Raw genomic sequence first — 142,567 nt, 5'->3', positions numbered from 1 at the left:
TTTTCTGTTCTGAGATGTCATCCAGGATCCTACACTGTACTTAGGATTTCTCTTTATAGGCTCCTTTGATCTTGACAGTTTCTCAGTCTTCCCCTGTTTATCATGAACTTGACAGTTTTGAAGAGTGCTGGCCAGACATTTTGTAAAATGTTGCTTAACTTGGGTTAGAGGGATGTTTTCTCTTGATTAGACTAAGGCCTCAGGTTTGAGGAAGAATACCCAGAGGTAAAGTGCCTGAGGAGGATTTACTTTTTGAGAACATTCTTCAACACCTTTAATGTGAAGGTGATGCTATGTATCATGAATTCTCAAGAGGGAAAGCGGTTTCTTAGATAATTTCAAGGAAGGTGTATCAAAGGGTTCCTTTCTCGTGTATCCTTCGTTTTTTTCTGTGTTTTCACCCTGATCATATTTGCTAATTGGATGTCTGATTCTGTCTCAACGTTTTCGAGCTGGCTCTGCAATAAGGGTCTTTCAAGGGTCCTGTCACCCCTTCCATACTGAGCACCTCCTGCTGGGCCAGCTGCAGGGGGAGGGACTGGAGTGAAACACTACTAACACAGGTCCCGACTCTCGAGCTCACCTTCGGTTGGAGAGACAAAGCGTTGCAAACTGAACTAAACCAATTTGGTTTCGTGATCATCGAGTCCCTTTTGGTGGATGACAGTGGCCTCCAACGCGTAGGGTACAAGAAAGGATACAGATGTCCCTTGTCCCACCCCCCTCCCTACCAGGTGGTATAGCACGATGAGGGCACATCTTAGCCCACTTTCCACACGGTGAGCCAACTTTTATTAGCAAGCAAGTGAAAAAAAAACAAAAACAGCTCTCAATCTGTTCTGTAATTCTGGTGAAGTCCTTGCTCTCTGTTCTTTCAGACTCTCCAACACCTTGCGCTGAAAGTTTCACTAGAGGCAAATGCATCTGTATCCTGACAATTGATGAAATCAATCAAATCAGATGGGAGAAGCCTCCAGTAAGTGCAACACCCAGGGCTGTGTGCGGTTTAGATCTTGGCTTTTCTCTGTTCTGCCCACGACAGGACAAGTTGAAGTCCTTCTGCTCTACTGTATATTTTGAATACCACCCATTCTGTAAGTGAGAAATTACTTCCACACCCCTTACTCAAAGAGCAAGTCCTCTGGTGCGGACTTAAATAAGAATATTTGAAGTCGGGCAGCTTTTTAAATGTTCACCTATCACCCTTGGTATAGGAGTTCCTGATTAAGAGACTTCAGACAGTAACTAAAAGCACCAGATCGTGGATTAACATTAATTCACACACACACATTATACTGTTAAGGAAAATATCACACAAAGAGTGAAACAAGTTTGCTACAGCGAGACAGGGACAGATAAAGGTCTGTATAAAGTGCTGTGAAGGGGCTCACGAGGGGAGGCTCGGAGCAGAGAAGTCCACAGAGGGGCAGTCTTAAGTACAGCTACCCTGGGCTAGTGGCTTCTCATCAGGGCACTCGCGAGAAAGGGATTCTGGGTAGAGGCAGCTGCCAAGAAAGGGAGCAGAGGCAGGACATGGTTGGGTGTAGGCTCGGCATGGAATCACAGAGGGGAGGGGCAGTGGTAATGGAGACTGGGAAGACAAGGGGGGAGGTGCAAGTCTTGAAAGTCCCCCCCCCGCCCCCCACCACGACTGAGGAATGTGGATTTGATCCTATGGGTAACACGCTCTGAGCCGGGGCCCATTCTAAGTCCTCTCCGCATATTTAATTATTTCAGCCTCACAATCTGATGAGACTGGTACCTCATTTTAGCAACAAAGAAGGCGAGTCCCAGATAATTTTGCCGATTCAAATATTGCGTGCCCAATTACAAACTGAATTTCAGATAAACAAGGACTCTATCTTCAGTATATGTCCACGCGGTATTCGGTTGAAAGCTGGCGCTCCTAGGTCCAGAAAGGCGAAGTAAGTTGCTCAGGGAGTCACAGCCGCTGAGCGGGAGGGCCACAATTGGGACGGGTGGGCAGGTGGGGGCACGTGCTGGGCTGCACCCTCCCTGCACCCGCCAGCCTCCGCAGGTACATGCACAGGGTGCAACAGGGCCACGGAGAAGATTCCCAACGGGCAGGAACCCTGGCCAGGCTGTTAGTCACCAGCCAGCCCTGCGTTTGCCCTTTCAATCTTTCTCAGAGGGCCTATGTTCTCACAACAGGTCTACAAACCGCCCATAAACCATCTTAATGCTTAGAAAAAAATCCATGCCCTGTGACTAAGTAACGAAAATCCCCTGGATCTCCAAAGCTCTCTCTGCCCTAAGGGTTCTGAAACTTTTTAAGGGTTTCCAGTTCCCCTCTCCAGTTGAGCACCGTAATTAGGAACCTATTCAGACCGGATCTGCACACACTATGCATTTACCGCTCTGCCTACCTGTTGCTACTGGCCTGGGATATAAAACACAGAAACGTTTGAACAGATTTAATAAGGTTTCACCAGAGGTGCAACAGGCAATTGTATTTTTAACATTGGAACGTTTCAAATATTTCAGCGAGGGAATGCTAGGTGCTGGCCATGCAGTGAGGCCCCGGGCAGGATTACTACCCTTACGAGATGACTACTTTTCAGAGTGTCATGAAAAAGGTTGGATATAAAAAACAGACCGAGAGCAACGCAATGGATGTTATAATAAGGGATGTAGAGGAGGCTATGGAAATCTGGAGCCGGGAGCTTCTAACTACCCAAGAAGAAGGGTCTGGCTACTATAGTGTGATTCTGACCTGTGCCACCATTGGCATTACCTGAGAGCTTATTAGCAAGGCAGAACGGGGGCCCCCACCCAAACCCGCGGAATCAGAACCTGCATTTTAATAAGATCTAAGGCTGACTCCTATGCACGTTGAAGCTTGAGAAGCATTTCCTTGGAGAAAACCAGAGATAGATGAATAGAAAATGAATCTGGAAGGATGGAGTTTTCCACGTGGGGTCTAGAATAGAAGACCTTGGGGGGGGGGGGGGGGAAGAGCATAAGCAAAAGCATGCAGCTGTGCAAAGGAATGTATTCAGGAAACAACAGGATTCTTTGGTATCTCTGGAGCCCAGTAGTACACAGGAGTGATGGACGGGGGGACTGGAAGGATCCGCAAAGACAACCTCAGAGGGGGCAAGACCGTGGGTGACTTTGTTGCCATGGTGAAGGGCTTGAGTTTTTAAAACTTTTTTTAAACGTTTTTTAATTTATTTTTGAGACAGAGAGAGACAGACCATGAACGGGGGAGGGGGAGAGAGAGAGGCAGACACAGAATCTGAAACAGGCTCCAGGCTCTGAGCAGTCAGCACAGAGCCCGACGCGGGGCTCGAACTCACGGACCGCGAGATCGTGACCTGAGCTGAAGTCGGACGCTTAACCGACTGAGCCACCCAGGCGCCCCGGGCTTGAGTTTTTAAATATAATTATTCAAGCATATAAAGCCGTGTAAATAAAAAGCATAAAATAGGATAATGAGTGTAAGATAGAAACAAGACATTACAGATACAGCCTTCTGTGTATTCCCACCCTCCTCCATTGCATTCACCTCCCCTTTTTTTTTTTTTTTTTTTTTTTTTTGAGAGAGAGAGAGAGAGGGCCAAAGAGAGGAGACAGAGAAAGAGAATCCCAAGCAGGCTCTGTGCTGTCAGCGCAGAGCCTGATGCAGGGCTCAATCCCACAAATTGTGAGATTATGACCTGAGCTGAAACCAAGACTTGGATGCTTAACCAACCGAGCCCCCCAGGTGCCCCTCCACCTTTCTTAAACCTAACTACTATTCTGAGTTTGGGGCTTACCATTTTGATATTTGTTTTATAATTTTCATACGTATGTTTGTGCACACAAAAAATAGCGTTTTTCATGCTATGTTCCTACACTTATTTCACTACAACTTGATTTTCTGCTTCAACATTATGTTGTCGGGATTTATCTGCGGAGATATACAAGGCTCCGGTTACTTCCTTCTTAGCTATCATACAGAGTACCTCCTTGGGTGACTAAGTCACTATTTATTTGCCTGGTCTCCTAATGATGGATATTTTGTTTCCAGTATAAATGATACTTGAATGATGCTTGGGTCCTGGGTCCATGCCTTAGTTTCTCCAGGAAACATTGCTAGGAATGGAGTTTCAGGTCGTCAACTTTGCACCTCTTCTTCAAGGTCACTAGATACCATCAGAGTGTTCTCTAAAATGCTTGTACCAGGCGGTGCCCCGGTGGCTCAGCCGGTTGAGCCTCTGGCTTCGGCTCAGGTCATGATCTCGTGGTTTGTGATTTCAATCCCCGTGTCAAAATGCTTTGGATTCTCTGTCCCTTTCTCTCTGCCCCTCCCTCACTCGCACTCAAGCTCTCAAAAATAAATGTAATAAAGAAAGAAAGAAAGAAATTACTTGTACCAGTTTGTTCTCCTACCAGGAAAGTATGAAGGTGCTTTTTTTTCTCTACATCCTCTCCAACACCTGATAGGGCCACATTTTAAAATCGTTGCCACTTTGGTGAGAGTGGGAATCTCATTTTTGTTTTCATTTCCTCACTGACGAGTGAAGTGGAACATGCCATTGCATATTCACTGGTGGCTCAGGTTTTCTCTTTTGTGAATTGCCAATAAATATCCATCGCCTGCTTACCTACTGGGTTGGCTGACTCCTACTGATGTGTAGAATTATTAACATATCCCGGATTCTGCTCCTTTATTAGTTACCTGTATACACCATTTCCCTCCCAGGCTTCGTTTACATTTTCATGTTGCTTATGGTGTCTTTGGTTGTACTCAAAGGTTTTAAATTTTAGCGTAATCGAACGAATCTGTGTTTTCCTTTTTGTTGTGTGTATGTGTGTGCCTTCGACTTTATTTCCTTCCTCGATGTGAAAAGATGATTCTACTCTATCTTCCTTTTAAAAGTTTTAGGTTTTGCTTTCTCTATCCGAGTCCAGTTTTTATGTTTTCTCCTATAATCATTTGTCTCATGGCCGTTTATTGAAGAGTCCATCCTTTCCCTCTGAGTTGTGGGGTCCTTCTGTCATTGACCATGGTTACGTGGATACATGATCTGTTGCTGTTCTGTCCCACTAGCCTGTGTGTCTTTTCCTGCTCCTGTACCGCACAGTCCTGTTGGACACAGCCTAATAACAAGGAATGACTTCTGGGAGGGCGAAACTGCCAACAGCCCCAGAGATTCTCGACTCTTTGTTCTTACGCCTGCACCTTAGGGTTATCATGTTAAGTTCCCCACACGTGTGCATGGACACGAGCGCATAGTCGACTGAAGTATGACTTTTCTTGCCCTGTGCTTCTAGAACAATTTGGGAGATCTGGCATCTTTAAGACCGTCCTGCCATCCACAAACATGGAATAGCTTTTCATGTATTAGAGCTTGTTATGTCTTTCTATAATGTTTTATCATTTTCTATGTAAAAGTATTGCTCATAGTTAGATTTTTAGACACCTTATTTTATGTTTTCTACTGCTACTGTAAATGATTTATTTTAAAGTATGCTTTCTAGTTTTTGCTAGATTTTTTTCAGACGGTCTGTGCGTTCACAACAAGTAACTTATAAATGCAAATTGATTGTTTATATAAGCTGATCATTACCAGATCCTGTTGCTGACTTTCCTGCCCTGCGTCCAACTATTGATACAAGCACCTTGCACAGACTCATGTGGTGATCTGCCCATTTACAAACCATTCACCTTCAAGCCCCACTGTGTGGCTGATGGCCTCTTCCATACTGGAGCACTTTCTTCTTTCGATTTCTAGAAAAATCAACATTACTTGCTTGGCTTTGTGAGTTCTACATACATCCAAGAGTCATCTGTGAGAGCGAAGGCTAGTCAGTTAAAAAGACACCATCCAGGTGGCTCTTTCCACCTTCCAGATCAGCTCACAGGTTGACAGCACAATGTCTTGAGCTGCCCTGAATCCCTACACTCACCCCACGAAAACAGAGTTTTAAAACAGATTTTTTTTTTTTGCCCCGGTAAGTCTTTGACATTCATTTGAATCCTCCTGCAAAGGTCAAACGCTAGAGGAAGAAAAACTGTGATTTGTCCTGTGGCCCTCCACCCTAAGAGAGAACCTGGACTCCACATTTAAAGGTCCTACTAGAATATCCAGTCCTCTCCTCTCCATCCATCCCCCCTGACACTGCCTCATTCCGACTCTCACCATCTGCCCCTGGGTACCAGTTTCTCATCGTCGCTGTAATGAATCGCCACAAACTCTACAGCTTAAGACACCACACAGCGGTGAGAGACCTATGGGTGTCACTGCGGAAAATCAAGGCGTCATTCTTTGAAGCCTCCGGGGGAAATCCTACTCCTTATCTTTCCTACCTTCTAGAGGAATACACTCCTTGGCTCATGGCCAAGGATCTTCAAAACCAGCAATGGCCAGCTGTACCACCCTGACGCTGCTTCCTTCAACAACCCTTTCTCCTTCCTTGTTCCTTTATAAGGACCTTGTAATTACCCTGGACCCACCTGGATAATCCAGCATAGCCTCCCATCTCAAAGTCCTCAATGAAATAAATTCTGCTAAATCCCTCTTGCTATGTAAACTCGCATATTCCCAGGGTCTGGGGATTAGGATACGAACGAACACCTTTGCGGGCTATTAGTTTACTTTTGTACTCTCAGACCTAGGTTTTTCAAGCTAAAAGCTGTGGCTCTTAATCAACATGGTGGCTTGGAAGCAATATTTTTTCCACCTTTATTGAAAAATAATTGACATATATTACATAAAAGTTAAAGGCGTACAATATGATGGTTTGATTTTCATACACTGTGAAAGGATGATTGTAATATGCAACCAGCATTTTTTAATGAAATCAGAGTACTCTGCTTCTAGTAAAGTGAAGCATTGTTGCACTAAGGCTTTGTGTTTTGTGGACTCTGGGTTTCATATAGATATACGCACACGTATACATGTGTTTGTGTGTGTTATTTGGCCGGCGTTATAAATATAAAATCTGTTCCTTCCTGGGAGTTTGATATTTAAAAAAAAAAAAGAGAAGGCAACTCTGGAACTTACATAATAGCCTTCTAATTGGTCTTTCTGCCTCCAGGCTCTCCAATCCATCCTCCACACTGCTGCCAAAAAGTTGTTCCTAAAAACTAATTGGACACGTCACTCTGCTGAAAAAATCTCTAATGGCCCTCCAGAGCTGAGCTGGATATTCTCTGCTTGTTTCCAGATTCACACTATCCATTTTCTCCCCCAGGGCCGACCGCCACGGACTGCCTCACCCCAACACTTTTGCTTCGACTTCCATTTGGGTATGGACAGTGAGAGGCACTGGAAAAGGTCAGGGGGCTGGAAGAGAGAGAAGTCTGGGGGGCACTCGTCCTTGGCTATTTCTCCGCCGGGCAAATCCAGCTTCACAGATGTTTGACCTGTACAGATAGATGCACAGGGCCCTGTGCTCGGAAGGGCAGCATGCTTGCTTTAATGCCCTGCTGGCATCATCTTGGAGTTCTCAGCAGTGTCTGAACAAGTGGCCCTTTTGTTTCATGTTGCACCGGGCCTGGCAAATTATATCACCAAGTCCCACTTTCGGGCTTCATGTTGTGGCGGCGAGGTCCCTCTACCAAAAGCACAGCTCTTGTCCGAGACCCCTTTCCTACGACTACAGCTGCAGGGTTCTGGTACCTGTTTATCCACTTGCCTCGGCAGTACTGGAAGTGATGGTAGTTTCCTGCAGTTGCTGGCCCTGGGGTGCTTCGCCAGCCCATGTTAGTCTTCTTTGGCCCTGCCCACCTCTTGTAGAGTCCCTTCATTGAACTCGCGCCACCCTTTCAAGAGTGCTGTCTGTTTCCTCTCAGGACCCTCGTTAATAAAGAGTCTATAGGAGTATATCCATGGTCTTGGCTGTCTGAGACTTCACATGTCAGGCCCTCCTTTTCTCGTAGCCGACCTCCCATGCTACCTCATTCACCCTACGGCCCGGCTCCCATCTTCTTGCGATTTCCGCAAGGAGCCTGTTCCTTCTCAGCTCTTCAGGGTTCTTCCATAGAATACAATTTGGGCTGGACACACAGCTATCCAGATTAGCACATCTCAGCTTCTCTTGTGGGAAGAATGGCTGTGTGACCGAATTCCGGCTAACGCCGTGCAAGTAGAAGCATTTGTGTGCATGGCAGATTCCAGGAACCTTCCGGCACAGACTCCTGGAACACTCCTCCGGCTGGTTCTTCTTTGTTCTTTCTTCCATCTTGGGGTCTGAGATGTGGACTCTCTTGGACCACGAGGATAAGGAACACACTCTAGAAATGGCAGAACAGTGGTTTAGAAGGAACTGGGAAATTCCGCGGAACAAAGCCTTCCTACCAGCTCTGCATTAAACGCCTAAGGGCTTAAGAATTTTACAAAAGGGAGAGATAGACTCATTTTTAAGGCACTGATATTTGGGTTTTATTACCAATGAACCTGACCCTAGCTAATGCTATACTTATCACTCACTAAACATTTATCGAAGAGCCTCCGGGGTTCTGGGCACGGTTGCCGGCTCTGGGGACGCAATTTTGAATTAGCAGGTGGCAGTGGGGCCACGTGCAGGTGAAAGTAGTGTAGTTTCAAGTGGGCAGAGAGAGAGTATTCGTGGGAGCACTAGTGAAGAAGATGTGGAAGAGTACAGATAAGACTTCAGGCAGAGCAGGGATAGTGACATAGGTGCTAAAGTCCCAGGAAACACAAGAAGTCACAACCTGCAAAAGCCAAAATTCAACCACATGCTGCCCCAAAGGAACAGTACTAGACCAAGTGACCAGGAAAGGTAAAAAGGAAAACAAGGAATAAATAAGTTGTGCAAATACAAGCAAAATCAGAGTAGGAACTGAGTTATTAATATCAAATGGAGGCTTCTAAGGGGAAGTATTAAAAGGACATGGCGAGTGACCTTTTCTTGAAGGAGAATACAAAAGACAAAGAAAATTGCCAGCATAAACAATTATGTGCCCGATTACTGACACAAAAATGCAGAAACCCAAAACGGTTACATGTATAAAATTTCAGAAAAGCAATAATATTGAGAAAATGTTAGTAACCCTCTTACTTAGTCCTTTAAAGTTTAGGCAGATAAAAAATATTTTGGATATAAAAGACGTGAACACCGTATTTGTAAAATGACTTACTCTATACCATTTGTAAAATGCCAACTCTATACCATAAAACAGATATTAAATCTTTGTAAATGCCCATGTGCTATGTGTGTGAGGAGACAGAGGGTATATGGGAAATCTCTGTACCTTCCCCTCAATTTTGCTGTGAACCTAAAACTGTTCTAAAAAAGTCTTGATTTTTTAAAAAAACATTTATTTTGAATCTTTTTCAAATTTTAGACACAAGAAAGGCCTTAATAAGTGTACAAAAAACAGGTACAAATAACAATCTAATCAAGATAAAACTAGAAATCGGTACCACAAAAAATCTCTACTTCTCTTAAATAATACACACGCACGCGCACGCACACACACACACACACACACACACACACACACACATGCACCAACATATACATTGTACATATTTCTGGGGTTAAAGGGGAAACCAAAACTGCATCAATGTAACATTAAAAAAATAATCACAGGGTGCCTGGGTGGCTCAGGTGGTTAAGCATCTGACTTTGGCTCAGGTCGTAATCTCAACATTCGTGGGTTTGAGCCCTGCATTGGGCTCTGTGCTGACAGTTCTGGGCCTGGAGCCTGCTTCACATTTTGTGTCTTCCCTTCTCTCTCTGCCCCTCCCCTGCTCATGCTCTGTGTCTCTCTGTCTCTCAAAAATAAATTAAAAATGTTAAAAAATTTTTAAAAAGTTTTCTTTTTAATGTTTATTTATTTTGAGAGAGAGAGAGAGAGCGGGGGAGGGGCAGAGAGAGAGGGAGAGAGACAATCCCAAGCAGGCTCTGTGCTGTCAGTGCAGAGCCCAACATGGGGCTCAAACCCACAAACCATGCGATCATGACCTGAGCTGAAAGAAAGAGTTGGACACTTAACTGACTGAGCCACCCAGGCATCCCTAGAGAAGCCTTAAATTGACAGTATAAGCTTCCACCTTAAGAAATTAAGAAATAAAGATCAAATTAAACCCAATCCAAGCAGAAGAAAGGAAATAACAAAAAAGAAATTAACGTAATCGAAAACAGAAAAATTCCAGGGAAAATCAGTGAAATAAAAAACAGATTCCCTGAAAATATCAGTAAAGTTGATAAACTCCTAGACATACTAAGAAAAAAAAAAGAAGGTATTGATATTAGGAATGAAAGAGGTGATATCACTATATATCTTGCAGATATTAAAAGAATAATAACAAAATTAGGAACAATGCTATCCCAATTCATTTCATGACTTACATGAAATGGACAAACTCCTTGAAAGACATAAACTCTCAAAACTCACTTAAGGAGAAATAGCTCATTGATTAGCCCTATGTTTATTAAATAAATTAAATTTATAGTTCACATCCTTCCTACAACCACCATTTGGTCCCAGATAACTTCCCTGATGACTTCCACCAAATATTTAAGGAAGAAATAATACCAATTCTACTCAAGTTCTTTCATAAAGATGGAGGAGGAGGGATCACTTCTCAATTCATATTGTAAGGACACTATTCTGATACCAAAACATGACAAGAATATTGCAAGGAAACTGCAGACCAATATCCCTCATGAACACTGATGCAAAAATCTTTTGTTTAAGTTTATTTATTTGAGAGAGAGAGAGAGAGAGAGCAGGGAAGGGACAGAGAGAAGGAAAGAGAGAGAGTTCCAAGCAGGCTCTGCACTGTCAGCACAGAGCCCTATGCAGGGCTCAAACCTGAGAGCCTTGAGATCATGACCTGAGCAGAAAGCAAGAGCTGGACGCTTAACAGACTGAGCCACTCAGATGCCCCAATGAAAAAATCTTTAACAAAATACTAGTCAATGCAATCCAGCAAGAGAGAATGCCTTACACTGCTAAAGACAAAGAAATGCTTTAAGACGAAAGAGGGTGCCACAGAGCTCAGTCAGTTAAGTCACTGGATGTTCACATGGTCTTGAAGCATCATTCTGCAGATTACTTATAATTACAAAGATTAAAAAGAACTTTAACAATGGAGAGATAATAGATAACAACACCAAACAAGTGGCCAAACTTGTCAGCTATTGCTTCCAAAATACTGTATCATGCATCATCCCCAAACTCAATGACTTCCAAATGACGGTCATTTATCTTTATAATTCACCTATCTGTGAGTTGGCCGAATTTTGGCTGATCTAGGCTGGGCTTGGCTAGGTGGTTCTGCTGATCTTGGCTGGGCTCACTCAATTACCTGCGGAGCAGTTGAGGAGCTCTGCTCTAGGCTTGGCTGAGGAAGATTAGCTGAGGCAATTCAGATCACACATGTCTTTTCCTCCTCCTGGACCCAGCAGGCTGGTCCAGACATATTATTCTCATGGCAAGAGCAGAAGTACAAGACAGCGGGTCCAACTGCATAAGCACTCTTCAAGGTTGTTGTGTCATATCTGTTAACATCCCACTGGCCAGAGGAAATCACATGGCTGAGCCTAGGAGCAGGAAATTAATTACACCTTTGTCTCAGTGGGACAGTGCCGGAAAATTATGTTTGATTTTGCTTTAATTAAAAGCCGAGGAAAACAGAGGGGATTGAATTCAGAGATGCTAAGATCTCTTTGGGATCTGACATTTTAGAATTAAACCGTACAGCTCCCATTCCCAGAAATGGGGCAAAGAGGAGGGAGATGGGCAAAGAGCGTGGGCCATTTTGACTGATTCAGGTCACTGGAGTGGCCAGGGCCTGTCGACAACGCATCAGAAGTGCCCCTAACTGGAGGCTTAATTCCACATAAGTTACCGAAGAAAAAAATATTCATTGCATTTTATAAGTACATAACCATTCCCAGCCTTCTTCATTCAGTTTGTCATTTACAATTCAGAGTAATCGTAGTGGCACATTTTAAATCAAGCTGAGGAAGATATATAATAAATGCATGTATTTTTAGAAGCCTGCTTCAGTTTCATGGAAAAAAAATACACAGCCAAGGAACATAATCGGAAAAGAGATAAAATTCATAGTCTAGGCCAGAACATTTAATTCGTTGTAATATGCATAAGAGAACAATGTGGCAGCGGGAGATTTCTGACTTCATCTTGAGTGATTCATAGACTCACTCATTTCAGTGCGTTGCCAGTTACATCAGGGATGGATTCTGAGGCAGCGAGCTGCGCCCTGTAACATCAGAATGAATAAAATTCACATCACAGATTCTATTATGAGGCTGCTGGCCTCTATGGGGCTTTGTAGGTGACCACGAAGGAGACATCTGGGCAGTAGGGGAGGGGGAAGCCGCCTGCTTAGAATGAAGCCTCACATGTCTGAAATGGAATATTATGGACTCTAAAAATAGGTGCTAAGTAACCACTCTGTCAGGAAATAATAGATCACACAGTTGAGCTTTCCACTTAGGAAATGTGAAAGGACTTTTCTTTTTCTCTGCTGTGATCTGTCACAGTGGGGAAGAAGAAAGCACCCTTCAGAAACAGAACTCAGAATCCGGACACAGGGGTATTCTGTACCTTCTCCATCTAGGTCACTTTTTTTAATTTTCTTCATGTAATGTTGAGCGGTGAGAGTTTTTCCGGATCCTTTTGCTAAGAGTAGAGTCTCTGTTACATTCTTGGACCAGGGTTCTGGGGACTGGATGGCTAGGAAGCTGCTGCCTTCAGCAAAATACCCACACCCTGTCCTCACTCTCACCTTCAATCGGTGCTTTTCTCAAATGAGTATTGTAAAGTTATTCCTTTGAGTTACAGATAGTTCAAACACAAGCCATGGCTGACGGCGACAGGAAAGGGAAGGAGTGTAGGGAAAAAGGACTGGGTGAAGGGAAGGGTTATGAATCAGATTGCGTCCCCCCAAAATGCATACATGACGCCTTCACCCCCAGTGTGACTGTTTTTAGAGATGGGGCCTTTAAAGAGGTAGTTGAGGTTAAAGGAGGTTGTAAGGGTGGGGCCCTAACCCAACAGAGCTGACGTCCTTATATGAAGAGGAAGAGACACCAGGATGCTGGTGCAGACAAGAAGCCATGCGAGGACACGGCAAGATGGCGCCATCTGGGAGCCAAGGAGAATGGCCTCCGGAGAACCGGGCCTACCAACAGCTTGATCTGGGACTTCCAAGAACTGGGAGAAAATGAATGCCTCTTGTTTAAGCCCCCCAGTCTGTGCTATTTTGCGATGGCTTCCAGGGCTGACTAATACAAGGACTAACACGTATTAGTCATGCGCTGGGTGGCCAGCATTGGGATCAACTCTCAGCACGTGCCATTAACTTAATCCTCCCTACGGCCCCGCAAGCGAGGTAAACGCGCAGACGGCGTTAGCCTGCTCACGGTCACAGAATGGTGGCCTCTTAGTCTGAACTCATGCCTGCTGGATTTCAAAGCTCAAACCGTTTTCACCGTATTAGAGGTTCTCAAATATTGATGCGCTTCAGAATCGTCGAGGGAGCTTGTTAAAATTTCAGGGGCCTCTATCCCACCCAAGATCTACTGAATGAGCTCAAGGCAGGGGACCCAGGCCTCTGTATTTTTAATAAGCTCCCCCGGGTATGTCGATTCACACCCCTGCCTAGTTCATGAGGCTGTGGGAGGAAAAGTTTGCTGTCTGGTGGTTTTTCAATGCTGCATGGGTAGACAAGCAGCAAAGACCAGGAAAGCTAATTTAGTATCTTTCTCAACCTCTCAACTTCACAGGAACTCCGGAGGCTATAATTTTCATGAGCTTTTATAGAGGGAAGCGTCCAGCAACGTCAATTTAAAATGTAAAAATCGACTCTGCACTGGCACATGATCTTGGGTGATCATGTAGTACCCACGCCCTTGGTTTGGTGAGACGGCTTTCTTACTCTATAGTCTGGGCTATTCACGTGATGACGCTGAGAATTTTCAGCATGGAAATTTCTGTGTTCTCTGACCTATGTTGCTGTCAGCCATATCCAATGCGACAAAGTTTCAAGCAGGACAAAAAAGCCAAATTGTTTGGGAAAGCTAGTAACTACTCCTTAATTCTTAATGTTTTGTGAATTCAGAATTGCTATTGTATTCTCATACAATTATGAGCACCCATGGTTATTTCTGGCCACGGGATTATTAATTTGCGTGGGCAACCAGACAAATATCACCTATTCCTTCCCTGACAAGGCTTCCTGAACTGTCTAATTAGTTTCAAGGAGAAAGATACTCACTTGTACAAGCCAGCCCATTATTTTCTTAACATCAAGGAGTATCCTGTCTCGGCAAATGTCATCCCTGAAGCTATGGATTTGCTGGGCTGCCTCGCAATCAGACAGGAACGTAATTTGCTTTTACGTGATATTTTTGAGGCTCCATTTTTTATTTCTTTCCCCCTGTTTTAAGAATGCGATGAATTCAGGAGCTCAGTTTGGCTTCAAGGATTGTTAGCTACTTCCTAACTGTCCCTCTAGGGAAAGAGGGAGGAAGGGGGGGACCAAGGAGATAGCAAAAATCAATAGAGTCTGCTTGAATTCTCTGTCTCCCTCCATCCGACGCCAAGAACCTGAGTGAAGTGTGCTCTCAGCGTAGGGGAAGCCAGCCTGAGTGCCAATCAACCACAGGCAGGAGGCTATGTCAGCTCGGACAGAGGCGGCTGTAGGGGAGAGCAGACCTCCTATTTTCTTGCAGCTCTTTTTTTTTTTTTTTTTTTTTGCCAGGGGGAAACAAATACAGGAAGAACGTTGCTTCTCAAAAGAGCCTCTACAGGGAACAACCCGCAAGCACCCGGAAGAAAAACAGACCCCAGTGAAAAAGTCTCTGCTAAGGCCACAGAATTGTGCACCTTAAAAGGGGTGAATGTTATGGTATGCAGATTATTATACCCAGCTAAAAAAAAAAAAAAGGTTGTACGAGAAAATAAAATACGCCAAGGGATTCTGTTTTACATCCCGAAAGGAGGAAGAGAAACGTGTGATGAAGAGTGAGGAAACACACACATGCACAAAGAACCTGGAAGTCCCAACAGACAGGGCACCTGGCTCTGTGCTCACCATGTGCACACGGTATGTGTTTACAGGTCTCCTGTCACGGGGGGCAAGTCTCACTTTACGTCAGAAGAGTCCCATGCCCGTGGAGTCAAAGGGAAAAGAGTTTGGGGGCACCTGGGTGGCTCAGTCGGTTAAGCGTCCGACTTCGGCTCAGGTCGTGATCTCGCGGTTTGTGAGTTCGAGCCCCGCGTCGGGCACTGTGCTGACAGCTCGGAGCCTGGAGCCTGCTTCGGATTCTGTGTCTCCCTCCCTGTCTCTGTCTCTGCCCCTCCCCTGCTCATACTCTGTCTCTCTCTCAAAAATAAACATTAAAAAAATTGTTTAAAAAAAGGGAAAAGAGGTTTTCTCCCAAAGTAGCAACAAAATGGCAGAGGCCCCAAGATTATATACTTATTTATTTGACTTAGATTTATCACTTAGTTGACTTATATCTCCCAGTACTACCCATGAGATAAAAGGAGACCCCTCTTTAGGTTGGACTCTAGGACCATGGCCTTGTTCTTCCTCTGTGACCCACGCTTTCCCTCAGCAGTGACTCACCCCACTCTTGACTCTTACGAGAAGCTACTTCATCTCAATTATAAACTATTCACAAGCATAGCATCTCTGGAGGCAGCTTCGGTCATAAAACTGGCGTCTTTGCTCAGCTTTGACTTATGTGTGCTAGGTCATTCAGGGTCCACCTCTCAGCCACCAGCCCTTGAGCCAAGGGACATCCTGGTTCTCCAGGCACAACTGACTGAAAAGGTTCTAACGACCCCAGCTTGGGACCGTTGCTCCTCTGTTCCCTCACTTTGAATGTCCCGGACAAGTGTCTGGGCACACAGTCTAGGGCAAGTTTAACCACTAAGATCATAGCTGTCCTTCTCTTATTCAAGTTCTCCTTTCAGTCATTCCTTGGCCTTGTAACCCAGGCCAAGAGTTCTTTCTTCTTGCTGACCTTAAATGATCAGTGCCCAAGAAAGATGCATAGGTGAAAACTGACACTATATTTACATTATATTATATTCATATATGTGTAAATACATGTATATATAGATATAGAGTATGGTCTGGAAGGATATACACTGAACCAGAGAGAGCGGGTATCTTTGGAGAGGGGAGTGAAGCTAGACAGGGGCCCAAGAGGAACCACTGCTTTGTCTCTGCTATTTGTTTCTGTGTATGTCTTTACAATTTTTAAAATAGCAAGAAATGTTTGATGAGTGGAGAAAATTTTAATTGCATGAAATAACTCTTGCTGGAACAATCAAAGGGTACCCAGACATAGATTGCGTAAGAGGATCGAATTAGTTCCCCAAGTCCTCGTGTGTGAGTCCACTTTTCTTAAAAATAACCTACTAGGCAGGTGCACCTGGGTGGCTCAGTCGGTTAAGAATCCGACTTTGGCTCAGGTCTTGATCTCGTGGTTTGTGAGTTCGAGCCCCTCACCGAGCTCTGTGCTGACAGCTCGGAGCCTGGAGCCTGCTTCGGACTCTGGGTCTCCTGTTCTCTTTTCCCCTCTCTGGCTTGCGCTCTGTCTCTCTCTCTCTCTCTCTTTCAAAAATGAATAAATGTTTAATAAAAAAATAAAAAAGTTTAAAATTAAATAAACTTAAAAAATATATACTATGTGATAGTTGGGATATGTCAAAAAAAAAAAAAGGGATAAAGAATAATACAAGGACACTCATGTCCTCCTCACCTAAGAAATCAAACATTGTTAATACAATAAAGTGCCCCCCACCCGCCCCCCCTTGTCATTTCTACTCAACAATTCCAAGAGAATCGAGAACTACTCATCATTCTGTGACCAACACAGTAACTGCTGTTGGAGTTGCCCTAAGTTTTCCAGATGGGAATTCCAGAAAATGCCTCTCAGGAAACAGAGAGAAGGGATTTGAGGAAAGCCTTGGGCTTTTTTTTTTTTTAAAAACCTTTTTGTGTTATCTGCATAATGCTCTCTTCCTTTGGCAAGAAGGTATTCGTTGAGAGGATGCCTGAATCAAAGTCAGCAACAAACTCTGGGGGCAGCAGCCCCTTGTGCAATGACCGGCCGGCTCCCCGTGAACATGTTCTCCACGACCCTGTGTCCGCTGTGCCCCCTGGTAATGAAGAATTGGCTGTCAGCCACTCATTTTGCGTGTACGTCGGGGCAGGCCATCAGATCAGCATTCTACCGGAAGGCGGCTCTGTGACCCTGCAGCTGAACGACACTGTTGCTTTCTGAAAACTAATAGGAAATAGAGGAAGTAGAGATTGCTGGTGAATGAAACCTTTTGTGTCCTCTTTTTATTAGCGCTTGAAATTGGGTTTCCTCCAATATATTTATTTCCATTCTGCAAGCTCAAGTGTGATGGATATGCCTTTGGAAATTAATGACGCAATTAAAGAATCTGTCCCCTCTGGATCACTTGCTGGGGGTTACAGGTGTTTTTCATCTTCTTCTTTCAGCAGATCTGATGAAGCCCAAGTTGATTTTACATAAATAGACGAAAGAATGCTTGCAAAAATTGCCTATAAATAGGAACCACGAACTGAACTTTTCCTAATGGCAAAGATTCTGTTTTTGATCATTCTAACCCCTGCTTTTGCGGGGGGGGGGGGGCACGTTATTATTTCCAGTTATTGTTGTTATTTGTTTTCCTGAAAGAAATACAATTTAAATAATGCTAACTATATTGATTTACCTGTATGTTAGTGCCTGGTGATAAGGCTTGGAGTTCCCCTCGATTTGATAATTGTACCCAGGACATGACACATACATTGTCTCTGAAAATACCTAGTGCTCTGCCAATTAGCAGCATCGGCTTTCATGTCAATTTGAAAAGGTCTAGATGTGAAGGGATGGCATACCCCTACCAGAATGATCCCTCTTAGGTTCCCATAATTAAAGAGAGGTGCTCACTGGGTCTGCCTCATGCATCTGTCACGGAGCCAGAATAGGGAATGGAAATGGTTCACTGATCAAAATACCAGAATTAGCTCCATCTGATTCGAATCTCTTTCCTTAACACCATCCAGAGTTCCTCTAACTTGGAAAATTAAAAAGACAAAAAAAAAAAATCAATTGAGAGTAACTGAAACATCAAGTTTCTCTCTCTCTTCCTTTCTTGGGATAATATAGAACACATATAAGCATTTACACCATAATGTGTTATGTATTATAACTTAGTAAAAGTTAACTTAAATAGAGCCAAATACACTACAATGTCAAATAGCCGTTACGAAGGGTGGTCCTGCCCCCAGTCTCTGCCCCTGCCCCCTGCACGCTGGGGAAGCCCTTCCAGAGACGGCAGTGAGGTCCTGCTGTGATCACCCTCTCCCTTCACCTTCCTGATTAAGTGTATCTGATCCTGATCTTGATCCTGATTAAGTGTACCTTCTTAGTGTCGGTCTCATCCAAATTTTATGCTGATGTGGTCATGACATTTGTCCTAACAAATCAGATAATATGAATGAGCCGTAATTATTTTACCCTCATTTTATGGACAAAAAGTGAGGCCAGAGATGCTCTGACTTGCCCAAGATCCTGTTAGTCAGTGGTGAAGTCAGAGGTAGAATTCTGAATTCCTAGCCCCCAGTGTACCATGCTTCGGCCCGAATGCTCTTGACTTATAAGACTGAAGGATACTAATTAAGGAAAAGCTAATTAATGCCGCACCTTGGGAAACTTGCAACATTACATACAGGAAGGTCAAGAGAAAACATTCATTTGAGTAGGCCTCATCTTTGGCATCATGTGTCTTCTTAGAGACAGTAAAATTCTTAGGATACTTTTACTGAGGTTTGAGGATTGACACGTGCTTAAAAAGACTGTTTCAAAGAATGTCAGAAACCCTGACGTTCTGTGGATTTGTACTATGTTTGGATTTGCCATCAATTTCTCAGTGATTGTGTTAGCATTTCAAGCCAACTGGGGCTAGGCCAGAGAATGAGAAAATTAGCTGGAAGAATCCAATGCCCTTGATTTAATAGCTGCTTTCATGGAGTTAACATCAGGCTCTTTTTTGGCCAGTAATGATTAATTCTTGTAATGATTCACTTTTCTTCTGCCATGGCTTGTCTAAAATACTTGTCTTACATAACCATCTGTCAGAACTTTTTTCGTTAAAAAAGACACCGAGGCAACTAACAGATCTAAAGGACATTTTTTAGCTATCTCCACAGAACGAAGTTAAGCTCAGGACCCGGTGTCACCTTCAACTTGAGTTGGACTAGTGCCAGCGAGGCACAACCCTGCCAGCAAAGCAGAGAAGTGTGATCCCATCAGAAGGAAGTGGACTGTCCTTTCCCAGTTGAGACACGGTACTCAGGACGCAGTTACAATATCCTACATTTGCCATCGCTCCAAGGGCAATGGGTTGATGGGTCCCCATGACCAGCAGATTCATGGCTCACGCTTTGGTAAAGTCTCTCAAAGCTGCACTTGGCAAGATAACTCATGAGACGGACGTGTTACTCCTCTACTTCAACACAATAGGGTTTTCGATGGAACGGAGTGGGTGTACCCTCTTTTGGTTTATTCGCACTGCATCTAAACCTAGTCCTAATTATATCTGGGCTCCAGGCAGCGATCAGGGCTATACCTTCCATCTCTTGCGGGCTAACAGGGCTCTGCATGACCTGTGAGGTGCCGCATCCTGGGCTGCATGGCCGCTTCCCTGAAATACAACGTGGGTACCTGGTGTTGGCATTTTCCACGGCACTGCAGCAGTGCCCGCGTATCTTCAGAAGAGGACCAAAGGCTGCCGGAGAAGAGGCCTCAAGTTGACAGACTCCCACTCGGAGTCCACAGCGCTCACGGAGATGAAGGGGTTTACATAAACATCTTGCATGAGACAGACAGGCCACACTGTCCTGTGGCCTCAAGAATAAATCTAGTCATTTTCAACCCCCAAGATTTATCTGTCACTCATGCTTCATGTGCATCAAAGGTTGGCTGTCACTCTCCTGCATACGTCCTCCCTTTGGGATCGCAACTGCCATTGCAACCTCTTCTTGGGACATTGCTAGTTATCACAGCAGAGGGCAAACAGGACATGGAATACCATGCATCGGCTCTCTGCACTTTTGCTCATGTTTCATTGGCCAGACCAAGCCAGATGGCCATGCCAGCATAAGCCTCCCCAAGGCAAGCTAGTGGATATTTATGAACAATACAACAATCCGTAATGCTAATTAAATGCTAGATTCATAGTTTTCAACATCTTTCATTCACAGGCCTTTTGGTAGGCTGGGGACTGCCAAGCCCGCCCATGCCTAGCCGTCATCAAAACCACTATTTACTTGGTGCAGGATGTCCTTTTTTTTTTTTTAATGTTTATTTTTATTTTTTTTAACGTTTATTTATTTTTGAGACAGAGAGAGACAGAGCATGAATGGGGGAGGGTCAGAGAGAAGGAGACACAGAATCTGAAACAGGCTCCAGGCTCTGAGCGGTCAGTACAGAGCCCGATGCGGGGCTCGAACTCACGGACCGCGAGATGATGACCTGAGCCAAAGTCAGCCGCTTAACCAACTGAGCCACCCAGGCGCCATATTTAATGTTTATTTTTGAGTGAGTGAGACACAAAGCACAAGCAGGGAGGGGTAGAGACAGAGGCAGACACAGAATCCAAAGCAGGCTCCAGCTCTGAGCTGTCAGCAACGGAGCCCAATGCAGGGCTCAAATTCAAGATCTGTGAGATCATGACCTGAGCGAAGTCGGATGCTTAACAGACAGCCACCCAGGCACCCAGGGCACCCAGGCACCTGGTGCTTGAAGTCCTTTGAACTAAGCTTGCCTAAACTAATTTTTTGCTTTACCTTTAATTACATAAAATACACATAAATATATTCTTGTTGTGAGATATTTAGGTGATAAAAATACAACAAGAACCATAAGGTGGTTCCTCAAAAAATTGAAAACATCTACCAAATGGTCCATCAATCCCACTTCTGGAATATATTCAACGGAAAGGAGAATAGGGTCTCAAAGAGATATTCACACATCCATGTTCATAGCAGCACTATTCACCATGGCCAAAAGACAGAAGCAACCCAAGCATCCAACTATGAATAAAGGAATAAATGAAATGTGGTTTTATACACACACACACACACACACACACACACACACACACACACACGAATATTATTCAGCCTTAAAAAGGAAGGAAATTCTGACACATGCTATAACATGGATGAACCTTGAAGACATTCTAAGTGAAATAAACCAATCACAAAAAGACAAATACTCAGTGATTTCTCTGAAACGAAGTATCTAAAGTAGTCAAATTCATAGTAACAGAAAGTAGAATGGTGATGGCCAGGAGCTGGGAGGAGGCGAAGTGGGGAGTTGGGTGTTTAATAGGGACAGAGTTTCTACTCTGCAAGATGAAAAACTTCTGGAGATCCGTTGCACAACAATGGGAGTATATTCAGCGCTCCTGAACTGTATACTTGAAAATGGTGAAGATGATTAATTTTATTTTTTTTTAACCACGATTAAACTTTAAAAATTAAGGATACATTGAAAATAAAGCAAAAGCCTCCTGGATGACCACGTTCCAATCTCATTTACCTCTACAGAGGTGACATCTGCTTATTAATTTGATGTGTATGCTTACAATAATTTTTCTATAGGTTTACATAATACATAGATAAAAATAGAATTTGTGTGGATTTTTGGTTTAACACATACTACATAGTATATTTTAATGCTGGTGTATATTCATCCCGTTTTGTTTTTTTTTAACGGCCACACTGACGCACAGTATTAAGAGTATAACAGATGATTTAATGATACTACTTCTAATAGACGTTTCCGATGTTTGTACTATAACAATCAATATCTCTTTGAGCTCACGTGAGAGTATTTCTTTATATTAGATAGCTAGAGACGCATTTTGGGATCATACGGTGTGCATATTAACATTTTATCTCCTACTGCCATGTTGCTCTCCAAGAGGGCTGAACCATCCGCGAGGCAGGAAAATAACCATTTGCCTACTTCCTCATTAACACTTGCTATTATCAGTCTCTTCAGTTATTTCCAGACTGATGGTTGGAAATGATAGCTCATTCCTGTTTGATTTTCATTTCCCTGATTGCTGTTGAAATTGAGGATCTTGTCATTGAGTGGTTGGCCATTTGGATGTTTTTCTCTCAATCGCCTTTCCACATTCTTTGCCCACTGCCCACTTTTCTTTGGTGCTTTCTCTCACTGATGTGTAGGGATTACTTAGACAGTCTGTGTATTTATGCCTTGTCTTTTGTTATATATGTTGTAAATTCCTTTGGCACCATTTATTTTCTAAAATCATTCACTGAATTTTTTACTTAGTGGTTCAAAGGATCACCTTTGTCATTTACACAATGCCTGTATATACATAGGCCTGTTTCTGGACTCCATTTTCTGAACTCTGTATTTAAGGGATCTATTATTCCCTTTATGTCATATTCTAAGAGTGACTAGAACTATAACGTACTTTGATGCCCTCATTAGTCTCCTTTTGCTGGTCTGGTGCATACTCTGCTCCTAATGAATTTTTGAAAACATTTGACATGGGTTGGAAGATTTGGGCTGTGGAAGTAGGGGCTTTGGCTCGTATTGCAATGAATGTACAGATTACTTTGGGGACAAGTGACATTTAAAATATATTGAGTCATGCAAACTAGGAACCTGATGCTCTTCTTTGTTCTTTAACACGTTTTATTTTCTGTTCTCACAAGTGTTACATTTTGCTTGTTGGGTTTATTCCTAGGAATTGTAGAGGCTTTGTTGCTGTCGTGAATGGAATTGTTTGTTTGTTTGTTTGTTTTTTTCAATTACATTTTCTAATTGCTTTGCGTTAGCATACAGGGAAGCTATTACTTTTGATATGTCAATTTTACACCCGGCCACACTGATACACTTCTATTGGTCAAATAGGTTTCAGTGTAATCGAATTGGATTTTATGGGTGGATAATCATGTCATCCTATGTCAAAGACATTTTTTGTCTTTCCTGCCCAATATTACATCTTATTTCGTTTTCTTATCACACTGGCTGAAGATTTCTAGCACAATGAATGCCATAGCAGCCTTTCCTTGTTCTTTTAATAGGAATACTTCTAATTTTTCATCATTTGATGTGGCACTTGCAGGAGATCTCTGGCATATACGTCTATAAAATCAGACTTCCAGTAAGAAACCCATGGCATTTTGAAATATCATGATCTGAGAAGGATTTGTGTATAAAGGGACTAGAGTCAATCCTCATTGTTCATGAGTCATATTTGCAAATCCGCCTGCTTGTTAAAATGTATTTGTAACCCGTGCTTTCGCACGTCTACACACGTGTAGAGTGGCAAAAAATGTGTAACTGACATGCACCCTTCCAGCGGAAGCTGGCAAGGCCACACTGCATTTTTGTTTCAGCTCTCATACTGCAAACAAATGACATCTTTTTTTTTAAAAATATAATTTATTGTCACATTGGCTAACGTACAGTGTGTGAAGTGTGCTCTTGGTTTTGGGGGTAGATTCCTGTGATTCATCGCTTACATGCAACACCCAGTGCTCATCCCGACAAGTGCCCCGCTCAGTGCCCATTGCCCATTTCCCCCCTCTCTCCCACCTCTCATCAACCCTCAGTTTGTTCTCTGTATTTAAGAGTCTCTTATGGTTCACCTCCCTCTCTGTAAATAATTTTTTCCCTTCCCTTCCCCCATGGTCTTCTGTTAAGTTTCTCAAGATCCACATATGAGTGAAAACTCGTATGATATGATATCTGTCCTTCTCTGACTGACTTATTTCACCTAGCATAATACTCTCCAGTTCCATCCACGTCGCTGCAAATGGCAGGATTTCATTCTTTCTCCAGGCAGTATTCCATTGTATATATAAACCACATCTTCTTTATCCATTCATCAGTTGACGGACATTTTGGCTCTTTCCGTAATTTGGCTATTGTTGAAAGTGCTGCTATAAATATTGGGGTACACGTGCCCCTCTGCATCAGCACTCTTGGTTATCCCTTGGGTAAATGCCTAGCAGTGCTATTGCTGGGCCGTAGGGTAGATTTATTTTTAATTTTTGGAGGAACCTCCACGTTGTTTTCCAGAGCGGCTGCACCAGTTTGCATTCCCACCAACAGTGCAAGAGGGTTCCCGTTCCTCCACATCCTCGCTAACATCTGTTGTTTCCTGAGTTGTTCATTTTAGCCACTCTGACCAGTGTGAAGTGGCATCTCAGTGTGGTTTTGATATGTATTTCCCTGATGATGAGTGACGGCGACACCTTTTTTGTATTTTTGTACTTTTGCCGAGAACTTTGCCGTTTAAAATGGCCCCCAAGCATAGTGCTGAAGTGCTGTCTGGTGTTCTGAAACCCACAACAGCTGCAACGTGCCTTATAGAGAAAATCTGTGCATGAGATAAGCTTCATTCAGGCACACGTTATAGTGCTGCTGGCCCTGAGTTCAATGTTCGCGCATCAATGGCATATATTCAATAAGGTGCCTTTAAACAGAAAACAGGTAAAACACGGTTCTGTGTTGATCAGTTGACAAAAATGTTGTGAGCAAAGTCTTCCTGGAAACTAACCCTGTCCTTCCCCTAGGACCAACGGGTCAGTATTCCCTAATTCAGTGTTCTTGGTGACTTTATAGAACCGCGAATAAAGAGAATCTGTATTTACAAAGATTTGGGTGCCAGAGTACCGCAAAGAGAAATGTACCTACCCAGGGCTTAGGAGAGAGGCATGTTCAGCAACTCAAAGTCAGTCAAAAAACAGTGGAGGGAGCAGTTATGGGAACCCAAAGAGTCCTGGGGAGTCCACTGCCCTGAGAGGCACAGTGACAGTTCCAGTGACCTGGGGGGGGATGGAGACTGAGGAACAGATACCTTGAACTCACTCCTCTCCTCCCCTCAGTCTTCTTGCTGAGGTTCCTGCTAGTCAGTCTCAGCATGGAAGCAGAGGATGCAGCCAAGGAGAGGAAGTGCTTGTCCTGTCTACACAGATGAGTAAAGACTGGACTTCAGGGCACAAGCAATAGAGCAGCACGATAGGATCACCTGCTGGCAAGATCCTTACATTCCTAATTTACTAACAAGCTTTTTTTTTTTTTTTTTTCTAATAGGTATTACTGCTGCATTTTATCAAATTATTTTTCAGTACCTATAGTTTCTTCCGTTCATCTGTTAAGGTTGTGAATTATATTAACAGATTTTCTCCTGTTAAGCTACCTTCTGTTACCAGCATAATTCAACTCGATCACCTTGCCTTACCCTTCCAATATACCGATTCAATTTGCAAATGTTTCAGATTTTTGCATGAATAATCAGTCTAATTTTCTTTTTCAGTTTTGTTATCTTGGTAAATCTAGCGTCTAAAAATTAAATCGGAAGGTTTCCATTTTTCCTATGCTCTATCACTTTTATAACATGGGAATTATCTCTTCCTGGAAGATTTTTTAGAACCCATAACGTTTTCTGGGTGCCTTCTTCTTATAGTTTGTGCTTCATATTTCAGTTCTCTTCCTCTAATTTTTCTTTATGACATCACTCTTTAATGGCCAGATTATATATGCTTGCATAATATGCAAAACAATTTAACATATTTTCAAAATGATGACGCTCCCCCCTTCTTGCTGTCATTATCACCCACTAAGGTGGCCATTCTTTTTTTTTTTTTTTTCAACGTTTTTTATTTATTTTTTTTTGGGACAGAGAGAGACAGAGCATGAACGGGGGAGGGGCAGAGAGAGAGGGAGACACAGAGTCGGAAACAGGCTCCAGGCTCCGAGCCATCAGCCCAGAGCCTGACGCGGGGCTTGAACTCACGGACCGCGAGATCGTGACCTGGCTGAAGTCGGACGCTTAACCGACTGCGCCACCCAGGCGCCCCAAAGGTGGCCATTCTTAATACTTTATTTGCCCTTCTCCACCCTCCTCTACACTCACGCAGACATATACAAATGACTAGTGTTTCTTCAAAAACGAAACACACTATATACATCACTCTGAAACCTCCTTTATTCCCCACAAATAATAGAGAATATATATCCCTTCAGATAACTGAGAGAGTATAACTCATTATTTTTAATGGATATATAGTATTCCATCAAACAAACATATTGTGATTTTTTTTTTCAGACGGGGGGGAGAGAGGGAGGGGGATAGAGAGAGAGGGAGAGAGAGAGAGAGGGAGAATGTGCACGCACACTTGAGTGGGAGAGGGGCAGAGAGAGAGGGAGAGAGAGAATCTTAAGCAGGCTCCACATGGGGCTCAATCGCACGACCATGAGATCGTGACCTGAGCCAAAATCAAGAGTCGGATGCTTAACTGACTGAGCCACGTAAGTGCCCTAAACATACTGGGTTCAATCAAGCATTTCCCCATTCCTTTACAGACGGAGGTTAAGTTTTCTTTCCTTTTCCTCCCTCCCTCCCTCTTTCTCTTTTTTCCACTATAAACGCTGCCCTTGTAAATATCTTTGTACATCAGTACTTCTATCTCTATAGACTAGATTCCCTAAAAGGGCTAAGGCAAAGGGGATGTAAATTGACAAGAGGTAAAACAGGACTCGATTTTAACCAGAGGCCCCAAGAGTCTGAGAAAAAGAGATGGTGGGCCTTTTCATATTTCACAGAGGTCCTACCAATGTATGTACAGGAATTGCAAAGGTGGTGGTCAAATTCGTTTGGCCAACACTCACTTAAGAGTCAAGAGTGATGGGGCACCTGGGTGGCTCAGCTGGCTAAGCATCCAACTCTTGGTGTCAGCTCAGGTCATGATCTCGCAGTTTTGTGAGTTCGAGCCCAGCATCGGGCTCCGTGCTGGGAGTGTGGAGCCAGCTTGGGATTCTCTGTCTCCTTCTCATTCTGCCCCTTCCCCATTCGTGCTATCTCTGAGAAAAAAAAAAAAAAAGAGTCAGGAGTGGGGATAGAAGAAGCCGGGCTGAGAGACACTTTCTGTGCAGAGAGTTCTTGGACAGCTGTGGCACTGTCCTTCTTGTCACCCCAAGGGGAACACTGCAGGATGTGTCTCCCCCACCTCAAGCTAGTGACGGGTTTCAGGGGACCACCATGAGAACTCCGTATGTGTCCCTTGGAATATGAGGTCATGATGAGCTGGTTTCGGACTCTGCAGTCAAGAGGCTGACGGCAGTCGCCTGAGACAGCAAAGTAGTAAGTTGCCTCTGCCCTGCGCCTCCCTTCCACCGTCAGCGGAGACAAAAGAGTGTGGGTGTTTCCTGTGGACTAGATGCGGCACGTGCAGGACAGGGGGAGCCTCGAGGAAGTTTGAATCCTGCTCAGAGAGGTGCCTGGGGGAGCGATGGGCATCTACGAACACGGAGTAAATGTGGAAGACACTGCCCAGGCAGAGGAGGACACTTAAAGTGGCCCAGGCAGGTGGCACTCCGCACATCGCAGAAGTAGCAATTGGGGGTTCCTAGTGGCCAAACCTCGAGGAAAGTGCTCCATGGGAAGAGAAACATCACCTCTAAGGATCTACCAAGCCCAAAGAGCATCCCCCTCACCACCCCCCCCCCCCCCCCCCCCCACAAGGCTAGCAGACAAGCAACGCCTTGCCTGGCCTCCTCATCCTTACCTCCCCTTCCCTACCTCCAGCCTGGGCCAGGGGTGGAGGCGGGCAGGAAGAAGACCAGCAGCCCGCCCACCCCTCCTCTCCCTCTGCCGCACCTGCCTGGCGCAGGGAGAAGCTGCACGCAAAATCCAGAATTTTGACTTTTACACAGGACTGAACGTTTTAAATGTTGTGAATAAAAGCGACCAGAGAATTTTTTTTGCAAGGGACGGAAAAAGGTATGCCTGCAAATTTAGCCAGGGAGGAGGAAAAAGAATCACGCCAGAGGCTTGAAGGGCCATTGAGGAGAGAGAAATGAGTTGCTTTCTGCTTGCTTCCGTCGGTGCCCTGCTTCTTCAAGATTAGGGACGTGTGAGTTATCCAGTGTACCAGATGTTGTCTCACTGTGTGCAAAACAAATTGTAGCAATGCACGCACCTAGTGGCAATACATGAGAATGCTTCTTCCTCTGAACCTTTGCCAGGGCTACGTATTCTCATAATTGCAGCCCTGCTGAATAATATTCTGTTGTGTTCATTTGCTGCCCTGGGCTCAGAGACAAGGTCAGGTCTATCACAGAAGGACAGCATTTGGAAGCTGGATTGGACATTGGAAATGACTGAAACTTAAGAGGCGGGGGGGGGGGGGCCTGTCAAAACCTCAAAGTGAATCATTACTACCACTTGGTAGAAGAGTTCTCAGGTCCATGCCATTGACTAGACTCAAAATTCTTCCTGAAAATTCACCTTTTAAAAGGAAAGACTGTCTGAGGTGCCTGGGGGCTCAGTCGGTTAAGCGTCCGACTTCGGCTCAGGTCATGATCTCGCGCTTTGTGAGTTCGAGCCCCACGTCGGGCTCTGTGCCGACCCTTCAGAGCCTGGAGCCTCCTTCGGATTCTGTGTCTCCCGCTCTCTCTGCCCCTTCCCCACTCACACTCTGTCTCTCTCTGTCTCTCAGAAATAAATAAACATTAAAAAATTTAAATGAATAAATAAATAAGTAAATATTTATAATAAGTAAATAAATAAATAAATAAATAAATAAATAAATAAATAAATAAAAGGAAAGACCATCTGGGGCACCTGGGTGGCTCAGCCGGTTAAGCGTCTGCCTTAGGCTCAGGTCATGATCTCACGGCTCGTGGGTTCGAGCCCCGTCAGGCTCTGTGCCTACAGCTCAGAGCCTGGAGCCTGCTTCGGATTCTGTGCCTCCCTCTCTCTCTGACCCCTCCCCCCCCCCCCCCCCCCCCCCCGTTTGTGTACTCTCTCTGTCTCAAATATAAATAAACATTAAAAAAAATTAGAAAAAAAGAAAGATCATCTGCCATGACCCCAAAATTTCTGGCAATATGATCTCATCATATGAAGATCATTGGTTATATTTACCGGTTCTCACAGGAGGCATCTCAAATATCTGGTGCTTTGATGTGAACTAACATCCAGATATATTTAATGAAATCTCACTGACTTCTTCTCATGTCGGTTTTATTTTTTAGCTTTCCCTATTATATTTTTTAGATGTTTATTTATTATTGATTTTGAGACAGAGTGACAGAGAGGGAGGGGCAGAGAGACAGGGAGAGAGAGAGTCCCGAGAGTCCCAAGCAGGCTCCACAGCAGAGCCCCACACAGGGCTCGAGCTCACAAACCGTGAGATCATGACCTGAGCTGAAATCAAGAGCCGACCGCTTAAGCAACTGAGCCACCAACCGAGCCACCCAATTTATTTTATTTAAAAAAAAATTTTTTTTTTTAACGTTTATTTATTTTTGAGACAGAGAGAGACAGAGCATGAATGGGGGAGGGTCACAGAGAGAGGGAGACACAGGATCTGAAGCAGGCTCCAGGCTCTGAACTGTCAGCACACAGCCCGACGCGGGGCTCGAACCCACGGACCGTGAGATCATGACCTGAGCCGAAGTCAGACGCTTAACCGACCGAGCCACCCAGGCGCCCCTCGAGCCACCCAATTTAAAACCGCAAATTGTTCACTTTGAGAAGCAAGGTAGGACTGTTTATGGTTGGACAGGATGACAGGTGCGAGAGCAAAATGGTCCCCAAACCGCACAGCTGTGTGTAAAAGCCAGCCACCTAAGAAGCTGCCATAACATACGTCTCTTCCGAGAAATATGTCTAGCTTAGTGAGCTTTATGACCTCGTGGCCCGGAACTTCAAAGCCACTCACCTGTGCGGAGAAGGCAGTGGGAAAGGAAGACGTGGCCCCCAGTATCGCTTTCTGTGGATCAGAATATGCTGGCCAGCTGCCCCAGAAAAAAAGAACAACCAGAGAGGAATTTTGAAGAGCAGAGAATGTAATTATTTAATCTTACTCAAGGGGAATAAGAAGCGACACAGCACAATAGATACCACATGTGTCTCCTTCGGCAAGAGCCTGGCTGTTCTCAAGTCCAAGGTATATGACGTCTCTCTCCCCCCAAACACAAATTCCTTCCAGTTTACTTGGTTTTAACTCAGCACGCATCCTTGCGATTTTTTTCTGTGTCACGTCCAGAGAGGCTGTACAGATTTTGTATGGGGTTTTAAGGGTATTTTACACAAATAGCATGCTGACCAGGCGATTTTCTCACGACAGTCTCCTTCAAAGTAATATCACGTTAATATCACAGATGAATTTATCAGATACACATTTCTCTTCTCTCACACCGTCCGCTCTGTCCTCTGGCAAACGTTAGATCCCCAGCCCTGTGGCAGAACTATAAACTACCAGAGATAAAGAGATCCAACGGCCTCCAAGGGTCATTCATTAGGAATCACACAGGAGCCGAGGCATAGGTGGCAGGCCTAGGGGCAGGGTGTAAAGAACGTTTCTTTTCTTTCTTAAAAAATTTATTTTTGAGAAGAGAGCGACGAGAGCACGAGCGGGGGAGGGGCAGACAGAGGCGGAGACACAGACTCTGAAGCAGGCTCCAGGCTCTGAGCCATCAGCACAGAGCCCAAGGCAGGGCTCGAACTCACACACCGTGAGATCACGACCTAAGCCCAAGTCGGACACTTAACCCACTGAGCCACCCAGGCGCCCCTAAAGAATGTTTCCAACTGAAGAACGCTGTTCTGTTTTTCACAGAAGTAGAATCACCCACATAGTTTAGGGGTACACGCCTAAAAATGAGAACACCTTCACCCCCCGGTGGTATTTATTCAGTACCTGCTCCGCGTTCTTCCAGCGGGAAGCCAACTTTTGTCTCCCGTTTCCCGGACACACCATGTCACGCTCTGCCTCGTCGATCACGTCTCTTCCTCGACGTCTGCCCACCCCCCCTCCTCCCGGGACCTTGAGCGCATGCCCTGCCCGCGCTCGCAGACGGAGCTCCGCGCCCCCTGCGTCACCACGTCATCACGTCACCATGCTCTCTGCGGCCTTCGCGGTCACGCCTGCCTGCTTACGCTTCCCCGGCCTTGAAAGACCTCCTGGCCTTCCTTCTGAGCTTGGGGGCGACCGCCGTTCCCTTTGTGGCCGTGTGTTTGTTATTTTATTCGTTTTCCTTTTTTTTTTTTTTAATTTCAGCAGTGAAACACACCTCGTGGAAACGTCCGCCGGAAGTGCAGCCCATGTGCGCAAAGCCCTCTGCTCTGTCGCCCGCCACCTCCCCACCCTCCCAGGAGGCAGCCACCGGTAACGCTTGTGTGTTTTTCTCAGACAGGTGTAGGCGAACAAATGTGTATCTGTTTCCGCGGAGTTCTTTTTGCCCCATTGGGAACCTATACGCAGCTCTGTAGCTTGCTATTTTGTTGTTTTCAAATCACTTGAAAAATGTAAATCACATAGAAGTATATTCGATGCAAGATAGAAGTCTCTCTCGTGGTATAGTTGCCCATGATGCCAAGTCGTTATGTCATCATTCTGGGTCACCAAAAAAAAAAAAAAAAGTAATAGAGAAAAAAAAGTTCATTGCCCCAAAACACGGTAAAGCCATTTGAATCTTTATTGAAGTCTCTTTTTTGTTTTCTTTCTGTAACTCCTTCCCTCTCTCCCGCTCTACACACAGTACTGATGGACATTCAAGTTCCCTGCTGGTGACTGTCACAAGCAGTACTGAATAAACAGCTTCATGCATATCCACCTTTGTGCACATGTGAATATTCTGCAGCACAGAATATTCGGTGCAAATGTGGGTTAGCATTCAAGTGACACGCATTTAAGATTATATTAGATCGTGCAAATTGCCCCCCCCCCCCCAACAATCTGCACTCTCGCTAGCAGTGAAAGAGACGGATTGTCTTCACGTCCACATTAACACGGCACTGCCAATCTCTGAAATTTTTTCTTTTGCCGATCTAACGTGTTCAAAGTAGGATCCAATTATTTCATTTGAATTTCTGTTGCATATTTTACAAGAATTGCCACTCAGCCTGTTGTCTTTAATGTCATTTGTGATGCCCTTTGGTATAAAAAAAAGTGCTTAACTTTTATATAGTCAACTTGTCAAGATTTGTCTTTATGTTTTCTTGTTTTCCTTTTGTCCTCAAAAAATTCCTTCCCCCGGCTAAGCTTATTAAATACCTTTACAGTTTTACATAAATACGATTTAAAATATACAAAATGTGTGTGTGTATTTCTGGGCTTTTTTTTCCCCATTATGCTACGTATGTCAGCAATAATGACACCCTATTGTAGTTACTGTAGTTTTAAAGTCTTTTGATGTCTGACATAGAAAATCCACTTTGCTGTTCTTTTTGGCCAATTTCAGGAAACAACTCATCAGAGTCCATTTTTAAAGTCATAGAAATTTTTAGTGAAATCTCCTTGCATAAAGATTATTTAAAATAAAGTCCGTGGGCGGCGGGGGTGGGGAGCGGCATTGACAAGCTCCTACCTGTTCACCTTGAGAATCAAGGCTAAAAGGCTACATGCACGTGTACGTGGCTGTGTACAGGCCTAGGGTTGTGTACATTCTTAGGAGCACCTGAGAAGGCCATATATTCTCACCTCTCGCTGACCTTTAAGCTCTGCACAAGCAAGAAGCAAGAACTAAGGTAGAGTTATCAACTGCTTGCAGGAGCTTTGAAGATACGTGTCCACACACACCAGAGCCAAAGGACGAGAAACATACGGCATATTCGCTTTAAAGGCATAAAGGTTAAGATAGCTTTCCCAGAAATCCAACCCAATGACTTCCACTTGACTCCCAATGATCTGATCTAGGTCATATGCCCACATTTAACCATAAAGACACCTGGGAGAGTGAGGGCCTTAGCTCCACACGTTGCTACTATCCAGGAAATCAGTGTTCCGTGCCTACGAATGGCAGGCTGATCATTGATAAGGCAACTAGCAGCACCTTCCTCAATGTGTTCAATTTCTACTTCTTGAAATTATCTTGGAAACTAATGGATTTTTTTTTAAGTCTCTGTGGTAGGAGTTCGGTGGGTACAAAGTTTTGCAATGAATCAATTAAAACAAGATTGTCGATAGTATTTTTATATTCTTGATTATTGCTGTCAGTAGAGGTGTGTTAGTCTCTCATCATGATTGTGCTTTTTTACCTGGCAATACGAGGACCTTAGAATGCTTTATTGAGAATCATGGCCAATATTCTTGCTCTATATCAAGCATTGTCCTAAGTGGTTTACATGTATTAACTAATTTAAGCATCACAATAACCTGATGAGCTCAATACTGATACTACCTTCATATTAAGAGAAGTATAGAGACATACAGAGATGTGGGTTAGTTGTCCAAAGCAAATTAGTAAGTACTAGATAATAAGTACCAGAGTCAAGATTCCAACTGAGGCAGTCTGGCCCTAATATCTGTTCTCTAACCCAAGCACCACTCACACCTGACCACCCATCCAGTTGTTCAGTATTTTAGTTCTAGTCTGTTACACTCATCCCCAAATTGGGTATTCCTTTTTTTTTTTTTTTATTGTATGCCATCTATATTTATGTATATTTAGCAGTATCTGTTCTCACAATTTCTTCTGGTCCTAGACATTACAATTCCATCTGGGGCATGTTTTCCATATTTCCTTAAAAGTTGCCTCTGTGGATGCTTCTTTATTGTCTCTTAATACAATGAAAATAATTCACTATGTTACTGTCACTGAAAAATAAGCTTTTACTCTCATTGACATTTCTTTGTAGGTAATCTGGCTTTTTTCCTGGTTGTTTTCCAGAGCTGCTTTTGATCTTTTATGACCTACAGTGCCTCTATGTTTTATCTAGTTGTAGACCTTTTTTGCTACAATGAGTTGGATAGAGGCAGAGAGAGAGGGGAGACAGAGAATCCCAAGCAGGCTCTGTGCTCTCAGCACAGAGCCCAATGCTGGGCTCAAACTCACAAACTGTGAGATCATGACCTGAGCCGAAACCAAGAGCCAGAGGCTTAACCGACTGAGCCACTCAGGTGTCCCAGAAGTCTTTTGTTTAATAGTATTCATCGATCAGGAGACAATAGCTTTGCAGAGATAATGCTCTCTCTTATTATGAATGCAGCTTCCAGAACAGGGAATTAAGGACCTCTGAACCTTTACTCCTCCAGAAAAACAAAGAACAGTGGCAAAAACTGTCAAAATCAACTTTTCCCCAGAACTCGGGAAATTAAAATCTTCAGCAATCTTATGAGTGCTTCTTCAAGAAAAACGGCTGAATCTCAGTAAATGGAGTGACCTTGTGACATTTCAACTTGACCTAATCCCATTTGCATCTCCCTAGCTGTTCAGTGGCCTTGAAAACTAAATAAAATAGCTCTGAAAAACAGCAGCCTAGCAGCTACTAGAGGGGACAAAATGAGCCCCCAAAAGGACCATCCCCTAAGAACTGCCACTATTTGATGTGTTTCTCAGCTTGCTGAAAAGTTCTGCCCTTAAGGCTTCTTTTTCTTTGTCTTGTTCCTGATTTTAGAGGAAAAGCTTTTAGCTTTTCACCATTAAGTATGATGTTAGCTGTGGGTTTGTCATTTATGGTCTTTATTATGTTGACGTATGTTCCCTCTAAAAATCCACTTTATTGAGAGTTTTTATCATAAATATATGTTGAATTTTGTCAAATGCTTTTTTTGCATCTATTGAGATCTTACGAATTTTTATCTTTCATTTTGTTAACATGTTGTACCACATTGATTGATTTGCAGATATTGAACCATCCTTGCATATCTGGAATAATCCCATTTAATTATGGAGTATGGTCCTTTTAATGTATTTTTGAATTTGGTTTGCTAATATTTTGTTGCAGACTTTTGCATCTATGCTCATCAGGGATATTGACCTGTAATATTTTTTTGTGGTATCTGTTTAGTTTTAGTATCAGGGTAATTCTGGCCTTGTAGAATGAGTTTAGAAGCATTCCTTCTATTTATTTGGAATAGTTTGAGAAGGATAGGCATTAAGTATTTAAATTTTTGGTAGGATTCACTTGTGAAAAGTCCTGGACTTTTGTTTGTTGAGAGTTTTTTTAAATTACTGATTCAATTTCATTGCTAGTAATCAGTCTGTTCAAATTTTCTCTTTCTTCCTGATTCAGTCTTGGAAGACTATGTTTCTAAGAATTTATCTATTTCTTGTAGGTTTTCCAATTCGTTGGCATATAATCATTCATAGTCATCTCTTATCCTTTGTATTTCTGGGGTATCAATTGTAACTTCTCTTTCATTTCTGATTTTATTTACTTTGGCCCTCTCTCTTTCTTGATGAGTCTGGCTAAAGGTTTATCAAATTTTTGTCTTTTCAAAGAACCATCTTTTAGTTTCATCGATTTTTTTCTACTTTTTTAGTCTCTGTTTCATTTATTCCTATTTTAATCTTTATTATTTCCTTCCTTCTACTAATTTTGGGCTTTGTTTTTCTTTTTTAGTTCCTTTAGGTATAAGGTTAGATCATTTGAGATTTTTCTTGTGGTGGGTATGTATTGCTATAAACTTCCCTCTTAGAACTGCTCTTGCTGGGTCCCATAGGTTTTGAACTGTTGTATTTTCATTTTAATTTGTCTTGCGGTGTTTTTCTTTATTTCTTCATTGACTTATTAGTTGTTTAGTATCAGACTTTCCTTCCTTTTTATGGCTGATGAATATTCTATTATATGTACGTACTACATTTTATTTATCTTGTTGGATATTGGATACTTGGCTTGTTATTGGATACTTGGCTTATTTCTACCTTTTGGCTACTGACAATAATGCTGCTATGAACATTTGTGTACAAATATCTGCTTGAGTCCCTAGTTATCATTTTTGCGGGTTATATACCCAGAAATTGAATTGCTGGATCATATGGTAATTATTTTTTTTGATTTTTTTAAAGTTTATTTGTTATTTATTTTTGAGAGAGAAAGTGTGCACAAGTGAGGCAGGGGGAGAGAGAGAAAAGGAGAGAAAGAATTCCAAGCAGGTCCTGCACTGTCAGCACAGAGCCCGATGTGGGACTTGAACTCATAAACCATAAGATCATGACCTGGGCCAAAATCAGGAATTCAATGCTTAACTGACTGAGCCACCCAGGCGCCCCTCATATGGTAAGTCTATGTCTCATATTTTGAGGAACTATCAGTCTGTTTTCTAGAGCAGCTGCATCGTGTTACATTCCTACCAACAGTACAAGACGGTTTCAATTTCTTTATCCTTGCCAACACTTGTTATTTGCTCCTTTTTTTTTTTTAAGTTTATTTATTTATTTGGCAGGGGGGGAGGGAGAGTGCATGGGGGAGGGTCAGAGAGAGGGAGAATCCCAAGTAGGCTCCACACTGCCAGCACGTAGCCCAATATGGGGCTTGAACTCACAAACCGTGGGATCTTGACCTGAGCTGATAACCAAGAGTTGGACGCTTAACCAACTGAGCCACCCAGGTGCCCCATGTTTGTTTGTTTTTAATAATAGTCATCCTATGGATACAATCAATTGAGTCTTTAGTTTCAGTGATTACGTTTTTCATTTTTAGAGTTTCCATGTTTTTCAAACTTTTATTTCATTTTATTTAATAACATTAAATATGACTATTTGTTATTCTGAATGTGATATTTCTGTATTTGAAGTTTTCGTATATCAGGTTCAATCATCACTTTTACTACTCCTTTCACTAATGGTGGCTTTCTTCTCTGCTTAGTTTTTAAATTATTATTATGAATTTCTTATTTTCCTTATACACTTGTCTGTGGGAATTATTTGGGTTTTTGGTTGAGTTCCTTCGGAAAGGATTTGTGTTGACTTTTACCAGCACCTGGAAGGCACTGTTAATTTGGGACTACTTTAAATTTATTTCTGGCTTGAGGTTGTTCAGACTCATAGGTAGTATAAACTTGTACCGAAATTTATGTGGGGAGTAGACTAAGATTATGAATTCTCAAGAGAGACTTTTACCCCTCCAGTGAACAGCAAGGTCAAGGTTTCTCCATTGTTTCTTAATGCATGTTGGTTTTTATTTCTTTTTCACCTTAACACAGACAGAATATTTCCCTTGGGTTCCATTTGAATGCAGGAGGGAGTGTCTCCTTTTATATTTGCTCATTTTAGCAGGCTCTCAGCTTTATTTCATTGCCTGAGCCTTAATTAAGATAAGAGATATTTTACATTCCTAGTGGTAAAATGGACCACAGCAAAGGTACAAATTCTTCTCAAATTAATTTGTAGTTTAAAAGAAATTCCATTCAACATTCCAGAGTTATGTGTGTGGCAGGAAAGAAATGTGGTGAAATAATTCTAAGAATAAATTCATGTGAAGAGGAAGCAATTGAGAAATAGGAAGAGGGAAGAATTTACCTGCTTGATATTGAGCTATATCATAAAGCTGTCCAAAGGAAATGGTATATAGATAATTAATAATAAATAAATGTAAGAGCCTGAATGGCTCAGAAGTAGACCCTATAAAACATAAGCTTAATATATAACGGAGAACTTGTCATGAGTCAATGGTAAAGGGGTGCATTATTCAACAAATGTAAACAGATTATGCGGTGGGCGAGGTCTATATTCTCCCTTTATTGCACACATTTGATAAATCTGGGATAAGTGAAATAATTGTCTATAAAAGCAGTTGTAAAATCATATATTGTGTGAGTGACTCACAGTCCCTGGTCAAGAAAACCTTTCTGAAAACAAAAGCAACTGGAGACATAACATAAGGAAAAATAATTAGATAAAAATAGAAAGTGTGTATGGCAAAAGTCATAGAATTAGAAAACTATCACCTAGGGAAAAATCCTCAACAGTATAAAAAAGAGAAAAGATTCCTCTGTCCTTATGACATGTGACATTGCTTTGTAACTCTAAAATATTTTAGTTTCTGCTTTTTTCCCCCAACTCACTTATTTCCCCACTCAAAATGCTGCCTCCAGGTATCAGAAATGTGTCTAATAACCTGGTAAAAGCATTATGACAGGATGCTTTCCTTCCTGTAGATTCAGGCCTCAATCCATTATAATTTCCCTTCAGCCCAAAGAACATCTTTAGTGCTAAGAAATGCTAGGGCAAGTCTGCTGGCAACAAATTCTTTCAATTCTCATTCATTAGAAAATTGTCTTTCTTTCAACCCTAGGATATTTTTTGCTGAATACAGAATTCTGGATTGGCTATTTTGGGGGCGGGGTTGTTTATTTATTTGTTTACTAAAATGTCACCCATTGCGTTCTGGCCTCCAATGTTTCTGATGAAAATCCATGTTTTTTTCTTGTGTTTGTGAGCTTTCTTCCCGCATCCCCTCTGGCTGCCTTAAAGAATTTCTCTTTGAATTTCTGCAGTTTGACTAGGTAGTGTGTTTTTCTTTGTATTTGTCCCATTTCTAGTTTGCTGGGCCTCTTGGACCTATAAATAAGTATTTTTCATCAAATTTAGGGATTTTTTTGCCATTATTTCTTCAAATACCTTTTTCTGCCAAGTATGTGATTACAGGCAGCAGCAAGTTTCTCTTAGGGCCACATAGTGTGGAGAAGGAGCTGGGGTGAGGCTGTGAGGCCTTTTGGACAAACCATTTAAACGTTTAGTTTTCTCTTCTTCAGGAGAGAAAATTATAATCTTCACCTTGTGGGATTTCTTTGACACTTAAATAGCATGGTGCTTATATAAATCGTGCTTAGAAGGTATAAGTAAACAGTGAGCCTTATTTTGTTTAAAGCATTTCTCGAGGAGGCCCCAGCTAAAATGCACATATAATCAATTATCTTCTATTGGTATCCTAAGAGACTTCTTTGTTGAATTACTTGGCAAAGAACAAGGAAAATATATGTCCTTTTGCTGTTTTTAGAGTGGAAAAAACACAGGAAAAGTTTCCAGCATGGGCGTCAGGGTTCTGGGACACTATGAAGGCAAGCGGACACACACATTCCAGCTTGCATCGATCAGCAACCCACCTTTCCCCAGGCACTAGCCTGTGGCCAGGAGAACCGGTCCATTGTTAGGAAGTGTGTACCACACACGAAGGAATGTGCAAAACTGGAGATGTCCGTATTGTTATACTCTCTGCTACCCAAGACAAAGCAGTAGGACAGATTTACTGTCACAATTAATGTCGTCCATTTCTCTCAGTTATCGTTGGTGTAATCTGACAAGTGTTTGCGTTAGACCTTGATTCTTTGCCTATAGGTAATTTTTTTTTTTTTTTTAATATATGGAATTTACTGTCAAATTGGTTTCCATACAACACCCAGTGCTCATCCCAAAAGGTGCCCTCCTCAATACCCATCACCCACCCTGCCCTCCCTCCCACCCCCCATCAACCCTCAGTTTGTTCTCAGTTTTTTTTTTTTTTTTTTATTTTTTATTTTTTATTTTTTTTATTTTTTAATATATGAAATTTACTGTCAAATTGGTTTCCATACAACACCCAGTGCTCATCCCAAAAGGTGCCCTCCTCAATACCCATCACCCACCCTGCCCTCCCTCCCACCCCCCATCAACCCTCAGTTTGTTCTCAGTTTTTAACAGTCTCTTATGCTTTGGCTCTCTCCCACTCTAACCTCTTTTTTTTTTTTTCCCTTCCCCTCCCCCATGGGTTTCTGTTATGTTTCTCAGGATCCACATAAGAGTGAAACCATATGGTATCTGTCTTTCTCTGTATGGCTTATTTCACTTAGCATCACACTCTCCAGTTCCATCCATGTTGCTACAAAAGGCCATATTTCATTTTTTCTCATTGCCACGTAGTATTCCATTGTGTATATAAACCACAATTTCTTTATCCATTCATCAGTTGATGGACATTTAGGCTCTTTCCATAATTTGGCTATTGTTGAGAGTGCCGCTATAAACATTGGGGTACAGGTGCCCCTATGCATCAGTACTCCTGTATCCCTTGGATAAATTCCTAGCAGTGCTATTGCTGGGTCATAGGGTAGGTCTATTTTTAATTTTCTGAGGAACCTCCACACTGCTTTCCAGAGCGGCTGCACCAATTTGCATTCCCACCGACAGTGCAAGAGGGTTCCCGTTTCTCCACATCCTCTCCAGCATCTATAGTCTCCTGATTTCTTCATTTTGGCCACTCTGACTGGCGTGAGGTGGTATCTGAGTGTGGTTTTGATTTATATTTCCCTGATAAGGAGCGACGTTGAACATCTTTTCATGTGCCTGTTGGCCATCCGGATGTCTTCTTTAGAGAAGTGTCTATTCATGTTTTCTGCCCATTTCTTCACTGGGTTATTTGTTTTTCGGGTGTGGAGTTTGATGAGCTCTTTATAGGTTTTGGATACTAGCCCTTTGTCCGATGTGTCATTTGCAAATATCTTTTCCCATTCCGTTGGTTGCCTTTTAGTTTTGTTGGTTGTTTCCTTTGCTGTGCAGAAGCTTTTTATCTTCATAAGGTCCCAGTAATTCACTTTTGCTTTTAATTCCCTTGCCTTTGGGGATGTGCTGAGTAAGAGATTGCTACGGCTGAGGTCAGAGAGGTCTTTTCCTGCTTTCTCCTCTAAGGTTTTGATGGTTTCCTGTCTCACATTCAGGTCCTTTATCCATTTTGAGTTTATTTTTGTGAATGGTGTGAGAAAGTGGTCTAGTTTCAACCTTCTGCATGTTGCTGTCCAGTTCTCCCAGCACCATTTGTTAAAGAGACTGTCTTTTTTCCATTGGATGTTCTTTCCTGCTTTGTCAAAGATGAGTTGGCCATACGTTTGTGGGTCTAGTTCTGGGGTTTCTATTCTATTCCATTGGTCTATGTGTCTGTTTTTATGCCAATACCATGCTGTCTTGATGATGACAGCTTTGTAGTAGAGGCTAAAGTCTGGGATTGTGATGCCTCCTGCTTTGGTCTTCTTCTTCAAAATTACTTTGGCTATTCGGGGCCTTTTGTGGTTCCATATGAATTTTAGGATTGCTTGTTCTAGTTTCGAGAAGAATGCTGGTGCAATTTTGATTGGGATTGCATTGAATGTGTAGATAGCTTTGGGTAGTATTGACATTTTGACAATATTTATTCTTCCAATCCATGAGCAGGGAATGTCTTTCCATTTCTTTATATCTTCTTCAATTACCTGCATAAGCTTTCTATAGTTTTCAGCATACAGATCTTTTACATCTTTGGTTAGATTTATTCCTAGGTATTTTATGCTTCTTGGTGCAATTGTGAATGGGATCAGTTTCTTCATTTGTCTTTCTGTTGCTTCATTGTTAGTGTATAAGAATGCAACTGATTTCTGCACATTGATTTTGTATCCTGCAACTTTGCTGAATTCATGTATCAGTTCTAGCAGACTTTTGGTGGAGTCTATCGGATTTTCCATGTATCATATCATGTCATCTGCAAAAAGCGAAAGCTTGACTTCATCTTTGCCAATTTTGATGCCTTTGATTTCCTTTTGTTGTCTGATTGCTGATGCTAGAACTTCCAGCACTATATTAAACAACAGCGGTGACAGTGGGCATCCCTGTCGTGTTCCTGATCTCAGGGAAAAAGCTCTCAGTTTTTCCCCGTTGAGGATGATGTTAGCTGTGGGCTTTTCATAAATGGCCTTTATGATCTTTAAGTATGTTCCTTCTATCCTGACTTTCTCAAGGGTTTTTATTAAGAAAGGGTGCTGGATTTTGTCAAAGGCCTTTTCTGCATCGATTGACAGGATCATATGGTTCTTCTCTTTTTTTTTGTTAATGTGATGTATCACGTTGATCGATTTGCGAATGTTGAACCAGCCCTGCATCCCAGGAATGAATCCCACTTGATCATGGTGAATAATTCTTTTTATATGCTGTTGAATTCGATTTGCTAGTATCTTATTAAGAATTTTTGCATCCATATTCATCAGGGATATTGGCCTGTAGTTCTCTTTTTTTACTGGGTCTCTGTCTGGTTTAGGAATCAAAGTTATACTGGCTTCATAGAATGAGTCTGGAAGTTTTCCTTCCCTTTCTATTTCTTGGAATAGCTTGAGAAGGATCGGTATTATCTCTGCTTTAAACGTCTGGTAGAACTCCCCTGGGAAGCCATCTGGTCCTGGACTCTTATTTGTTGGGAGATTTTTGATAACCGATTCAATTTCTTCGCTGGTTATGGGTCTGTTCAAGCTTTCTATTTCCTCCTGATTGAGTTTTGGAAGAGTGTGGGTGTTTAGAAATTTGTCCATTTCTTCCAGGTTGTCCAATTTGCTGGCATATAATTTTTCATAGTATTCCCTGATAATTGTTTGTATTTCTGAGAGATTGGTTGTAATCATTCCATTTTCATTCATGATTTTATCTATTTGGGTCATCTCCCTTTTCTTTTTGAGAAGCCTGGCTAGAGGTTTGTCAATTTTGTTTATTTTTTCAAAAAACCAACTCTTGGTTTCGTTGATCTGCTCTACAGTTTTTTTAGATTCTATATTGTTTATTTCTGCTCTGATCTTTATTATTTCTCTTCTTCTGCTGGGTTTAGGCTGCCTTTGCTGTTCTGCTTCTATTTCCTTTAGGTGTGCTGTTAGATTTTGTATTTGGGATTTTTCTTGTTTCTTGAGATAGGCCTGGATTGCAATGTATTTTCCTCTCAGGACTGCCTTCGCTGCATCCCAAAGCATTTGGATTGTTGTATTTTCATTTTCGTTTGTTTCCATATATGTTTTAATTTCTTCTCTAATTGCCTGGTTGACCCACTCATTCGTTAGTAGGGTGTTCTTTAACCTCCATGCTTTTGGAGGTTTTCCAGACTTTTTCCTGTGGTTGATTTCAAGCTTCATAGCACTGTGGTCTGAAAGTATGCATGGTATAATTTCAATTCTTGTGAACTTATGAAGGGCTGTTTTGTGACCCAGTATATGATCTATCTTGGAGAATGTTCCATGTGCACTCGAGAAGAAAGTATATTCTGTTGCTTTGGGATGCAGAGTTCTAAATATATCTGTCAAGTCCATCTGATCCAATGTATCATTCAGGGCCCTTGTTTCTTTATTGACTATGTGTCTAGATGATCTATCCATTTCTGTAAGTGGGGTGTTAAAGTCCCCTGCAATGACCACATTCTTATCAATAAGGTTGCTTATGTTTATGAGTAATTGTTTTATATATCTGGGGGCTCGGGTATTTGGCGCATAGACATTTATAATAGTTAGCTCTTCCTGGTGGATAGACCCTGTGATTATTATATAATGTCCTTCTTCATCTCTTGTTACAGCCTTTAATTTAAAGTCTAGTTTGTCTGATATAAGTATGGCTACTCCAGCTTTCTTTTGGCTTCCAGGAGCATGATAGATAGTTCTCCATCCCCTCACTCTCAATCTAAAGGTGTCCTCAGATCTAAAATGAGTCTCTTGTAGACAGCAAATAGATGGGTCTTGTTTTTTTATCCATTCTGATACCCTATGTCTTTTAGTTGGCGCATTTAATCCATTTACATTCAGTGTTATTATAGAAAGATATGGGTTTAGAGTCATTGTGATGTCTGTATGTTTTATGCTTGTAGTGATGTCTCTGGTACTTTGTCTCACAGGATCCCCCTTAGGATCTCTTGTAGGGCTGGTTTCGTGGTGACAAATTCCTTCAGTTTTTGTTTGTTTGGGAAGACCTTTATCTCTCCTTCTATTCTAAATGACAGACTTGCTGGATAAAGGATTCTCGGCTGCATATTTTTTCTGTTTAGCACACTGTAGATATCGTGCCAAGCCTTTCTGGCCTGCCAAGTTTCAAAGGAGAGATCAGTCACGAGTCTTATAGGTCTCCCTTTATATGTGAGGGCACGTTTATCCCTTGCTGCTTTCAGAATTTTCTCTTTATCCTTGTATTTTGCCAGTTTCACTATGATATGTCGTGCAGAAGATCGATTCAAGTTACGTCTGAAGGGAGTTCTCTGTGCCTCTTGGATTTCAATGCCTTTTTCCTTCCCCAGTTCAGGGAAGTTCTCAGCTATAATTTGTTCAAGTACCCCTTCAGCACCTTTCCCTCTCTCTTCCTCCTCTGGGATACCAATTATGCGTATATTATTTTTTTTTAGTGTATCACTTAGTTCTCTAATTTTCCCCTCATACTCCTGGATTTTTTTATCTCTCTTTCTTTCAGCTTCCTCTTTCTCCATAACTTTATCTTCTAGTTCACATATTCTCTCCTCTGCCTCTTCAAGCCGAGCCATCGTGGTTTCCATTTTGTTTTGCATTTCGTTTAAAGCGTTTTTCAACTCCTCGTGACTGTTCCTTAGTCCCTCGATCTTTGTGGCAAGAGATTCTCTGCTGTCCTGTATACTGTTTTCAAGCCCAGCGATTAATTTTATGACTATTATTCTAAATTCACTTTCTGTTATATTATTTAAATCCTTTTTGATCAGTTCATTAGCTGTTGTTATTTCCTGGAGATTCTTCTGAGGGGAATTCTTCCGTTTGGTCATTTTGGAGAGTCCCTGGCGTGGTGAGGACCTGCAGTGCACTTCCCCTGTGCTGTGGTGTATAACTGGAGTTAGTGGGCGGGGCCGCAGTCCGACCCGATGTCTGCCCCCAGCCCACTGCTGGGGCCACAGTCAGACTGGTGTGTGCCTTCTCTTCCCCTCTCCTAGGGGCGGGATTCACTGTGGGGTGGCGTGTCCCGTCTGGGCTACTTGCACACTGCCAGGCTCGTGTTGCTGGGGATCTGGCGTATTAGCTGGGGTGGGTAGGCAAGGTGCACGGGGGCTGGAGGGGCAGGCTTAGCTCGCTTCTCCTTAGGTGATCCACTTCAGGAGGAGCCCTGTGGCAGCGGGAGGGAGTCAGATCCGCTGCCGGAGGTTTGGCTCCGCAGAAGCACAGAGTTGGGTGTTTGCGCGGAGCGAGCAAGTTCTCTGGCAGGAACTGGTTCCCTTTGGGATTTTGGCTGGGGGATGGGCGGGGGAGATGGCGCTGGCGCCTTTGTTCCCCGCCAAGCTGAGCTCTGCCGTCCGGGGGCTCGGCAGCTCTCCCTCCCTTTGTCCTCCAGCCTTCCCGCTTTCCGAGCAGAGCTGTTAACTTCTGACCTCCCAGACGCTAAGTCGCGCTTGCTGTCGGAACACAGTCCGTCCGGCCCCTCCGCTTTTGCCAGCCAGACTCGGGGGCTCTGCTTGGCCGGCGAGCCGCCCCTCCGCCCCGGCTCCCTCCCGCCAGTCCGTGGAGCGCGCACCGCCTCGCCGCCCTTCCTACCCTCTTCCGTGGGCCTCTAGTCTGCGCTTGACTCCGGAGACTCCCTTCTGCTAATCCTCTGGCGGTTTTCTGGGTTCTTTAGGCAGGTGTAGGTGGAATCTAAGTGATCGGCAGGACGCGCTGTGAGCCCCGCGTCCTCCTACGCCGCCATCTTCCGGAACCCCCCTGCCTATAGGTAATTTTCAACACCAGAAAAACAACGGGTTGTAATTGCAAGAGATGAACAAGGATTTTTAAATTACCTGTTTCATTTCCTTATGTTGGTTACAACGCTAATGTCAGTCTGGAAAGGTTGGCTCATTGTGAGGGAATGTGTGTGTACGTTGGAGGGCAGGGCTCCCGAGTTGCTGTTTCCTGACTGGTTATTTGCGATGGGCAGATAGATGGAAATCAATGCTGGAAATGAGTGGCACTGAATGAGGTCTACTGGGAGGAAAGATGCACAGATTAGGGGGTAGTGATGACATATGTTGGAAGCCAGGAAAAGAGAACGCATGTTAGGTGGGAGAATGGGCACCTGGCCACAACGTGAGTCTACATGCTCGTTTGCTCATTATGGGTGCAAGAGTGTAAAAGCGTACTGAAATACTGCCCAGAGTGTCTGCCAACATCTAATTGCATATTATCGTTCCCTTTCATTGACAGTATGTCCCATGAACGGGAAGAAAGTTTTGGTAGAGACAGGTCAGGCACCACTGCAAACATACTTTGGTCACTGTAGAGTCAATCAAAGTATTTCTCTTTGGCTTGAACACAGTTCTGCCCATAGTCCATTAGTAAGTCAACAGTTACATTAACTGTGACATCAATTGTTTTATGGACAGGGTTTTAAAAACTTAAGATTATTACATGGGAACAGAGATATACAAATCAAAACATCCCTGCTACCCCCCTCCTCCCCAAGGAAAGCAAATTCCAAGAAGAGACATGGATGCTTTTTGTTTCTGTGACAACGGATTAGAACACCGCCCAGCCAATCTGACAGTTGCTCAATGGTGGGGTAAAAGCCGTTCAGGATAACTAACAAATAAATCTGTCTAGTGACACTTAAATAGGAAATCTAGTGAGAATAAGATATTCTTCTGGAAATTCCTCTTTAAAAAAACAAAAACAAAAGACAAAAGCACAGCAGTGATCCCAGCTTTATGCTATGCTCAGTGACCCAGCTTGATCTAGTGGGAGTGTGGGGTTGGTCCGCCTGAAGCCTATTGGCATGAGAGACGAAGGAAGCTTCTGGAATGGAGCTCAGACTAAGGAGAGAAAGTGCACGTTCACAAGTTTGGTCCAAAGCCAGTATGAAAGAAGGAGGACGTTTCTCATGATAGGCGGGTTGCTCACATTGTATCCTTCCGTCTCGTTCCCGGGGTCTCATGGAAGAAGAGACTAATTAAAAGAAGGGGTAACTCATGACAGGTCTGTCCATGCAGTGGCAGCACAGGGCAGCACTGGTGTGTGGTTTGTGCAGCTGTGTGTCAGAATTAGCGCAACCGGACGTTAGGCATATTGTCTCCACCCGGGACAAGCTTGGAGCACAGGACAGATGTGGCTGGGGAGCTCCCGGGGGCCAGATGGGAGATGTGGCAATTAAGAACGCAAGGTATAGACCCCTCTGGGCACTCTGGGAATGGGTTGGGACACATCTGAGCAAGTAGGGGAGCGGGAACAGACAGTGGACACCGGTTTCTTTTTTGTCTGCTCACATTCCTTTCCTTTGGGAACTAGTGATCCTAGTTATTTCTGTGATGCTAGTGGAACCACCGATCGGCCTTCTCCCCGCATTGTCCCCCGGGCCACAGAGAGGTATTCGTGTGACCCAGGCTAGCCCACAAGAGAATGCCACTCCACTGCAGTCAGTGAAAGGGGCATACGCTCGGGCAAGTGATGCGAGCAGACCCTACGAGAGTCCTCTTGAAGGAGAGATGTGGCAGAAAACACAGCCGGGAGAAAACCTGTGAGGCAGAGAGAACAAGACAGGCTTCAAGGACCTAGCTTCAGCCCTATGTACACCTGGCAGATCCTAAACTTTTCAGTTACGTGACAACGACAGGTAGGACGGAGCCTTGCCTTTATGGAATTTCAGCCTAGCTGGGGGAAGATAGACAACTCAACAATTACTTAAGATGAAATGTAATATGTGTCACGAATGGAGAAATATGCAGTGTTAATCAAGACTCTTAACAAATGAGAGAAACCACGTTGAAGCTAGTTGAGGTAAAAAGAGGCTGTTTATGTCTTTTTACAACCCCGGGCGCATGTCTTCAGGCTTGGCTGGATCCAGGGTCCCAAAAATGTAACCCAGTCTCTCTGGCCCTATTGCCCTCCTTCTCCTATCTCGATCTCCCTCTGACCTTTGCTTTTCTTCTGCATCATCCTCATTCTCAGGCAGCCTCTCTTGCTGGCGGGTTAACTCCCAAAAAACATCATCCTCAGTACATGAGATCTCGTAAAAAGAGATCTCCTTTTCTCTCCGTCCTCACAGCAATCTCCTCAATTATTCAGATAGCCTTTTTTGTTTTTTATTTTTTTGGTTCATGCCTACCGCTGTATCAATAATTGTGCCCAGAATTTTGAGGTTTTATTCATGGCAGGTCTTGTTTGTGGGTACATCCTGAGGCTGCACTAAGAATCTGTGAGCTATACTTTTTTTTTTTTTTTTTCTGAGAAGGAGAGAAGAGAGAGCGTACGAGCAGGCAGGGACAGAGAGAGGGTGGGGAGAGTCCCAGATAGACTCCAGGCCCAGCACACAGCCTGATGCGGGGCTCAATCCCACTATCCTGGGATCAAAACCCGAGCTGAAATCAAGAGTTGGACACTCAACCAACTGGGCCACCCAGGTGCCCCCGTGAGGTGTCCTCGTGAACGCTTTTTGGCAGCCCCTGAAGATAACATGTGTACCTAATTAGGAGCATCAAGACAGGTTTATTGGAGGATATGGACATGTGAAGGATGAATAACAAGTCTCGTAACAATAGGTAACATTTATTGCAGGCTTGCTATGTGCCAGGCTCTTCACGCATGTATTCTCATTTGATATTCACCACGTGCCGAAGCAGGAATGATTATTCTCCCAAATCAGAGGAAATGAAATCGAGGCACAGAGAAGTTAAGTAACGCCCTCCAAGCCCGGCAGGTAGTAAATGAGTAGAGTGTTGGGTAGGTGGGCCGGGAGGGGAGCTGTCCAGGTGGGGAAGCGCAGGTGGGCAGACCCAGAAGCACCTCTGAGAAGTGGACTTGGTGGTAGACGTGAGCGAATTGGGGACTTTAGTACCCCTGTTTCTCCACTCCCTTTAACATTCTTTTAGAGCTTTGTTTCTAGAGACTGATAAGCCTGTTCAGCGACAAAGGGGCTGGATGATAAATGACATTGAATCCCCTACTCACATCCAGAACCGTGGTCCAGCGCTCTTACCGAAAACCATGCCTCGAGGCGCCTGGGTGGCTCAGTGGGTTAAGCGTCCGACTTCAGCTCAGGTCACGATCTTGCGGTCCGCGAGTTCGAGCCCCGCGTCGGGCTCTGGGCTGATGACTCAGAGCCTGGAGCTTGCTTCCGATTCTGTGTCTCCCTCTCTCTCGGCCCCTCCCCCGTTCATGCTGTGTCTCTCTCTGCCTCAAAAATAAATAAACGTTAAAAAAAGAAATTAAAAAAAACAAAAAACAAAAAACAAAACCCCATGCCTCTATGTAAACTGGTCTTTTGGGGAAGGCTCACATGGGTAGCCCATTATTCCAATGGTTTTAACAGCATTGCAGCGATTGTGTGGTTGCCTGTGGCAATTGTGTGATTTTATTTGGCAAATGGTCTGGTCTCGGGGAGTCCCTCGACCTAATTGATCTTTTATCTTCCCCTTGGTCCTGAATTCATTAGTACTGCTGTTCCCTGTGTTCCCCCTCTCCCTTGCCCCACATTGGAGAACTGCCTGGACATGGGTCAAAACCGGTGGCAACGTTTCCGGACGTCTTTCGTTTTATAGCAGGGTCACCATCTCCACTGCAAGCTCCCTGGGACCCAAAGTCTGAAACCATCCTGTAGAGAAACATGGTATGCCTGTGTCACCCGAGAGCCTAAGGATATATCATCAGAAATGGTATATCTCTGTTTCCAGAGACATTTGGAGGACAGTCGTCTCCTAACACCTGCTCTGCAAAACTCCAGAACCAGGTAAGCAGTCTGTAGTCATCATTAACGTCAAGCAGTCTGAAATGCCATTCTGTGCTGTGGTTGGGAAAGATGAGGAAGAAGACAGCAATGAGTGAAAAGACCATACTGAGGCATTGTTGGAAGGCTTTGAGGTAGAATAACAACCATCTGAGTACTTCTAGCCACCACGATGCTCTTTGAATGAACTCTGTCTTTAGTACATGAACAGCTAGGATCTCCTTTAACCTTTACTTCTTTTTTTAAAAAATTTTTAATGTTTATTTATTTTGAGAGAGAGAGAGAGAGAGAGCACAAGCAGGGAAGGGGCAGAGGGAGAGGGAGACGCAGAATCTGAAGCAGGCTCCAGGCTCTGAGCTGTCAGCACGGAGCCCGATGTGGGGCTCGAACCCACGAACCGGGAGACCATGACCTGAGCCGAAGTCAGAGGCTTAACCGACTGAGCCACCCAGGTGCCCCTAACCTTTACTCCTTTAGAGAAACCTCAACCTAAGGTTCACTACAATGTAGGAATTATATTAAGCATGTTTGCTAACCAGTATGGCACAAACACCAATCAATCAATAAGGATTGGACTATAAACAGTGGTTCGGTTGAACTGGCACCAGCCAGCTGAATCTCAGCCCTGCTTGTTGCAATCATGTATTCTCTTTCCACCAAGAGACAATATTCACCACCCTGTGAAAGACCATCAGAGTTCCTCTATGCCAGTGGCTCTCAAAGCCGGGAGGGTTGGGGGGCGGTGATTTTGCCTTCCAGAGGCCATTTGGCAATGTCTGGAAACATTCTGGGTTGTGGGAGGGTGCGATTGGCATCTAGTGGGTAGAGGCCGGGGATCCTGCTGACTTTTGTACGATACAGTGTGCAAGGCGACACAGAATTATCTGGCCCCAAATGTCAACGGTGGAGAGAGTGAGGAGCCCTGCTCCAGTTAACATCCTCAGCTGCCCCAGAGCTACCCATGCTGTGAATTATAACAATTCTGCAGATGGTCGTGTTGGCGACTCCTTTCAGCTTGTCAACCTGGGGGTACACCACTGGTTCGTATGGAAAAGGCCTTTATAAGTACTACTGCCCCTGTGGCTTTTTTTCCTCCACTTAAGCCTCTTAGTGGTCAGATAATAAAATAAGCAGGGACTAATCAAGGTATTCCATTTGTATTTCCTTTTATCAGCGAAGCATGTGTTAGGTGAAAAATATTAATGATAGTAGTAACAATGATGGGTAGCCTTCATGGAGTCATTATTATTATGTACTAGGCACTGCATAGGGGCTTTTTAGGCTTTATCTCAACTCTTACAGCAGCTCATTAGCTTTCCTATTTTTTTTTTTTTTAAGAGGAGGGAACTAAGTTCTAGAGAGGGCAATTACCTACTGAAAGTCCCACAAGTAACTCTGTCTCTACCACCCACTACACTGGGTTTGTTACCTTGATAGCCCACTCTCCTAGATGGAATGTTCAGTGTGAGATGCAAACATAGAGACCTAATTCCGTGATTGTGAGGTGAGGGTAGCTTAAGCCTGGAATGGGATGGCTAGGGTTATGGGCAAGCTATTTAGAAGCTTAAAATGTCTTCGCATCAAGTTCTACTTTTGCTGTATCAAGTAGAGACTTCTGGGGTGTTTGGGTGTTTGAGATCTCATAATTTTTTATCTTAATGCGGCAAGAAAGCTTTATCAGCAATAAACATTTCCAGAGTGCAAGAACCACACTGTGCTAGGCTTGGCTGAAGCTGGCCTATCACCCGATGGCATGCCTTCCTAGAAATCCAGAGAAAGAGATGGCTTCTGCCAGATCAAATTCCTGCAGACATTAGCTAAGCCTCACAAACAGTGATGATCTGGTGAACTGCCCTCAGGTGCCATGCAGAACCCTAAGATCTATAGGGAGACCTTTGCTGCTTGAGTAGACAGATGGAAAGGGCAGCGGAAGAGAGTCAGAAATCTGGGTACGAGGGTGCGTGACCTTTTTTTGATTCCTTTTCTTCAGGTCAGAAGGCAAGAGGAAGGAAGAGTAGGAGGATAGAGGAAAGGACACTGGATAGGGGTGAGCTAGTGTCTGTGGACCATCGCCTGCCTTTCCCACATCATCTCATTCAATCCTCACGATATCAGTCAAGGGTAGACAGTGTTGCCCTCATTTAAGGGAACCCTGAGACACGAAAGAACTTGATCAAAGTCACAAGTTGACTAACAACGGAGTCACAGTTTTCTGAAGCTCATAGCATAGTGCTCACATCCACTGAGAGAAAATGGACTGCTCGTGTGGGCAGCACAGCTATGAGACTGCAAGTTATATAGACAAGGAGGACGGGGAGAACCTTGAAGGTTTACCTGTCGTCCACACTGGGCTCAGGAGCCAAGTGGGAGAGAGCAGTTGTGGGAAACACTTTACTAGCAATGAATTGACCAGTGAGCAAATGGAGACATCGGTCTTAGGTGGAGAAGAGCCCTCAGGGGCCCTGGCTCTGCCTCTACTTGGTCCCAGGACCACAGGGACTCTAGGGTGTCGCCCTGTTTCTGTGAAACCAGATGTGTACTCTGGTGGAGCTTAGGTCTTGTGTTTTTCAGCTCTGACAGTCAGTCTCCATTTAAAATATGATTTCCACTGGGGAGCCTGGGCGGCTCAGTCGGCTAAGCGTTTGACTCTTGATTTCAGCTCTGGTCATGATCTCGCGGTTTGTAAGATTGAGCCCTACATTGGGCTCTGTGCTGACGGTGCAGAGCCTGCTTGGGATTCTCTCTCTCTCCCTCTCTTTCTGCCCCCCCCCCCCACTCTTTCTCTCTCTCTCTCTCTTTTTCTCTCCCTCTCTCAAAATAAACAAACTTAAAAAAAATAAAAATAAAATATGATTTCCACCATATGTTAATTTGCTAGGGCTTCCATAATTAAATACCATAGGCTGGGTGGCTTAAACAGCAGAGATTTTTTCTCTCACGGTTCTGGAGCCTGAGAGTCCAGAGGGTTTAGTCTTTTTTCCTTCTTTCTTTCTTTCTTTCTTTCTTTCTTTCTTTCTTTCTTTCTTTCTTTCTTTTAACATTTTATTTATTTGATAAAGAGAGAGAGAGAGAGAGAGAATGAGTGGGGGAGGGGAAGAGAGAGAGACACACACACAGAATCCGAAGCAGGTTCTAGGCTCCGAGCCCGACGTGGGGCTCGAACTCACAGACTGCGAGATCATGACCTGAGCTGCAGTCGGACACTCAACGGTCTGAGCCACCCAGGTGCCCCTGTTCTTTTTTTTTTTCCCCATACATTACAATTTTATTTTCATGTACACATTTATTTAACAGTCACTGAATCTCTAAGCCAGGGCCAGGTAACTGAAGAGGCTTTATACTTCGCTTGTATCGTCTAGACCCAGGGTCTGCTGCAAACGAAGTCTGGAGCAAAACGGGAAATAACACCTTTCTAAAGCCAGGCTTAGAAATTCTAATCTAGTAAGTTGTTTCCTGTCTCTGGTGTCAGGGCTGATTCCTACCTGGCCGCTAGGCCTCCATTCACAGGTATAGCCAAGAAAATAGAGTACAGACCGCCAAAAACAAGACCAACCAATCACCCTGTGTTGTGGTACCAGCTTGACAGCTCAAGTCCCCTGTATTCAAAGGTAGACTTACAAAGCCTTCATCAGCTGTGTGCGCAGTCAAAAAGGGGATCGCTGCCACGGGTAAGCCAGCAGCTACAGGAGCCTGTGTCACACTTAAGAGGTGTCAAAAAACTATTTGCTATTTGACCACAGGAAGCAGCATTGTGTCCAATATACGATCTTCCATGTTCAAGTAGATTCCTTTCTGCTTCTGGGAGTTGGTTAATTTTTCTGGTTATGATATAGAAAGTTAAGTTTTCCTTGACAGTATCATCTGGTTCATGATTTTCCACCTGGGGCCTTATATTCTCCTCACAACAGCTGGTGCCTCCATTGGGCTTCCTCGGCCACGCTGGGGCTCACTCCAACCTTTGCTTGACTAGCCTGAGTGCAGCCATCTTTGGCCGACATGTGACTTGGGTCCAAGTTTAGTTTCTTTTGAAGCTTGTAGATGGCCGTCTTCTCACTGTGTCCTTAAATGGCCCCTCCTCTGGGCTCACACTTCTCTGGTGTCTCTCCGTATTCTCTAATCTCCTTTTCTTATAAATATACCAGTCATATTGGAATTAGGACCTCATTTAATTTAATCGCCTCCTTAAAGGCCCATCTCCAAATACGGGCCACAATCCAAATTTTGAGGATTTGTAGTTTAGGGCTTCAACTCAAGAATTTTAGGGGGGCCCAATTTGTCCATAACACTGTATAATGCAGAATGTCCTCATGTGTTTCCCAAGTTTAGATGTCAAAGGATATAGCATTTGTATGTTAAAGGACACAGCAAAAGTATGGAAGATTAGTTAAAAACTCTTTCACGGAGCACAAAAAAACTTCCAAACACTTTGGAAACCCGATAGGAAATATGTACCATTGGCCTCCACATTTGAAACAAATTTAAACTGGGAAGGTGAGTGAGGAAGATTCCTCTCTCAGTGGTGACCTCGCCAGGGCTCAGATTAGAGCTTACGTCAGTACTGGAGGGCTGGCCTGGCAAAGCGAGCCCAAGCCTAGGGCTCTAGTTAAACAGGGGCTCCAAAAGGTTTTCATTTGAAAAAAAATGTGATGTTAAGGAAAAAAAAAAAATTGAAGGGAATCACAGCAGTAGGGGGAAAGATGGAAATGGTTAGACTTCCTCAAATTTATTTCAATATTTTTATTTTAATATGTAAGGAGAAGACAAGGCATCATCAACGTCTCAGAGCTCCTGCTCTGGTTCCCTGGTTCCCCAGCACTAAATGCCTGCAACGCGTGTCAATAGCTGAATGGCAGGCCCGCGCTGGTTTCTAGACAAACCACAAAGATGAGTGAGAGCTGAGAATGAAAGCATGCGTGTTCTTTGACTATCTAGATTTGGGGGTGAAAAATGGGACTGGGGGCAGAATCTTATCTTATGTCTGGGCGACAGTTCTGATTTTTAATAACAGCTATTGAGTTTCTTATAAATTTTCGATGTGGAATATTGAGGGAAGTAAGTATACAAAACAATTAAAACTCTTAGGGACCACATTTTTATGTTTCCATCTTGATTATCTATGATATGTATGTATAACAGGTTTACATATGTGAATATAGGTGTATGTGTGTGTATATACAGTTTTTCAGACAAAAACATTCTATCCCATTCTCCTAATCTGAGTACTTCCCGCACCATTAACTACCATTTGAAAACATGATACTTAATGGCAGCTTAATAGTCTGTTTCATTTTATGAATGGAACAGGGTGTATTTAACCAATTATTTGTATTTGGACCTCTGTGCACTTTCTTCTTTTGCTGTTGCCAATAACCCCATGATAAATATACATGGGCATAAACCTGTGTGGCATCTCTCACCATTTTCTTACAGCTGCATATTCTTACAAAGATGTACATTGTGTGAAAGACAACGCATCTGCTTGAGGGTAGGCACACTGTGTTTGTGGTGGAACAGAAGCACTTTCTGCCATAACACAGTGGTGCATATAGCTGGTTTCAAAGGTCTCCTGGAAATTTGGCAGAGTTCTGATTTCATTCTCTGTCAGCTAACCAGCAGTCAGATCCTCTAAGCCCAAAGGCCTGACTTTTCCATGCTAACGGGCGTCAGGCATGTCTCTGTCTTTTCTGGAGGGGCAATATTTTGCCAAGGTGTCTCTAAATTCTTCCCATGTGGCCCAGGGTAGACAGCCCCGAGGATAGGAAAGCTGTATTAATTGGGAATCTTTTGCGTATAAGTGACAGAGACCCAACACAAATGGCTTTGGCAAAAAGGAGCATCTCTACCCAGGTGGGCAGCCCCAGTGAGCACCGGGACGGGGACTGTTAGCACTCACTTCGTCCCTCACCTTAGACTTCTTTGTGTCCACTTCATCATCTCAGACCGGCTAATTCCACACAGCTGCTGTGGCTGCTGGTGCCACCTGGCTGACCCCTGTCTAGCTCTGCTGACAAGGAGGAAAGAGACTTCTCTTTCTTCTAATTCCTCAAGGGCTTGGGACGGCTTCTAAGGTGATCTCAATTCATGTCATCTGTCCCCCACGCTACGAGTCCTCACTGAAGCCAGGGAGGAATTGATCGGCTGGGATCAGGGGCCTCCCCACCCCAACAACATTTCTGTGCTGACAGAGGTGAACCCCGTGAGATGGTAGTGCCCGTTGAAGACACAATAGCAGGGGAGGTTAGGAGGGACAAGAGCAGAATCTCCCAGAAAAGGAGATAATGCTGGTTCCAGAAGTCCAGAAAGGAGCTGGCCAGGCAACAGTAGAGGTCCTCTGAAGTAATAACTGTGTCCTTTCCCTCCCCACCCGGGCCCCCAGGGAACCAGGGCGGTGACAGTTTGCCCCTCAGTTCTTGAAGGGCCAGCTGACAGCCTTTTCCTGCAAAGTGTCTGGTTGTAAGAATAGTCCTTTATTATAGAAGATGAAACGCTCCAATTTAGTATTTTGCCCGACCCCACAAATCAGTCTAGGTGTTGAAGTGAATCGCGATGTTCTCTGGGCATTCGTTATGGGCCGGCTGTGCTGCTAAATGCTTTGCGTGCATATCATCGTTTATTCATTACCAGAACCATAATCCTTATTTTAGAAATGAGGAAGGCGGAACTGGGAGACAAGGAACTAATTTGCCTAAGTATATGTAACTTAGCAGTTGCACAGCCAGGATTCGAAGCCATGTTCTCTGACTGCCGAGCCCGCGTGCTTAACCTGTCCATTACACAGTCTTGAAACACTAGAAAACGAACGGGCTCTGTTTCCTTGATCTGCTTAATAATAATTATTAACTGAATACTTTCTATGTGTAGACCTATACCAGGTGCTTTACATATAGTCTGTCTATCTATCTATCTATCTATCTATCTATCTATCTATCTATCCTTAATTATATTTTATATAAATGTACATAAGATACAGTTGATCCTTCAACAACGCAGGTTTGAATAGTGCAGATCGACACATAATGGATATTTTACAGTGCCCATAACATGTATTTCCTCTTCCTTATGATTTTCTTCATAACATTTCTATCTAGCTTACTTTATTTTAAGTGTCAGCTAGCCAATAGTCAGATCTCTAGCTTACTTTATTGTAAGCTAGAGAAAACAGGGCATACAAAATATATGTTAATTGACTGTTGATGCTATGGGTAAGGCTTCTAGTCAATAGTAGGCTATAAGTAGTTAAGTTTTTGGGGGAGGCAAAAGTTATACACATATCTTAGACTGTGTGGGGGTACAGTGGGTGGGGGAGGAGGGAGTTTGGTGCCCCAACCCCTATTTTGTTCAAGGGTCAATGGTAGAGTCTAATTATATGTATAATAAATAATATATGTAACTATACTACATAGTATCATACTGCATATAATACATGGTGTTTATATAAATTTCCTTTTATATACACACACTATGTACAGTATTTCTATATATACTACAGTTTTAGGTTTACAAAAATCTGAGGGGAATATATGGAGAATTCCCATATACTCCCTTACCCCCCATTCAGTTTTTTATTATTAACATCTTGAATTAGTGTGGGACTTTTGCTATAGTTGATGGGCCAATATTTGAACTCTTATTATTAGCTAAATTTCATAGTTTATATTAAGGTTTACCCTTTGTGTTGTACATTCTAGGGATTTTTACAAATGTATAATAACATGTATCCACAACTACAGTAGCCTTTAAAGTAGTTTCACTGCCCTAAAATACCCTGTGCTTCACCTATTCACCCCTCTCCCCTCTTCCCCCCACAAGCCCTTGGCAACTAATGATCTTATTATTGTCACCATAATTTTGCTTTTTCCAGAAGTTGGAATCATACAGCATGTTGCTTTTCAAACTGGCTTCTTTTACTTAGCAATATACCTTTAATGTTCCTCCTTGTCCTTTTATGCCTTGCTAGCTCATTTCTTTTTGTCAAGAAGTAGTATTCCATTGACTGGATGTACCACAGTTTATTTAGCCAGTCACTTATTGAAGGGGATCTTGGGTGCTTCCAAGTTGTAGCAATTACGAATAAAGCTGCTATAAACATTCATGTGTAGGTTTTTGTGTAGACACAACTCACTTGGGTAAATACCAAGGAATGCAATTACTGGCCTGTGTGACAAAGCTATGTGTAGTTTTGTGAGAAATTGCCAAAGTGTCTTCCAAAGTAGCTATTCCAGTTGTCCCTTGCCAGCATTTGGTGGTTTGGCATTTGGGGTTTTTGCTAGTCAATGACTGTGCAGTGGTATCTCATTGTTGTTTTAATTTGCAGTTCCCTAACAACGTATAATGTTAAGTATCTTTTCATATGCTTATTTGCCATCTGTATATCTTCTTCAGTGAGGTGTCTGTTCAGATCTTTTGCCCATTTTTAAAATTGGGTTGTTTTCTCATTGTTGAGTTTTAAGAGTTTTAAGAGTTCATTTAAGAGTTTAAGAGTTCTTAAGGCCAGTACTTTATCAGGTATGTGTTTTGTGAAGATTTTCTCCCAGTCCATGGCTTGTCTCTTCATTCTCTTAACAGTGGCTTTTACAGAGCAGAGGGTTTTAATTTTAACGAAGTCCAACTTACCAATTTTTTCTTTTGTGAATTACGCTTTTTGGCATTGTACCTAAAAAGTCATCACTGAACCTAAAGATCACTTAGATTGTCTCCTCTGTTATGTTCTAGCAGTTTTACCGTTTTGCATTTTACACTTAGGTCTATGATTTATCCTGAGTTAACTTTTGTGAAAGGTGTAAGGTCTGTGTCTAGATTGTTGTTGTTGTTGTTGTTTTTTGCATGCGGCTGTCCAGTTGTTCAGTACCATTCGTTGGAGAGACTATCCTCTCTCCATTGGATTGCGTTTGCCTCTTTGTCAAAGATCAGTTGACTGTTCTGTGGATCTATTTCTGGGATCTCTTTTCCGTTCTACCTTTATACGTATTTTTCTTCCCCCCCCCCCCCAGCTTTCCTGAATACATATTTTTCATTCTCACCACGAAGTTGCGCGTATCCAGCAGGTAGTAAAATCCTTACTTTGAAGTTGGGGAAACTGAGGCCGAGAGAGGACAATTTCCCCCGGCCAGCAGCTAGCAGGAAGCAGAGGTAGACGTGAAAACCCCATCCGTCTGACTCTGATTCTCCGCACTTTCTATGTCTCCCTGCTGCCTGATGGTGCTAGGCTGGGACCTGGTCTGTCAAGCTTAACTTTCTAAGATGCTTTGCAGGGCCTAAATTCCAGCATCTCCTTTCCTTAATGGTCTCTGAAATCATGGCTTATTTGCTCCTTGATTCTAATCAAGGTTGCCTGTCACTCATTGGTCCCTCTGGGCCTGCTGTGTGAATCCTAACCTGCCTGAAATTTAGCTTTACTGAAAACATTCAGCCAGTTTGTTTTTTTTTAAAGCTTTCCCCCTTTTTGCTGAGACCTTGAGCATATTTGTTCTTTCCCTGGTTCACACTGAATCCTTTTTGCCAGGAAGTTGCTTGCTTATGGGCCTTGTCATTGAGGGTCTCCTATTGTCCTCCTGATGACAAAGCCTGCTGGGTTGGATTGCTAAACTGAGCACAGTGCTAAAAATCCCCTTGGATAAGTTCTCCCCCATCAGGGCCTGAAATACTTGCTTTTAGAATGTACACATCTTAACTGTATGTACCCTCTCTGTGTTGTCCAAGCAGGGCACCTCTACAGCCTTCTAAATTCTATTTTACTGCCAAGAGTCTTAAAAAAAAAAAATCCCACAGTCATATTTCAAACACTAAGGGATAGACTTCTGATAAGAATATAGGGTTTAAAAAAAAAAAAGAACATAAGGTTTAGATGCTCCAAACAGAGGTGGAATAGCTCAAAGAAGACCACACAGCAAATGGTAGAATTCAGATTCAAATCCAGATCTGGTACAAAGGCAAAGAGGATGGTCCCTGAATCACACCAGGCTTCCTTCTGTGGGAAGGGGACATCCTTTGATGGCATTATGAGCAAGTGAAGGAAGCTGTGTGGGATTCAGGAAGAGCTCCAGCCTGGGAGACCTCCATAATGCAACGCCAGCAGATGGTTTCAGCACCATACAGCTGAAACTGAAATTCGTTTTGAAACAACACACACCTAGTTGCTTATTAGGACACCAAACACTGTTCACAGTGCATTACCAGTATTAGCCCATTTCTGTGTGTTCATTAAAACCTTTCTTAAGGGGGTGTGTTTAGAAGGTGTGGAAAGGATTCCAAGGTCATGAACACTGTGCTATCGTTTTTCTGTTTTCTTACAAAGTTAGGAGGCTGGCGGGATTCTCTGACCCGTTCATGCCTCCCGTGTCACAGATTACTGGATCTTTATAGGCTGTGATTCTTGCGTGGGTTTTTGCAGCAAAGAGAGACAGTAAACAGGGAGCTTGTTAGGTGAGCACTGTGGGGTTCGGTTCTAAAGTTTTTGCCATCTCCGGAAGAGTAACTCTGGAAGTAAGCCGCTGGGATCAAGCCACCCGGTCAGGTGTGCTTGTCCTACTGCTAAGGGACCCAGGCAGATTCAGGCTTCCTGGCAAAGGGTGAGGATAAGTTACTCATTAAAAACACAGGAATAGCAAATGATAAAACAATCCAATGACAAAGAAATGAAGATTTATTAAGAACAAAACAAAACGAAACCTTGAAGCGCCTCTCACACGTTTCATTTCTGGAAAAGGAACACTGGACTCGAGCTCGGTGTCAGCTCCGCTCGGGGTGGCACTGCAGAGCCCGCGGCACCGGCCCTGGCCCGCGCGGACGGGCTGTCAGAGGACGGGAGGATGCGGTCGCGCCGCGGGCTCCGATTGGCTGGGCTATGGCAACAAGAGGGCGGGGCAGCCGCGAAAGCTCCGGGAGGCACCGCCCGGCCGGCCCGCCCGCCGGGGGAACCCCAGGTCCGGGCGCAGGGCGCGAAGACGCCCCGCCCCGCCCCCCGCCCCGCCCCGGCCGCCGCCCCGGGCCCGCCGCCGCCACCGCGCCGCACTCCCATTGGTGCCCGGCGGTGACGCGCGCGAGCGGGCCCGAGGCTGCCAGGGCCCGGGGGCGGGCGCTAGGGGCGGGGGGCCGGGCGCACGGCTGATGAAACCCGGCGCCGGAGCCCGCCCGCCCTCCACGCTCCATTCAGTCAGCGCGGGCAGGTGTGAGCCTCCGGTCATCTGCGGCGCGGGGCGCGAGGCCAGCCGGCATCCGCTCCCCGCAGCTCCCGCTCCCCGCGCGCCGCGCCTCCGTCCGAGCCGCCGTCGTCCGGCCGCGCGTGCCTGAGTCCCTCGGAGGACCGGTCCGCATCCTGCCACCGGCAGTCCGCCCGCCCGCCGCCGCCGCGGTGAGTGCCCGGCCCCCGCCGGCGCCAGGGCGGCTGCCCGGGTCCGGGTCACCTTGGAGGGGCCCCCGGCGCCGCGTGGGGCCGCGGGAGGGCGGCGCGGGGAGGGGCGGGCGCCCGGGGCGCCGGCATCCTCCGGGGTGGGCGAGGGCAGGGCGGGCGCGGGGCTGTGCGCGCGGGGCCGGTGCCCATGCGGCTGTCTCCGCCACCGGAGTCCATTTTGGTTCCCTGAAGGCGCGGTGTGGTGCATGATGCAACACCGAGTGAGTAAGCGTGGACGACCCGGCGCCGCCGTGATGCCGGCCGCGCGCGCGCGCCGGCCAGCGACCCCGCGCCGGGACGCTCGGGGTGGTCGCGGTGGGCAGGGGGCGAGAGCCGGAGCGGGCACGCGGGCCGGCCCGGGAGGCATCCGGAGGCCTGCCCTTACATGGCGCGGAGCGGAGCACCCCGCCCCGCCACGAGGTCCGCGATGTGTCATCGCAGCGGTGGGAGCCCGCCCTGCGGCCGCGGGGGGGGGGGGGGGGGGTGGTCCCGCGGCAGGTGGCCCGCCTGGGGATAGCGGTTCACCCCCGCACCCTGCCTGCGGCGCCCACCTCTCTTCCCTAGACCTCGTGTCACTCCCCGGCCCGTCGACACCTCTTGTCTGAGTCTCCAGGGTTATTTCGGGCAAGTTCCGCCCCCCCTGGGTGGGCTTCCTCGTGACTAGATTTGACCTGCGAAGGCTGAGTTCTTCAAGCCTTCCAGATGGTCTGGAGCGAGAGGAAGTTCTTCCGGCTTAATAAAGACAACCTATTCGCAGTGTGTTCCTTTCTGCGTAGTAGGAAACGTCCCAGACTGAGCAGGTCAGGCAGGCGTTCTAAACCCGTGTGTACACAGAGCAGCCGTGAGGCTGTAGTACTACAGCAGCGTGCTATTTTATTTTAGCTCCTTCCTCTTTTCAGCGAGTGTGGGAGATAGGAGTGCTGTTTGACTTGTTAAGATTAGGATACAGACATGTGCCTTCAGCAAGAAAACTACACCTCCCAATACACAGGGTCAGGCTCTCCTGTAGAATTAACCTACGGTTGTGTTTTATTGCAGGTTTAGGTACAGGAGGAGAGGGTTGGGATTTCAGTCCCTGGTGTATTTCCCTAAAAATGTGCTCTTTAAAATTTGACCGGGCAGAACTGTGTACGTTTGGCCTGTGGTTGAATTTCCTCGTTGTCTTTAATTGGAATTATAATTTATTAGGGAGTTATCGTAACATTTCTTGTCCTTTATGTTTGGTTCAGATAATAGGAAACCATGATACATTTATTCCCCTGATATTTTTAGTTGGTCTCAGTGGAAATTATCGTTATTTTTATATGAACACACCCTCTGTCATTAAAACAAAAGGTCTCATTTAAGTCACACACAATCAGAATAGAAGTTAGGGAACAAAGTCAACAATGGCTTAAAATAGTTTCTAAAGGTTTAGCATATTAAGATCAGATTTGGTCATTATAAAGAAATCTAAAGAGTGTTGAGGGGGTTCTGACTAACAGGACAAAACTTCATAGAGATCAGAAATGTACACGGTTGTTTGAATCTGGTTTTGAGCCACCTGAGTGCTCTTATGTGTATAACTATTTGCTGTAGCGGAAAAGGCTTGGAAGACAAGATTGCTGACCTTGGGGAGCTTGAATTCTAAGACGCATATTAATTATATTCGGTAAAAATACATGTTTATTGATTGTTCTAGTCTGGAGTTTCTTTTTGCCTAAGGCAAGTAAAAATAATGTAACTATGTTGGAGAGGCCAGCATTGTGTCTAACTGGATTCATCCCTTTCCATTACTATGTATTTGGAGGTACTGGTTTATTAATCCTAGGGAGGAATTTGAAATAGGAATAAGTCCGTCCTTGTTATAGAGAGAAACATTTTCCTCTAACCCGTAGGCATCACGTAGTTATTCATCATTCCACCTGGTTCTTGGTCCTCACTCCAAGCAGGACCTGTGGACGGGACCCTCGTGTTTTTCTGTGTCATTGGCTTCTTTGGGCCTGGGGGCTGTCTCTACCACTGCCTTGTTCCAGTTGAGGGCAGATCTCATGGACCGTGAGCACTCTGCTTTTACTTTAGATGAAGCGGAGAACCATCAGAGGATTACTTGAAGTGTTTGTGAAGAAGAGACAGAGGTGGGGGGGAAGTAGGCAGGCATAGAAGCCTGGAGACCAGTTCAGAGACTTGTGTAACTTAAGTCTGGAATAAAATCCAGCTCCAGGTTATTTGTGCAGAAGAGAGAGTGGCCATGTGTCGTTTCCTTGAGAGGTGGTGGCGACTTGGACCGGGGTGGAGGTGGTAGAAACCGGAGGTGGTTGAGTTCTGCCCCAGCTCTAGACTTAGCTCCTTGTTCCATCTGTAGATTTTAAAGGGAGACTCAACAGGCTTGGCCAGTGGATTCCATGTGTGGCGTGAAAGAAGTTAAATACAGTTCCAAGGAGTAGAACTGCCGTATTAACGGGATGGGGAAGGTAGAGGAAAGAGCATGTTGGGAAGGACCTTTTTTTTTTTTTTTTTTTTTCCCTTAAGTCACAACTGACTGTTTTTAGGTGTTTCCATCCTCAAGGGGCAGAGCTGAACTAGATCTGTCCTCTTGGGGCCCCTTCTCACAAATGCATGACTGTGTCACAGCCACCTCTCCCAGGTTGCTGACCATCTTCCTTTTCACCTAGCTTTCTTGCTGGCTCACACCTAACTGGGGGATCTCTTTGTGCTTGCAGACTCCCTGTGCTTCCCTACCACCCTCCAGTGGACTCCTTGGCCGTGGGTTCGTCCCACTGCCGGGATGGGGACCTCTGCCACGTGGGGTGTGCCTCCTTTTTCATTCTTGGGTCTTCAGGGCACCTGCCTTCCGGGGGTTTCTTGTGCCTTGGGTCGCTGGCATCGGATCCCCGGCCAAGGTTCTATCCAGCACAACGATTTAGGTCAAACTTTAGGGGCTTTTCTTTTCTCTTTCTCCATAATCCACCCTCCCCCCCCCATCCCCAATGCTGACTCCAAAGAAGCTTTGAATATAAGCACCCCTGCAGTTGTTCAAACTGCGCCCTGATTTATCACGGGAGGTTTAGTGCATTTGCCACCTGTGGGTCAGAAGAATGGGCAACAGATTGGTAAAACGATTTGGTGGACTGCTAAATGTGTTCATTCCATTCTAAAGGCATTCCTTCAGATACGCATTGGCAGCGCTGTGAGTGAAGCCCTTTACGTTACCCATTGGTCTGGATTCATTCCTCCCAGAAGCATAGGCTGTAGGAAAGACCTTTCTGGACATTAGGATTGATTCTGGCATAGAGTTGACCCATCCTGCCACACCCAGTGTCTGTTCTTTGGCTTTCCCCCTCTGTTGATTGTCAGTAACTGTTCGGACTACCAGATCGTACATTTGGTGAACAAACTGTAAACAAGTTAGAGCCGTGTGTGGTTAGAGGCCTTTACAGCTTCAGTGGAGCCTGAGATGATGTGCCCTGAAGGAGGTTGCTTTGGGGAGCCCAGGACGAGTAGTACCAACCCTAGGCTTCTGGAGTACTCGCTTTGCTACTCTGCGTGCAGCTCCCAGAGCATTTAGACTCTCCCAACTCAGTAGACCTGCTCCATCCACAGACTGGGGAAGCCTTCCCTCGGCCTCACAGCAAAGAAGCTCACAAACTATGACTTCCATAGTGTACTTTAGAAGAGTCAAGGTCCCAAATCAATACATTTAGATTTCTTCCGTGGAGTAAGTTCTTTCTATTACCAGTCTGTTATTCTGATTATGGGAACCAGAAGTCAAGCTCAGGGAAGCCTTCAAAGGCTGCTGCCAGGTGGACGTTTCTGGAGGTAGAAGAGCGTCCCTTAGTTGGGCCGTGTGTAGTTCTGTATCCTCTCTCCCTTTTTCCTGAGTGGATTGTCAGCCTTTTCTCCCTTTTTCTGGAGGCGCAGAGGGCATGGGCGGTTGTGTTCCCTTAACATTCCATATTTCTGCTATAGTGCTTTCTCCAGAATATTTGTTCAGATAACGTTCTTGACTGTGAGAACAACTAAATATTTTCCCGTTTGTTTAGGAATGGGACCTGCATGCTGTGTTCTCCATGCGTAGCGAGTTCTCCATTGTAGAGACCACTTAGCAGGTGGTCTAGAGACTCTGGCTGCAGGGGGGTAGCCTCTGCTCTGCGTGGCCACCCTGAGTTCCCCACGGGGCCATGCACTGCGGGGTCAAAGGAGATGCCATGGATCTTGTCATGCAGAAAGTTCTGGGTCCTGGAGTGCGGTCTGCTTACAGGATAAGTGCCTTTCCTATCGTATTTTTCATACTTGAAGTCTTTTCCATATTGTTGGCATAATAATCGGCTCTTAGTGCCAACCTTGTAGGATTGAGAGGATTTAAATGAGCTAATCTATGTTATGTACTTGACACGGCTTCTGGTACATACCAAGTGCTTCAAATAAATGGTAACTATTATACTGGAAAGAAAGCTCAGTTCTTTGATTTAGGTGTGGAGAAAAGTAATTCCTAGGACAAGTTTGTTTCAGTCTCCCATTTTGCCAGGGGGTTAAAACACAGTCCCTTTCCCTTGCAATTGTGTCTGTATTGCGGGGCTCGGACATAGTGCCAAGGTTTTGGGGGGACATTGAGCTTTTGAGGCATCTGCTGACCCAGGTCTAGGATCTGTGGATATGACCTTAGTTCCTGTATCATTGTCCCCTTTAGACCTGGAGGGCGGTCTCTACCACTGTCCTTTTACAGTTGAGGTCATTCTGTGGCCTTTTTGCTACAATGGGGAAGGGAGATATGGCGGGGAGGAACCACGGTCTCTGGGGCTGTGTTGGCTCTGACTGCCTCGGTGACCTTGCAACCATAAGCCCTCTGGGGATCAGGGACTGCTCTGGGTGTGTTGGAGGTCAGGTTCCTTTAGATGTCAGATCCACGCACTTTGGGTTTAGCCACTCCTTGTCCCTCTGGAAAGCGGAGCTCACAGCCTCATTCTCGGTGCTTGCTGGTGTGTGTCCGTGTGTGCACGCGTATGTGAGTAACAGGGTGGGGGTGTGTGCGCGTGCGTGCTGGGGTGATCTGCCCTCGTCAGTCATCCTGATCCCCCACATACTTTGTCCAAATTACCCTGACGGCTTTGAGTTTGAAAACCGTAGCCACACAGTTAGAGCCATCTCTGTTTTCCACCTTATTTCCTCTCTTCCTTGAGGTGGCAACGTGGGATCCCCTAAGTGCCTTGGGGTGGAGGTGGTGGACGCTTCGGGGCGGGGGGCAGCAGTGGGAGGGAAGGGCGCAAACCCGCTCTTACCCGCTCTTACTGTTGCTTCATCGCGGTGTTGTAACTGTTGTCTTCCCATCTTAAGGTCAGCTTGGAAATGTTCTTTTCTTCTGTGTCTTCTTATCTGTCTACCAAGTACCATTAGCCAGAGTCTGTTACATCAAATAGGAAGGAAGGGAGAGGCCCAGGGCAGGGTAAGATGAAGAATCACAAGCGCGTGGTGAGTACTCACTGTGTACTTGGCATTCTGTGTCTTCACGGAATCCTCATAGCCGCCCAGTGAGGTTGATGCCACTATTTTGAGAGATGGGAAACGGAAGCCCTGAGAAGTGGTGCAAGTTGCCCACAGGCACGCGCTCGGGCAGTCGGTGGCAGAGCGAGGATTGGACCCCTAGGGGCCCGGCTCAGAGTCCCGACCGTCAGTGTGCCTTAGGGCTGTTTGCGGCAGCCTGTACGGGCCCCGGCCTCTCCTGGGACCGCGTTCTGGCACGCACACGCAGCAGGCAGTGCCAGGCCTGAGGTTTCAGCCCGTGCACCCGCGGCCGCTCAGCCCCACGCCCCCCTTGTTTCTGAGCGAGTCCCGGAGCTGCGGAGCCCGCCGTGCCACTGGACGGTGCCCTGCTTTTCCTCCACTCCCGCTGGCCTGGAACACAGCGCTTCCCCCCCTCTGTGCCCAGAGCGGAGCCCTGTGTTCGTGGCACGGCTGGAGCTCTGGTGCCCCGGACAGCTGTGCAGGGAGGTGTCCAGACGGGGAGCCGGCGTGGGTGTCGGACGTCAGGAGGGCCGCAGTCTCCCTGGGTCGCAGTTTGGCATCCTCGTCACTGGAGCAGAATGGATATGGGACTTGCGGCCCAGGCCACGGGAGAGCCCTGTTTTACTCCTGCACGTCCAGCCGTCTTGGCTCGAGGAGAGCCCTCTGCAGGGAGGAGAGCCCTCTGTGGGAACCAGGGACGGCGTGTGGGACGGAGTCGGCCGCCCTCTGGAGACCCAGGTCTTGACTCTGTTGATCAGTGTGCTGAGGCTGGCTGTCCCAGGCAGGGTAGCAGCCAGGGCCATGAAGCTGGCAGGTGGAGGGAGGGAAGTGTTCCAACCCCCTCCTGCCTTTCTCCATTTCTCCTGTGCCCTCCCCACCTTGTTTGTATAACGTTTCAAACTTAAAAGTTGCAGTAGTACAAGGAAGCCCTGTGTACCCCTTTCTTAAATTAACCCATTCTTTAACTTTTTCCTTCTATTCTTCTATGTAGGTATCTATGGCTTTATCTCCATTGATCTGTCTGCACACACCTATATGCGTTTTTTTTTCCCTGAGTGATTTGAGAGTAAGCTGAAGACATCATGCCTTTTATTTACCCTACCCCTACATCCTTCAGTGTGTATTTCCTAAGAATAAGGATGTTTTCTTGCATGACCACGGTGTGTTATCTGAATCAGGAAACTGAACATTGATACACATTTGATTTACGTTGCTATCTAGTCCACGGTCCGTATTCAACTTCCACTTGTCCAGATAACGTCCTTTATAGCCATCTCTCTCTACATAGAATTAATGTGTAGATGCATAAAAATATATATGACTTTAGTGTGTATGGGAGGGGATCTTTCAGAGGAACTGTGGTCTAAATTTCTCATAAGCCTCTTTTTAGAAAATGTTTATTTCTGGGGCGCCTGGGTGGCTCAGTCGGTTGAGCGTCCGACTTCAGCTCAGGTCACGATCTCGCGGTCCGTGAGTTCGAGCCCCGCGTCGGGCTCTGGCCTGATGGCTCAGAGCCTGGAGCCTGCTTCCGATTCTGTGTCTCTCTCTCTCTCTGCCCCTCCCCCGTTCATGCTCTGTCTCTCTCTGTCCCAAAAATAAAACGTTAAAAAAAAAAAATTAAAAAAAAAAAATGTTTATTTTTGAGAGAGAGAGAGTGCACACAGGACAGGCCTGGGGTGGGGGGGGGGGACAGGGGATCCTAAGCGGGCTCTTGCTGACAGCAGAGAGCCTGATGCGGGGCTCGAACTCACCGGCCATGAGATCATGACCTGAGCCAAAGTCTGACCCTTAGTCGACTGAGCCACACAGGCACTCCAATCTCATAAGGGTCTTTAAGAAAAATTGTTTCTGAGTGTTAGAATGCTCATTGTGAAAAATTTGGAAACCAGCAAAATAGAAGAGAACGGGAAAACAAAAACCATTTGTTATTCCAGTGCAGGAGCTTAGCGCCAGGCTAGGTAAGGGGCTTGCAGAAAGGTGAGTGGAAGACTTCCACTCAGGGTGACCTGGTCACCCAGACCTGCACCCCAAACACCCAGGGCAGGAGCCCATGGCATCCTTGGGCTGTGAGGAGGAGCGGGCTCCCTGTCTGGAGCTGGGCAGAGTGGAATCTTTCCTGCTCCTGCCCACTTCTTGGGCGGTCGCCCCCCTGAGCAGCTGAACTGAACCACCTCGGGGCAGGCGAGAGTGGAGATCCTTAGTACCCAGAACTTGTTCAAGACTTGAAAAGAAATGTTGCAGGTCCTCTCTTGTCCGCTATGTACCCCTGACTTCCTAGACTTGGCAGAAGGGGAGGTTGGGCACGGGGCCTCGATCCAAGAAATGGCACTGGCCGCTTGGCAGATAATTTGTGGTTATTTAACATGGTTGTTAGGCTTGCCTGTTGTTGAACCTCTTGGGCCCCCACAAGTGGGCCAGTGGAGAAATCGGGCCAAATTCTTCTTCTTTTTTATTTTTTAATTTATTTTAGAGAGAGTGCACGGACAGGGGAGAGGGCAGAGGCGGGGGAGAGAGAATCTTAAGCAGGCTCTGTGCTCAGTGTGGAGCCTGATGCAGGGCTTGATCTCACGACCCTGGCATCATGACCTGAGCCAAAATCAAGAGTTGGACACTCAACCCACTGAGCCACCTAGGCTCCCAGAGGTGAAATTCCACATTGTGAATTTTGCTCTTTGTTAGTAACTGTGCTGCCCTCAAGTTTCTAGGGGAAAGTTCCAAAACTTCCATGTGAAGGGTGGATCTTGCTCCCGCATTTCATTTATCCAGGCCACGCCCTTAGTCATTACCAGCAGTAACTGAAAGGGGCTCACTTTTTCCTGGCCCCGAAGGGGACTTTGCTGAGTGGTTTTGTTCCAAGAAGCTGCGACGTCCACGGCTTCCCATCCTTTGGACCTCAGTTTCCCTGAGCTGTAGTCCTACATTATGTGTGAAAAAGGGCTTCTGAAGGGCGTGATCAAAAGCCTCAAGTGTTTTTCCATGTGTTTATTTTTTCTTCTCCTGCACCAGACCCTCTCCTTGAAGGAGCTGGCCTTGAGAGTGACACGGTGGGCAGACGCCCAGATGGTGGACGCCCCGCTGAGGCCACGGAACTCCTAACCTGGATGGGCCAGGACCCGGAGGGCTGCTCTTCAAAGAAACCCTTTGAAGTGCAAACATTTCCTTTCCTGAAAAGAAGGGAAATTGAAATGAAAACGTATTGTTCTGTGCAGACAATGTTCTCTTGGATCAAAGAGGGAGTGAGGCTTATAAAGGGAGATTCACAAATTAGACCTTCATGTGGTGCAAGGTGAGGAAGGTGTCGCCGTGTTGACGTCCGCTGCCCGGGGTCTGTGAGTTGGTAAGATTGTATTGGTCTCCCCTACCTAAGGTCCTAAATCTAGGTTTTACATGCTATATTTGACTGTGTCTCTTGTTTGTATTTTTGTCTTGTGGTAAGCATTTAGAAATGTCTTTTGGTAAATTATGACACCATGTAGAATGGAATATTATGTAGCCATTGAAAATGTGTGTGTGTTTTTTTTTTATGTATTTATGTATTTTGAGAGAGAGAGAGAGAGCACAGGAGAGAGGGAGAGGTAGAGAGAAAGGGAGACAGAATCCCAGGCAGGCTCTGCACTGTCAGCGCAGAGCCCGATGCAGGGCTCGAATTCATGAACCGTGAGATCATGACCTGAGCCGAAATCAAGAGTTGGACGCTTAACCGACTGAGCCGTCTACGCGCCCCCAAAATGGTATTTTCTTTCTTTCTTTCTTTTTTTAATGTTTACTTCTGAGAGAGAGACAGAGACAGAGAGACAGAGGGTGAGCAGGGGAGGGGCAGAGAGAGAGCGAGACAAAGAATCCGAAGCAGGCTCCAGGCTCTGAGCTGTCAGCACAGAGCCCGATGTGGGGCTCGAACTCACCAACCGGGAGATCATGACCTGAGCTGAAGTCAGACGCTGAACTGACTGAGCCATCCAGGTGCTCCCAAAAATGGTATTTTCAAAGAATATTTGATGTTATGGAAAAACTTTGCTGTCGAAAGTGAAAGTGAAGTCTGGATACAATTTTCTGTGTTCAGCGTTATCTTATCTGAGGTCTATGTATTTGCGCAGAAAGAAAACACTATTAAAATTGGACTTTGGTTTGTTCACTGCTCTGTACGTAGCACCTAAAGTGGTGCTCCACAAGTATTTGTTAAATAAATATTTTCATAATTAGTGAAACAGTAGTGTTCTAAAGGAGGAAATGTCTTTGGGCTAAATAGTAACATTTTGGCAGGTGGAAAGAATAATAAATATTTTAGATTTTTATTGTACTTTTGCCCTGGCATCTCTGTTTGGGGTTTATTTTGGGGGTTTTTTTGGTACAAATATGTGCCACATTTTGTGCTTCAGTACCAATCAGGCTACGAATGAGTGACTTTGACATTTCTAGTTTTCAAATAATCCTGTTGTGTTGAAATTAGAGTATCAGAATATTAAATTTTTCCTGGGTTGGCTATTAGGCACTTTCACAGATGGGGTAAAATTACAACATCTTTTTACATACTCTGTAGCTGATGTACCATCAGAGTGGCTTGTCCTGTCCTGTTGAGAATTTTTACCTGATTTGTCTAGGATGTCTCATCTTTAAGCATCAGTCCTACCAAGAGACACCTACACGATGTCCTGATTTCTAATTTATAAGTTCTGTAACGACACAGCGTCGCATTCTTACCTGCAAGGTAGGTTAGCTTTGAAAATGGCCCTGATGTCGTGATTTTTTTGCAGGGAGGATGCATGTTCCAGCTGCCCATACCGCTCTCTGGTGATATCGTTTCGTTCATATCAGAAGGACACAGGTACTTAGTTTTCAGAGCTGTGCTGGCTGCCTTTCCACCTGCCCTCCACACAGGGTTCTGGAAACCTGGTCTTTGGGAAGGCTTCCTTCAGGCTGTGTTTGGGATAGGGCTGGTTGTGCCCGCACAGTGGTTCTCCTGAGGGTGGAGGCTTTCAGACTCCTCTGGCTGCAATCCACAGTAAGAAATCAGTGTATCCTGTGATCAAGTACACACACAGGCACATACACGTCTGTAGATTTAAATGAAAGTTTTTGTGAAACAGCACCCATTCTTGTACCTGCGGTGCACTCCGATACTTTTTGTTTCTCTTGCGTGAAAAAAAAATGCTGGTGGCAACTTGCAGTTTGCAAACACTGTTAGGCTTGGGCACGCTAGCCCTCGAACCCACCTGCCACTCCGCCTTGATGTCCTGAATTTCAGGTTCCCTGGGCTTGGGCCTGGGCGTAATTCTCTGTCCAGACTGGTTTGGACAGAGACAGCCAGAGGGTAGAGGTTTCTTTTCGTGGTGGCGTGGGAGTTTCTAACCGAAGTGGACATTTCTTGTTTGTGACGATTCCCAACAAGGTGAATGGGGACACAGGGCAAGACCTGTATGAATTCCTCCTGTGGTTTCCTGCTGATGCAAACTAGATGGCTCTTGCCTTCGCTGACCTCACATGCTGGTGGTTTTGAAGGTGGCCCGGTCAGGCTGTGTGTGAATTTTCAGAGATGGCTCAGAGTTTGTTAGTTTCAGCACTTTGAAAAGCCTTTTTTTTTTTTTTTTTAATTTATTGTATTCATTATGAGTTGAGGAAGAACCTATCTGAACAATGAGCCTTTTAGAGTTAAGGATTTATAGGAAGAAGAGGGAGAAAAGATACTCTAATAGAAATATTAATTTTTGGACTCCTAAGTCTGGTGGATTAAAATTGAACAGTGTGTTATAACATTAGCAATAGCAATGGTGCCATTAGTTTTCCTTGAAAAGTTAGAATGGGTTTTACATAAACGTACATCTTACCTGAGAATTGTTTGAATTTTTTTTTTTTTTTTTTGCCTAGAAAATAAATATTTTTTAAGGACAAGCCTGTGTATATAATCCTTAAAACAATTGTAAATCAAGGGAATTGATTGTAGGAACAAAAGCATGGTAAAAGAACAGAACCAGAAGAAGATAAATTGCCTACTTTGTTGAAACATTGTACAAATATCTGTCCTTGTTTCTTGTAAACTTCTTTTATTTATTATGCTCCTCTATAAAAGCATATAGAGCACTTAGTTTACAGTCTTTTAAAAACTCTTCGGCACGATGCAGATATTACCACCACTGTTGATACTATTTGAGAAGAATCATCATGAACTTGATTTTATGATCTTAGATATGTTAGTATTATGCGAATTAGGGGATAATCTATGATTTTAATGGCTTAACACATCCCCCATAAATCTATAATCTCAAATTTGTAGCAGCTAGTTTTGCTTTAAAAAAATACTTTTGTTGGAAGACATTTCTTTCTTTCTAGAGGGCAATTTTGGATGATATTAGGCAAGACCATTCATTAATTCTTTGGGTTATCTGAATTGAACTGGGAAGAAAGTCTTCCTACTGTCAGAGTTGGGTACAATCAGAATTTTGGAAAGTTATCAGGTGTAGTTTGTGGTAGGATTCTCTCAGGTCTATGTCTGGTGAGTCAAGGCAGGGGGATTGCCATTCTGGATTTCTTGGGTGACTTCGAATGGGGGCAGAGGCTGGGGAGGAGAACATACTCCGCACAAAGTCCCAGCACTTTCCCGTTGCTCCCGGCTGCCTGTTGACTGTTTTGCCTTGAGGATCTGCAAGGGAGCTCTTGCTGAATCACCCTGGAGAGCCTTTGAGCTGGTGGGAGATTTGGGGCCTCTTAAGGGCTTAGGGGTGTTGGCACCTCAGGAGGGGTCTCTTTCCAGCTAGGTATGTGGCTGTGCACAGGAAGGAAATACCATTTGCCCTGGAGAGACAACGGGAGCAAGGAGAGAGGGATGGGAGTGATCCCTCCATCCTGATGCGTTGTGGGAACAAGCAATGCAGCCCCAAATTCAAAGGAGCAGTGATTCAGAAACTGTGGTTCCGTCCCCTTCTCCCTAGAATTGTTCTTGCTGCCAGACAACAGCTGCTCTTGAGCTAGCAGGACCGCGTGGTCCACTTTGTTACGTGTGTGGGCATGGATGTAGGCTCCTTTAAAATTCCACAGCCTGGAGGCTCACTTGGTTGAACGTCAGACGTCAGCTCAGGTCATGATCTCACGGTTTGTGAGTTCGAGGCCCGCGTTGGGCTCTGTGCTGTCAGCCGAGAGCCTGAAACCTGCTTCAGATTCTGTGTCTCACCCCCCCCCCCCGCCCTCTCTGCCCCTCCCCTGCTCATGCTCTGTCTCTCTCTCTCTCTGTCAAAAATAAATAAACATTAAAAAAAAATTTTCATTCCATGGTCTGAGGCCATAGCCCTGCTAGGCCTAGACTTCACCAACGGCCTGCACCTACAGATGCGGTTGTACACTAATAAAATAGAAATCTGAACCTGGGGTTGAGACTAAGCATGTAGTATTTTGTTTCTGGAAATGTAGTACCCAAAGCAAGAGACTTCCACTGTCACTGGATTTTGCGATACGCTCCTTCATTATTACTTTTACTCCTCCGTCACTATCTAGAAAGCATGGAGTAGGTACACACATATGGATTGGGCAGATGTAATGGGGCAGGCATTAAAGACAGAAAAGGAATACGTTTCAGCAAGCGTGTAAGTGAAATAAAATAGAGGCTTTCATAGCCTAAAGTCAAACTTCAGGTGTCCTTTAACCACCCGGCCCAGTACGTGCACAGAGATCCTCCCCTGGGGAGCCTCCCTGAAAAGCAGGTCCGGGGTGGGCGTGTCTAACCAGCTCCTGGGATCTCTTGGACTAGCAGGCATCCATAAAACTGCCGGAACCTGGAATGAAGCGAGGAGACCTCCAGCTCCCCGGGACAGGGCCCGGGCACATGTGGCTCCAGAACCTGGAAGCGGTCCCTGGTGTGGAGCAGATGCTCAGAAGACACCTTTTCAAGAACTGAGGCGCCTGTCACAGAGCTGCATGCTTCAGTGCCCTTGGGGCGGGAGGGGTGTACTCAGGTCTGACTGGCCTGGTTATCTGTTGACAGCCGACTGCAGGTAGGAAGTGGTAATCGTCAGCAGAGGTGGGGCTCCTCACCATGGGACAAGTGGCAGCTGAGGCCCTGGCAGCAGGAGAGGGACGGCACAACATGAAAGGAGATGCAAGAACTAAATAACAGGGGCGCCTGGGTGGCTCAGTCGGTTGAGCGTCCGACTTCGGCTCAGGTCCCAGTCTCGCGGTTCGTGAGTTCGAGCCCCGCGTCGGGCTCTGTGCTGACAGCTCAGAGCCTGGAGCCGGCTTCAGATTCTGTGTCTCCCTCTCTCTCTGCCCCTCCCCTGCTCATGCTCTGTCTCTCTCTGTCTCAAAAATAAATACAAACATTAAAAAAAATAATTTAAAAAAGCCCACTATGGTTTAGGATGCTTCCGCAAGGTGGCCAGCAACCCGACCCCATTTCAGGAGGTCTGTGTGCACGACCGTCTGCAGCTCCGTGCCTCAGTTTCCCCATTCGAAAAATGGTGAAAGTGACAGTCCCCACGTCGTAGGCTGTGTTGAGGATCAAAGAGATAAAGTGAGTTTAGAACATTGCCCGGTATTGAATAAATGTGAGCTATGTATTTTATATCAGGGTTGGCTGGCCTATAAAGGGTTAAGCTGCAGTAGGCGTGGGAGGGTCCTGCCAAGTGAAACATCCAGTTGCTGAGGTTGCACATACATGTGTTGTTACTTTGCTGGTGGAGGAGGAGGTGTAAATTAACACTCAAAAGTGATTCCTCCAGAAGGCTGGGGAGTGGTGCACGTGGGCTCAGGAGAGGTTGCTACTTGTTTTCTCTTAGTCAGGAAATTCTTCATGCAAGAGATGGATGTCAGGCGCTTTCTAATTAAGGGGTGGGGGGGAGACGTGCCAACGGACGGGGGCATGGCGGTGCCAGAGCGGCTGCAGGCGGCGAGGTTCCGCGTCCCCTGCTCGGAAGACCTTAAACCAGGATGCCACTTGGCAAAGGAGGGCCCGTGTCTGGGCGGACGCTCAGGGGTTTAAGCCCCCTTGCGGTTCGGTGTGTTTGGTTTTAGGCAGTCGTAGGAATGGATGGCTGAAGGTAAAAGGGGTGCTTGTCCGTGAATCCTGTCCGTCTTCGGCCTCCCAGGGGCGCTGGCTTGGCCAAGGGGAGAGACTTGGAATAGTTGGGGGAGAACTTACCTGCTTTTGACAGTCTTTCAGTTAGAAGGTTTGTGCTTAGTACACGTATTTGCACTGGGACATTGAAAGTAGGGAAGAAAGCAAGGCAGAACGGTTTCTCCAAAAGCTCTGATATGGTCCTGTTTCCCCATGTTTCACTGCAGATGGGGTGAAAACATCCAGAAGCCCTCCAAAATGTGTTGATACCTTTTCACAAGGATACAAAAGCGGGAGGGGGGGGGAGGCGTGAGGAAGAAGCAACAGGAATTAAATGGTATTAAATTCAGTGAGTGTGAGTTTTATTTTTGCTGTGTTGTCTGGTTCATTAATTCATATGCTCATTAGAAATCTTTCTGTCAAATGGTATATAAAAGCATCATTTACATTTTTTTTCCTCTAAATTTGGGCTTGTAATCGCTTCTGTAAAAACTCGTGAGCCAAGACTGGACTCTGTAGGGAGGTCCAGGAACGGCAGTGGTGATGGTGCGGTCAGGGTGTGGAGGGGACTGACCGCTGCCCCGCACTCCATGCCCTCTCGTACCTTCTGCATTTTGCCTTCTGCATGAAATCCCATGACGGCATCGTTTCTTTGAGAAAACCAGCCTTAATTTATGGCATCTCATACGGGGGTGTAGAGGGCGGTTTACACTTCCCAGTCTGTAGAAACCTGCACGTTGCTTATTTGTCTCACCAGGCCTTCAGATGAGCAATGAATTACCCGGGGGAAACTTTGCAGTTGGGCCTGTGAATAGTCAATCGGCTCTGTAGCACTCTCGCCTTGGCAGAGACAGGGCTTTATAGTTCAGCAAAGCGGCCAGGTAAGGAAATTAAGACCTGTTTTAAGGTATAAAAACGCCTTGTAAAGGAGAAGGCTGTGTATACCATCCAGCGCATGTTCTCTCCATGCCCGTCTGTGTGTTGTCTGAATACGAGGGGTAACTTGTAGAATACGGGTTTTGGTTTGTTTTTTTTTTTAATTTTTTTAATGTTTATTCATTATTGAGTGATAGAGACTGAGCATGAACAGGGGAGGGGCAGAGAGAGGGGGAAACAGAATCCAGCAGGCTCCAGGATGCAGGCTGTCAGCACAGAGCCCGATGCGGGGCTCGAACTCACAAACTGTGAGATCATGACCTGAGCCGAAGTCGGACGCCCAACCGACTGAGCCACCCAGGCGCCCCAGAATACGGGTTTTTTTTCTGAATGTGCAAGGACGTCAGACGCAGAGAGGAAGCACGGGCTCTAAACATGGCTTGATGAGAGGTGGTTAGCGCCGAAGGTCCTTTGTCTTTTGCTGCCCAGCCGCAGGGTCCCCCTGGGGATTTATCACGTCTTCCTCTCCAAGGAAGGCCACATTTTCTGCTTTCGCATTCAGATGAGATTGGACCAGGAGACTGTCTTTGGGGTTTCCGGCCCTAAGCAGGAAGTTGGTGACGTTCCATGATTATGGAGCTGCTAAAGAGCTCCGTGCGGCTTGGTGTCCATACCATAAAAGTGGGTGTGGAGTGGGAACGGTAGTAATCTGATGTAGTGGAAAACAGATGGTTTGGTGTTAGGTTGGCGCAAAGGTCTTCGCTAAGAAGCGTCCCCTTGTCTGTGTTAGTCCAGAAATGATGAGCCGGGTGACTACTGCAGCCAGGGGGAACACAATGGCTCCCGTAAGAAAAAAAACAGAAGGACCTGGCAACCAGCATCCCCACGGTCCACCACACTCTCACCCCTTCCCCCTTAGCAGTCTTCCAGAAGAGCCCGTGCTGGTCCGAATTGTGCGTTCCCTAAGTGCATCTCAGGGAAGAGTGAGGAGTTTGGACCAAGTGTTTCGAGGTCCCGCACGGCACTTGTGGATGTTTACCCTTGGGCAAGGGCAAGAACTTTCCAGCAGGGGCAGCCGGCCACCGGTGTCAGGCCCTTGGCAGCAGTGTCCTCTTGTGCGGGGCGTCTCCTGCGGAGGTTCTGGAATGTCGGGATAGGTCATGAGCAGCCCAGTCCCACGCTATCTCACCAGGGAGGAAGCTCGAGAGACGTGATTTTTCCCAGGACTCGCCAGCCATACACGTCAAAATATATACAGCCCCCATCAAAGGAAACAGAAAGCAAACTCGCCCGTGAAGCCACCCTGCCTGACTTTAGGGTGAGCCCTTCAGCAGCAGCAGCGGGCGCAGAGCCCCTCCGAGGCTCCGTGTTGTCGTCTCCAGACGGTGGTCTTCTGCTGCGGAAACGGTGTTTACGGAAAACCCTTCACCGTGTTCTTGCTTCTGCTTCTCCCCCACCTCCTCTGAGAGACTTATTTCTCCTTAGTGGAATGAAGAAAAAAGCCTGAAAGAGAAGGGACAGGTTCTTGCCTGCTTCCTCGCATCACATGCAGAGAAAAGGGCACGCGTGACTCTTTCTCATGCTGCTTTTGACAGGCTGTGACAGGGAGCCAGTATGGGGGGTATCGAAGGGTCACCGCTTCTCCGGCCGTGGGTCTTCAGACTGCGCGGAGCACCTGACGTCCAGGGAGAAATAGCAGTGGAGGGCGGAGGGTCCCGGACTCGCCTTTGTCTCCGCTTGGGGCAGCATTCCCTTGGCGGCTGCTTCCTGGGGCAGACCCGCCTGGGGACAGATGGCGGGACATTGGGCACCTTTCGCGGGCTTCAACTTCAAGGACTCCCCCCCCGCCCCCCTCTTCTTAAGGGCGTTCTGTCCAGGGTCCTTTAGATTTGCCTTAGTGGACGTGATCCGGCTGATGATCGAGCTTTCTGATTTAGATATGCAGATGTGCGTACATAAAAATAACACACCGGTGTATCAAACAGCACACTCCGCTGTGCCACCGGGTTCATATAAGGTTCAAAGGAGGACAAAGGATGGCAAAGAGTCAAATTTGCAAAAAAAGATTTCACTTGTACAGCCGAAGTTCAGAAGTCTTAAATATCTGCCCTCTGGACAGAAATCCGATAAGGGTTGTATTACAGAAGAGGGGAAATTTTTAGTCTTTGAGTTCCAGAGGCTTTGGCCTTGTTTGAGAATGGAGGAGAGTTTGTGGGAGGGTTTACTGGAAGATTTGGGACTGCCCAGTGTGGCAATACCAGGAAAAAGAGGTGTGACCAGAGTTTGAAGCTCCCGTAGGCCAGGGCAAGGTGAGCCTGCAGATTTATCGGCCATTTCTGGAAGTCAGAGGCTGTCCCTTGTCAGGACTTCAAAATGTCTTAGGATAAATACAAAGCAAATAGTGCTTGGGGCTCTTGGGTGCCTCAGTCGGCTGAGCGTCCAACTCTTGATCTCAGCTCAGGTCTTGATCTCAGGGTCGTGAGTTTGAGCCCCACGTTGGGCTCCGTGCTGGGTGCGAAGTCTACTTAAAAAAATAAATTAAAAAATAAATTAAAAAATTATTCTTCAGTAAGAAAATTTAAAAGAAAAATAGTGCTTTCTGCCGCTGGTAACAAATGGACAGAACCAGAGGTAGTAGAGGCAGAAAAGGGCAGCGGGCTCAAGAAGAATGTCCTTCTTGATAGTTGGATGGAGCCAGGGATGCTTGGGGTTTATCACCGATCTTTTGCAAATGCTATCGTGGGACGTGCCTGCTTACAAAGCTTGCTTTGTGAGCTTCTCTGAAGACAGGACTCTTGTCCAGAGCACGCCAAGTTTGACTGAGATGTTATTTCTTAACGTTCTCGGTTCTCCAGATCTGGGCTGCCTGGCATTTTGGACAGGAGCAGGACAGACTTTGTACCTGGGAGGCCCATCTGAGTTGTCTTTTTTTTTTTTTTTTTAATAAATATAATTTTCTGTCAATTTGGTTTCCATACAACACCTAGTGCTCATCCCAACAGGTGCCCTCCTCAATGCCCATCACCCAGTTTCCCTTCTCCCCCACCCCCCATCAACCCTCAGTTTGTTCTCAGTATTTAAAAATAGAGTCTCTTACAGTTTGCCTCCTTCCCTCTCTGTAATTTTCTTCCCCCCTTGAGTTGTCTTACTTACATTCTGTGGTTCTTGTAAAGTGAGTTGCAGCCCCAAGATGGACACAGCCCCCTCTTGGAACCAAATTCCAGGAGATTCCTTGGCTCTCTCCTGGGTGTTCTCCACCTTGCCCTCCCTTACCTGGGACCGCAGAAGGCCACCCCCATGCAGGCACCGCTGCCCTGCGGTTAGTGCCTGTTCCTCACTCCTCTGGCTGCTCCGTGCCCTCCACACCCTCTCCCACCCCCAGTGGGGTACTTGCTGCTGGCTCCTGCATTTGGCTCTGACCGTGGGAGCCATTGAGAGAGGTGCCCTGCTCCGACTAACCCTGACCCAGTTGGGTGGCAGCATGGAGTTAGAGCTGGAGTGCAGCCAGCTCACTGGCCAGAGCTGCGGAGAAAGCCCAGGATGCCATCAGGAGTGGTCTGCCCTGGAGGGAGGGTGGCCTCAGAGAAGAGGCACAGGCAAAGGGGAGCCTTCAAGCCTTCAGCCCCACCTGACTGTCGAGGTCGCTGTACCTTTAACCAAAGCAGACTTGAAAAAAAAAAAAAGAAAGAAAAGAAAAAGGCTACATTATGTTTGGAACTTTATTCGAATTCTAGAATTGACCTGTGTTTCACTGTTGATAGTTTATAAAGTTTCATGTTGGCATTTAAATTTAGGTCATTAATTTAAAAGATCAGCCGTGGATACAAGGGCAGGGACTCTTCTGACCTAGAGCTCCCTGGATGACTTTGGGTCCCAGACAGACCTGGGTTTCGACTTTCGCTCCAGACACGGCGACCTGTACCCAGCCTCGTTCTGCTCATCCTTCAGGCAGCTCCCAGCTCCCAGGGTGTCTGAGAGCCCAGGCAGTGGCTGACCCGTGCTCTCGGCTGCACACTTAGCAGTCGGGCAGTAGATGTTCATTCCCGGTGTAGATCACTCCCTATTTTTCTGTTTGCCTTCTAATGGTGGTAGAGATGATGCATTTGTTGTCCAGGAAAACCCCAGCCCACTCCTCCAACAAGGTTCCCCAGCAGATGAACGGGTACGGCAGCCCGTCGGTGCAGGTGTGTGGCAGACGGCCCCGAGCAGCTCAGCTCCCTTCCAGCGTGGACACTGTGCAGGTCCACAAAGTACAGGTTTGTCGAAGGTGGTATTGTTGGTGTGCCCTTGGGAAGGAGGGAGAGTTTGGGACCCTGGGAAGCACGTCAGTTGCATGAATTCCCAGCTGTGAGAGAACTGGTCCGTCTTATCTGTCGGAGGCAGTTGGCGGTGCTTTCCACCTGCAGAATGCATAGCGTTTCCTGCCTCTGCCGGGCTCACGAGTTAATGCTCTCATTTACGGCTGCAGTAGGCAACGTTAAGCGTCAGTGATGTTTGGTGAAGAGGATACCAGAAAGCGTACCTTCAGCTCTGCCTGGGGAGCTCTGGAGCCCTTGCTTGGAAGTCACACGGCAGTGGCAGGCGGCCAGAGCTGGCACCAGTGTCCTCCGTGTCGGGACGCAGATCTATTCCTTGGGACCAACTTGGAAAAATTAGTACTGAGAACGTAGACTCCGTCTGGCATTTAAACCTTTCAGGTGCTGGTACGAAAAACCTTTGGTTTAATTTGTACATAAACTTCCTTCGAGCCTACGTCTTCTAACTCTGTCATTAAGTACCTGAAGTCTGGCGGCAGAGCTATTGAGCGTTTGTTTTATGCCAGGAGTTAGCATATCCATAAGCTAAGTACAGCTTTCACTTTGTCCAGGCAAGGTTTGTTTGTAAATTCTAAATTTGGGGCCTTTTAGCAGAATGGAAAGTTCCACAGTAGCAAAGCAAATAAAGCGTTCTTTTTAAAAATTCAGAATATACTGGGGATTTATCCCAAGTTAGAAGCAGTATACATACAGTACTCTTTATGAAAATATATGTCATTTTTTTTTTTAAGTTTATTGTTTTGGTAAGGCGTCCCTGGGATTCCTTCCAACACAGATCAAGGGAAATTGGTGCAGGGTTGAAAATACTTTTATGTTTAAATAAGAAAATTGTGCTGTTTTTAGATGTTTGTTTGATTAAGCGCTCCTGTAACTGAAGAAAACAGTTGCAACGGTTACACAAAGGGGCCTAGAAAAAAAATTGCGCTCTGAACCAGATTCACTTCAGTTTGGGAGGTGGTGGCCTTTCTTCTCTGCTTGATTCATGTGAATCTTAACATGTGCTTCATCAGGTGGAGTAGCAGGTGTTTTTGTTCATTTGTTTGGTGCAGGCCCAGCACAGACCCTTGTGATTCCTAGTACAGATAATCCTCGGCTGACCAATCAAAGAGCAAAGAATATTAGCTGGCCACTGTGGTGACACTGCCATGAAACGTTCAGATTTACCCTAGACTCGCGTTTTCGATAAACGTAAGATTTCCAAATTTAGAACAAGCTTTTTGAGAAGTGTAGAGTTTATGCATGCATGCATTCATTCATTCATTCATTCATTCAGCAAGCGCTGTTTGCGTGCCTGTGGGTGCTAACACCGAGTGACCCAAGTGCTTGCCCGTCTGGGGCGTGATTTCTTGGGGTTCTCTGCAGATGCTGTGAAGGTGGAAGCAGTTGGCTGACACCCCTTTTTTTTTTAATGATGAAGCTAACTAGAGTGAATGTCATGTTCTCACCACCTGCTTTCGCCTGAAAAGTAGGCTCTTATTATTATACTAAAACTGCTTTCCGTTGCCTCTTTTTTCCAGTTAGATTCTGTGATCGGTCGTCAGTGCTCACGCCATGTTGTCTCTCTGAAATGTATAATATGGTTGGTCATTCCTTTTTCCTGCAGAATCTCTCCTTTTCTGGGTCTGTTGCAGCAGGCTCCCTGCACTCACAGCGTGTAAGGGGGAGTCCCCCCTCTCTGCTAGGGCTGGGGAAGAGCCTTTGCAGAGAGGTAGTCTGGAAATCAGGGCTGATGGCCGAAGGCAACAAGGTGAGGAGCTCAGACCCGAGCCGTCATCACCAAGCTAGGCTTCCTGGATTTAGCAAATAAAAATACTGGCCGCCCAGTTAAATTTGGGTTATACATAAGCACTGGCTACTTTTTTAGTATCCCGTTTTTTTTAACCGCAAAAAGTATTTGTTGGCATATTTGGGACACAATTATGATACATTTGGGACATACTTCTACTAAAGCATTATTCTTTCTTCGCATGAAATTCAGATTTAACTGGATGTCCTATGTTTGATCTAGTAACTCTCTGCCAGGCTGGCATGAATACCCTCCTCTGTGTTGTGGCTTCTGGCCACAAGGTGATGGTGTGGCCGGCAGAGAGATGCACGGAGCCACACCCCTTCCTCCTAGAGGGTCCGTAACTCTTTCTGGAATTGCTCTTTTCCTATTCACTAGTGTGATGCTCCCTCCTTGTCTCCCAGGGACAAGGCCTCTCCCTGTCAACACTCACCTCTCACAGGGAGGCCTCCATTTCGGACTTGCACACATCCAGCTGTTTGCAGGTAGGCCTCTGGGCTCTGCTGGACACACAGGTTTGATCTGAGGTTATTTTGACTTTGCGAATGTACACATTTTATCAGCAGTATCATCCCAGGTAAATTTTTGATGAAAATTTTTCCCTGAGTGCGCTTCGGCTCAAGTCAGTTAGGTTTTTTTGGAGCGCAGATAAGCCACCTAAGTTTTGCAGTTTTCAGAAATTATTCTCATCAGGGTAAATTATTTTCCATTTCCATTTTCAGGAAAGGTTTTTCTGCACACGTCAGCCCTTATCTATAGCAGATTTCACTCCGTTTAGCTTCCGCCCCTCTTTGTTCTGTGCATCTCGTTCCATCCACGTCTGACTTTTCCTAGATCATGGTTTGCAGAGTTGAAGTTTCACTGAGTTGGCTTCTGTGTGTCCGTGTCAGTTGTTTCTAGGTGGTATCCTCGGTCTATTGTGTTGCTAATTCTCTTCCCTCATATGCTTCTAACCCCTTAGTATATTATGAACCAGAGCAAAGAGAGAGTGGCAGACTCAGACCGTCAGGGCCACCTCATCTCACCTCACCTTGGTGCTTCCAAACCCAGACTTGGGATTCGCTGCCCACTTTTGTCTCTGGACATCGCTTCTCGAGGAATCCTCAGTCTCCCTGTCAAGCAGGCTTGCGGTTCTAGAGTTCACTCTATCTTGCTCTCACCTCCTGCCTCTACGTTCAGTGTTTCGTTGCATCCCGTTGGCCCTTCCTTCCCCCCCACCACCTGCAACTTCCTTCCTTTCTAGTCCCACTCTCCTTTGGCAGTCCCCTCCATAGGGGTGGCTCTCAGCTCCCCAACCCTCTGTCCTTCTGAAATCCACCTTCGCGTTCTCTCTCTACGCTTCTTCATATGTCCTTTGTTCCCTGTTAAATTACAGGCCCCCCTAGCGCAGGGACCCCGTAGCTTTCTCTGTACCGTGCCGTTCCTAACAGAGTGCACGTGTGATGGAACGCTCAGGAAGTGCCTCTTGGATGAAGGGTCCTACTCTGCCCTGAGGGCCGGGGGCCAGGGCTGGAGGACAGGGCTTTCTGGGGCGTTAGATGAGGTGGTCCAGCTGTGGTGCCTCTTTCCCTGCCTTTGGCACCTCGTTGCACACCCCACAGGTAACCTCAGCGCCGGGAGCCGGTGCCCGCCTGGCCTCTGGCCATCTGGCATCCTTCCCGGTGACATTTCACTTTGACCTTTCCTTTGAAGAAGGGTTTTGAAGCGACATTGTACACGTAAAGGTCAACAAAGAAGAGTGGATGATGTGCCGACAGAATGTGAGTTAAAAGGCAGGAAGCGAGGCTGCTTGATACAACCAGGTTGGAGGGGATGAGCAAAAAAAAAGCGTCCCTGAAATATTCTTTAATCATTTGTCTTTAGAGACGTAAAGTGGGACATGGAAAACAAACATTTCCATTCAATGTATACACAGTTTGGCAAAACAAATAACTGGGCTTTGTGAGTGTCCAGACCTCCTGGAAGGAGGAAAGTGGCCTCTTGACTGGGCATTCTTTCCCGCCTGAGTTCAGAGTGGAAGAAGTCACAGGAGCCGCCCCTGTGGTAGAGCAGGTGAAGGAAAGCATTTTATTTTTCTAAATGGAGGCGAAAACTTCCAGGTTTGGCCCAAGAGCCAAACCGACGAAAAGGTCTCTGGCTGGTGTGGCGTTGTCCAGGGGGAGTGACACACGGCCTGAAGCATGTGACCTGCTCACTCCTCAAGGGGCACTCACTGAGCATTTCCTGGCACCTCAATGACGCAACTGAGATCTAGAACGGCTACGGTCACTGCCAGCCCCCAACACACACGCTGCAGAGAACATCGGTCTTAGTGCTGCAGAAACCGGGATATTGAAGTATTTTAAAATAAAAGCGAGTGGCTAAAGACCCAGTCATTGTTAATTATATTGTTTATACATATATAGTTAATATATTTATATGTAAATATTTAAAAGAATTTTTTTTAATGTTTTCTTTATTTTTGAGACCGAGAGAAACAGAGCATTAACAGGGGAGGGTCAGAGAGAGTGGGAGACACAGAATCTGAAACAGGCTCCAGGCTCTGAGCTGTCAGCACCGAGCCCGACGCGGGGCTCGAACTCACAGACTGTGAAATCATGACCTGACCCGAAGTCGGACGCTCAACCGACTGAGCCACCCAGGTGCCCCAATATATTTATATTTTTAATAGTTTTAAGTCAATTTACATATTTCTAAGCAATAGCTCTGGAGTCTTTTAGCATCTGAATTAGAGGGTAGATAGAAATAAATCAGACTGTCAACCTATGTTTTAGGTTTCAACCTATGTTAAACCTAAACATACATATGTTAAACCTTAACAAACCTATGTTAAACCTAAACCTAAACATACATAGGTTTAACCTATGTATGTTTTAACCTATATGTTTGTTTTTGTTTTTTAATTTTTAAAAAATGTTTTTATTTGTTTTTGAGACAGAGAGAGACAGAGCATGAGCAGGGGAGGGGCAGAGAGAGAGGGGGACACAGAATCCGAAGCAGGCTCCAGGCTCCGAGCTGTCAGCACAGAGCCCGATGCGGGTCTCGAACTCACGGACTGTGAGATCATGACCTGAGCTGAAGTCGGACGCTTAACCGACTGAGCCACGCAGGCACCCCTTACCTATATATTTGAATAGTGCTTTGTCAATTACCAAATGCCTTCATATAATAAATGCACAGTTATTCTGAGTACTTAATCTTCACATCGCTTCACGAGTTGGCTCTTAATGAGACCTCTTGTAAATTAAGGAACTCATAATAATAGCAAAGATACAGCACTTACTATGTGCCAGGTGCTCTTGTGTGCATTGTACGTTTTAATTCATTTGAGCCTCCTCAAACTCTGAAGTAGCTATTATTACTATTCTCTTCATCTTGCAGAGGGGAGGAAGGAAGCTCAGAGAAGTGACTTGCCTACCAAATTTTGAATCCAGTTTCATCTGAGATTTTCATTTCTATCTTGCCTCTGTCTTCCTTGATTTTTCACAGTAGAGAAGAGGCAGCGATGGGGTGAGGTGTAGGTGAGGTAAGTAGTATCCTTATCCCAGTTTTCGGGTGATAAGACTGAAACAGAGAAGTCAAGTGACTTGCCCAAGATCACACAGCTAGGGCCAGGCAGGCCTTCTGATTCCTCAGATCAGTGAGCAGATATAAAATCGGACATAGGAAAATGACCTTCCACTCGGTGTGACTTAAAGTCAGTAATGTAGCTTGATAGGAGTTGCCAGGCCTTCCCACCCAGGTGCACGGAGTCCTGGCATTGTCTTCCAAGCCCAGTTTGTGGGCAGAGAATGTTCAGAAGAGGGACCTCTGCACACAGCAGCCATTTCATTTTATACCACAGAGACATTGTGAAGGCACCTGCCTAGGGATTCACACTCAGGTTGGAGGTACCAGATATTTTCACCTGTTGGCTGGCCCAGGGAATGTGATTGTGTATATGAGGCTGTGAGGGAGCTTCCCTGTTAGGTCAGAAAACTTGCCGACCCTGGTCCTGACCTTGTCTTTCTTGTAACCTGATTTGTGTAATGTGACTGGGCTGGCTGTGGATAGACTGGAGGGTGGCCTTGCTGTGTTTCCTGGTGTGGGCAGGGATGGTGGGGGGGGCGGGGAGGGGATTGCTGGCCAGCCAAGAGGTGGGTTTAGGTCGGGGCCTGGCTGAGTGAAGAAGGTGGGGACGACTCTCACATCAGCCACTTAGAGCTCTGGTAAGTACCACAGACTCCCTTTGAGGCCCAGTTTTCTCATTTATAACATGAGGATTGATTGTTGATCTTCTGTGTGTGTGAAACGCCGAGGACGGTGTCTGTGACATAGCAGCTGCTCAGATTTTATTAAATTAAGTTGAAGACTTTAAAGAAAAAAGCCTTTTTATAGTGCAGCGTGTTGTTGGAACTAATCACTAGAATCTCTCTGGGCATTTTTGAGATCACGCAAGGTCTTGGACAGCTCGGGTCCAGCTCGCTTTGGAGGAGGAGGGTGAATCCGCAGGTGGTCCGTGACTCCGTCCAGCTGTGCAGTTCTAGAACAGAGGCATTGTGCTCGGAGTAGGCCTGGATGGCCACATTCCCGAGGTGGCAGAAGCAGCTGTAGGCGCCCGGAGTTCACTGCCCGTAAGGCTGGCGTCATCAGGGCTCCTGCAGGGAGCAGATGGCCATCTCAAGCTGGGTAATTGGCGGCGAGTGTGGTAAAGCCACTGTTTACAAAGGCAAGGCCAGGGTTACGGGTGGTCCGACGGGTTTAGTGGCCTGGGATTGTGAGGGGGCCCTGAGTGGCCCAGCACCCTGGGCTTGGAGGGGCAGGAGAGGGTTTGGTGAGCACAGCTGGCTGTGTGGGGGGGAATGTTCCATCACAGAGCCGCCCGCCTCCTGCTGGCCCCAGAGAGCTCAGGGTGCACCCAGGTGGGCTCCCAGGGTGTGGTGGAGGAGGGTGGAGGGTGGCTCTGGGGCAAACAGAAGAGGAAGTGATTCAGGCACTGGAGGACAGAGACCATTTAGGTCAGCTGTGCATCCTTACATTTTAGTTTGCTTTAGACGAGGCTCAGTTCTTAAAATACAGTTGAAGTGATCGGACAGAGGTCCATTTTGAAAGGGTCTACACTCATGGCTTCTTTGGGAAGATTCCTTCAGTTACATAGAATCCTGAAGACCCGCATGCAGGTGCTTCTAAGTCATTCAGATGTGGTATTTTGAATAATAATCTTTCTCTTCCTCTTCCTCTTCCTCCTCCTTAAAAAGAGAGGGGTGGGGGAGAGAATGACAGACTTACCAGTGAAAACCATTTTTAATTTGGGATTGATACAAAAGTGGGCCAAGTGCCATAGTTTGCCAAGTCATAGATTTGGGCCGCTGTTTTTCGAAGTGCAGCATGTATGTGCCCTGTGTGCAATTTTAGGGAGTGCACAGACATTTTTATATTAATAGGTATGTTAAATGGTAACATAGATTAGAAAAACTAGAGACCTGATGTGTCCAGAGCTCACTACCTGTACGGCTGTAGCCATCAGGGACCCTGCAGGAAACAGATGGCACTTTTCATTGGGTAATGGAGCTGAGTTTAATGTTTGAGTTCAGATCATTTTTGGTGGTATTCCATTTGGGAGTAATACAAAGCTTTCTACAAAATAATATTTGATTTATAAAGAGGTGGATTCCTTAAAAAAAATTTTTTTTTTAACGTTTACTTATTTTTGAGACAGAGAGAGACAGAGCATGAATGGGGGAGGGGCAGAGAGAGAGGGAGACACAGAATCGGAAGCAGGCTCCAGGCTCTGAGCCATCAGCCCAGAGCCTGACGCGGGGCTCGAACTCATGAACTGTGAGATCGTGACCCGAGCTGAAGTCGGATGCTCAAACGACTGAGCCACCCAGGTGCCCCTGGATTCCTTTAACAAACAATGTTATAAGTAACAATATGCATGCTACAAAGATACAGCAAAAACTCCCAAAGCAGGTGTGAGAATAGACTGGTTTGGATGTATTAGATGGTCCTGTGACTCTTTCCCAGCACTGGCATTCCTTGATGGTTTCTTATTTGGGGACCATCTTACACAGATGAAAACGTTTTCAAGAAGTGCCTCAAGAAATTTTGTCTAAGTTTATGGGAGGAAAGAGAACAGAGCCATTTTTAAGTGGAGTCCCAACTGATACATGGCAGGTGTGTCTCGTGACCTGTCTGCCCGTCTGCCTGGCCCCCGCTTCTCCTGGGGAGAACGGTTTCCTGGGTGGGAACCCCGTGGAGTCATAAATCATTCCCTGCACATTAGGTTTCCCTAACTGTGCTCCTGTGTAGGATTGCAGCGACACAGCCAGCTATTTAGCCCCAGGACAACAAATTAAGTCTATCAAAGTACAGAAATTCAGAGGCCGAGGCTTGCAAGTGCTTGCTTAATTCCTTCTGGTAATCACTGGGCTGGCGCAGGCAGGCTCTTCTCTCCTGGATGTGGGCCGCCCTCCTGGCCACATGCAAGGCTCATTTGTCTTCATACGCTTCTTCAGCGCTGCCGTAGGGTTGGGGACACATCCGTGGGAGGGTAGGGGCGGGCTGACACCTGCCTGCAGGGAGTTGTGTACCCAGGGCTTGTAAATGCCCCGGAGAGTAGCATGAACTCACCTGTCAGGTGTGCCTGGGCAGACAAAAGGCCGCCACCAAGCCTCGAGAGCATTCCGAACATTCAGTGCAGAAAGTATCCCGAAATTTGCTTCCCAGACAGTTTTCCTTCCAGCTCCCCAAGTTGGGCATGTCTTCTCCCTGCCTCACTGGTGATTTCTCTGTCCTGGGAGTGCACCTTGATGATCTTTGGAAATTCTTTGCTAGTGCTAAGAGACCTTCTTAATTTTTTACCGCCTGATGATCTTTTACTTCTGATTACCTACTAAAGCCTTCCTATTTTCTTGAGATCCTGCGCACAGAGAGGCATTTCCTGTCTCCTGTATCTTGAGTTAAAAGCTTTAAGTATGTCATTTAAACCAACAAATGCTGCGCTCTTCCTCGGCTTTATTATTCTGTGCCCTGTCACGATGAAGGATCTTTGCTGTGTGTTAAACCTGGAACTTATGTTTGCAGTGGAACAGAACAAGAAAAGACCCAGAGCTTGCAGGGAGGGTGTATTAAATAGGAGTCACTTTCACCTTGGTGAAACGCTCAAAGCAAAATGACTGTTACATATAATAAGTGGCTTGTGCAAGGAGGTGGAGCTCCTCTCACAACTGCAGCCGGAGCTACAATTATTGATTTCCGGGGCGGGGGGGAGAATTTTGACTTGAAGCGGAATTAAAGTACACGGAGAACATGCTGCTGTTGCACAGAACTTGTGTAGAGGTCCTGGAATCGGCCCAGGTGCCGTTAATAGAAAACCGTGCTGCGGTCTCTGGCGGATTGGGCTCTTCTTAGCTTTTATTATTTTTTAACGGCTTTATTGAATATATTTTAATACCATAAAGTTAATCCATTTAAAGTATAAATTCCGTGGTTTTGATTATATCCACAGAGTTAAGCAACCATTAGCACATTACGGAACATTTTATTCACCCCTACACGGAAACCCATATGCAGGAACAGTGACTCCGCATTCCCTCCTCCATCCTTAGCCCAGCCCTAGGCAACCAGTAATACACTTTCTGCCTTTATCTGAGACGTTTCATACAAATGGAAGAGCACAATACGTGGCCTCTTGTGCCCGGTTTCTTTCCCTTAGCATGGTGTTTTCAAGGTTCATCCATGTGGTGGCTGGCGTCAGTGCTTCACTCCTTCTAAGGGCTGAATAATATTCCATTGTATAGATATTCTGTGTTCTGTTTATTCATCATTTGATGGACATTTTGGTGGTTTAAGCATTTTGGGGCTATTCTCAGTCATGCTGCTGTGAACATTTGTGTACACATTTATCTTGGTTGTAGATCTAGGGATGAGTTGCCAGGTCATATGGTAAGTGTGTTGTTTTTTGAGGAATTTTCTTGGTTTTAAAAAAATTATGAAAATTTTTTTATTGTACGTTTCAGTGGCATTAAGTACATTCACAATGCTGTGCGGCCATCGCCACATTCCTCCTCCTAGGTTTTTAGGAAACGAGCAACACCATTTCTTGGCCCCCCGAAGAGAAGTAACTTTAACTTTGATTTGGCAAAGGGAGGGGGACAGATTAGTAAGAAGCCTAGTCACTGTTACTTCCTTTTGAGGGCTAGAACGGGTGAAGGGTCCTTGGCCCCAAACCGTAGGGTCTGTCTCTGCATGGGTGCTGCCGCTTTAAAAAATGTTGGTTAAGACCAGCAGCAGGGGAGGGTGTGTGTAACTTGAAGAAGCTGCCCAAGAACTGGGAGTAGGGGGCTAGAGAGGTGGGCTGCTGCCTGCATTCTTGGGGTGCCTCCCGGGTACCTCTCCAGGGCACACAGCAGGAGTACAAGAGGCTTATTTTCCTAGTGGATCAACAGGTCTACCTGGGCTCTGACAGGTGGCCTCAGGGAATCCTGAACGTAAGCGATCACGAGTTCTATTCACCGAGTCTCAGGAAAGTGTACCAATGTAGGGCCAAAATATATGCGTGTGTGTGTTTCCGGGGATCCATCATGGAACTAGAAGAGATCTTGGAGAAGCTTTGTGTAGGCCGTGGGCAGCAGAGCCCCGACATCCTTCTGCCCACGCCCTGGCAGGCCTGCCCCCTTGCTCTCTCGGGACCCCCTTGTGCTCGTCCATGACTCCAGCTTGCGTGTTGCTCACCCCCTGTCTGAGGAGTGCCTGCCTTCTTCCCTCAGCCTTGTCACGCCTTCACCTTGGCCGCTGCCTCCCCTGACCACTCCCTCCTGGGTCTGTTGCTCCGAAATTCCCCCATGCCTCCTTTCTCTGCTGCCCATTTGGAGAATGCCCTGTAGTGTTTGTATTGTATTCGTATGTTTCACCTCTTTTTTTTTTTTTTTTTTTAAATAATACGTCACTTGCTCACTGGCAAAGACTATTTTATTAAACTCTTAAGGTTCAGTTACTGGCAGACAGAAACATCGAATGACCAAAGTCAGGGTAGGTGCCACAGCCTACCCCCTCAGCTTGTTAACGAGATGATTCTTTTAAAATATTGACAAACCATGTAATTAAGAGCCGATTATTCACACATCAAACAATTGTTCACTTGAACTGGAGAATTTCTTAAATTAGCAGCTCCCCCTGGCTGCATTTATCTATTTGTGTAGCTCATTAGCTGTTTGGCAGAGAAATTTCAAAATGCCACGTAGGAACCAGTGCATTTGAAGAACAGTATGAAATGAAGAGGAAGTATTTCTGAAATATGTCACTTACTCAGAGACAGTCTCCCAGGAATGTATTTACGTTCAAAAGTGCATGATACATTTATGTGGGTAAATATATTTATTGTTGTTTTTAAACAATTGCATGAGCCTCACAGTAGTTTCCTCTTTGGAGAAGTGAGGAAACTAAGATTCAGAATGATTTGCCCCAACTCATTCACCTGGTCAGCATTTGAGCAGAGATTCAAACCAAAGTCTGTCTCCTTGGAAACCTCTGTGCCCTCATTCCTTTGCATGTCACTGTTAAGTGGGGGATCCTCCTCGTGTCTAATTAAAGTCTTGCTGTAATTACGTTATGGCCCATTGCCCTGGGGGACCTATTATAATCTCATGTAGCGTTTCAGTAGCATTAAACATAATGGAGCATCCAGGTGGGTCTAGAGTCGGATGCGCCAAGGTTTGCACCAAGGCTCCGCTTTATAACTACTTTACACAGCTGGCTTGCCCTAAGTGAAGGGGGTGTGACAGCTGTGTAAACTTCAAGGCCTGGTTTGAGTGTTAGATGAGGTTGTACACATACATACAGTGCCTTCCACGGGGGCGTCGGCACATGGTAGACGTTCAGCATGAACGTTAGCCATTCTTACTGTTGTTATTGCTTATGAGGGGTATGGCTGGCTTCAGACGCGTGTTTATTACTCCAGACTCAGAGGCAGAATTCAGAGGCTGGTGGGTGACAACTGGGAAGGGGGCGGGGGGGAGTGGCTGCCTGGAGCGTCACTTCTTCACGCCTGCCTTCAGTAGCCTGGCTCTTCCTCCCTCCCCCACTCTCCCCTCTCTTTCCTGCCCTGATCAGTGTTTCCTGTGACAGCCTGGGAGGATTTCTGCATCAGATGTTGGATTGGTCCCTTCCGACTCTTAGAACTCGTGATTTCATTTTTTGAATCTCGGGCATTAAAAAATAGATGTCCATGGCTCCTTGGAGGGCAGAACGTTTCTGGGAGAGGGAGAACGACCTTCCTCATAGGCTGGACGCTGCCTCATCTCTGTGCTTTCTCGGAACCACAGAGTGGAGATGTCCTTCCCACTCAGACACTGAAACAGTGTGTTTGGCGTAACAAGAGGACTTTTTAGTAAAGTGGCCGTGGGCTCTTTCTGTTGTCCTGGTCACTGCTGTTCGGAGCTTCTGTGCCTGCCCCGTGACCTGGGGATGAGGCATTCTCCCTGGAGCACCTTGTGAGCGTGGTGGGGCTTAGCTGGTTGGCTCCTTTCCCTCACAGGTGCCCTGCCTGGCCGTCCCATCAGCCCTTCAAGGTTTGACCTTCACCTTCCAGGCAGAGTCATCAGAGGGCGAGGGTCTCAAGCCTTCTACAAGATACCAATTCACCCTCAGAAGTGAGAACTCACTTCTGATTAATAACTCAGATTAATGTCTTAGTCCACACGGCGTTTTTTAATCGTTTACTTTTTCCCTTCGTCTCCTTGCCTCTTAGTTATTCTCAATCCTGGTTTGGGTACCCTGGAGGGTTCTCCAGGGATATGGTGACAAGGTTTTGCTCTCTTGTGAATATGTGCTTGTTTTCAGACACTGTACCTTTTGGTTTTTTTTGATAGAATTATTAAACCAGTTCACTTAAAAAAGAAAATCTATGGAACACTTTGCGGTCTGCAGTTTCACATGTAAGGCAGGCTTTCTCCACCCCAGTGCTCCCGAGCCTCTCTGTTGGAAGGCTGTCCGTGCGGCAGTCCTGGCCTCTGAGCAGTAGATGGCAACACCTGCTTCCCTCGGCTGTGGCCACCGGAAATGTCTCCAGGCACTGCCTGATGCCCCTTGGTGGGAGCAGAGTCACCCCTGCTTGAGAACTGCATCCCGCAACCTCTGACTGGCCCCCGCTAGCTTCTCCTGCCACCCCTCCTCTTCCCTTGGCATCACCAGGAGACACGGGCCGATGGGGAAGAGCGCCCTTCACTGGCCCGTTGCAGCGCAGAGCAAAGAAGGGGTTTGTGGCCTTTTCCCGGAGTATTTTGCATCTCAGAGGAAGGTTGAATCATCAAATTGTGAGCCCAGCGGTCTTTTCCTTGGTGCAGAATGGCTGGAGTAATTTTAGTTATCAAAGGATAGGGGGTAGGATAAATGTCTTGCTGTTACTTCCTTGACCATGTTTCCTTTAGAGTTTGTCATTTTTTCCCCCAGTAAGTTTTGTAGAACCACAGTGTGCGGTCTTTCGAACAGCATTTATGCTTAAATGCTATTGCCGTCTCAGGGAGTAGACAGAAACTGGTATAGGTCCCAAATACAGGCGGGATTAGGACGGACGTCGGAAATTGGAAGAAGAGGTGAGTTACTCACATTCTGAGATGGACGCTGGAATCTATTCTGCGAGTTTTCCTGGGGAGCTGCTGAGTAGCAGCTGTAAATCCCATGGTCACGGGTAGAAGACACCCCCCTACCGTTGAGGAGCTGGTAAGCCAGTGTGTGTTGTGCTCCCGTGGAGCTGTGGAAGTCAGGAAGTGTGGGTCCAGTGGAAACATAGGAGAACATAGTATTTTGGATGCCGGTACCCTCCAGATCTGCCCCTTGAGGGTATGTTGTTTCAGTTAATAAGGGTCTGATCATTTCTGGGTAGATCTGAAGTGCGGGGTTAAGGCTGGGAGGCCGAAGGAGAGAAGGGATCACTCCCATATTCCTGTGGTTCTCTCTGCGGGTTGCAGGTGCAGCTGGGACAGTCTGGACTGTTCTTGATGCGGTTCCTACAGTGCCCACGCAGCAGGCTCCCCAGGGACCAGGAGAGCCTCTGAGCTCAGTTCTGGATCCTTTCGTGATGCCCGGAAGCCTGCCCTGCTGGTTCTGGGGACACTGCAGGCTCCTTCCTGTACTTGCGGCTTTGGTTCCATCCTCCCTGTCTTTCCTGGAGCAGAAAAGTGGTTTCTGTTTAACTACTCAGCCTCTTAGCCTGTGCTCTCTTTTAACCGACAGAAATCTTATGCTGAAATTTGAAAACTATTCATGCCAAAGAAAACAATTAATTATGATTTGCTTTTTTCAACCACAGATGCTCCCCTTTCAGGATTCTGACAGCCCACACATCCGCTGGGGAACTGCCTTGGGCGTCCCATAGGTTGCTGGGCCTTCCCAGAGGAGCTCCGTTCTTGCCAGCATTCTCGGCGAGAGTCCGTGGACTTAACAGAAATCCCCCGATCGCCTTGAACTGTGCTGTCTGTAGCTTTGTTCCTTACAGTAACCATAACATCTGACCTTCCCGTGTGTAGTTGGGGCTCATCTTACTTCTGGTAATTTCATGCAGTTGCTTTAGGAAACCAGAAGCGTTCTTCCTCCAGTGAATATTTCGTCCATCCTTAGTTTTCAAAGAGGGATTTCCAGCGATAGACTTTAAGAAGTCAGAGATTTGGGTCCAGTAAAGGTCACTGCCGCCTCTCTGGTTTCTGAAACTGTATCTGGCGCCCAAGACATTTGTGGAATGAATGGAATAAAATCACATTCTCAGGCAAAGCAGGTACTTAAGTTGCCAAAGAGCTGGGGGTTGTGTCTCATAAATGGGAAAGCATTTTTAGTGGTTCATCAGTGTACTTAATGAAAAGACCTGATTCCCTTTGATGTGTAAATTACTCAGTGGAAGTATGTTTGCTGGTGTTTCCATGTTATTTTACGTACATATTTCCTGTCAGTGTGCCAGGTGCTCCCCGTTACCCAGAGCCACATGGTGTCATAGCCACACCCTTTCAGTGAAGCTTGTCAGGGGTGGTGTTGAAATGTTGCTTGCTGTGTTTATGACACAAGTGAAATTGAATCCTTAAGGTCTGAAGTGTATGTAGCATTCTCCTTCCTTGGTAAAAAGTGAGTCGCCGCATCTGTAGGAGTAGAATGGTCGGTTGGAACATTCTTGGATTAAAGAAAAGCAGTTATAATGAGTTTATTTGCTATGCATTCCAACCCCATTAATCCTGATGAGTTCGGCCTGGATTAACGTATGGCATGCTTTTCTTCCGGACTTCCAGCTTGAGCATTAACTGCTTGTATACCGTGCCAGGAGAATGGGAGCAGAGTGGGGATCCCCTTTAGGCTGCTTCATCATGCCCAAAGAAGCAGGAGAGGACCTTGTGTGATGTGAGCATATACCCAGCTTGGTGCTGTGTTCACTTGATTGGGCGGCCCATAAGGGAGCGGTTCTCAAGCTGTTCGGTCCCAGAACCGCCTTGTGCTCTTACAGACTATTGAGGACTCGAAGGAACTCTTGCTTATGTGGGTGGTATGTATCTACATTTATCATCTTACAAATTTGAGTTTGGATCAGCTTCAAATATTTACGTACTAATCCATCTAAAAATAACAATAAACCATTTTCTGTTAATGTACCATTTCTATGAAAAATAACTAGTTGCTAAATAATTTAATAGGAGTAGTGTCATTTTACATATTTACAAATCTCTTTAATGCTCAGCTTAATAGAAGGCAGCTTGATTGTTATGTCTAATTATGCATCAGTCGGTTTTGATGTCTGTTTTAGTTGAAATATATAAAGAAAATAGCCCTCAGGTAGATACTTGGAAAAGGATAGTAGCCTTTTTGGATAATTATGAGTGTTCTTTTTTTTTTTTTTTAATGTTTATTTATTTTTGAGAGAGAAAGACAGAGTGTGAGCGGGGGAGGGGCAGAGAGAGAGGGAGACACAGAATCCGAAGCGGGCTCCAGGCTCTGAGCTGTCCGCACAGAGCCCGACGCGGGGCTCGAACTTATGAACCTCGATATTATGACCTGAGCCGAAGTCAGACACTTAACCGACTGAGCCACCCAGGCGCCCCTGAGTGTTCTTTTTCAATACTGCACAAAAACTTGAAAGGAGGTAGTTGGTTCCACAGTGGAATCTAAAACCATATTGACAGGCTTTTTGTACTTGAAAATGTGTCTGTTTTGTACTTTTTTCAAAAATTCCGCTTTGTACTTTGAATCAGTCGTTTGTCCATGTTTCAGTGAAATACTGTCTTACTGAATTATGCAGATCTTCAAACGTTGACAGATTTCATCATGTAATTGTTTTCTAAAAATCGCATTTGTTAACATCACCACCAGTGTCATCAGGAAACTGTTTTAAGTTTTGGGAATCTTTTGAGTTCTTGCTGACGGATGCAAGTTTTCCAAAATTCTATTTTTTTTTTTTGTTTTTTTGTTTGAAAGCTCAAATTTTATCGTTGGCAACAAGCATTGTTAGTTATTTTCCTTCTAGCTTCTGCTCCTTTTATTTCAGAGTTTTATTCCTAAGATACAGATCCGATCATGGCTCTTGGCTGTCTCTCCCTTCCCGGAAGAACAAAGTGTAGTTTTCTTGGCTTGGCCACAAGGACTTGGATGAATTTGCCCCCATCTCCCAGCACTTTGATAGTTTCCAGCCTTGTTTCCAGCCTCTGTGTTTTTTTGTTTTTGTTTTTTCATTGGCTTAAAACAGCACACATTTATTGCCTGATGGTTCTGGATGGAGGTCAGAAGTCCGAAATACATCTCACCAGGCTCAAGTCAAGGTGGTGGCAGGGATGTGTTCCTTTCTGAGGACTCTTGAGAGACAGTCTAGTTCCTTGTCCCTCCCAGCCTGCCTGCCTTCCTTGGCTCCTGGTCCCCTGACACATTCAAAGCCAGCAGTGGCTGATGGTGTCTTTGTCACATTGCATCCCTCTGACACTGACTCTCCCGCCCCCTCTTCCACCTGGTGGACCCTCGTGACTACGTCAGGCTCGCCACAGGAAAATCTTCCCATCTCAAGGTCAGCTGATTAGCATCTTTATTCCTCTTGCAACCTTAATTCGTCCTTGCCATGTAACCTAACATATTCACCAATTCCTGGAATTGGGATTTGGATGTTTGGTGGGGGGACTGTATTATTCTGGCAGCCACATTCAAGCCTGTCTAGTTTCACAGTTAGTTCCTGCTGTGTATATGTTGGCTAGACTTGTCCTTTAGGGCTTCACTGCAAAGGCCTTTCCTCACGTCTTCAGGTGGGGCCAACCACTTTCTCTTCAGCCAAGACAGAGACTCACATATGAGCCACACCACCTCAGTGCCCTTGTCCCCAGTAAGGCATCTGTAGGTCAGTCTCCCCTCCGGGGCCGTGACCCTCTCAGTGCCCTTGTGGTACCTGGCATATGGTAGAGAAAGAGCAACACGCTGTCAATTTGGGGCATTTGATTATGGGCCGTGTTTTAGATGCCATCGACTGCATTTCAGTTTCTTCGGTGTGATAATGGCATTGCAGTTTTGCCGGAGACGTTGTTCTTAGGAGTTACCAAAATAGAGGTCAAGTGTCACGGTAGCTATTATAGCTCACTATCAAATGGTTCACGAGAAAAGTTTATATAAAAATAAAACGAACATGGCAAAATGAGAAATGTCGGTAAATGTAGATGAAGGGTATGTAAACGTTCCTTTCGTGTTTCTGTAGGTTTGCACATTTTGCAAATAGAAAGCGGAAAAGAACGAAGCCTTGAGTACAATGAGCGTACAAAAGGTGTGGGTCGGGATAGAGTAGGATCTCCGTGGCTGGAAATCTGGTTTGCTGCTGTGGAAGTTCCAAAACTCTGTTGATTAACGTCTTGACGTGCATCTTTGGTGTGATGATAATCCGCTCTGGGTTTCATTAGCGCAGATCACGTCAGGAGACTTTAATTAAACCTCTCCAGCTCCTGGGTGAGCGCGTGAGTGTGTGCAGAGTAGAAGTGGTAGGATTGAGGAGACAGAGGACTTTATATCAGCAGAGGTAACTTGCTTTCGGATGGGGGGGCTCCGGCCACTCGATCCCATTCCTTGTGGGACTGCAGGCCACTCCGCTAGGCTCATGGTGACAGCGTGCGTTCTACATTTAGAGCACCCTGGCCCATCCTGAAGTCTCCAGGGCAGGCGTACGTTTGTGCCCATCTGTCAGCCGGTCTAGAGAGTCTTTGGCAAGATGGCCACTCACAGGTGGAGTCTGTTTCCTGAGGGACCCAGATAAGACTTTCTGCCCCCGCCACTTTCAGTTCTCAGTGCGGTCGTCAGAGGTCGGGGGGGGGGGTGGATTCTCTCCCCACACGGCTTTGTGCCTTCCCATCTACCACCCATCTACCTTTGTGCCCTAGGTCTGTGGAGGGAGTCTGTCTGGGTGATGCTTGTTTGAGATTTGGTCCTCGTTGGTGGAGGTCACATGGTAAGATCTCTGGTTCGGAGGACATCTCGTCCAGTTTCGTCCCCTGCCCAGTGGTGCTTCACCATATGCGTGTTCAGTCCCCGTGAAGGGCCCCTTACCTGCCTGGCCTCTGATGCCACCTACCTTTGCTTGGTGTTATAGGTCGGGTGTCTTTTCTGACTCCGAGCTGAACAGAATCATCCCTCGCCTCACAGCCACAGGCATGGAGGTTCTGGGGCCCAGGTGGGTGGCGCCTAACGTCTCTTCTTTGCTTCCCAGGAGCCGGAGGTGCCCATCTCATCCCTCCTGAGACGTCTTTGCTCCAGGACCCAGGCGATCCTCGGGTGACGAGTTGACAAGTCCTCACATCCTGTTCCAGGTACAGTCTGCCCATCTGCACGCTGGCAGGGCGGTCTCTTGGGCACTAGAATGGATTGTCCGTTTAGACCTTCAGTTGGCTGTTGACTTTATAAATTAACTGACAGCTACACCCTGCGTCATCATCTTTTAAAGCTTACCTATCACTGCTCTGCCTCTTCAGAGCCCTTAGCAGTTCAGGCCCATCCCCTCGTCAGAAAACGCGAGTGCCCTTTCACTTTTGCGGGCTGATTAAATTTCTGCATTTCCTTGAGACAGAACTCCCAATACCCTGCCCAATGCGAGGCTTGGGAACTGGGCGGGGGAAAGACCGACATCCCAGGTGAAATCTATGTCCATCAGGGCAGCTGTGGAGAGAGGATCTGCCGAAGCCTGCCGCTCACTCCCGGTGTGGATGCAGGGCTGCTGCGTGGTGTGTAGCCCTTGGTGGCCCTCGCTCTGGGCAGCGGCCCCTGGCCTGTCCGTGCTGGTGTGCAGTGCCGTGACACTGATGGTTTGCACTGCGGTGCTGCCTTTGACTCTTGGAGCCTTGGTGCTTCTCGGGGTCAAGGGCTGGCTCCGGTTTCCTTCCTGCTCCAAGCCTTCCCTCCTGCTCCTATCTCTTTATTCCTCTGCTTTCCCCCCTTTTACCTAGGGATTCTCCCGTAGCTTATTCTTGGGTTCAGGTGCTGTAGAGATCTGCTATAGGCCAGTGCATTTCAGGCTGGGCCTTGGAGCCACAGAGTCCCGAGGGGGGGCCGAGGAGCCAGGCAGGGAGGGCGGGGTGGGGGCGGGGCAGGGCTAGCCAGCGGGGCTCAGTGGCTCCCATCTCTCCGTGTAAGAGAGGCTCCACTTTTATTTGATTCTTACATTTGGGTTTGGCAGATGTGGTTTGGGAAAGATGGGTTCCACTACTAAAATACTTGAAAGCTATTACTCCTGTTAGCTTTTGATTAAGGTAACAAGTTCACTGAGTATGGGCACTTCGTTGTTATTGTTGCTATTTTACGCATCATCAAAAGGAGGCAGTTTTTTCAGGTGTGTGTGTTTACAAAAGAACCTCCCCTGACTTCTCTCCCTCCCTCTCACATGCTTACTGTCCTTTGCGGCCATTCATATTCTTAATTCCAAAAATAGCTGTGTTAAGAACGCACACGTAGGGGCGCCTGGGTGGCTCAGTCAGTTAAGCGTCCGACTTCGGCTCAGGTCATGATCTCATGGTTTGTGAGTTCAAGCCCTGTGTCGGGCTCTGTGCTGTCAGCGCAGAGCCTGGAGCCTGCTTTGAGTTCTGTGTCTCCCTCTCTGTCTGCCCCTCCCCACCCCCCAAAAATGAATAAACATTAAAAAAAATTTTTCTTTTAATGTTGAAAAAAAAGAATGCACACATAATCAGGGTCAGCAGCCCATGCTATCCTTCATCAGAGGAACTTTGTGGGGGATATGGCCAGCGGCCCCTGCCACAGGTAGGCGTCTTTGAGCAGTGACCTTGAAATAAGAAGGAGGGGCCAGACTCCCCCAAGCTCCTACCGCATAGTTCATAGGGAGGCTCACGGCTGGAAGTACACCGCGTGTTTACGAGGCCCTTGCAACTGTGTAAATGTCAGAAACAAAGGTGCACAGTTACCAGGTGTACTTTCCCAAAAGATGGTAAAACTGGATCCTTGCCGGCAGGGAAGTGCGGCCGGGGAGGGGGGAACATCCTGTGTGGTGCCAGAAGCCATGGTGAACCTTGAGTGTCCTTTTCTTTCCTCCTCTTTTCAGGGCCTGTTTAGTAAGAGTGCTTAGAGTGAATTCATTCTGCATTCTTCCTCCCCTTCCTGCAGTCGTCAGATGTGTCTCTGCTATCTCAACAGACTATTTTAGAAACCCTTCCTGTTACCTAATACCAGGGCTTGGCACGTGGTGCTGAGTGTTCACATCGGAATGAAAAGTCTATATCAGATCTGTTTCTCAGGATCAGGATGCCGTGACCGAATGTGTGGGGAAGCCATCGATGGTTCTTAGGTCCTCCGGCACAAGTCCCGAACTGCAGCTAAATCGGGGGAATTCACGACCTACTGGAAACCACCGTGAGGTTGCCCCTTCTTGAGTGAAGAGATACAGACCAGGTGCCAGGCGGCGGCAGAGGTGGTGCGTCCCCTGGAGGCTTTTTGGTCTCTGCCATACTTGTTTGTGCGCTTCAGTTTATCATCTTGTCTTCCTGCCCAGAGGGCGGACAGCTTTGTTCCTTTCCCTGCTGTTTCATCGGCACTTCTTCGAAGCGGGGGAGGCCTAGAGTAGGCTTAAGGGAAGTATTTGTCGAATGGGTAGATGGGTGCTTTAGTCTTTCTTTCCAGACAGTGCGCAGTCTGAGCACAGGCACGGTGCGCTGCTCATCTGTGTAGCTCCCGTAACTCCCAGGAGAGTGACACGGGGCAAATACGCAATTTTGTAAACAATGAAATAATAGTCATTTAGTGCATACCATGCTTCCAGAGGAGGAAATTGCTTTCAAATCGTTCATCCTTAACCAAGAAAAAATAGTTTCAGGTCCAGAAAAGGTTAACTCCACCATTAAAACAGAGGAGGAGAAATGTTGGGCTCTGGTTTTAAGTCCTTGAAGGTGTAAGAGAGAACGGATGCAGACCCACTCACTGTCTCGTGACGGGGCCACGGAGGAGTACTCGGTCACCGCACAACGATCACCACAAACGTAGAGGCCTAAACAACACGCATCTATCGTTCCATTGCTCCTGTGGTCAGAAGTCAGGGCCCGGCCTGGCTCACGAGGCTGCAGTCAACGTGTTGACTAGGGTTTGGTTCTCATCTGGAAGCATGGCTGGGGTAGAATCCGCTTCTACGCTCCCTCAGGTTGTTGGGCAGATCCATGTCCTCATGATTGTACGACCCGGGGCCCTGGCCTCTCTCTGGCCGACCCGGAGGCCACACTCATTGCCATATGGGTTTTCCTGGCGAGGCCGCCGGGTTCATTAAGCCGACGAGGAGGACGCTAGCAAGATGGAGCTCACGTCACGTAAGCTCCGCGGAGTGACGGCCAGCACCGTCGCCATGTTCTGTTGACTGGAAGCAAGTCCCAGTTCTACACACACTCCAGGAGATACCGGGAGTGGATCACGGGGCCACCTTAGAGGCCGCGTACCCCTGAATGCCTTTCCTTGCTCCTTGAGGAGTGGTTCCCGTCTGCTATCCATTTTTGTGGGAAACTGTTTTGCTCCTTTCTTTTTTCCACGGTGATCCACGATTTTAAATCTGTTAAAGGATCATGACCCTAAAGCGTCCATTTATTCTTCTAACCAATTTGGGTATTCTCCTGCCCTCACTGTCCCTGCCGGGCGGTGGATGCCCAGAGTGCGTGGTTCTACATCAGGAATGTTGGCTTAAGTTGCTGCTGTCTGTGACCCGCCTCGGAACCCAGCTGCAGTTTTCTGGCGTTGTTTGTAAAGGAGAATGTGGTCCTGGATAATTGGATGCTGTCGTATTGACAGGCGCCGGGGTTGAATTCGGGTAGCGTTCTGTAGGACAGTGCGGTTACGGTATTGCACTGGGGTCTTGCGTTACAACACAGCAGGTGGCACTGCCTGTGACGGACGATGCACCTGTGGTCTGACCTGCTAAAAGAGCCCCTGCACACCTAATGCTGCCGTCCAGCTCTCTTGCCCAGTGGGAGTAACTCCATTGGTCCGACTTTGCGGGCTGCTTTGTCCACCTCTGACTTTGGCCTGACCCTCTGCCAGGCCTCCCCTGGCTTTGACCGTTCGGTCCAGCGTTCTGGTACGCACACACCCTTGCGGCACTGGCCATTTGCTTCTGGTGCCTCAGAGTCATTTCAGGCCACGAGAAGCACATTCTCGGCTGTGCTGTCTGTGCTGAGACTGTTCTGTCACCACGCACTAGGGTGTTTCCTCCCAACATATGACATAAAAAAAAATACCTCGTGGTCGAAAAACGCAGCAGGTAGTTGTTTGGACCCAAGACAGGTGAGATGGCAAATGACACGGGAAGGCTATGGTGTTTCTTTCAACTTTTACATGCTTTTCTTTGGGGACGAATGCCTGAAATTTTGGCTGCCTGTGAGATATGGGTGTAGGAAGCCATTTCCTGCTTAGGGATTATTTGTGCATGATACACCACATAGATAATTCCCATGGTAACTTTGGGTGTGAGGAGCATGTGTATTTCAGGGCTCTTTGAGGAAAAAACAGGGAGCAAACGGCAGGTAAATATCAAAGATTATAGCATTTGTTTGCTCAAAAGTGCTTTATTAGTTGGATTAAAATATCATGCTCAAAAGACAAATATAATTGAATTTGTCCCCCAAAGACAGAAGGCTGAGCCACGAGCAGTGAGCTGTCCTGGTGCTGTTTCCCGCTCTGGTCTGTCCTTCACAATAAGACCAGATCAAGCCTCCCAAGAAAATATTTTTTTGATGTCCTTCTTTTGCTTAAAATTTTTAGGTCTGAGTATAAATCCCTCAGCTGGCCGTGCAAGACTCCTGTAAATGGACCGTCCTGCCCTGCCCTCCCGCTCTGCTCCGCACAGCCAGCCTCACCTGTGTGCTCCCGGCGGTTCTGCAGGCCTGTGCCTTACCTCCCCTGTGGGGCCACAGCCCGCCCAGTGGTGACAGATGAACCACAACACTGTGCTTGTGTCCCTCATAGCGTGTAGCACAAACACAGGCTACAAGCCTCTCTCTTTCCCTACAGGTGTCTCTGTTTCAGCAGCTGCCAGCTTCTGAATAACCTACGAATCACTCCTTTTTTCTTGGAACTGTTCTTTGGAACTCATGCTACCTTTTCTGATTTCAGTCTCATTCCCCGTGTATGATACAGACCCAAGTCTGTATAGGAATGAGACTGCTAAGAGGTAAGACCAGGCCTGCCGATTACGGATTCTTTGCTCTAGGCTGTTTTTATGTAAAACATAGCTGAATACTGACGATTTTATATGTTTCAACCTAATCCTACATAAAAGACTATTTAACTAATATGTGGCCATGGCTAACAGTGCTGAGGGGCTATCCTGGCCCTGATACAGGTTGTTGAAGAATTTCCTCTTTGTTTTCTGGGTCAGCCCTGGATGAATTCCTTTCTTTTCACATTCACTTCTGGAAATTTCCAAATGTGCACAGATGTAGAGAGAAAGCATAATGAAACCCCATGTACTCAATTGTCCACATCTCCAGATAGACTCCTGACATGGTTCAACTTGTCTTTGGACCTTATGCCTTCCTTTTTTTCCACTTATTTGTTTGTTGGTTTTATTAGAATATTTCCTTCTCCTTAACTCAGAAGCAGTACCACACTTCTAGAGAAAATTGTCAAAATGCAGAATCTAAAAAAATGCCCTAAGTCCCCTGTTGAGAAACACCTATTTCAGTTTTCTTTCTAGACCATTCTTTATAAAAACTCATATTCAGTAGGTTATTATTTCTCAGGGATGCTATACATGGGTTTTTGTGGGGTTTTTTTTGACACTTTCTCTCCACTTTTATCAGGATGTAATATCTCCAGCATAAGCTTAATCCATCTTCTTTGGCTGGTTGTTTCCTTTCATACTTTTCTAAGCCTTGCTGTCTGTGTGCTTTCCGGAATGCTGCCTGAAGCCCTGGTTGGGCCCTGCAACCCAAATTACTCACTTTTCCTTAGATAAAGCTCCTTATTGACTCAAAGCCAGTGGGTCTTGGCCAATGGGTGGAGTCCGTTGATTCACTCCACCATGTGAATAACTGACTTAATTTTTGCAGAGGAATTATCATTCAGGAAGAGGGTGTCCCTTAACTCTTGTGAATCTTTTATTTGTAGGACCAGGTGACACATGAAGAATCGTCGACAGCAGGGGGGAATAGGCCTGGTCAAAGTGGAATCCGTTTGGCAGCTGGCATAGAGTAGGGCTTCTGGAATCTGGTGACCTAGGCCAAATCCTGGCTCTACCGCATGCAGGTTAGGTGACTGTGGGCAACAGGACCTGCCGCCTGAACTCCACTCTTACTCTCACGAGAGGAGTAACAATTGCTATTGATGGTCTCTGATGTGGATTAAATGAACTCGTATGTGTCTTTTGAGGAGCTGGTGTAGAATGTTGGTTGCTTCCGGCGGACCCCAGCCCCCTGTGCGGCTGCTCTCCAGCTCAGTTCAGGGAGCTGGACCTGGTTTTTCACCGCTTCTTTGTCTATTTTGGAACCGGTGCGTTTTCTAGAAATTCCAGGTTATTTCCACACAATTGCTTGTGACCATGGGAAGATGGGGGAGGGCGGAAATTACAGGAGCTTGGAGTCTAAATCAGTGAACTGCCTGGCTTTGTCGGGTGAATGCATTAGTAAACGGAAAACTATTGGTCTGGGTGAACATGCGGTGAAAGATGAGTTTTGCGTAGGATCCTCTGCCTTGTGGTGGTTCCAGATGCCAGTTTTCCTTGTGCTTTTGGAAACAGAGGATGCTTCTGGAAAGAGCCATGGAAAACTCTTGTCTTTCAGGATACCTTAGAGGCCTAGAGAATTAAAGAGACAATGTTGTGGTAGTAAGTCTGAATTCTAATCTGAGGGGAACTTTCTTTAAGATATTTCTTTTCCATTCGAGAGCCAAATGTACAACAGTTTTTAAGGCCCAAATGAAGTGCTTTACAGCTCATATAAAGCCGATTTTATGAAATCTCCTGCTCCTTAGGACCAGGCTTCTGTTTAGTTCTGGTTAATCAACACTGTACTAGACAGGCAATGGCAGGTCTCCCCCTGGACCTGCCCACAGAGTTTGTAGGTCACCTGGCTTCAGATTGCAGATCCAGAACACTTTCGTTACACACTACAGAAGTAAGTGTGATTAAAGGCATGTGGCAAAGAAGCTCTGACCTCCCGAGAGAACACATGTTTTTGTTGTAACGCAGTTCTGTACACAGGGTCAGGGCATCTCTCCTGATACAGCACAACCTTCCTGAGTGATGGAAACACCGTCCAGAGACCCAAATACTGTCTAATCACATCCTGCCGGCTTAAGAAGGAGCATTTCTAGATCGTGTCTGGGTTTTGTGAAAATGTCCCTAACAGTTCTCCCATTGGCTTCTTGTTTTTTATGTCCTTCTTCAAGTTGAGTGGACAATGTTGAAAAGATTTGAGCCTAGTGAAGAAGACAACAGCATCTGTGGCACAGCCTCCGCTCAAGAGGGACAACAGCTGTCGTGACGGGAGCCCTTCACTGATAGGGTTGTCTGCTTCTGCTTTCGGAGGCAGAGACAGCTGACAGACCGAGATGTTGAAGAAAGATTAGAAATACGAGGAATTAGGGCCTACCAGCGTGGCAAAAACAGGAGCTCTTGGCATTCGAAGAAGAATGAATTTGGCCTTCCAGTGTGTTCCCTAATGCATCATCTCATTTGACCCTCATTAGCACCCTGCGATGGTAGGACAGCAGTACTGCCTCACCTTTAGATGTGGAAACAGAGACCCCAAATCCTGACTTAAAGATATGAATTTGGACCTCAGAAAACCCTAGGCAGAGGGTGTCACGGGTACTCAAGCTGTCCCCCAGTGGAGTGGGAAAGCTGTCCTCAGCTGGGGCGAGAAGGAAGGTGGGAGATAGAATACACCCCATAGCAGAAAGTATCTGTGAAGAAAACGGGAACTGTTTCAAATTAGTAGACAGCTGGCAGCTGGCAGCTTTTTACATTTATATTCGTTTAGAGAAACAGAAAGGTGCTCTTTAGCAAGTGAAACCATGAACTCTTCAGCCAACAAAATCTCCTTTGATTGAGAGACCCTCATAAGCTATTGATAGTTATGGTGGTGATTACCTACGATGAAGTTTCCTGTCAGTTTCTTACCATTTAAGTCAGCCGATGCTTCCCGCGTGTCCCCTGCGGGTGCTCTGCACGTCATGACGCCTCCTGGGTGCTGGGGGACGGAGGCGGGTTAGGATGCGGCCCTTCAGGTGGGACGCATCGGGGGCTCTCCTGTCTGCCAGTCAGCTGGGCCATCTGTCCCCACTTGTCTACAACCTCGCCACGCCCTCCGCGCCCCTCCCCTACACCCGGAGAGCCCGCTTCAGAGGACAGTGCGGGGCTTTGGGGCAGAAAGACTTGGGTTCGAGCCCCGGCTCCATCTTTCGCTGACTACGTGCCCTTGGGCCAGTTACCTGGGGGAATGTGACAGAAGTGACTTGATCTGTGGTAGGCCAGGCGTCGTGGTTTATTTAAAAAACCTCCCCACGTGATCCTCCTGTGCAGCCAGGGTTGAGAATTCCTGAGTCTGGTAATGCTGGGTTCCCTTTTTTCTGGAATGCAGAGTATTGCTGGCCAGATAAAGTGGTGTGAAGGTGAAATACGTGAATTTATGGAAGGGACCTTTCGTTTGGCCAGTGCCCCAAACGTTAGTCGTTATTACTATTGTTATTTTCTGCTTTAAAAAAGTAGCACATCTCATTACAGATAGTATGGCAAATACAGAAAAGAAGAAAACAACCCATAATCTGAAAGGTAATCTCAGTAATTTGGTACTTTACACATACACCTCTCCCCCCCAACATACTCACTGGGACAATATACGTAATAATATACTTGTTTGCTTGATGTTTTCCCAGGACATTAAAGCTATTGAAAACACTTCTCTGCCTGCACACCATTTCGGCAACAGTTTTGTACTTGACAGATCTTGTTTTAGTTCTTTAACAGCATTGTCCATTCTCAGCCCCAAGGGTTATCTGCTTGGTCCTCTGCGAGGTGCGAGCTCGTGGGGTGGTGACACCACTTATGGCCACCGTGGAGCCAGGTTCCTCGCTCCTTAGTGCTTCCTGGCGGGCTGCGAGGCTGGTGCTGTGCTCACGGTCAGTCTCTCCATCCTCGTTTGCCTTGTTCTTTGCCGTTTCTGCACTGGAAGCTCCTTGAGTAGTGTGCTGTTCCCTGGCTGCCTCCCGCCCTGTGCCTGGAAGCTGTCCTGCCCGGATCGGCATGCACCTGAGCGGGGTCCCCGTGGCCTCCTCCTTCTGGGCCTGTCCCCCTGTTGCCTGGAAGTCGGCACTGAGGCAGAACCTCTGCCTTCCTGCCTCCCCGCCACCCCTCTGTCCAGCAGCTCCGCTCTGCAGACTTAGAGCTTATGGCCGTGTGTCGGGCTGTGTACATTGCTGTTGACGGGGCCTCTGGCAGCTTTCTGCATTTAGCCCTGTTGCATCAGTAGAAGGAGGTAGGCCATGGGCGGCAGGGCTGCTGGGGCTTTTTCTGAGATGGCCAAGGTGTTAAAGTCACCAAGGTCTGGAGGACTGTTGGGCACCGTGAGATTCGGCGATCACCTTGGATCTTGTGCCCGCCCGTGCCAGTGAGAAGCCACGTTAGCTGTGGGTTGTGATAGAAAAGCATAAAGCATCTTTCTGACTGAGCTTCTGATGGAAGCAAGCACACTCGTAGGCGGACCTGTGGACTTTATGCCTCTGTCCTTGCTTGATGAGACCACCCCTCTTTTCCTGTGAAAGCACAGGTGTCCCACACTCTCTGAAGGTTTGCATTGTGCATACGCTTCGCCGTAACGAGGACCTACCTGGTTTTTGTTAACCGTAATTGGAAGAGTTTTGCTTATACAAAAGAAGGCGAAAAGCCAGAACAGCATTCAGCATTTGTTTTGCAGCGAGCTGTTACAGAGGCTGCTCAGATCCAGAGTGCCCAGAGCCACGCTCTTTCCCCAGGAATTGTCCCCTGCATCAAGCCTCACCAGAGCTCTGAACTGTGTCTGTGAGCATCTCTGCTTTATCTCGACCTACTTTGTGCATCTGTTAACAAGATGTGTCCTAGCTAGGGTGTCAGAAAAGCCTAACTGAGGTGATTCTTTTGGGTCTGGGAATGCTCAAAAATTTTTCCATAAAGATTAATGGTTATTGTTTCTTTGCTTTAACCCATTTCACTCACGAAAGATTCCATAGGAACGGATAGCAGGGGAAACCTGAAGTGGCCTTTGAGGTACATTTCTCCCTCCTCTGGAGTCCCGTCACCCTGTGGGCCCAGCTCCCGGAGCCGTCGTGTGTGCTCATTTCTTCCCGCCCCCACACTCTGCTTCCTGGGGTAGGACTGTGGCTTTCTGCATTTCCATAAACCCTGACTGGGTCGAGCACAGGGCATCAAAACAGTGTGAGATCAGTGATCTTTGGTAGAATTCAGTTAGATCCCCAGCATGTCCCTTGTTTGCCTGGGGGCTTTAGAAGAGTCCAGGTTCTGAAGTCATCTCTCACCGCAGGCTGATGGACTCCCACTTCCCCCAGGAGGACGCGTGGTTGTGAGTCAGCCCCTACGGCAAACCCTGACCGTCGCCTGCTTGCTGCATCGCCCTTGACCCGCCACCCGGCCCCATGCTTCTGGTTCGGTTCTGTCATTTGCTCATTTGCACCTCGTTTCATGGCTCCTTGCGTGCTTCTTCACATCTCCATCTTTAGTGGTCTGCTGGTCCTGTTTACACTCTGGTTTTGTTTTGTTTTGTTTTGTTTTGTTTTGTTTTGTTTTAATTTAACTTCTTGTTTCTGGGTCTCCTAACGTCTGGGGGATGTGGATCCGACGTTGAAAGCAAGAGTACTTCCTCCAAAGCAGGTTGTTTTCCTCCCTGGGAGCCTCGTCTTCTCCCACCACAGCCCGCGTCCTAGAACGCTCTTTTCTTGGACCTCTTCTGCTGCCTGGTTGCAGGTCATGGTTGTGAGCAGTCCGTTCCCTTCCATGTTGGACTTGCAGGCCCTCTGTGGCCCTCCAGGTGCCTTGGGGCAGCCACACCCCCCGCCGCGTGATGGGCCAGCTGCTCACGCTTTAGGGAAGCTGAAGCCACTTAATAGGCTCTGTGTGCCCACCCGTTAGTGGTGCCCCACAAGGCCAGCACCTGGCAAGGACCTTCTGCCTCTTGCCTGCTATGGAGGCAGGCCCCAGTGTGTGTAGGTGGTGTGGGAGTGGTAGATTTCACATGGATTTCACTCTGGATGGCTCCCCCTGGCAGGGGCGGGGGGGAAGCAGATCATCTGGGGCCCGGGCCATTCTGAAGACCACTGAAAAGGGGCAGTGAAAGCATTAACCTAGTAAAGATTTCAGTGCTAAGATTTTCTTCAAAGGACGGCATTTACGAACTTAGTATAAAGGCCTATATCTTATCCCTTCCCTCCCTACCTCAAGCCTTAATGAAGTTTGAGACTGAAAAAAGTCATACATTCCCATCTTCCCACCTTTATCGGACCTCTTCAAAACAGCGTTTATGTCCACAATCCTGACCCACTGGATCATTTTACTCCTATTGCTACACAGTGATTACTAGAATACAACTCGGGAGTGAGAATTTCCATGGGAAAGAGACACATTTTCTTTGCTTTTATTAGGGGATATACCACCTGAGGTAAGTGCTCTTTAGTAACAAGTGAGCAGGGGGTAAGACAGATCTGAGACTCTCGCTGTTGCAAGATTTCTGTCAAAACCTCAAATAAAAGTGTAGGTGTTGACCATTGTGCAGATTCCTCCCCGCAAGAAAGGATAGCCTAATTTTCAGGTAATGCTTTCCAAGCACTGTGGCAACTTTCTGTCTAAGCCCCCACAGCAGGAAGGCCATGACAACCCCCATTGCAGGGAGTTGAATGGCTAGATTCGTTTTGTACAGATAAGTATTATTTAGTCTCACTGTTGGTTGGATGATGAGCTTTAGGGTCTCAGCACGAACATAAGTGGTAGCATAATGTGTACAAAATCCTGACAGATGATGCCACTTGGAGAATGTAATTTTATGCTACTTCTAAGGAGATAGGAAGGATATTTCTTAAAAATAAACATGGACATGGTGGGTATCTCATTTTCAGCTACCCTGGAAAGTAGAAACTAACTGGAGACCCTTCCTTCCCTGGGCTATCAACTCTGGGCCACCCAGCAGCATTTGACTGCATTTTTATTCCAGTGTCTTCCCTGAGCTTACTACCCTTTCCCCAGATAACCAAGCAGTAAGTACTTCCAGTGATAACCAAGGTCCTGATAGAACATTGCGTGTCAACTGTCCTTCAGTAATAAAGACTGAAAAAGAAGAAAAGCAAAGCAAAGTAACCAAGGTAAAAATGGTGGGAGGTTGGTGTCCTGTCAGGGTCCACGCTGTGCTCCCCACGCGGTGGTTCACAGACCACTTTCTCCAGGACTGCTGGGGGCGAGGAACAGCTGAGGACTGTCCCCAGAGAAAAGAGCCACTGCGTGCCTATTTAAAAGAAAAGAACTGCGTCTGTCTGGTCACGTTTTGTACTCTCAACAGAGTTCTCTTTCCACGTTGTGTTTGAAAACCAATGTCTGTGTCTAAATTTCTGTGTGCAGTAACCTGCCCCCTTTGTTTTGAAGACGGTGCTGAGCTCCCAGCATTAGGAAGTGAGTTCTTGGAGCGGGTGTTCGGCTGGCGGACGTGTGCTGAGGCACCTGGGGCCCCGGGCGCAGCTCCGCACGTCTTGGTGGGTCACTTCGGCCTGAGGTGATCACTGGGCTCTCGTTCGCCTTCCGTCCTAAGGAGGTGCAGAGTGTGTTCCTGGCTTGTGTCTGGGCTCCAGCAGCCTTTCCTTCTGCCCCAGACAACAAGCTTCGGAGAAAGGAGTGTAAATTACAGAGACAGATGTGTCTGTCCTTCAGGGGAAGGCAGGCTCCTCATAGCCCTCTGGGCCCCCGGGTTGCTTTACGAGGCCAAGGAAAGAGGATGCTGTTTAAGTACGTCTTTGCCTCGCACTGGTTTTTATTGTTTTGGGGAGAGAATCTACTTATTATTAACCAGACTACATCTAGGAGGGGGTGGGGAGCAGGGAGGCGCTCTCTACATGTCAGTTGCGTTTACCGATCAGCTTGAAAACCGCGCAAGTGCACAGCAGTCCAGGACCTTTCACACTCCGCTTCCGTTTGAGATTCCTGTCTACCTCACATACTCCCCGCCCTGCGAAAAATGATGGCGAGAAGTTATTTTACAGGCATTCTGCACAGCCCCAAGCGCTGCTTTTTCTGCCAGCGGTGGTGTTGAAATGGTGCATCTTTAGTTCATTTTCCGAGCAATTGCTTCCTAAAAGCTTTGTTGTGATTTACAATCCGAGTTGAGTAAATCCAGCTAAATCCTATAAGGAGGAAAAGAAAAGGTGGGTCGGGAGGAATCACGCCCTGGGCTCTCTCAGCAGAGCTGGGGCCTTCTCTCGGACCTGAGGTCACTGAGGGCCTCATCTTGACTGTCTGGGAAACCTGTCTTGCCCGGGTATCGCTCGCTGCTGTCCTGGGGCACCTTGGAAGCAGCATGTGGCCTGAAACAGACTGGTGAGCCACTGGTCTCTGTGCCTGCTCTTCCCTTGTTCGCAGCCCCTGCCCTTTTCAGCTCCTGTCACACCCTGGTGTCTGGGGTCTTCCTGCCCCACTGTGGCTCCACAAATAATGTCGTCTTTCCTCATTTCCTCCCCACATCCTCCCCACCTCACTGCACAGTGATGTCATTTCCTTCCCACCTGGAATGCTGGAGCCCTAGATGAGCACTTGGGCCACTGTGCCTTCCCAGCGCCATGACCCTGTTCGACCCTTGGCTCTCTGAGTCATTTTTCTTCATCTTTAGAACAAGGGGATCAGAACACGTGACTGTTACTCCTCATCCTACCTGAAAACTTCCTGAGTCCTGAGATCAACATTTTTTTTTTTTTACTCTCGGTCGGTCAGATGAAGTATGGAGAGGCCCACCCCTGTTCCTGTGTGACGACACAGAGGGTCCTGGCTGGGGCCGGGAGGGTGCCAGACCAAACTGCGTCCGGAGGCTGAGGTCACAGGGTGTGGGTGAGCAGGTCAGGTCTTCTAGGTGGTTAGGTGTGGACTTTGCTAGGTCTGCCATTTTCTGTTTAGGTTATTTTGTTTTCCGGTGACTTCATTGTAGCAAGGTTGGGTCAATAAACGCCAGTTGATGATAAAGATGAAAAAGCAGTGATATTTTTTTTGTACCTCGATAGCTAAAAGTCATGGTGATAGCTTCTCTCTGCACATGGTGTTTTTTAAAAATAAACTCTCCAGTTTAGAACAGTTTTAGATTTATAGAAAAATTGTGAGTATAGAAAAAAGAGTTCCCATATACTCCACACCTCTGTTTGTTTCCTCTGTTGTTAGCACCTTGCCTTCATGTGGATGATCGGTTATAACTAATGACCCGATATTGATACCTGTACTTTATTTAGATTTCCTTAGTTTTCCCCTTACCCTTTTTCTACTTCAGGATCGCACATTACATTTAGTTGTCATGTCTCCCTTAGGGCTCCTCTTGGCTGTGACAGTTTCTTGACCTTCCCTTGTTCTTAAGGACCTGACAGTTACGAGGAACACTGGTCAGGTGTTTTATAGAACGTATCTGTCATTGTTCTGATATTATTCTCATGATTAGACTGGGGTGATGGGTTTGGGGAGAAAGATCAGAGAGATCAAGTGCCCTTCCCGTCACATCACCTAATCAAATGTTTATCATTGTTTACCATGGCCCCCTGGCTGAGGTAGTGTTGGTTAGGTTTCTCCACTCTTTTCTGCCCTTTCCAGACTGCCTTCTATGGAGGGAAGTCATGTGGGCAATCCCCTTAAGTCTGGGGGGTTACGTTCCATGTGTTTGAGGGTGGGCGCTAATATCCTGGCCAAGTGCCCGCTGGCCCTCTTCGCCCCCTTGGGATGAGCTGCCCAGGCAGGATTGGCCTGTGTGTTATAGGAGAGGGATTGGAATGCTGGCCTGGGATGCTGTCCATGATGTGCACTCATCCTGGGGCCCCACACTGGGCTTGTTCCGGGTGAAATAGGTTGGGGGACATAAGCCATTGGTGAGCACGTGCCCTCTCTTGATTTGTGCTCAGAAGCGTATCATGTAGTACATTTGGCTAATATTTTGGCCCAGAAGAAAAGGGCTTCTTGGAGTGGTAACAGTTACAAAAAAACCCTAACTTGTAATAATTCAACAATTTTTTCTGCTCTGTACCTAACTCTGTGTTAACTTAAAAGTGGAAGCAGCTTGGTTCTTGCCCTCGGGATCTCAGAAAGGTCTGAAAAGGCATCGTCATTGCTATTCAGGGCCTCTGGGTTTGGATCGGTTTGCCTTCCGTAGCATTCCACTTGGAATACTATCTTCTTTTTCATGGTGCATTGTGTGATTAGTGAGGAAAAGAACAATGCCATTAATTTGTGTTTCTCATACTGTGTAATTTCTGTCCATAGAAGGCTGTCAATTGAGAACTGAAGTAAATGTGGAAGCTCAGAGACCTCAAAGTCCAGGCAGCTGGGTAGACTGGCCTCCGGGGCATTTCTATCCCTGCTGGGTAAGCCTGAGACTGGGCCAAGTTGCCGGTGGATGTTCTGACAGCCAGCTGTGGAATTCTGAGATTTACAACATTTTAGCAGTAAATGAGAGTGAAGGACATGGTGGCCGTCTGTGTTGTGATAAGATGAGGTTAACGGGTGGAATGAAAGGCAATAACGAGCGCTTCCATTCTCTTTCTCCCGCAGATTTGATCAGCACAATGGGGTGCAAAGTTCTGCTCGGCATTGGCCATCAGATGCTGCGCCGGAAGGTTGTGGACTGCAGCCGGGAAGAGAGCCGGCTCTCTCGCTGCCTGAACACTTTTGACCTGGTGGCGCTCGGGGTGGGCAGCACGCTGGGTGCCGGCGTGTATGTCCTGGCCGGAGCTGTGGCCCGTGAGGACGCGGGCCCTGCCATCGTCATCTCCTTCCTGATCGCAGCGCTGGCCTCAGTGCTGGCCGGCCTCTGCTATGGAGAGTTTGGGGCTCGGGTCCCCAAGACAGGCTCGGCCTACCTCTACAGCTACGTCACCGTCGGGGAGCTCTGGGCCTTCATCACTGGTTGGAACTTAATCCTCTCCTACATCATTGGTACGTCCCAGGAGGCCTGGAGCCCGCTCCCTTACCCCTCTGCTGTTTTCACCTCCAAACGGCGGGCCATACTCTGCTTTGCTCTCCAAATGGACTGAGTCTAACTCCTCTCGAAGAGTCTAGCATCCTCCCTTGACTGTTGTTGTTGTACATGTTCCCTTTCCCTTTTATGAAAGGAGGGGGCAGCCTTTGGGTATCGCTGCTCTTTCTGGTCTGTGCCCCTGTTTTTAACTATCAGGCGCATCGGACTGTTAGTGACGATAAGCCAGACCAACCAGGAGGTCAGTCCTGTTAACACAAGAGATGTAGAATCAATGGGAAGCTGTTGTTACTGAAAAGAGCGTAGTCCCTTTTAGTATTTTTGATTACAATTACTAGCGTAAACATACCACTGATAGAGAAAACTTGGGAAATATAGAAAAGCGCAATGCAGAAGGTAGACATTGCCCAGTGTAACAACCCAGAGAAATTAATTCTTATTCATTCATTCTTTCAACAAATATTCATTGAGTCCATCCCCTGTGCCAGACATTATGCTAGATATTAGGGACCCAAGGGAGGAATAAGACAATCTCTGTTCATAAGAGTTTAGGGATCTAGCTGTTGTTAATATTTTTGTAAACAGAAATGTATTTTTTTTGTCCAGTATATCTCTTGACTGATAAAGCAATGTATAGTAAGCATTTCTTACAGTATTAAGGATTTTTCTGCAGTATTATTCCAAATGAGTGTATATCCTTATATAGTTTTCTCTATATAGCATAATTTTTTAGATGTCTTTGTAGGGTATTTAGATTGTTTCCAGTTGTGTTATTATTGTTGTAAACAGTTAATCACTTAATGTCTTCGGGCATAGACATGATTTCTTTTTCTTTTAAAATGGTCTTAAGAAGCAGAATGTCTAGGTCAGTGGGCTGCATATTTTAAAAAAATGTTTATTTATTTTGAGAAAGAGAACACAAAGAGGTGAGGGGCAGAGAGAGACGGAGAGAGAGAATCCCAAGCAAGCTCTGTGCTACCAGGGCAGATCCCGACACAGGGCTTGAACCCAGAAACCATGAGATCATGACCTGAGCTGACTCGACTGAGCCACCCAGGTGCCCCAGGCCTGTGTATGTTTTTTTGGTGTTGAGCATGTCAGCCGTTCTTTTTTTCCTTTAAGTTAATTTATTTAGTTTTAAGAGAGAGAGAGTGTAAGTGGGGCAGGGGCAGAGAGAGAGGGGGACAGAGGATCAGAAGTGGGCTCTGCTCAGAGAGCCCAATGTAGGGCTCGAACTCACAAACCCTAAGATCGTGACCTGAGCCAAAGGCTGGCGCTTAACCAACTGAGCCACCCATGCACCCCTTAGGCTTATATATATATATATATATATATATATATTTTTTTTTTTTTTAATTTTTTTTAACGTTTATTTATTTTTGAGACAGAGAGAGACAGAGCATGAACAGGGGAGGGGCAGAGAGAGAGGGAGACACAGAATCGGAAGCAGGCTCCAGGCTCTGAGCCATCAGCCCAGAGCCCGACGTGGGGCTCGAACTCACGGACCGCGAGCTCGTGACCTGAGCTGAAGTCGGACGCTTAACCGACTGAGCCACCCAGGCGCCCCAGGCTTATATATTTTTAAGGCCCGTGTTATCTGTGATCCTCCAGATGGCCAGGGGCCCCTTTCCTCACGTACTTGCTGACTCTGGGCACTGACATTAGAAACAAGAAACCAACAAAGACACTAAAAATATAAAGTCTTCTCAATTTGGTAGGTGAGAAGGTGTTTCTCTTTATGTTGTTTGTATTTTGAATACAACCAGAGTTGAACATATCAGCTTAAAAGAGACAAACACCTGAATATAAGAATAACCAAAGGATATGAATGGCCAGTTCCTAAAAGTAGAAATATAAATAGCCACTAAACATTCCACCTGTATTTCAGCAAGCTTTCTGTAATATCATCAAAACACAGGAGGATGTGGTGAGCGGGTCCTGGCTCGCTCCTGCGTCCCCCGCACTGGGAATGTTGTAGGGGGCTGTGTGCTGCCCTCTGGGTGCTCCCCTCGGCCCCCACTGCCACTTGCCCAGGCCAGCTGGCAGAGGGCTCCCCCCGGGCTCTCTGAGCAGCACCTTCCCTTTCTTTTCAGTGACTGTGGTACCTAACGACAGCCACAATAGCTCACGCTTCTAAGTTCAAAAATAAAATTCCTAATAATGTGGGTTTTTTTTTTTTCTTCAGTACAACAGCACAACTTACAACTGCAAATGCTCGTACAAGCTCAAGTCTCTGAGTGGGAACATAGCTGTCTGAAATGGGCTGTTATGCTCCCAGAGGATTTACCTGGGCCTAAAGCAGAACCACGGGCATGAATTGTCCACGGCTTCCACACTGACAAATGAAAGATTATTTGCCAGAGTGCTGTTTGCTTGTAGGGGACTGACTCATGCATGCGAACTTGTGGGTGATTCTCAGCTTTAGCTTTTAGGGAAGGGCCGTTTTTCCTAGCAAATGTGTGTGTGTGTGTGTGTGTGTGTGTGTGTGTGTGTCTCTCTCTCTCTCTCTTTCTCTTTTTTTTTCAGCCGTGTTTCAGAGATAGGGAGTGGGGTAGGCCAGGAAGGAAGGCTGGGCAACCCCTCACCCTGCACAGCAGGCTTCAGAGTCTGATCAGCAGAGAGCTGGCCTCTGTCGGGGAGGTGGTGGGGAGACCAGTTTTCTTCACTGGGGCTGTGGCCTTGATGGACAGAAGTCATAATAGACTAGATGCTGAGGATGAAGAAACATGGTTAAATTTTTGAGTCGATGGAAAAATACTCGGCAAGATAGCAAATGACAACATCGCGTCTCTGTAGTTCCCTTTAGCCAAATCCTCTGGGTGATCCAGACCACAGTCACCAATAAGGCCCCCTTTGAAAACAAAGGAAAATGCTCTATGTGAGTACTGGAATTTTAGTGACATTTCCTGGAAAAGCGGTGACTTTACTCAGGTTGATAGGAGGAGAGCGCAGTCAACAGTCGTTGGCATTTGTGGGGCCGCATCTGATTGTGGTCTTCATGGCGGGGGCGTGGAGCTGGCGTTGTCTGTGGTCAGACACCTGGGGACCCGTGGCCCCCGAGTCAGGCGGTGCGAGTCCAGTCTGGGCACACAAGTGGCAGAGGCGGGTTGACGCCCGCTCCGGGGTGAGCCGGTGACTTTGTCGCTGAGCGTGAGGGTCAGCCTGGGTGGGGACTGACTCATGCATGCGAACATGCTGGGAGAACAGCGTTCACCTGTGGATGGGGACCATCAGCTCTGTTGTCCCAGGGTCTTGGAAAAGGAGCTTCCTGAGCCGGGTGTCCCCGGCTGCCGACCGCACCCCGTGAGTGGATCTCAAAATCGATGCTATGGTTTGCCACCAGTATTTCTTTCAGTAACAAAATAAAGTATGTAGAGTTGAATACATACCATCAGAGCGTGTCTCGGGCGATAAGGGTCATAACGCCGTTTTGTAAAACGTTTGTTAGTCAGTCGTAGATTTGGGACACAGTATACGTGCTCACATTGGGTTGTGATGGGAAGTCGTGTTTCTTTCCAGGCCTGTGAAGCCTGCCCTTAAAGCTTCTCACTTCACTGCAAACACTAATCGAGTCTCATTTCCGAGCTAGCACAGACCGGGGTCTGGCTGCCACCGCCAAGTTCCAGCGCGTCATCTGTGACCCCCGCGCGGAGGCGGAGCTGAGCTCGATGACAAATACTGTTAATCGTTCTTCTTCAGTTTCCTCTGGTACCTGTGTTTCGTGGCAGGTACTTCAAGCGTGGCGAGGGCCTGGAGTGCGACGTTCGACGAGCTGATTGGCAATCCCATCAGGGAGTTCTCACGGATGTACATGGCTCTGAATGCCCCCGGAGTGCTGGCCGAAAACCCAGACATATTTGCTGTGATCATAATTCTTATCTTAACAGGTAAAGCTCCACAGTCACACACACGTCAGGTTGCAGTGAGGGGCCTGAGGGGTAAGACAGGCTCCCATTAGGTCTGTTTCTTCCCTTTCTCTTTCTCCTTTTCCCTCATTTTCTGTTTTTCTTTCTATAACGAATACAGACATCTTTTTTGTCTTAATGGCTTCTGGTCCACACAAGGTACTTTAATAGCTGTCAAGGCCACATGTCATTTAATTAAAGGGGCGTCTCGGGTGTTTGTGTAGTGGTTTGTGGAGTAAGATTTTGTGAGGGCCGCAAGCTTTTTGTACAAGTGACCCAGGAGTGCAAATTCCCTTGATTCAGTGGATGAGCATCTGGAAAGGAAAGTGGCATTCTTCAGCCCGGAAGATGTAGGGGGTGAGGTCGGTGTGGAGCACCACCGTGTGCCTGGGGTGTTGGAGAAGTCTTAGATGGTTTTACACCTAACAGCTGTCAAAACGCCCTTTAAATGGGTAAGTCTCCTGACAGAATTGTGGGTGCAGAATTTTAAAATTCCAAATATTGCTTGAACGCAGCGGATGGCAGCTTGTTCTTAGTGATGTTTGTCTGTGTCTCAGCCTTGAGGATGGGAGTTTTGTTCTATGTGGCATTTACGGTGTAAGCATTAGACTGAATGCAGATAAATTCCCCTTTGAGGTTAGAAAATCTTGGATGGGTTTTATTTTATTTTTTTCAATTTTTTTTTTTAGTTTATTTTTGAGACAGAGAGAGACAGAGCATGAACGGGGGAGGGTCAGAGAGGGAGACACAGAATCTGAAACAGGCTCCAGGCTCTGAGCGGTCAGCACAGAGCCTGACGCGGGGCTCGAACTCACGGACCGTGAGATCACGACCTGAGCCGAAGCCGGATGCTTAAGCGACCGAGCCACCCAGGCGCCCCTTGGGTGGGTTTTAAAAACAACATGCCTTATTTTACGCACCATGTAATTGAAATCATCTTGCACAGGCCAGTCTCAGCAGTATTCTGGTCCAGCTGGCAGAAACACGTATCAGAAATCAAGTTCACACTAGTGAGATTTTCATAAACTTGAGAGGGAGGGACGCCAAAGAGAAAACAGGGCAGAACACGATGAGGTATTCGCTGTGATTAATTGCTCACTTCCCTCCTATTGCCTTCACTTCAGAATTCAATCTATCGTGAAATGCATTTTGTATTTTAAGTGTAAAAGGTGTACATGGCAGGGCAACAGTTTTAAGTCATAAGTGGTGGTCACCTGTCGCCTGGACGCCTTTCCAGGCTTTTCTTAGCTAGCCAGGAGTTTAACCACAGAAGTCCCCAAATGGCACGTTCACCCCAAGATGATCCTGTGGCCTATAAGCCTCAGAGACAGTGTTGTCATATGGTTCCTGTGTATTGTTATCACTTACCTTTTTTTTTTAATGTGCGTTTATGAGCTATAATTAGTCTAGCTTAGACGTTGTTTTACATGCACTGAGTCTGATGATGAACCACATGATCCGTGGTTCCCTAATCATCAAGAGTTGTCATTGCTAACATTCCAAAGTGAGTCTGAATAATTTTCTCATCTGAAGAACTCCCTTCATTCTACCAAGAAACTGAGCAAAGTGTCTCCTCCTTGGAGAAAAAAAATCCTGCCCCACTGAGGCGAGTCCCAGGAAAGTACATTAGTGAGGAGGAGAGGGTGCCAGGAGAGGCCTTCTCTTCTTCCCTGGGTGGGGGGCTTGCTCTCCAGGGTGGTTGGCCGTGGTGCTCCCCATCTCTGCAGTCCTTTGGTGCCCCCTGGGTGACATCCTCAACTCCAGAGGGGAGTTGACCTGGAAGGCCAACTTTGACAGCTTTATGAACCACCCATAAAATAACTTGGGTTATTTTGATACCTACCTCTAGAAAGATTACTGACTCAGCCCCATTCCCAGAGGATCACAGAAATCTTGGGAGGTTTGGTGCCACTTAGATTCTTCTTATAAGTCACCTTCTCGTCCGATCCCCGTTCCTGTCCCAGGAAGGACTTGCCTGGCCCAAAGTCAACACCCTCAGGCAAAATGTTCTTGTTTGTGTGGTTTTTCAGGACTTTTAACTCTCGGTGTGAAGGAGTCAGCCATGGTCAACAAAATATTCACTTGTATCAATGTTCTGGTCCTGGGCTTCATAATGGTGTCAGGATTCGTGAAAGGATCGATTAAAAACTGGCAGCTCACGGAGGAGGATTTCAAGAACACATCCCATCATCTCTGCCTGAACAAGTGAGTTGTTCGTCTTCCTCTCAGCATGTGACAACTGATTCGTACTTAACAATACACACGTGCATTGGGGCCATGTAATCGGCTAGAACATATATATGCCTTTTCAGCAAATATAATTTGAATTTGAATTAATTTTTTTTTTTTGCAGTAAAATAGCTGAGAATGTTTTATTTGTTTGACATTTGTGTTAGGTTTCATTTCTCTGAACTCAACAGAACATTGTATGATGAGGCTATTCAGGAAAACAAATTTCATTCTAATTCTAAAATTACACATAGTTGGGGATCTTTGTCAGACTCCGTAAGTTATCTGTTTTTCCTCACATTCTGTTTCATGACCAACCTCTAAGTTTTACATTCAGAGAAGATTTTCTCTGCAAAACCATGGTGATGTCACTTGACCCTGAAATGTCTTCCTATTAATAATGCAGAGGGAAGAAATATGTGAAACTTTTATCACAGGCTTTTATCAGAGGTTTTCAGAATGACTAAAGTGTTGAAATGTGATTATAATGGTCTCTTTCTCCCACCCTCGACTTGGGGTACACCAGCCCTGAAAGCCAGTGGCCCCATCTCCCTTACAGTCTCTGACTCAAGATGCCCGGGATGGGAGGCAGGTGACAGGCCTGCTCTCGGACCTGTGCTCTTTCAGGGCCCTCATTGAAGCCTCGTCAGCAAGCTCAGATTACCTAGGAAAGAAAAGCCAGCCAATTAGAATGTTCTCTTTTTGATCTTTTTTTGTCAGATTTTTCAGGTAAATCTTAGGGCTCTAGGATGGACAAGGGGGGAGTGAGGTTTTCTCTGTGATTCTACTTTAATTATGACCAAAGGTTAAACTGCTCTGACAAGGAGACCCTCTTGAAGTGCAGTGGCTTTAAAAGGATGTCTCAGATCCTGACATGAGCACACCAGGTTGACTGGCCATCCTGTCTGCACACAGGCTTTCAGGAACCCTGGTCGTCGACCTGATTGTTCCGTCATGCCCTAGGATGTTGTCCTCTTCCGCATGGTCAGACCTGGGCTGTGGGCACAGGCAAGCTCCAGCTGTCCCAGAGGAGGAAGGGGGTGAAAGAGAGCATGCCCAGGGCTCTCAAGGGCAGATCCGGAAGATCCGTGTCCCCTCTGCCAACATTCCACTGGTGGGAATCCAGTAGGTGGCCACATCTAGCTGCAAGGGAGGCTGAGAAACAAGGTCCCATGCTGGGGATCCGAGCGGTCATGGGGAACTTGGTCTCCGGTTAGGGCCCGGTCATATCTTCCAGTGGTCCGGTCACTGGACAGGCATTGATGCATGACTAGTTCACTACAGGAAACTATTGAATTGAATGCATGAAATACTATGTGGTTAATGGTTCAAATCGATTACAGAGATATGAGGATTTTTAATTGTTTTTTAAGTGCGCTCTCTGCCCGGTGTGGGGCTTGAACTCATGACCCCAAGATCCAGAGTCACATGCTGTACTGACTGAGCCAGCCGGGCACCCCTGAGAAATGAGGATTTCTAATGTAGCATTCCTGAGCCGCATTTATGCCACATTTATTGGTGCTCATTAACTCAGCCTGGAGTGAAGCCAGTTCCAAATAGGCTTGGAAGTAACAGTAGATTTCTGAGACGTGGGGGACTATCTTTCTGGTTGCTATTTACAGATCAGGAATTAAATATAGATGGCAGGTCTTATTTCCTGGCTGTCGATCGAGATGTAATTTTATTGTGTTTACGAAGAGATGGTTTGCGCCAGCTGATGGTATTTATTAGCATTGGTTGTCCTCACACACTTTGTGTCCTGGTGGTGATGAACTGTGCTGGCCCCAGCCTCGGGAACACTGCCTCTGCAGTAGAGTGCTGCGGGTCTCGGGTGTAGCTTGCTCTTTTATTTTATTAAAACCTCTAAACTGCTTTCTCTTTCCCCCCCCCCACCCCCCAGCCGTAGATTTGTACTTCTGACCATGGCCATGAAATTGCTTGTCTCTCTGAAACAATAGGGTTTTTCCCGACCAAACCACTGAGCATGGCGGAGCTTCAGCCTGCGTGGCTTTGGTGGCCGTTTGACCACATCGGGTTGTGATTTTATGATGCTTTCTCCGTGACTGGCTGTAAAGGCCCCCGTGAACCTGGAGTCTGTCTCTTGGTCTGAAATAGGAATGTCATGCGACAGTCTGGCTGGTTCCCTATTGCCTTCGCCACGTGCTCCCTCTGGCTTTCTTCTCCAGAGTCCGGTAGATGGATAACAGATGTAGTAAGTGTAAAGATACAGCACTGCATAGAAACCTACTGAGAAGGTTTGGTTGGATAGTCTGTCTTCAGTTGGGATGAAAACCCCAAAATAACATTGGCTTCCACAAGATAAAGGCGTACTTCTCTTAGGTGAACGTCTGCAGGCAGTCCGGCATACTGCTTTGGTGGTTCTTCCATCTGATGGCTCTGTCCACGGCCCACATTCCCAAGATCACCCCAGGGTCCAAGATGGCTCCCACCAGCAGAAAGAAAATGGGAAAAGTAGAAGAGCGGCCTTGCTCTCCACTTCACCTGCCTGATGTTTCTCAGGACTTGAACACACCAGGCCTGCTTACATCAGGTGGCTCCACCTTGTAGCTGGAGAATCTGAGAAGCATGTTGTCTTTGTTCTTGGTGTTCCCATGTCTGCCTAGAATAATTCAGTTTTAGGACTGTGGAGAAGAAGGGGGTGTGGCTTCTGGGGACAACCAGCAGTTTATGTCAGGGTTGGTGGGTGGAAGTGACAGCGGTTGAGTCTTGGTGAAGGATGCTTTCCACTGATGTCGTGGGAAAAGGCCACACAGGGGGAGGACCCCCCCTCACCACCATGGAGGCTCCGTCTCAAGTCCTCACCCCAGGCTCAGGGATGTTTCTGAACACGAGACGTTTCTTCCTTCCTTCCTCTGCCAGTTATTTGCTAACGACTGGGTAACCGGTTGAGTGGGATGCACAGGAGCCGGTCACCCTGGCTGCAGGGGAGGGGACACCGATCTGAGATCTGGCTTCAGCCTGCTCTGTCGCCAGGCGACGTTCGCCACGTGGTGGCACGATCCTGCCTCCCCATTTCTTCGTGTGTAAGTTGCCAGATGCCGAGCGGGCACGACCACCGCCTGCAGATCACGGGTTAATTATTGATCTATATAAAGAGCCTTTGCAAAATGTTTTGGTTCGAGGCAAAGTAGAATGGGCTCTTTGGTGGTTTCCCAGCCATACGCTGCCACCGAGAGCAGAATCCCCACACTGTTCTTAAACGTTGAACTTAATTTTTTGAGTAGATAATGTTTTCACGTGGTTCGTATGTCGTGATGTTATAAAAAGGTTTACACTGAGAAATTCTGTCCCATTCCTTCATCTACCTCACTGTCCCCCTGCCATAGGTGATCATTTTTACTATTTTTTGTGTAAGCTTTTATTTGTATAAATACAAGCAATTGTAAGTATACATTTACATTTATTTTGAAACTCATATACGTAATTTATATGTATATTCCCCTCTCTTTTCACATAAAGACAGGTACATTCTGCACCTCGCGTGCTTCCCTTGCTAGCATATCCCGCAGGGCTTTTCGTACGCGAGGACCTTGTCCTTTGTTGTCGATACGTGGTGTCCGAGCCCGTGTGGCCAGTGAGTCGAGAAGGGCCCCGGCTGGAGGGGACACACAGTCGGTGGCAACCTGGTTACTCTTGCTGGTGGCCCCGGGAGTTTATGCAGGGACAGACTTTCTGTGTCGCTCCCCTTCCATCGGAGTCCTGCCCCGCTGCGGTCCTGAGGGGGGAGGGAGGATGCCGTTCTTGTGCTCTGCTAGGCATCCCCAGCTCCGCACTCGGTGGTCACCGCTTCGCCTGTTCGCGTGACAAAGGCACGTTCTGGCCCTAGCCCTCTTCTGCGAGGCCTCTTTCCAGGGTTTGATGTTTGTAATGTCCTGCACTTTCCTCTTCCCTTCAAATGGAATTCTTAAAACCTTTGTGGGTGCCTCTGCCTTACGGTTGTTAAAGCAAACCCGTCAGTCCTAGCGCTCATTTATTCTTATTCGCGGCTGTTCCATAGCCCTTGATGTTAGAGGGCTCCGCGGAGGCGGGTAGGCATCTGGAGGCCTTCCACGCCTGTCTGTCTGTCCTGGCAGTTACAGGGAAGCTGGGTCTTGACGAAGACCTGAGGTTCTAGCCATGTTTGGAAGTCGAAAGAGTCTTCCAGGAGCCCCCCAGAAGCCCTCTCGATGGCGAGTGCCCCTCGTTTATCTTCTCATCCCTCTCTCCTGAGGGATTTGGCTGTCAGCGGTATTGTTCTGGGCTTTGGCCTAAAATTTTTTATAATAGGCGTCAGCCCACCAGGGCATTCTATGTTCTTTGTGATGTGTGGATGCAGTGGGTGCGTCCTGTGGCTTCTGACTGACTTGTCCTGGGCTGCCGTTTTTGTACTTGGGTCGTGGGTTTATTTTAGTCCTAGCTTAAACGGACAACTTCCCTTTGAGTCTGGCAGCAACAGTTTTTCCTGCGTCTATCACTTGTGTGTTTCTTGGGGTTTCCCTCACGTTGCTACTTACTGAACGGTAGTAGGTGCCAGATTGAGGACTGGCTTCACGCTCTGACTTCCAGTGGCTCAGTGGCAGGTTGTTACCAGGAACCCTCTAGGAATCCGTACCAGGCTCAGTCTTTATTAGGAAATATTGGGCCCAAAGTGGCTGTCTGTTTTATTAGTTGATAAATCCCTCTGAAAGCAAATTTGGCCAACAATTTGCTAACCCAACTCTAACATCTGTAGGACTGGAATATTCTATATTCCTCTTCTTAGGTTTGGAAGTCAAGTGGTCTGGGGCAGCTTGCTCTGCAGAGCTGGACGGTTGTCCTCTGGGACTCTGTATTAGGTGACCATGTGACAGAAAGCCTGCAGCCTGGCAGCCAGCTATAACTGTATGGCTGACGAAGGGGGCTGGGAGTCCTGCTGATGTGCAGGCGGTGGCAGAGGACCAGGGCGAATGAGGCTTAGAATCACTTGGTGACAGGCAGGGCCTGGAGGAGCCATCCAGGATGATTTGAGTGATGGCCAGCCCCGGGCTCCGTGCGGCTGTTCTGGGCCTGGACACACTATTTAGAGACTCACGTTTCACTTCCTTGGAACTATTTTCTGAATCTTAAAGGACTTACAACATGTGTTGGACTGGGTATTTGTTACCTTGGCAGATATGTCCCGAGCCCCGCCCATGTGCCCGAGCCATGTAGGCGCTGGTCCGCACCCACGTAGGCATCCCTGCTTACCATGTGCGTGTGGGGGCTTAGGAGGCGCTTTCGTCGACTAATAACACAGTTGATTTTTTTTTTTTTAACCTCAGTATCTCTGCTGCTTTTGAGACCTGAGTTACTGGTAAATATGGGAAACTTTTCACATTTGGTTGCTGGGGTGGGGGGCCCTGCACCCAGTTGGCAGCTCTGTGTTCTAAAGTATATGTTGTTCGTTTGAGTGTCCTGGGAGAGAGGCCTCACTTACTGGTTTCTTCCCGCTTTCCCGTTGGACACCCCCATCTCGTAGTCCCTACCCCCTCCCCGAAGCTGACATTTAGAAGGTGCTTCTGGAAAGGGCTTAGCGACTGCGCCTGTGGCTGGGCCTCACACAGCAGAGGCCCGTGGCCCACCGGGTGACCGGTGGGGTGACAGCTGTCTCGGGAATCATTCACTAAGGGTCTGGAGTGCCCCTGCCCAGCAGCGGGTGGGGTGACCGGAATGGCTTCTCTTCAGGACCGTGAAGTGGGTGTTCATGGTCTTTGGCTCTTTTCTTCCAGTGACACGAAAGTAGGGAAACCTGGTGATGGTGGATTCATGCCCTTCGGATTCTCTGGCGTCCTCTCGGGTGCAGCAACCTGCTTCTACGCCTTCGTGGGCTTTGACTGCATTGCCACCACAGGTACGCCGCCCGCCGTCCGGAGCCCGGGCGGAGGGTCCTCCTTTCTCGTCAGATGGGCTGGACTGACTTTACCCACGGGTTGCTGTTTTCCTTCCTGCGGGCATGTGCCGGCTGCAGCTCTTTCACACATGAGTACCGTGTAGATTTGTAGCTTCCTGCTAATCTTCCCCCCCCTTTATCACTTCCCCAAGCGGCAGCGCCTGACAGGAAAGTCTGCATCATGAACGTGACTAACGTTCAGAATGGGATCATGACAGCCGTAGCTGCAGCCTGATTTCATATCTGTGCATCATCCGGGAGAAATGAGGCCATTAAAAATATTGTTCTTCTTGTGATTGAATAGGCTGGGCTCTATCAGGCCTCCTGAATTTTCTCTGCCAAAGAAAACAAGTCTTTTCCTTGGCTGAACCACGGAGTAAAGGCCTAGAACGCCATCCCTGGGCGTCTGGGTCTTCTGGCCTGTGTTGGGAGAGCCCCCCCCGTGGGTCCCAGAAGCCCGAAAGACCGTGTTTCCCACTGGGCCGAGCACTGCGGGGTAGTCATTCATGGGGGGCACGGGCTCTCTGGACACTGAAAGTCTTCAGGCGTCTTCTGGGTTCGTGGGGATGCCCCTCGCTGGCTCGCCCTCCTGGGCCTGACTCCTTGCTGCTTCCAGGTGAAGAAGTCAAGAACCCTCAGAAGGCCATCCCCGTGGGGATTGTCGCTTCCCTCCTGATTTGCTTTATTGCTTACTTCGGGGTGTCTGCCGCCCTCACACTCATGATGCCGTACTTCTGCCTGGACAAGGACAGCCCCCTGCCCGATGCCTTCAAGCACGTGGGCTGGGAAGGTGCCAAGTATGCGGTGGCTGTCGGCTCCCTCTGTGCTCTCTCTACCAGGTGAGGCCTCTGAAGCTCTTGGGAAGGTAAGCTGTAGCGGGCCGTGTGAGGCCTGACGCACAGGGGGTGCTGTTCACGTCACTCTTTGCCCTTGAAGTCGAACCAGCACCCCAACCCTGATGATGGGGTTTCTCCCCTTGTTGTTATCAACCAAACCGCGAACTGTTATTGATCTTTCATTCTGGAGAGTCGGGGGCCCACTTTCTAACATCATCTGCTCAGCAAGGCTGGCTTTCTGTCCCCAGCTTTGGCCTCTGGACCAGGCCACCTCTTTGAACACCGTAATTTGGCCATAGAGGAGAGGCTCCCTTGAGAAAGGGAATTGCCTTTTAATAAGAAACATTTTGCCCCTGGAATTCCTATTAGCCTGTATATATAGGGAATATTTGGTAAACATTGATTAACCACAGAGAGATCCTCGTGAACGCAGCAGTCCTTTTATTTTCTGTTTGAGCTAGAGTTATCGTGGGAATGAATACAGAATTTCCCTTTCATAAAAATTATGACTAGACCCTACCCTTGTTTACGTTAGACATTTGCCATTCACTGACTCACAGCCACCGTAAGTGCTTTTTTCGGGGTTGATGTATTGAAATTTGTCTTGTAGCCGTGGACTTCACCTGGCTTGGAGGGTGGCAGCTCTTGGCGAGAAGTTCAGGGCTCCCTCTCGGTGGTGTGCGTCATGGCAAACCACACAGTGGTCACATTTGGTGCCTTTTTTCCCGAGGAGTTGGTGTCACAGGTGCGCTTTGCCTCTTCCTCCCGTCTAGTCTTTTAGGTTCCATGTTTCCCATGCCTCGAGTTATCTATGCCATGGCTGAAGATGGACTGCTGTTTAAATTTTTGGCCAAAATCAACGATAGGACCAAAACACCAATAATCGCCACGTTGACCTCAGGTGCCATTGCTGGTAAGAATTCCACATGCCAGTATTTTAACTGTTGAGTCCTCAGGGAAATATCTTGAGTTGCATTGGTCTGTGAGAAGTTGGAGCTCACCCTTTTCATGTTTGGTTTTCACCATCGGAACCTGGATTACTGCCAGATGACTGCCCTTTTGACTTAAGGGGGAGGCCGGTTGTACAGAGGATGTGATGGAATTCTCAAAAAGTTGAATTATTTTATTATTATTGCCCTCTGATTGGGCAGGGCGTGGAACACGTACTGTTTCTTCAGAGCTGTTCACATTGCCCCTTTTCTGAATGTCCCTGAGTAGACTTGGGTGGGGTGACATCTTCGTGCGTGGTATAAGCCAGGTGACTTTCTTAGTCCTGGAAATTCATTGTCCGGGTATCTTCGCCTGGGAATTCTCGGGGAAATGAGAATCCCTTAGTATCAGTGTCTTATGAAGTGTGCTCCTATTTTCCAGGAGATATCGAGGGTGTTGCTGGGGTCAAGTGCCGTATGAGTTTATAAATATTGCAGCCTCAGAGGCACAGAGGAGATTATCAGGTTATCTTCTCAAATATCAGGTTCCTCACCAAGAGGACAGTTTTGAAGCTGAAATCAGTGCCCACAGAACCTTTGGAGTGATGTGATATTCCAGGGGCTCCTGATAAAGAAAAGGGGAGCCTCGAAGGAAACTTACATGCATATACACCATGCTGTTGGTTTTCTGTATTTTCTCCTTTAATAATGGCCCCTCCTAGCCCCATGGGGCAGGCACTATCCCATTGCACAGAGATGCGAAGTGAGGAGGTACACCCACACCCAGTAGATCTGGCTCTTGGTTCCTGGTTTGTCTTTCTGCCAAAGTGGCTGGCTCCTTCCAGGGTGTGAGTGGCGCAGTGGGTCTTTTTGGTATAGTAGGACACGTTCAGTCTGTACCGCGGGGATTGCCATATAGCCATTGGTAAGACGTTTGACCACCTTACATGAACGAATTGTTGTTAGTAGTATTTATGCCCTTAGCAAAGTGTGCTTAGTCGTGTGGATTAATGTTATCTAATGAAAGAAAGCTGGTGTTTCATTATTTAACACATTTGTTGTGTCATTGTACAATCTTGACAGTGACCTCAGTGGTTAGGTTAAGGGACACCGTATGTCAGGATGTGACCAGTATATTTAAGAGGTTAAGGAATTGGAAATAGCAAATGTTTTTTCAGTATTTACATGCAATTTGATTATATTGAAGACTGGCCTTTAATTTCCTTCCTGTGCTGATCAAGGGAGATCAAATTACAATCTTTAAAGTGACTGGAAAGCACACGCGTTCACCAAACCGGGGATTTGCTCCTTCTTTTCATTTGGCGGGGGTGGGAAATAAGTGTGTGGTTTTCGAAAACCACCCCACGTGGGAACAGTGTGGCTTGAGTTTCTGTGTGAGTGGGAACGTTGGCATCTGCGGCATGCACGGTCGGGTACTATTCTCGTTGTCCATCAGGCCCGGCATTGCCCTTTGATCCTGTTGTTGAGCCCCGGTTTAAATTTCTTGTAGTCGGAGTGATCTATAGGGGCTTGAGAAGCATTTGTGGAAAAGTCATGGCTTTGTGTTGATGTTTTAACTTGCGTTGTTTGCATGTGATATTTGAAAATATCCCAAAGTAGATCTATCCAAGTTTTTTTTTTTTTTTTTTAACGTTTATTTATTTTTGAGACAGAGAGAGACAGAGCGTGAACAGGGGAGGGGCAGAGAGAGAGGGAGACACAGAATCCGAAACAGGCTCCAGGCTCCGAGCCGTCAGCACAGAGCCCGACGCGGGGCTCGAACTCACGGACCGTGAGATCATGACCTGAGCCGAAGTCGGCCGCTCAACCGACTGAGCCACCCAGGCGCCCCTCCAAGTTATTTTTTAAATGGGAAACTTTCCATGTATACCCACATAAATAGAGATATATACTCTCATAAAGATTACAAAAGATTTTCAAATAATCATGCATGTTGTGTTTTTTTTTTAAGTGGGGGTCATGGTAAAGCTAATGCTATTGTTTGTGGAAGTAACACTGCTTTCCATGCTCATCTGTCTGGGTTAGGAGCCCCTGTGAGTCCTCCCAGAGCACTGGACTTGACTTTACCCACCTGCTCATTACTGTTGCCTGCTGATGCCTAAGTCTTAGATGATTCACTCAGGGAGGCCAGAGGCTATCTGGTCTGCCCTGTTTGTTGGTGTACATGTAGTGCTCATTGACTGGCACACCCTCAATGAGTGCTGGGTGGATGGATGATGGATAAGTGGTTGGATGGCTGGCCGGATGGATAGGTGATGGGGGATGGATGGATGGATGGATGGATGGATGGATGGATGGTGGGTAGATAGATGGATAGATACACCTGACCGTGAGTCTGCTTGGTACAGAGAAAGACACCCTGGACTCAGAGCCACAGGCACCTAGCTGAGATCCTGACTTTTCCACTTCCTGGCTGTGTGACCTTAGACAAGTCTCCCGACGTCTTTGACTTCAGTTTCCCCCATCTGTAGAGTAGGGATAGCTTGCAAAGTCGCCGTAAGGATCAATAAAGGTCATGTTGATCAAAGTACTCTCTCTATAAATGTTAACTATCATCACCGTCTGCTGAGGACTGTGTTTGTGATTTAATTCTGAGCTTTTCTTCCTTTTAAGCAATATCACCATGTCTTTGCATGGAAAGGGCTGGGGTGAGAAAGCAAGTGAAAGCAACATCCCCTGTGTGGCCTGGATCACGGATGGGTGGTGGTTCTGGCTGTAAGTGTGCGTAGAGGGCCATCCACGGATCCTGATGTTTGTCTCCTCCCCAGCTGTGATGGCCTTTCTCTTCGACCTGAAGGACTTGGTGGACCTCATGTCAATTGGCACTCTCCTGGCTTACTCTTTGGTGGCTGCCTGTGTGTTGGTCTTACGGTACGTATGGCTCTTCTGGGTTCCGTGGCAGAAAGGTGCCCCTGTTAGCCTTTTAAAAGATCAAGTGAATGGTTTATACAGTGTAAATTTTAGGTTGTTGGTAGCTCCTTTGGGAACTCTCCTGGAGAGGGTGGGATTTGGTGGTTGAGAGCCTAGTTACGGAGAACGTCGTTGAAGAGGAAGAGTCAGGGCACCCGCCTCTCACTACTACGTGCCCTCATTTTTCTGGTGAGATATTGGGAGGATAGAGACAGGTTCTCCGCCCAACTGTCGGGCCTGGATCCAGGGAACAGAGTTTTTGCAGGCTTAGGGGAATGGTTTCGGTTCGGTCCAGGTTCTTAGTTCGGAGGGCACTGGCACGGGGGACTAGTCTTGGTGGGAATGGGAGGAATCCAAGTTGTGTGGAGCTGAGGTCAGTGTGGTGCTTCTCCAGCAGCATTGCACTACCACTGGAGGAGTGAGCTGCTGTGTGGGGCGCGGAGCGGCCAAGGTTGATGACGTTCAACAAGACTTTCCAGGTTCTGGCTGCTTTAGCCTTGTGTGGTCCAGACCAGCCCCAAGGATGCCCATAATAAAGCAGCTCTGGGCCTGGGCTTGGTGTCCCCTTCCCAGCTGCTGCAGTGCCCTGCTCCCAGAGCACCCCCCCCCCCACTCCAGTTTTCCTTGCTCTGAAAGGACAGGGCTCTCCTTCCTCACTACCAGGAGTGGCTCAAGGGAGCACTTAGCACTTAGAATATGGAGTCGTGGAGACTCTCAATGGTGGTCACCGGGAGTACTTGCAAGATCCTTAATCCCATTTCTAACGTGCTTAGCATCACCATGTATGTCAGGCCTCAGTTGAGCCTCAACAGGGGCTGTGTGGAATCAGCTAAAACTAGTTTGCTAGTTTTCTGACCACGTATTCCTTCCTAAGGGGGCTCAACACTGGCGTCTTTTCCGAGGTCCCCTCACATTCTTAATTGACTGGTGTTAACATAAGTGAATCAGTGAAAAACTGGTTAAGTATCTTTATGTTCACTCTTACATTATATGCAAAATAATTCCGCAAGCACTCTTGTTTTTCACAGCTGGTAGAAACGATTTGAGCTCTGTTGTTTTGGGTGGAAGATAAGGAGCCTCATTTAATATGAATGCTTTACTTGCAGGAAGCTCGTGTCTTGGAAATCAGGCCACAGGCTCAGTCCTTCAGCCAGCTGTATAAAGTTATTTATTCTAAGGCATTTGGAGTTTTAAAATAAATTGATCCAATTAAGTCTCACAAACAGAATTTCTCAAATCCGTCAGCGTGCAGACACGTTTCTCTGGCTCTCTAGACCAAGTGGGATCCTAATGTTACTGCGTTCTATTTCCGTTTGTATTTTTAGTTCCCTTCAGCCATGGTTCTGTTGGAAGTGGCCTAATATCTTAAGCATCCAAGGGCCAGTGCTACTTCTCAGAGCAAGAGAAACCACGTCAGGACATTCCTCTGGGCTGGTTCACGGGGGAGGTCAAATTGTCTCAAATCCGAGACGCCAAGGAGGGTGTTGCCCAGAAGCGGGAACAGAAGGCGGGGACTCAGCTCCCCTCCTCTGGATCTGCTTTGTCAGAGAATGCGTCATCCTGACCATCTTCTTCCCATTTTATGCTTCGTGTCCTGGGCAACTTAGGACTTGAGTTAGTGTGTGTCCTCCTGCCCTTCTAAAGCACATTTTGGCGGTCATGCACTGCGTTTCTTTACAGGTATCAGCCAGAGCAGCCTAACATGGTATACCAGATGGCCAGAACCACCGATGAACTAGATCACGTGGACCAGAATGAATTGGTGAGCACCAGTGATTCCCAGACAGGCTTTTTACCAGAAGCAGAAAGGTTTTCTTTGAAAACCATACTTTCACCCAGAAATATGGAGCCTTCCAAATTCTCCGGGCTAATTGTGAACATTTCAACCAGCCTCATAGGTAAGAGCCTGCCCTTCCCGTAAGGTGTTTGGGGTCTTGCTCGTTGGCATTGTATGGTTTCTTGTCGCTGGTGGTGGAGGCAAGTGCAGGAAAGGATAAGCCTGTGTCTTGCTGCTGGACCGTGATGGTGGTTGATGGCTGCAGAAGTACAGCCTCCCTCTCCATAGGTTTTGGGGAAACTGAGGATATCTGTGGGGATTTGAAACAAGATTGAATTGCGCCTCTCTCTCTCTCTCTCCCTCCCTCTCCCCCCTCCTTAGCAATTCTTATCCTCACCTTCTGCATTGTGGCTGTGCTTGGAAAGGAGGCACTGACAAAAGGGGACCTGTGGGCAATCTTTATGCTCACCATATCTGCCCTTCTCTGCTCAGTGGTGACAATCATCATCTGGAGGCAGCCTGAGAGCAAGACCAAGCTCTCCTTTAAGGTGAGCAGCTCTAAGGGGCCCCTAGGGAGCCGCCTGGCAGGTTCCCGCACATGTGCCACGGACCGCGGGCTCTGCCAGGCTCGGGTATCTGCGGGGGGGCTTGCCGGCCAGCCTCCGAAAACATGAGACGCAGACAGTACCTGCTGAGGGGGGCCGGTCCTGAAGGAACAGCACACCTCTCTGCGGGGGCTTTTCATCCATGGATCCAGGGGGATCACGTGGCGTCACCAAGCCTTGGAGGTGACACAAATAATAAAGCAGTCCACTGTTGGAGATAAGTGGAAGTCCCTCTTCTAGCCCTTTCTTTAGCAGGAGAATAGGAAGGGGGGGGGAATCAGAATAGAGCTCACTTCGGCACTTAGTAGCTTAGAACCAGACTCCCACCAGCGCTGCCCGCGTGTGGGCACGTCTGTGTGTGTGCATGTGGGCTGGGCTACGCTCACTCCCTCCTCCCCATGTAAATCGCACAGTCCGTCCGAATCTCGGGGACCCTATTGTTTCCTAGGTAGTTTCGCTAAAGGATTCAAAAGGCGTCGTCCCCACGCGCCCCTCTCCCTGCAGACTTGACACTCACCTGGTATCTTTGCAGGTGCCTTTCTTGCCCGTACTTCCCGTCCTGAGTATCTTTGTGAACGTCTATCTCATGATGCAGCTGGACCAGGGCACGTGGGTCCGGTTCGCAGTGTGGATGCTAATAGGTACGTGAGATCTTGGATTGCACTGTGACGGCGTCTCTCAGAGCCCCCCCCCCGCCCCCCCACCAGTCCCCAGAGCCGGTGCTGTGCTGCTCAGTCCTCTTTCCTGCAACTTGGCTGGGTGCCTCTTGTCATTGAGCCTCCTTCCCTTCAGATTTCAAAACGTAGTGAAAACACGTCGTCCGCGGTTTTCTCTCAAAAAGGACCTCCTAGTAGATTGTGGGTCCTCCTCTCCCCTTCAGATGCTTTTCATTTTAATAGCTCTTGGCTGAACTAGTTATGTCATTGGGTGCAAGTGGAAGGTAACAAGAGCGAGGCTGTGAGTCTGCTGTTGACAAAGCACCGATTCACCTCCCCTGACACGAGAAGGCCTGGACCGTGCCTCCCCCGGCCCGGCCAGTAGCTGCCCACTGGCCCACGTGGGCTGTGCGTGTTGGTGGGGTCTGCGGGAGGCTTGGGGGTGACCGTGTGGTTGCTGGCCCTGCTGGGGGCTGACCGTGGCCCTCCCCCTCCCTGAGCGTCCGACGCCAGGGACTACGGAAAATGGACTCAGACTCCGTCCTTGGCACTGATACCTGGGGAGCGGGCCTCGTCTCTCGCCCCTCGGCGTCCCCGGCAAGAGCAAGGACTCCAGGCCTGTGTTTTCTGCCAAAGCCCTCGGCCCTGCGTCACCACACTTAGGGGCAGATAGCTGCCGCCTCACGGTCGTGCTCTGCAGGCCCCACGTCCGCACGGTGTAGCCTGAGCTGGTTCCACAGATGCCCCCACAGAGCCTTCCTGGGAGAGAGCCGGCTCGGGGGGAGCAGCTCATTCCCGCGTCCCAGACGTGAGCTCCCGGGATGTGCTCCAAGCCGTTGGCTTCTTTCCAGGGCTTTTGGTGGCTGAGCCCTTCCTTTAAGGCCCGCTCTCCTTGCGTGCCTGACATGGGCCCCAGTCCTTAGGTGGCTAGTTAGAAGCTCAGATCTCTGGGCCCCACCACAGACCTTTGGAGCCCCCGACACTGGAATGGACTGAGAAAACAGTCCACGGCAGTCAGGGCCGTGGAGGCCACACGAATAGCCTGGGGAGCCCTGGTTGGAACAGTCCCACCCCTGTTGGAAATCCCACCCTTGCGGGAAACAGTATGACTGCTGGAGCGTCCGTCCTGTCCCCTCCAGTGGCCGCGGGGCACCAACTAGGTGGTCAGTGGATGAAGCTGAGGGACCAGCACCCCTCCGGGGACCCCCAGCTGCTCCCCCTGCTCAGGAACTGCTCCAGTGTGAGGCTGCCCCCGGAGCGTGCCTTCGCTGCCTGGAGGGGCGAGACCGAAACCTTCGCAGGCTGGAGCGGAGGAGTCCCGTGTGTCTCCAGATACAGAAAGTGAGCCCACAAGGGCTGCTTGCTGTGGGCGCAGGCCTGGGTCCGGCAGCACGGAGAGACTTTCCCGCGGGGCCACGTGACTCCCCCAGAGCTGCTCTGCCCTCTGCCCTTGAGCCCTGCCTGCCCTGTTCACTCCCGGTCTCTGCTCTCGGCCCGCAGGCTTCATCATCTACTTTGGCTACGGTCTGTGGCACAGCGAGGAGGCGTCCCTGGCCGCCGAGCAAGCAAGGACTCCTGACGGCAATCTGGACCATTGCAAGTGACACACAGCCCCGCCCCCAGAGGTGGCAGCAGCCCTGAGGGATGCCCGCAGAGGTCCGGGAGCACCTCGCTCTCTCCACCAGTGCATCAGGACCCCCCCCCCCACATCCAAGCCCCACCGCAGCAGAAGGTGCAGCTACTTGAAACGCAGCCTCGGCCCACAGCCCGTGTGTCTTGCACAGACTTGCCCCGTGGCAGGTGGCACCAGGTCCCAGTCACCTCTCTCAGCAACCCGGCTGGGGCCATTTGGCTGTGGTTTCCACTGTGTCTCCTGACATCCCTCTGAACAAAGAGAACAGCTCCCGTCCTCGCCGGCTCTGTGTCCGTGCTGCTGCGGCCGCGGAACGGCGGCCACCTTTTCTCGTCACCTTGGGAGTCCAGGCCCCCCCACCCAGGACCGCTCTGGCACTGAACACGTGCATACTCCACACTTTCCGCAGCCACCTCCCTGCTCAACCCTGATGGCCGACCGTACACGCAGGATGAGTCACCCAGACAGTGCGTCCCCAGTAGTGCTCCCCCCGGAGCCAAAGGACAGCTTAGAAAGGAGAAGCAGGACTGGTTTCCTTCTCCCACTCCTGTCCTCTGTGCTTCCAGAAGGGGTCGTGAGGAACGTGAGCCCTCCCTCACTTCCTCTTCCTGGCACCGGCTCTGCCCCGACAGCTGACGGAACCCGGCCCGCTCCATGGTGGCACCGAGGCCACCGCGGGAACCAGGCGGAAGGACCGAGGGCTGGCCGGCTCCGTTCCTCACGCCTGAGCACAGGGCCCTCCGCCAGCTGTGCTCCCTCCGGGCCCAGGCCAGTTCTTGCTGCTTCTGGCGTCTTGCACGAAGGCGGCGTGTCCCAAGCAACCGGAACGTGACGCTGCGTTTACGTAGGCCTGGCCTGAGATCAGCAGAGCTTAGAGCGCTGTTCTCTGTGGGTCTCTGCCAAGCGCTGACTCCCTCCCTCTGGCGCGTGCGGGTCAGTTTCTCGAGTGTTGCCAGGCTCCCAAGGCAGGCGTCTGCTCCTCCTGACGCGACGGTGGCCGGTCCTCCCAGCTGCTTCTGGCCCCTGAGGTGATCTCTTTGGCCCTTCTCTTCTCTGTAATCAAGCTGAGTCCCGTCAGCATCTGTGAATCGCTCCAAATTAAGTTGGCGCTTAGTATTAACTTGGAAAATGGCCAAATATTTACTCGGTGTGGGGTCCGCGCGTAAGAATTTGGGGTCCTGTTGCTGTCCCTGTCGTGTATCTGTTGTCCACAAGCTGCAGGTTTGTATATGGGTTTGTAGCCCGGGCGCGGACCTCCTGTCTCCATAAGTTTTAAGCTGGAGAGCCAGCTGGGGTCCCTGTACACAGCGTGCCCCCTCCCACGCACCGGAGCACTCCATGGCTCACACACTTCTTGCCGATAGGAGCCTGAGGAAACACGAGCACTGATTCCATCTTCCTTCCCATTCGAGTGTGGCTCAGGAGCCAGAAGGGCCCCCTGTTGATGGCAGGTGAGGGACACGGGCCTGTGGATCCCCCGGAAAATGTAAATGCTGCTTTTGAAGCCCAGACTCCCATTTCTTCCCCTTCTGGCCTTTGACACAAATATGGTAGAACGAAGCCTGATAAATCGGCGGCACTTGTCTCATCTCCCTCGGTGGCTCCTTGGAGAGAATTGCAGGAATTCACGAAGTGGCCAGGTGGCAGGGTCAGTCGGTGGGGGGTGGCGGCCCGCCTCTGCTCTAGGCCCCGGTCGCCTTGCCGGAAGCTTTATTCTAAATTATCGTTTGTGAATGTTACAGAGGGAGGGGCCTAAGAGCCCAAAGTGTGGGTTTCCAAAGAAAGATATTTAAATTTATGTAGATTGGTGCTGTACAATATTTTGATAAATATTAACTTATTTTGTTGGGGTTCTTCTTGTCTGCTGTCTTTTAGGGTTTGTTAGCTATTTGTTTGCTTGATTCGTCTGTTGTTTTTCCACATAGGCAAAGAGAACTTGAGGGAAAGAGAGTGCCCAAGACGGAAGGCGGAGGGAAGAGAAAAAAATTTTTTTTTAACTTTAATTTCTCTTTCTGAAATGTCTGTGCAAGAGAGCACACAACAGACTGTGTATACAGTTGACGTTTCAGCTGGCATCGTGGATCGTTCTAGCAACCGACAAGGTGTGTTTGCCTGATAACAGACAACATGCCGCGGGGTGAGGGCCTCCTGGCGCGTGAGTCTCCCCCTTCCTCACCCCAAAGCCGGAAAGTGCCTCAGCAAGGCTCACCCGCGCGGTGGTGAAAAGCCCCCGCTGCCTCCCTGTCAGGGCCAGGAGCCTCCCGTTTAGGACAGGACACCTGAGGGGGCATGGATAAATAGTTGGCGAGGTCACCGCGCTTCTGTTGAGAGTAGCTTCTGTGCGGTTGCCAGAGCTTTCCTCTCCTGTACACGAGGACGGTGATGTCGCGAGCGCCGTTTGGGGTAAGCCTCCCCCGTGTGGACAGGCTTTTTCTTACCCCAGCCTTCACGCCTTCTCCGCAAATACACACACATACACACACACACACAGGCAAGAAATAACCACCAGAAGCGCCCGACAGTTGGCCTTCCCCCCCCACCCCTGCCTCCCCAGTCCAAGCAAGACTGATTCTCGGTGTCATGGCTTGGCCACTATTTTCCTACATCATCAGAAATCCCACACTTCTAGAGATGCCCTTCAGGGACGTTGTGTCTGCTTTTCTCTGTGGCCCGGCCCCAAACAACCCACGTTGGAAAGACCCTTTTGTGTTGAGTAAGCAGCCCTTCCTGCCTCCCGTGGTCCCCCCGCCCTACGTGTTCTCACGACCCCGTGAAGACTCACAGGAAGCGAGCCGTGGAGCCCCAGGACCTCTGCTGAAGAGCGAGGGGTCGCCGGGGAGGCAGTCGGGCTCCGTGGGTGGGGGAGGCCGAGCCTGCTTCCAGGAGGACCGTCAGCAGAAGATGGGGCCTCTGCACACGCCTCAGTCTGCCCCACCGGCTCACACCCCTCGGCCCGACTCTGGGCCCCGTTTGTTTTTCCGAGCCAATAGCGGGGAGCGATAGGGCCACCTTTCCCAAGCTGTTTCGGAAGGACTGCTGAACTGCTACTGTTGCCAGAGCCCCTCGGCCCCCTGACTCGTGGTTTTGCTCCACTGAGTCCCCTCTGTCAGGACATGGTCCCAGGTGCTGGTGCTGTGGTTCGGGTATCACAGCCCCCCTGCCTGCCACGTGTCCACAGGTGACCGCACCGCGGTGGGGGCTTCACCCACCCCGAGCTCCTCAGGCCCTGGCCCGCTCCCGTGTGCACACCCGGACGAGGCACCTGGCGGTCGTTCGTGGGGCTTCCTGCGTGGCCGTGGCCGCGACCTGGGCTCTGCTGTCTCCCCGCCCCTCCGTCCCTGCCATCCCCACCACTGAGCGGGCGTTCTGAATTGACTGAGGTTTGCAGTCTGCCCAGGATGGCCCCGAGCCTGACACCGGCATAGCACAGGGGCAGAATCTGGGCTCTTTGGGGGCGTGTGGGCATGCCTCGTAAAGGCCCCACCCGACTAGGTGGGCTTGTGGGCATTTCAGGGGCCTCGCCAACCTGCTGGCTCTGTGCCAGGGCCCATCTTCTGGATTCACGTGTCCTGCTTTCACACATCTAGTACGAGCCGATTGCTCTGTCGGCTCCCTAGGGCCATCTCCGTGCCAGGCCCCGTCCCCGAGGAGTCCTGGCACGGACGGAGAAGTGTTTCCAGGCACGTCGGCACTCTGCCAGACACAGGTGTGTGACGCTTGTGTGCGGAACTGTTACAGAGTTACCGGCAGATGGAACTGAATATGTGTTACGTATATTTGTCACGTATAATTTAAGATCGGTGTTTGCCATCATCACGAGAGTATTGTAAGGCTCCTTAGGGAGAGTGAGAGACCTTTTGTTGGACTCTTGTGGACTTTTTTTTGGTATGAAGTGCTTTATCCAGTGGTGCAAGAGGATGCACTCCGTATTTCATCATCAGAGTTATGATGCCTAATGGGTTTGTAAGGCAAAAAAAAAAAAACAAAAAAAGTCAACTGACTTCGATACTATATTCATCACTAGAAGCCAGAGTGTTTATGTGCCCGTCGCTTCATTGAGCGGCAGTGCTCTCTTTCAAGAGGGACGGGGACCAGCCAAGGGTCTCAGGGCACAGTTATCAAGGACCCCTCTTGGATCACCCTGTAAGTGTGTTGAACTGCCGGCTGAAAAACCCACATGAAATAAAGACCTTGGCTGTGAAGTCCAGATTGAATTTCTCAGGGTATGAGCATGTCCCACAGGGTCAGGAAGACGCGCTAAGACTTTGTTAAATTATTAACAAGGTATATGACTTTGTGTTTCTTGATGACAGACTTTTTTCTTTTTTAAAGTTTGGGATTTATTTTCCCGTTTGAGAAGTTGTAATATATGTATTTAAAATAAGTTTCCCGCTTAAGTTGTGCCTTTCAGCGTCGATGGATCTAAGAAGCACAGAGGGTGATGATCCTGGTGAGGGCTGGTTTATTATCAAACCTGAAGAGCTGTGGTTTCTCCAGTAAACTTTTTCTTCTCCTGAACGTGCAGCCGTTGTTAAAAGAATTATGTTTCTCATTCTGTAAATTGTATAATGTTTTTTGCTTGTTTGATGTTCTATTTTTCTAATAGTTTTCTTATAGTTTCTTACAATTGTGATACTAGATTAAGATTCTGACACCCAACTGCAAAGCAGCCTGTCTCTGCTGGCCCCTCCTGGTTTTATTTTAAGGACAAGCGTATAGGTCATCCATCACCTTTAAAAAAAATGTGAAACTGCTCTGTATCCCATTTTTGCTGACAACACTGTATGTTGACAACCTCCTACTATATGTTGTAAAATCAAACTATTTTGTGGTACATTATCTCATGCTTCTGCAAACTCTAATAAATTCTGTCTCAAGCATTGTGGCCGCTCACAGCGTGTTCTCAAGCATTGTGGCCGCTCTTGGCTGGGTCCCCAAGCCTGGCAGTGCCCCATAGAGAGTTCCAGATCTCGCCCTTTGCTTCTTGAGTCTTTTCCCGGTTCCCTACAGCCGGATGTTGTAATGCCCCGTTTTCCTTCGGCCATTTGGTGGAAACCCTCATTCCATGAAATAGCACCTCAACCGGGAATCCACCCCCGCCCCCCGCACTCATTTAGGATCCCCTGCGGCTATCTCCCCAGCTCCCACTCTTTCCAGACTTGGCTTGCGTTTGGGTGGGGAAGGCTTCCCACCAAGGTTTCCGCCAGCCAGGGCGTAAAGCCGCTCATCAGCCCAAGCACTTGGCGCCAATGTGGCCCAACCGCCTTGCATTGCGCACCTTAGCCCGGCACTTCCCAGGAACTGCCCCTTTCCCCCCGTTCCCCCGCTGAGGAAGGAAGCATTTGCTTGCACAGGAGACAGATTCGGTCCACTGGCCTTAACTCTAAGACACTACGATGCAATGATTTGGTGATCACGCTGGGAGGTGTGTTGCCCGGGGAAGACAAGGCCCGACCTTGGCATCTTCTCAGCGGACACCCTGCACCCTAGGAGAGGAAGGGCCAGGGGGCCGCTGCTGGTTTCACATTCGTATCTGGCCGCAAGACCCCCGGACCGTCTCGGGCCCCATCCGCCACACGGCGCACCAGGCCACGGAGCTTGGACCTTGCGCGGCATCCCCGCTCCGCACCCGGGGGTGTGCAGTGTGGCCCGGCCGCGGGCAGGCGGGGAGTCCCCTTGGTCGTCCCCCGGGCGACTCCCGGCGAGCGATCTCTCCGTCAAAGGCTCTGCTGACAGCTTGCGGACGCCGGGGAGCGCCGCGCGGGAGCGCCCCGCGGTCCCGCACCCGGCGAAGGCCACGTGGGCCGGTCCCTTCCGGCTCCTTTACGCCGCCGCCGCCGCCGAGAGGCCGCCCCCGGGAGCGCCAGGCGGAGCCCCGTTCCCGCGGCGCCGCAGCGCCACCTAGCGGCCGGCACGGCGCGGGGCGAGCGGCCCGAGGAGTCGCCAGCCGGGCGTCAGTCGTTTCGCAGGAAAGCCTGAGCCCACAGGGGATTCCAACTCGGGACGCCTGAGGGGGAGCCCCCTGGAGCAAGCCGTGCCTCGCACGGTTTGGTTACGAGACGCTTCCGGCGAATCAAAAGCCGCCTCCGAACAGCTGGGCACCGGCAGCCACGAGGAAGCCTCCCGAACTCCTCGCCGGCCTCCAGCCTGCGGGGGCGGGGGGGGGGGGGGGGGGGGGGCGCGGCCGCCTATTCCAGCGCGGCCCTGCTCGGCCACCGAACAGAGCCGGCGACGGCTGGGCCACCAACCGTGGGCCGCCCTGTCCGCCCCTCTTCCGAAGGGAATAGTTTCGTCTTACAGAGTGCGGCTGCCCCGCGAGCCGGAGACGCCGCTGTTGACGACAGTGCCACGTGGCGGGGTGGGGGGGGGGGTGGTGGCGGAAGTGTCGCTGCGTCCGGCACCTAAATCGCGGTGGC

General features: G+C 47.3%; 1 protein-coding gene, 2 long non-coding RNA genes and 1 pseudogene across 14 annotated transcripts in view; 2 read left to right on the top strand and 2 right to left on the bottom strand.

The window, feature by feature from the left end:
- Positions 1 to 7,128, top strand: part of LOC122222628 — an 8,583-nt gene extending 1,455 nt beyond the window's left edge. The window contains exons 2-3 of the long non-coding RNA XR_006203811.1: positions 879 to 976; positions 7,048 to 7,128. This is a non-coding gene — a long non-coding RNA (uncharacterized LOC122222628). The remainder of the gene's footprint in view (positions 1 to 878; positions 977 to 7,047) is intronic.
- A 10,810-nt stretch (positions 7,129 to 17,938) lies between these two features.
- LOC122222691 lies at positions 17,939 to 30,877 on the bottom strand. Its single transcript, XR_006203817.1, has 3 exons — positions 30,744 to 30,877; positions 29,763 to 29,838; positions 17,939 to 18,058 (listed from the first exon to the last, which is right to left on the bottom strand). It is a non-coding gene; the product is annotated as an uncharacterized LOC122222691 (long non-coding RNA).
- Positions 30,878 to 52,509: 21,632 nt separating this feature from the next.
- LOC122228837 lies at positions 52,510 to 54,671 on the bottom strand (annotated as a pseudogene).
- A 5,643-nt stretch (positions 54,672 to 60,314) lies between these two features.
- Positions 60,315 to 141,033, top strand: SLC7A1 (solute carrier family 7 member 1). Of its 12 annotated transcripts, XM_042942490.1 has the most exons (18): positions 68,660 to 69,422; positions 70,837 to 70,907; positions 81,918 to 82,061; positions 85,482 to 85,626; positions 98,459 to 98,526; positions 98,785 to 98,884; positions 103,566 to 103,725; positions 114,319 to 114,702; positions 118,471 to 118,629; positions 120,678 to 120,852; positions 126,624 to 126,745; positions 127,401 to 127,623; positions 128,394 to 128,533; positions 131,339 to 131,441; positions 133,161 to 133,378; positions 133,639 to 133,805; positions 134,395 to 134,503; positions 136,019 to 141,033. In XM_042942490.1, the coding sequence occupies exons 7-18, from the start codon at positions 103,683 to 103,685 to the stop codon at positions 136,120 to 136,122; spliced, it is 1,947 nt and encodes a 648-aa protein (XP_042798424.1). In that variant the 5' UTR covers positions 68,660 to 69,422; positions 70,837 to 70,907; positions 81,918 to 82,061; positions 85,482 to 85,626; positions 98,459 to 98,526; positions 98,785 to 98,884; positions 103,566 to 103,682; the 3' UTR covers positions 136,123 to 141,033. The 12 variants fall into 12 exon arrangements, with proteins under 12 accessions (XP_042798345.1, XP_042798895.1, XP_042798424.1 ...); XM_042942718.1 differs by lacking the exon at positions 98,459 to 98,526; XM_042942411.1 differs by lacking the exons at positions 68,660 to 69,422; positions 81,918 to 82,061; positions 85,482 to 85,626; positions 98,459 to 98,526 and adding exons at positions 60,315 to 60,565; positions 73,821 to 74,064.
- Positions 141,034 to 142,567: the final 1,534 nt, after the last annotated feature.

The sequence above is a fragment of the Panthera leo genome, chromosome A1 (genome assembly GCF_018350215.1).
Source record: "Panthera leo isolate Ple1 chromosome A1, P.leo_Ple1_pat1.1, whole genome shotgun sequence".
NCBI lineage: Eukaryota > Metazoa > Chordata > Mammalia > Carnivora > Felidae > Panthera > Panthera leo.
Note: the sequence above shows the minus strand (reverse complement) of the source record. Positions and strands in the feature narration are given on the sequence as shown.

What these genes read in the sequence shown, in the direction of transcription:
- SLC7A1 (XM_042942961.1), top strand. Translation starts at nt 103,683, where the DNA reads ATGATACAGACCCAAGTCTGTATAGGAATGAGACTGCTAAGAG. An exon ending in CATAATTCTTATCTTAACAG is followed by an intron (nt 118,630 to 120,677) that starts GTAAAGCTCCAC and finishes GTGGTTTTTCAG; the next exon opens with GACTTTTAACTCTCGGTGTG. An exon ending in CATTTCAACCAGCCTCATAG is followed by an intron (nt 133,379 to 133,638) that starts GTAAGAGCCTGC and finishes CCCCCTCCTTAG; the next exon opens with CAATTCTTATCCTCACCTTC.